Below are 144,179 nucleotides of genomic sequence, written 5' to 3'. Positions count from 1 at the left end.
ATCATTTTCTAGTCAAAACATTTTTACTCCCTCCAACTGCTCCAATCCCCTCACTGGTTTTGAACATGTCCCTTAAATTTTCCCTTCGTTCTTCAATGGGTTTGCAGTGTGCAGGCTTAGCGTTGTCTTTTGTGCAACAAGGTTTAATGACCAGAGGACACAATGACTCCACTGACATCTCCCATTGATAGCAATGTTGTTAGGGTTGCCAACTGTCCCGTATCAGCCGGGACATCCCGTATTTTGGGCTAAATTGGTTTGTCCCGTACTGGTTCACCCTTGTCCCATGTTAGGGCCGGGGGGTAGTGTAGGCCCGGACACAGTAGGTCCAGACAGTGTAGGCCCGGGGTCCACTGTAGGTCTGGAGAGTGTAGGTCCGGAAGCCGCTGTAGGTCCGGACAGTGTAGGTCCAGGGCCGCTGTAGGTCCGGACAGTGTAGGCCTGGGGGCCACTGTAGGTCTGGACAGTGTAGGCCTGGGGACCACTGTAGGTCCAGACAGTGTAGGCCCGGGGACTGATGTAGGTCCGGACAGTGTAGGCCCAGGGACTGATGTAGGTCCAGACAGTGTAGTTCCGAGACTGCTGTAGGTCCGGATAGTGTAGGTCCGGAGACCGCTGTTGGTCCAGACAGTGTAGGCCCGGACAGTGTAGGCCCGGAGACCGCTGTAGGTAGGTCTGGACAATGTAGGCCAAGGGGCCGCTTTAGGTCCAGATAGTGTAGGCCCAGGGGCCGCAGTAGGTCCTGAAAGTGTAGGTCCAGGGGCCGCTGGAGGGCCCCGACAGTGTAGGCCTGGGCGCCGCCTCTTGGAGGTTGCGTTGCAACCCGCCTCCCGGCCCGGGCAGCTGCCATTTGTGGAGCGGGAACACGTGGCCGCTGACTGGATGAGGTCACGTGGGGCACGGGGCGGTGATGTCACCTTATCCCATATTTGGGAGTGAGATAGTTGGCACCTCTAAATGTTGTAGGCAGATGCTTACAAGGACTAGAGGGTCTGAGCTATAGGGAGAGATTGAGTAGGCTGGGACTCTTATTCCTTGGAGCACAGGAGGATGAGGGGTGATCTTGTAGTGTATAAAATCATGAGAGGAATAGATGCACAGAGTCTTTTGCCCAGAATAGGTGAATCGAGGACCAGAGGACATGGGTTTAAGGTGAAGGGGAAAAGATTTAATAGAAATCTGAGGGGTAACTTTTTCACACAAAGGGTGGTGGGTGTATGGAACAAGCTGCCAGAGGAGGTAGTTGAGGCTGGGACTATCCCAACGTTTAAGAAACAGTTTGACAGGTACATGGATAGGACAGGTTTGGAGGGATATGGGCCAAGCGCAGGCAGGTGGGACTAGTGTAGCTGGGACATGTTGGCCGGTGTGGGCAGGTTGGGCTGAAGGGCCTGTTTCCACACTGTATCACTCTGTGTCTCCGTGTCTCTGTGACTCTGTGTCTCCGTGTCTCTGAGTCTCTGTGACCCTGTGTCTCCGTGACTGTCTCTGTGTCTCTGTGACTCTGTGTCTCCGTGTCCCTGTGTCTCTGTGACTCCGTGTGTCTCTGTGACTCTGTGATTCTGTGTCTCTGAGTCTCTGTGACCCTGTGTCTCTGTGTCTCCGTGTCTCTGTGACTGTGTCTCTGTGACTCTGTGTCTCCGTGTCTCTGTGTCCCTGTGTCTCTGTATCTGTGTGTCTCTGTGTCTCTGTCTCCGTGACCCTGTGTCTCTGTGACTCTGTGTCTCTCTGTGTCTCCGTGTCCCTGTGTCTCTGTATCTGTGTGTCCCTGTGTCTCCGTGACTCTGTGTCTCCGTGTGTTCTCTGTGACTCTGTGTCTCCGTGACCCTGTGACTCTGTGTCTCCGTGTGTCTCTGTGACTCTGTGTCTCCGTGTCTCTGTGTCTCTGTGTCCCTGTGTCTCCGTGACCCTGTGACTCTGTGTCTCCGTGTGTTCTCTGTGACTCTGTGTCTCCGTGTCTCTGTGTCCCTGTGTCTCCGTGACCCTGTGACTCTGTGTCTCCGTGTGTTCTCTGTGACTCTGTGTCTCCGTGTGTTCTCTGTGACTCTGTGTCTCCGTGTCTCTGTGACTCTGTGACCCTGTGTCTCCGTGACCCTGTGACTCTGTGTCTCCGTGTGTCTCTGTGACTCTGTGTCTCCATGTCTCTGTGTGTCCCTGTGTCTCCGTGACCCTGTGTCCCTGTGACTCTGTGTCTCCGTGTGTCTCTGTGACTCTGTGTCTCCGTGTCCCTGTATCTGTGTGTCTCTGTGTCTCCGTGACCCTGTGTCCCTGTGACCCTGTGACTCTGTGTCTCCGTGTGTCTCTGTGACTCTGTGTCTCCGTGTCCCTGTATCTGTGTGTCTCTGTGTCTCCGTGACCCTGTGACCCTGTGTCTCTGTGACTCTGTGTCTCCGTGTGTCTGTGACTCATTGACTCTGTGTCTCCATGTCCCTGCACTGCTCTCCTTGAACCACCAAGCACCAGGTATAAAAGTGAACACGAGGCTTCAGGTAGAATCCTTGGAGCCGGGCAACCCCAGTAAAGACACACACTGATCTTGGAGGAGTGCTTGCACCAGGATAATATTGTGCCTAAATTATGAAGACAGATTGTATAATCTTGGGTTGCAGCGTACAGTTTGTGCACAGTCTAATCAAGGTGTTTCTCTAACTTCAAATAACCCCGGCATTCCCTCTCTCTCTCTATTCCTCCCCCACCCAAGTCGCACCAGCTTCTCGTTTTCACCCAACAAGCAGTTAACAATGGCCTGTTTCCTTTATCAACGTTATTTTTTTGCATTTCTTTCATTCATTGTTCCATATCTCTCTACATCGTCTATAATCTCTCGTTTCCCTTTCCCGCGATTTTCAGTCTGAAGAAGGGTCTCGACCCGAAACGTCACGCATTCCTTCTCTCCAGAGATGCTGCCTGACCCCGCTGAGTTACTCCAGCTTTTTGTGTCTATCTAAGGTGTTGGATGAATTTCACGGAAAAATAATTATTTTCTTGGATGGGGAAATGAAGGATAAGATGTTAAAATTAGAAACAGGCCAAATGCTGAAACAAACACGTCCGTGCACACACTGCGATGACAGAAATCCATAAGGTTGTAATTATTGGAACAATTGGGATCAGTAATAGTTTTGCACAATGCCTGTCAAGGGATGTGGAGCAGAGGTGTGGCACTGAGGCGTGGTCAAGCTGTGACTAAATCACCTCGCGTTGACACCCGCTGAGCCATTTCCCTCACACGGTTCGGCAGAGGCACGCAGGAAATTAAAATCTCTTTTCCTCGAGAGGCTACTGCGGGCGGTGATTTGCTCAGTTCTGTGATTGCATCTCCAGATCCTGGAGCTGACTCTGACGCTGGCCAGCTACATCAACCACTTGCAGGCCGTCCCGTCCAGCCCGCCGCCGGCCGCCTTCCCCTGCAACAACGTGTGGGAGACGGACAGCAAGCACGCCGCGAGCACCACGCGGACCACGCAGGGTCCAACCCTACTCTGACCCGGCCCGCGGCCAACGCCACTCGAGGACAAACCACTTGGACACTTCAAATGGTGCATTTTGCACTCTTACGCCTGAACTTTGTTGCGTTGTGTGTATTCACTGTATGTCTTGAATAGTGTTTAGATTATGTTTTTAATTGATGCTTCACGTACTACACCAGTGGCAGGTTGGGGTTTGAGGCTGGACCACCTTCTGCCAACTGGAGCGCCGCAGGCTGTTTGCATGGGCTCCATCTGCTGGGAGAGGTGCTCTCCCTTCGGGAAGGATGCCCCCACTGGGAAGGACCCTTCTCGATGGGCCCCATTCCACCCCCCTTGCATTCACTCCAAGCCTGAGCCGTCGGCCATCCCCCAACACCGAGCTCTCCCAGTTGCCAAGGACAAGGCTGTTGTGTGAACGCCGCGTTGCTGCTAAGTTATTTTTGAGTCAGAGACGATGAAGTTCCAGCAGGAACTGGATACCAGTGGACGACAGCAACAGATGGGTGGCAGCTGCAGCAGGGGCCCAGAGCCTACTGCTTTGCAGAGAACCCACTAACACCACACGTCCTAGCAAATGAACCACCAGCACAGTGGCGCAGCGGTAGAGTTGCTGCCTTTTAGTAAATGCAGCGCCGGAGACCCGGGTTCGATCCCGACTAAGGGTGCTGTCTGTACGGAGTTTGTACGTTCTCCCCGTGACCTGCCTGGGTTTTCTCCGAGATCTTCGGTTTCCTGCCACACTCCAAAGACGTACAGGTTTGTAGGTTAATTGGCTTGGTAAATGTTAAAAAAATTGCCCCTAGTGGGTGTAGGATAGTGTTAGTGTGCGGGGATCGCTGGGCGGCGCGGACCCGGTGGGCCGAAAGGGCCTGTTTCCGCGCTGTATCTCTAAAGTAAACTAAACTAAAAAGCACAGTCAGTGAAATGGTCCCAAAACCTGTGGAAACCAGTGTCCTCTCCCCTTCAGATATAACAGATCGGATGTAGGGCAATGTCGCATGTTGCTTTATAACCATGAGAGTTCATTGGAGGGGAAGGGAAACCACAGAGAGTCAACTATTAAACGACAGGGGATATTTGAGGCCATTGAGGGGCTGCCTTGCAGGGTCTCTGGACTAACCCGAACAACCCCTTGTCAATCCCCCCCACCCCCACAGCAAGCACCCGATACAACACAGTGTTGACGTGTGCCATTGAGGTACAAGAGACACTGGAGTGACCCTCTAAGTAGAGAGGGTGTCAACTGCACAGTGCAAACGCTCAGCACTTCACAGAGCAATAGTGAGTAAGATCAAAGGCTGGCCTCACGTAATGGCATCCAAAGCTGCAACTGAGTTCTTAAATCATTGTCTCCATTGGATGTAATCAATGGGAAGGAAAACCGCCTTGGGTTTGTGGCAGGGATTGTTCTAAGCTTTACCTTGCCCAACCTCGTGTGGTGAAGAGATTTTTGTCCCTCATCTCACGGGATGCTGCTACTGGATATGGGAGTCTGGTGTCCTTGTTGACAGGACATTACTGAACCAGTACTTCTCACAAGGGGGCAGCATTCATTACCAGAGGCAGCTCACACGAAGTGTTTCAACCCAAAAGGCTGGCTTTCCACAGATGCTGCCTGGCCCACTGAGTTCCCCCAGCAGTTTCACGTTAGATCCAAAACTCATCGCTGATGAAATTCTAAATTTTCTGGGAATCATGACTTGGACCTTTAACACTGTTAGTTACCTCCTTTGCATTTCATTCTAGGGCTTTGAGTCGGGCTCCCATATAGTACTAAAGGAGTACTGGATTATCAAAGGTGAGATGCTAAACTAAGGTCACTCTGCACGCGTGGATGAACAAAGTCCCCTGACACTTCCACATCCTGACTATTATTTATCACTCACTGTGCATCTGTGTGACATTTGTTATTGTTGCTGTTTGTGGGATTTCACCGTGCGCAAGTTGACTGTTGAGTTTCATCTTACAATCACATCAAAAGTACTTTGCGGCTGTAAATTTGTACTTTGAGGCACCTAGAGGTCAAAAATCCTGTTTTTATCAGCGATTTCGGTTGTTTCTGCATCCATACCAAGGGTTGGATGTTCAATAGACAATAGGTGCAGGAGTAGGCCATTCGGGCCAGCACTGCCATTCAATGTGATCATGGCTGATCGTTGGAAGATAGTGGCAGAGCGCCATAGAAAACCCATGGGGATGAAAGAAAAGTTTCCATCTGCACAATGCCCGTCACACGCTCAGGGAGTCCCACGACTAAGCCTTTGACGGAAGGCCGTGATAAAATAGGGAAAAGTGTTACTACCTCAGTCACCTGGTTCATTTTCCATTGACCAACGTGAGTACTGACAATCACGTAGAAGCCTCCAACAAGCAACGTCACCTCCCCACCTAGACGGGGAGGAGAAATACAATCAATGCACACATTGATATGGAGGGATACAGATTACGTGCAGGTAGAGGAGATTCATTTAACGTGGCATTGTGTTTGGCATAGACATTGATCTGAAGGGCCTATTCCTGTGCTGTACTGTTCTATGATACATATCTGCCTGTGTAAATGAGTTATTTTTGTGCATGTGTAGTTCTCTAAATGGAGTTATCAGTGATGTCAGCTCACAAATGTCCTTATGTAAATAAGGAGGTGAGTAATTTCAGTGCAAGCATATCCCTGCAAAATAGGTTTTAAATTTGGACATTGCCTTTTCTGCCCACTTATGAGCTTGCATACAGATAACTGCAGGTAAAAAGCATGGAATAGCTTCAAAGACCTGTAATGCTAAGCAGCCAGATAACTTCACCTGGCCAATGCAGTGACTTAATGGGTAGGAAGGGACTGCAGATGCTGGTTTACACGGATGATAGACACAAAACGCTGCAGTAACTCAGTATCATCACAGGCAGCATCTCTGGAGAGAACGGGTGGCGTTTCTGGTCGAGACTCCACCTGAAGAAGGGTCTCGACGCGAAACGTCACGCATTCCTTCTATCCAAAGATGCTGCCGGTCCCGCTGAATTACACCAGCATTTTGTGACCGTCTGCAGGGATTTTAATGGGTTCTTCCGAATGAGACTGGATTCATCAACTGAGAAATAAACTACAATGTTTATGTTGGCCTGAGGCACGAGCCAGTGACGGAAAGTGCCCAGTCAGCAGAGGGAATCAGGATAAACACCAGCCTCCTTCCCGTTTTCCAGATGGCGGATAATATTCCAACCCAGTGCTTTTGATCATTAGGGATGAATTGGGTCCCGGAAGCAGCTCGCATGGTTTGGAATGAAGTGACTGTTAAGTCAGTGTGCAAACTCAGCAGCCAACTGCCCACGCTGATGCTGGACGAGGGCCAGTGTTGGTCAGGATCCTCTGAATCAAAATGAATCAGTGCTATGTTTCTTGGAGTTGGTGGACTGTGCAACTTACCCTTCGGTTGTTTCTGCCTGGGATTCTCCCTCAAACCGGACTTGTTATGACAACACATGCCAGAAATGGACAGGAGGATCCGTTGGTTGGAGTAGTTTTGTGGTTTGTGATTATTTTATTGTTTGGCAGTGGGCAATGGTTGTGAGGGATGTGGGTGAACCCATCGCAGTGTGCAAAACTGACAGAAGTATGTTGCATTGATTTTTTTTTTGGTACAATTTGTCTGGTACGGTGGCTAAATCAGGCAAAAAGCAGAGGCAAAATATGCCAGAGGCTCAAGTAGTCTGTATGGTGTTCATAAGGAATAAGAGTAGAATTAGGCCATTCGGCCCATCAAGTCTACTACGCCATTCAATCATGGCTGATCTATCTCTCCCTCCTGTCCCTAGTCTCATGCCTTCTCCCCATAACCTGACACCTGTACTAATCAAAAATCCATCCATCTCTTCCTCAAAAATATCCACTGACTTGGCCTCCACAGCCTTCTGTGGCAAAGAATTCCACAGATTCACCGCCCTCTGACTCGTTTCTCCTTCCTAAAAGAACGTCTTTTAATTCTGCGGCTCATGACCTCTAGTCCTAGTCTCTCCCACTAGTGGAAACATCCTCTCCGCATCCACTCTATCCAAGCCTTTCACTGTTCTGTAGGTTTCAGAGGTCCCTCCTAAACTTCAGCGAGTACAGGCCCAGTGCCGACAAACGCTCATCATAGGTTAACCTACTCGTTCCTGGGATCATTCTTGTAAACCTCCTCTGGACCCTCTCCACTGCCAGCACATCCCTCCTCAGGTGTATTGGTAGCAGGGAGGAAGAGCAAGCCATGAGGATCTTGGTCTGATCTTGGCCTCAGTACATTATTAGCATTCATCCTTGCCATTACCCTGAGCCCCAGTGTGAGCCAGAGGCCACGTTCGCCTCCTGACATTCCGCAGCTCAGGGGCACCACAACAGTTCACAATGGAGCCTCGATCCCAATGAAGTTAAGGCTGCCACCGAACTAAGGCCTGGGAATTGGCCGTGGGGGCAGGGGATGAAAGTCCAGCTTCCAGGACCTGAGACGGGTCTGCTTCACCAAGCCTCTAAGCAAGGTGGTTAGACGTTGACCAGTCTAACAAATCAGTAGGGGACCCACCACAGCCAGACGTCTACCTCCTCACCCAAAACAAAGGTGAACAGCAACTGCCTGCTGGGAGCCATGTCAGATATCACACCAATTTCTGAGGTGCCGATCTTATAACGTAGTCAATTATAGAACGGGGTGTTGCCCCTCGAGCAATACTGAGACAATCTAACTCCAAATTCATCGAACCAGACGAGCACGTCAATTTCCCATTACATCGACTAGCTGGTTTAAGACCTCCCTGAGACCTAACAGCCCTTACCAAGCAGAGACTGTCCTCAATCTGTAATGGTGTCAGCATTCCGCTACCAAACGATTTTTTTTTAAACTGTCGTGATAAGTAAGAGATGCACAAGAATACTGTAGCTTCATCGTATCACAGTCAGCTATGTTTACAGACGGCAGTGGGGTTAAACCCAACTGCGACATTGTGAAATACTACTGGATAACTGTTAACCACTCGAGTAGCCTCTAGCCGCTCCGAGAAGCTTTTTGCAGCTGCTTCTCTGTCGACTACTGGGAGCAGCACGAGCGAGGGTTCGACTAGTGAAGGCCATGCTGGCAATTCCTTCACTGCAGCTGTAGGTAATTTGTAGCACTCCTAATCTACTTCAGACTTGCAGAGTTGAACTTACTTTCTAATCTGAAGATCGGCAATGGGGCCTGGTGCTGGAATAAAGTTCTCACGGGGCACATGATATCTGTCCTGCCTGGTTATTGTGAGTATAAACTCTGCACACCTTGTGGTATAAATTGAATACTTGAACATGACAGGGCAAAACCATTTCTTGAGTGGTTATGCCCAATGTACTGTACCTGTTATTTATTCCAGCTGTTGAAATGAACGTTAAGGTTTTCTCACTTTAACTAGAGTTGTCTATAGTTTGAGAATTGTTGTATGTGTAAGAAGGTTATACTGGAATATTTTCCCTCCCCACCATGACTGGTAGACAAAATAAAGTGATACCAAAACCATTCATGAGTGTTATTATCGTCTGTAGCAGATTCTTGCATCTCAGTTCAAAATTCATTCTGAGCATTTACCAGTGCATCACATTCCCTTTAGCACAATGTTAGTTAACATTATTGTTGAGCGTGGGTTTGACCTGCTTAAGAGCTTTAGGTTTAGCCTAGCCTCAACATAAACCGCATGGGCTGGACTTTCTGGTGGAAAATTTATCATTATTGACCAATTTCACTTTTTTTAAAAAGTGGTAGGATCCAAGATGACAATAATGCCACACGGTGTTTTAACACACCAACAACGATGAAACCCAATTTCTAAATAACCAAAGATTAGTCACCTCAAACAGATCAAAACCACGTGTATGGTGCCCCTGCCAAAACGCTTCTGGATGGGTGAAAGGGTGTTACATACTTGTGTTGAACAGATGGCCTTGGATGTGTGGTTGCCAAAGATATTCACCACAGGCTATTGCAGTTAGTCAGTATTGCAGCATACAACCATCAGTGTTGGAGAAGCCAGATTAGTTTAATTATGTAGTATTTACAGTCTTATTATAACCCATTAGTTCTTTTTACAGTAAAGATAAATTAAGAGTACATTTGTCCAGTTCACACACCTGGCTAAAGTAGCCACTTCTGTTGCCCACTGAGCAAGGATATTTTGCACTTAAACCAAGTGAATGGCTGAGAGCTCCTTTTGTAAACAGCCTCTTGTCATCCATACACTGACACACACCTTCCTCCTCCAATTACCCCTCAATTCAGTACTCCACCAGCCACTCAAAACCTTAGATTGGCCATTCATGGTTCACCTTCCAAATGCTGTCCATCCCAGCACCCACGTAGAACCACATCCATGCACATTTAGAGTAAGATTATAACTGTTTCATCAAAAAGCACCAGCACTTGTTTGATCTAACCTCCACTGATCTGCACAGTCTGGGCGATTTACATAAGGCTGGGAGAGGCAGGTTCTCAGTTTCATATGTGAACTGCAATTTGGAAATCTTGGCATACATAGGCTTCAGAGAACTGGATCAGAATAAACAAATGCTTTGCTTTCTTGTTTCACACAGAATTATCTGGTCACCTCTAATATTGTATCTTCAAGCCCTGTAGGGAAAGCTAGTTGAGTGGGCATCACTTCGTCAAAAGAAAGACTCCCAGGTTTTTTGTTGTTGCTCTCAGTACAGATTGGCTGCTTTTCAATTTAGCTAATCACAATATGCTCACCACTAATTGTCACACACAATTAGTCTTTAATCTTTCACTAGAGAGCCCAGTCAAGCTAGTACACCAGCTTACGTGGAATCAGCCTTAAAATTCATTTTCCATATTTCCTTACAACAGGAAGATCATTCAGCCCATCAAGTGTTGTCTCTTAGAGCAATCCTATTCTTCTTGTTCCCTGTATATCTATCCTCTACCTTCCGCCTGCCACACCTTCACTAGATCGTAATTTGCAGCGGTCAATTAATCCACGAACCAGGACATTGTTTGCAATGCAAGGGAAAACTCACGCAGCCTGTGGAGAATGTGTAAACTACACCCAGACAACACCAGAGGTCAGTATCGAACCAGGGTTGCTGGACATGCAAGGCTGCAGCTCCACCTACTGCACCATTGCCACCCAGAACACCAAACCTCAAAATGCAGCTCCTGCATTACCATACTAATAATTACAACAACAGTTTGATACAAACCAAAATATTAACCACCATTAGATGGAACATTAGACACAGGTCTCCATAAAGAAATCCTGATAGCAATTATTACCGGCTTTTCGTCCGAGCACATGAAATTAGTTGACTCCATTACTATACTGAGGGAATGCTACCTTTTAGACGAAATAATGAGGCCCTTGATTAGTCTCTCAGATTGGAGTTTCATTATTTCATAGACGACCAGGAAAGCTTCTCTGGTGTTTGGTCAATGTTTAACTCTCACCCAACAGAACCAAGACATCTAACATTATCACACTGCAGCTTGTGACAGATTGTTGCACAAAATCAACTGCTCTACTCTTGTATTCAACAGTGGCTACATTCCAAAAGCACTCGCTTGGCTGCAATGGATTCTGGCACGTCCTCAGATCACGACTACAAGTCTTTTTTTTTTCTCTCACTGCCACGTTAGCAACAACAAAAATAAATCCTTGGTCTCCCTCTCCAACTCCATTTCCAATGTTTTGCTGAATTCTCAAAATAAGTAAGAAATTGTCCTTCAAGATGAAACCCAACAAAGAACACGCCAGTCAACGGTAATGCCAATGGCTAGTAGCTTGGTGTTTTATATCTGGTGGGTCCATCTTCCTGATTATTGTGGAGAGTATTCAAAGCCGCCTTGGTGCCAAGAGTCCATTGGTGCAAGTCTCTTAAACATGTCGTTTTTAAATATTTCTTTCATCTAGGTCCCTTTCTGAAAGAAAAAAAATAATCCACGTTATGCCCTTGCAGAGGCCGTTACATTTATCCATTCACTCCATCATATTCTCTCCATACCTTTCAATGGTCCTCTGGCTGGAAGCGTTCACTGATTGTCAGCAGCTGTGAACTACTCCTTGGCCACTGTACAAATGCAAAACTATTCATCGGGTGGCCAACTACTTGGGAGCGTGAAGGAATTTCAAGGTTTTTCGGGACTGATCTCGTTCAAGCATTATGTTTTGCAGTTGTGATGATGATACTTTATTATCACCTGTACTTGGTCCAGTGAAATGCTTTGTTTTGCATACAATACACAGAGTATGCAAAGAGTCGCCACACATAGGCGGCGGCACGGTGGCGCAGTGGTAGAGTTGCTGCCTTACAGTGAATGCAGCGCCGGAGACTCAGGTTCGATCCTGACTACGGGCGCCGTCTGTACGGAGTTTGCACGTTCTCCCCGTGACCTGCGTGGGTTTTCTCCGAGATCATCGGTTTCCTCCCACACTCCAAAGACGAACAGGTTTGTAGGTTAATTGGCTTGGTAAATGTTAAAAAAATTGCCCCTAGTGGGTGTAGGATAGTGTTAGTGTGTGCGGGGATCGTTGGGCGGCGCGGACCCTGTGGGCCCGAAGGGCCTGTTTTTGCGCTGTATCTCTAAAAAATAAAAATAAAAAATAAAATAAATAAATACAAAATTTACATATGGTTCCGACGGGCCTTCTTTGTTCCCAGCAGCTAACCCCCCCCCCCCCCCCGCTGGGCCCGCCTTTGTTCTCCTCCCTCGACTGACTGTCGGGACTCACTCAGACCCGTCCTCCAGTTCTTCAAACTGACCTCTATAACAGAGGGATTGTGTGAAGGATTAGGGTAAGTGTGGTGATAGCTGGCCTGAAAGGGCCGTACTTGCAAGAACAAGGCTCAGCGGGCCAGTTGGCCAAGCAGAGGTTGCCTTTGTGCCAAATGCATTTTGTGAAATTTATTATCTCCTCCAACCTCTCGGGCGGCACGGTGGCGCAGCGGTAGAGTTGCTGCCTTACAGCGAATGCAGCGCCGGAGACTCAGGTTCGATCCCGACTACGGGCGCTGTCTGTACGGAGTTTGTACGTTCTCCCCGTGACCTGCGTGGGTTTTCTCCGAGATCTTCGGTTTCCTCCCACACTCCAAAAGACGTACAGGTTTATAGGTTAATTGACTGGGTGATATGTAAAAATTGTCCCTAGTGTGTGCAGGATAGTGTTGATGTGCGGGGATCGCTGGGCGGTGCGGACTCGGTGGGCCGAAGGGCCTGTTTCCGCGCTGTATCTCTAAATCTAAAAAAAAAAATCTAAATCTCTCCTTCTTCTTCAGCTCCAAGAACCTCTAGTGAACTCAAACTGTGTTCCTTTAACTGCTCACATATTCTTATTTCATACTAATCAGTGGTGGGTATTTGGTCAAGTCTGATCGAGGTACGCCAGTTGTTTTACTTAACAGCTTCCGTACAGCCCTGCACCAAACACCAACTAGTACAATACATGGAAAGAACATTACCTGGAAACATAAGGATCTTCCTTGACACCAACGATCTCACTGTTCAACCTGTGTCTGTTGTAAGATTTCCTGACAGCTTCTGTACACCTGGGACAGACAATCCAGACGTGGCTTCGCACTCTTGAAGGAAAAAGAAGAGTTAGTTAAAGAAAACCATCATTTTTTCATTGACCATTCAGTCCTTCACGCCATCTCCATCATACAATATGATCATGGGCCATCTCAATATCATGTTCTTACTTTCCCCAAATACCCCTTGATGCTTTTGGGTCCAGAAAGTCACCCCTTTCTTATACATATTCAACAACGTTACCTTTTGTGGCAGAAAATTCCACAGATTCTCATTAGCTAGGGCACATAGAAGAAAATAATCCCCCAAAAAGATGAGAACGAGAGTCCCAGAGGATTGCCGAGCAAGACAGAAATACACAGAGAAAGTTGGAAAAACTGGAAAGACAGACTATAGTGATAGTGACTGAGAGAATATGCTTTGTTTTCTCCTTTCGCACTTTAATAGCCTGCAGTGAACATTGGGGCAGAGCAGCAGCTACAACAGCAGCAGCTGAGACGCTTGTGATTTTAGTGTGCCAGTACAAATGCTGAACAAATCACCGAGGCAGAAAGGTTTAAAGAAGTAGTTCCAATGTCAACTCCTAGATCGGAGAGTGGCACTCACAAGTTATGGAGAATGGATAGCAAGTGTACATCTTTCACAATCACTTGAGTTCACTGTAATTCACCTGGAACACTGGCACCACCTCGGAGACTCCTCTCGGGCTCTCTGGGTCAATCAGTAGTATACATAGGTAATAGATCACCTTCTGCTGCAAGTAAAAAGAAACAAATGATCTTATACAGAAAAATAACTGCAGATGCTGGTACGTCTGATGTCAACTTCTCTACATCGGCGAGACCAAACGCAGGCTCGGCGATCGTTTCGCTCAACACCTTCGCTCAGTCCGCCTTAACCAACCTGATCTCCCGGTGGCTGAGCACTTCAACTCCCTCTCCCACTCCCAGTCTGACCTTTCTGTCATGGGCCTCCTCCAGTGTCATAGTGAGGCCCACCGCAAATTGGAGGAACAGAACCTCATATTTCGCTTGGGCAGCTTACACCCCAGCGTTATGAACATTGACTTCTCTAACTTTAGATAGCTCCTCTGTCCCTCTTTTCCCCTCCCCCTTCCAAGTTCTCCCACTGTCTTTCTGTCTCCACCTATATCCTTTATTTGTCCCGCCCCCCCGACATCAGTCTGAAGAAGGGTTTCGACCCATTCGTTACCCATTCCTTCTCTCCAGAGATGCTGCCTGACCTGCTGAGTTACTCCAGCATTTTGTGATACCTTCGAAATGATCTTATACAATAGGTTCCTCATTCATTTCCTCCGTGAAATGTGGGCAACACTGGAATGGCCAGCACTTGTTGCCACGTTTCTCCAAGAAATTGATGGTGAAACAGCTCAAACCTTGTACCTCAAACCCCCCCAGTGTTCATGTAACTGCGCCCAACCAGTCAAGTAAAGACTATTTCACTCAACTACTTATGCGAGAGGTTCGGAAAGTTAGGAAATAAACCGCCCACCGCAGAATACTGAACCTCTCATGTGCTCTAATATCCATGGTATTCATGTGGCTGATCCAGTTGGGCTTCTGATTCCAAGTGACCACAAGTCCCAGCTCACACTTCTCCATTGCCCTATTTCTGGCATGTTTACAGTTGGAGGTTCAGCATTGGGATTGATAAGGAATGCTAACAAAACATGCATAGATTCATCACTTTTGACGGAAATGGTTATGGTTATTTGACAGATTGTAACGTGAACTCAACAAACTGCAGAAATGGTCAAACATTTCATTTATGACTTTACAGCGGAGAGATCACAGTGGTGAGGCAGCTAAAGATGACTGTATAGGACACTGTCTTAAGGACTTTCCTCAGTGGTCTCAGTTTGTTATGAATTGCCTCCAACAACCACAACCATTTTCCTTTGAGGCAGGTAAGAAAATCACCACTGAAGAGTAATCCCCTGATTATCATGAACCTATTTCACCCGTATTCCTCACCCGTATCTACTACTGATAACCCCAATGATATACTTGCATCTACACAATCGGTTTTTGTTAAATGTGCTTGTTAACATGTACGTCGCTGATTATTGCACATGGAGTTAGTTATTGTCCTTAGCATAAGTTGGTTTAATCAGCTTGGACTTGGTTTTCTTGGTTGAACGCTTATCCTGGTGTTACATCATGGGTACTTTGTGGTTTCATTGTAAATTTACAGCAACCACTGGATAATTGCCCCGATTCCAATTAACTTGCTTTTCTGAGATTCTTCAATGCCCCTTGATGTCAAAGAGAGACACTACCATGACGTGGAATTCCAACTTTTGTAACCAAGTTGGCATTATTTAATTGTGATCTCCCCTCCAACCCTATTACTGGATGGAGGCTTGAAATGCCAACTTTGGGCTCAGAAAGCCAGCATTCTTCTTCCTTTCCAGAGGACAGAACATTCAGGATAATTATTCACCATCAGTTGTTGCAAAAGGTTATGAACTAAAACATCAACCAGGCTTATTTCCACAGATATTGCCACAAAATGTCAGCAGCTTGTCATTAATTCAGATTTTTAAGCAGTATCTTTTTGCAGCATTTTCCAATGTACAGGTACAGTGTAATGTATTCAGCCCATTAGGTTGGTCGGTGCCAGCTCCTCGAGAGCGGGCTGAACAGTTCCTCGCTTCTCAATATCCCTACAGGATGCTGCAAACTTCTCAGAAATATCCAAAGCCATTTGGCTTCTCACACCCCGGAATAATCATCCGTTTCCTCCCTTAAGTAACACTTTTGAATTCATCTATCAAGTTCTGAAGTTGGACCCGCAAAACCTTCCCTTTTTCAGCTGTGGGTTTGTGAACAAAAACAAAATCTATATGTCACCTCCCACGCTTCATTCTGTTTCCTTTCCGATGTTTAAAAACATCCTCCCTGCCTCCTCACCAGCCCCATCTGTCACCTTCTGCACTGTGTTTCCACACATCAACGCTCTCCCTTCGCCTTGCTACCATGGACTGGTTTTCTAATCATCTATTTTTGCATGAAAGTCATCGTTTTTTCTCCAGTCTTTATTTTCACTGTCTTATTATGCATGTATAAAATTTATGTATGATTTATGTTTTTATGTTTGTGTCCATGTGCCTGGGACACACACAGCTGCAAATAAGATTTACAATGTGCCTGGTCCCTCTCCGTACTTGTCATTATATATCACAAACAGGAGAGATCCCAGCACTGGTCATAGAGACATGGAGAGATACAGTGTGGAAACAGGCCCTTCGGCCCAACTTGGCCACACCGGCCAACATGTCCCAGTTACACTACAGGTCACAAACCTCTAGCCTGAATATCGTCCTTCCACCACAACACTGTCTTCTATCACTTAGCCAGTTCTGAATCCATACGACCAGGTCACTATTAATCCAATGCATCATAATCTTCTGGATCAGCCCAACTATGGGGGATTTTATCAAATGCCTTAGTAAAAACCATGTGGTCAACATCCACCACTTACCACCATCAATGTCACCAATTCAAAAAACTCAATCAAGTTAGTAAGACCTGCCGTGTACAAAGCCATGTTGACTGTCACTGATTAACCCAATCTCTTCAAAATGGGAGTAAATTTTATCTCAAAGAATCCTCTCCAACAGCTTCCCTCCCATTGCTGTAAGGCTCACTGGCCTATAATTCCCTGGATTCTCTTTACTTCCCTTCTTAAACAAAGGTACAACATTAGCTTCTCTCCGATCCTCCGGGACCTCACCTGGGGTTAGAAAAGATGCAAAGATCTTCGTCAAGGCTCCCGCAATCTCCCCTCTTGACTCTCAATAACCTGGGACACATCACATTAGGCCCTGGGAATTTACCCACCTTAATGCTCTTAAAGAGTCCCCACACCTCCTTAATCTCATACAGCCCTTGCATATTAGTATTCTCCACATTGATCTCACTGTTCCCCATGACATTCTCCTAGGTGAAAACAGATACAAAGTACTTGTTTAGTACTTCACCCACATCCTCTGACTCTAAGCACAAATTCCCTCCTTTATCCTTGAGCAATCCTACCTTCCCGCAAGTTACCCTCTCATTTTCAATGTATGCATAAAGAGCCTTGTGATTTTCTTTAATCCGACTCGCCAAAGCCATATAGTGGCCCCTTTTTGACCCTTCTAATCGCCCCCGAGTCCTGTCCTCTTTATATTCCTCCAAGGCCCTGTCTGATTCCATTGTCTTTGCATGCATTTCCTTTTTCTTTTTGACCAAATTGACCACCTCTTTGGTCATCCAATGTTCCCTTACTTTGCCATCCTTATTTCTCCTCCTTACTAGAACATGCTGGTCCTGAACGTTGATCAGCCTCCCTGATGAGCTTATTGATTCTGTTGTCGTCCACGGCCTTCGCCCTGCTACCCCAGCACACGAAAGCAAAGAAGATGGCACTGGCCACCATCTGCAGATAGAACATCTGCAGCATCTTACTGCAGATGTTGAAGGAGCGGAGCCTCCTCAGAATGTACAGCCGGCTCTGCCCCTTCTTATATAGGGCCTCAGCGTTCCTGGACCAGTCCAGTTTACTGTCCAGGTACACTCCAAGGTACTTGTACTCCTTGGTAAACTGCAAATCCCCACTCTTGATAGAGACAGGGGACAGGGGTGTTCCTCTCCTCCTAAAGTCCACCACTAACTCCTTAGTCTTGTCGGTGTTGAGCTGCAGGTGATTCAGCCCACACCACTCAACAAGTCATTGACAACGCCTCTGTATTCAGCTTCCCTCCGCTGACTGATGCAGCCCATAATTGCAGAGTCATCCAAAAGCTTCTACAGCTGGCAGGAGTCTGAGAAAGCATACTATCAAATCACACCACAGCTTGTTTTGGGAACGGCCCAAATCTGCAAGAAATTACAGAGAAATGTGGATGTTGCCCAGTCCAGACTATCCCCCCCTACCACTGACTCCATCTACACTTCATGCTGCCTCAGGAAAGCTGCCAACATCATCAAAGACTTGCCTCACCCCAGTCATTCCTCCTTCTCCCCGCTCCTGTCACGCAGAGGATACATAAAGCGCACACCACCAAACTCAGGAGCAGCTTCTTCCCCTGTTACCAGGCTACCCCATTGCCGAATTGGACTTTGTCTATGGAATTGATGCACAACAAAGCTGATAACTATATTCTGCACTCTGAATCTTTCCCTTCAATCAAGCTAATGTATTTGAATTTGGCTTGGTTTTATTTATGCATAGCATTATCTGATTGATAAACAAAGCTCTTCACTGTACCTCGGTACACGTGACAATGTGACACGCCCAACTTTTTATTTTGTTTTAATTAATTTTAAAAACTCAATTCAATCTGCCCTCGGAACTTGATGGATTGATTTAAGAGTGGCGCAAGAGTGCTAGTTTTAAAGTTAGAAAGACACTCAAGGGTGGAAAAGAATGATTATTCTACGCTGTGAAAAGCCAACAGATACTGCGTATGGCTGAAGAACACAGGACTTTGATGAGAATGTCTCTACTTGATCAATACACACTTAACCCAGATGGCAGATGAAATTCAGTATAGCAAAGTGCAGAATCATGCATTTTGGTAATAAGAATAAAGGCATAGATTATTTTCAAAATGGAGAATCCAGAAATTGGAGATGTAAAGGGACTTGGGAGTGCCGGTGCAGGACTCCCAGAAAGTTAATTTGCAAGTGGAATCGGTAGTAAGGAAGCCAAATTCAATGCTAGCATTTATATCAAGAGGACTGGAATACAAAAACAGAGATGTAATGCTGAGGCTCTACAGGGCGCTGGTCAGGCCGCATCTGGAGTACTGTGAACCTATTTGGGCCCGATATCTGAGGAAGGATGTGCTGGCTCTGGAGAGGGTCCAGAGGAGGTTTACAAGAATGATTCCAGGAATGTGTGGGTTAGCATATGATGTGCGTTTGACAGCACTGGGCCTGTACTCAATGGAGTTTAGAAGGTTGAGGGGGACCTCATTGAAACTTACAGAATTATGAAAGGCATAGTTAGAGTGGATGTGGAAAGGATGTTTCCACTGGTGGAAGAGTCTAGGGTGCTCTTTTAGAAAGGAGGTGAGGAGGAATTTCTTCAGAGGGTAGTTAATCTGTGGAACTCATTGCCACAGAGGGCTGTGGATATTTTTAAGGCAGAGATAGACAAATTATTGATTGGAAAGGGTGTCAAGGGTTATGGGGGGAAGGCAGGAAAATGGAATTTGGAGGCAGAGATCAACCATGGTTGAATGGCGGAGTGGACTCGATGGGCCAAATTGCCTAATTCTACCCCTATGACTTGTGAACCCAAGTTAAATTTCTCCTGAGTTACCGGATTGAAATTAGGCCCAGAGATTATTTTGATTCTGACAAAGTTTTGTTATTCTCCTTATGTTTGAATGTTTGCAAACTAGTTAGCTGGTTCGGCGAGGTGTTAAAGATTCAGTTAAAATCCCTAAAGAAGGAAGGTCCATTTCTTCCACAGAGCTCCTCCACCATTTTGTTCTTGCAGTTAGAATCCCACACCTATACTAAGCTATCCCAATTACAAAAATCTACTAAAATATTCTAAAATTTGACTTTCAGCTGCTGTATTCCTACTTCCTCTACAAATGAGAATTAAATGCTTATTAGTCTGCTTGACTTACCATATAAAAGCCTTCATTGATCACTATATCTTTCACTTTCTTCATCTCGATGAAGTTCACATGCTCTCTACCAGAGGCATACAGGGTGTTCATCTGGACTCCGATCGATCCAATGATCAGCATCGATTCCTGATCAACTTTACTAAAATGGAGGTGCAGGATCATCCCAAGGAGAGTGATGATAATGGTGGCAGACAGCACTGAAGTGTTCTGCAAGAATCAATTCTCAATATCAAAAGTTGGTTCTGTTTCTAGAACCTACAGATAGATCCAGTGTAAAACCCACTCCAATCTGCATTGTGCACCCACGTACTTTGGTCTGGTCAGACCTGTTTTCTACACAACCCCATCTTAAGACCTTTAACTATTCTATCATTTCAGAGCAAGAATTTTATGCAATTCCCTTATTGAATATTTAGGGCTATCTAAATGTCCTTAGAGTCAAAACAATCAGAGACCAAACAAAACAAATCATGATTCTAAAATCGTTTGTAACGTAAAAAGAGATTTGAGATTGGAGCAGAGATGGTCTTTAAAGATTCAAAGGTCTTTTATTGTCACGTGTACCAATTAAGGTACAGTACTATTCGATTTACCATCCGACTGGGTGTTGAGGTCTTGTGTGCAGTTTTGGTACACGATACCCAAGAATGAATATACTTTGTTCATGTATTCCCTTATCATGTGAATGGCTCGATTGTAATCATGTATTGTCTTTCCACTGGCTGGTTAGCACACAATAGTTTTTCACTGTACTTCGGAACACGTGACAAAAAACTAAACTGAAACTTGCAATAGGAGGGAGTGCAGCATTGGTTCACCAGACTGATTCCTGGAATGGCAGGGCTGGTATAAGAGGACAGATCTGCAAATGTTGGACACGTTGAGATACTTCAGAGTTTAGAAGGAGATACAAGGAACTACAGATGCTGATTTACAGGGAAAAAAGACACAAAGTGCTGGTGTAACTCAGCAGGTCAAGCAGCGCTCTGGAGAAGATTGATGGGTGAAGTTTTGGGTCAGGATCCTTCTTCAGAATCAAGTAGTCTGAAGAATGGTCCCAACCCAAAATATCACCCCTGGCCAAGAGGGCACAGTCTCACGTAACTGGGCGAGACGTTTAGCACTGAGATCAGGATACATTTATTGAAGGCAGTTGCTGGAATCTAGAAAACAGAATGCTGGCGGAACTAAGCATGTCAAGCAGCATTTGTAGAGGCAAGAGGTGTTAGTTGACGTTTCAGATTAAGACCCTGCATCAGGACCGAGGGAAAAGGAAAGATTGATTGTAAACAACAGCATGTGGGGTGGTGGGATAGCGGGTGGTAAGTGGAACCAAATGAGATGGGCAGAAGGAACCAGATGCAGAGAGGGGACGGAAGGGATGAACAAAGAGAGAAGGAGACAGAGCAGACAGATGAGAGAGAGTATGAGAGGAGAGCACTGGTGGAGCGGGGAGCCCTTGGGGTAGGCACAAAACACTGCAGCAATTCAGTTTTTATTGTCACATGTACTGAGGTACAGTGAAAAGCTTTTGTTGCGTGCTATCCAGTCAGCAGAAAAACAATACATGATTACAATCGAGCTATTTACTGTGTATAGATACATGATAAGGGAATAACGTTTACAATAGACAATAGGTGCAGGAGTAGGCCATTCGAGCCAGCATCGCCATTCAATGTGATCATGGCTGATCATTCTCAATCAGTACCCCGTTCGTGCCTTCTCCCCATACCCCCTGACTCCGCTATCATTAAGAGCTCTATCTAGCTCTCTCTTGAATGCATTCAGAGAATTGGCCTCCACTGCCTTCTGAGGCAGAGAATTCCACAGATTTACAACTCTCTGACTGAAAAGGTTTTTCCTCATCTCCGTTCTAAATGGCTTACCCCTTATTCTTAAACTGTGGCCCCTGGTTCTGGACTCCCCCAACATTGGGAACATGTTTCCTGCCTCTAACGTGTCCAACCCCTTAATAATCTTATATGTTTCGATAAGATCCCCTCTTATCCTTCTAAACTCCAGTGTATACAAACCTAGTCGCTCCAGTCTTTCATCATACGACAGTCCTGCCATTCCGGGAATTAACCTAGTAAACCTACGCTGCATGCCCTCAATAGCAAGAATATCCTTCCTCAAATTTGGAGACCAAAACTGCACACAGTACTCCAGGTGCGGTCTCACTAGGGCCCTGTACAACTGCAGTAGGTAAAGCCAGTAAAGTCTGATTAAAGATAGTCTGAGGGTCACCAATGAGGTAGATAGTACTACTCTCTGGTTGTGGTGGGATGGCTCAGTTGCCTGATCACAGCTGGGAAGAAACTGTTCCTGAATCAAGAGTTGTACACTTTGACCAGGTTGCGACACGTCCTTGATATGCTGCTGGCCTTGCCGAGGCAGCGCGAGGTATAAATGAAGTCAATGGAAGGGAGAAAGACACAAAAAGCTGGTCTCAGCGGGTCTGCCAGCAACTCTGGAGAAAATGAATAGGTGACGTTTCGGGTCAAGACCCTTCTTCAGACTGAGAGTCAGGGGAAGGGGAAACGAGAGATAGAGACAGTGATGTAGATAAATAGAACAAATGAATGAAAGATATGCAAAAATGTAACGATGATAAAGGTAACAGGCCATTGTTAGCTCTTTTCTACGTTAGAACGAGCACAGACAATGAGACAACCAGACGACTTTGAAGCTGGTATGTCTTGGGTGGGGTAGGGAGGAAACGCAAGGGTTACTTGAAGCTAGAGAAATCAATATTCATACCACTGGGTTGTAAGGAGCCCAAGCAAACCATGAGATGCTGTTCCTCCAATTTGCATTTGGCCTCACTATGACAATGGAGGGGATTCAGGACAAAAAGGTCAGTGTGGGAATAGGAAGGGGAATTAAAAGTGTTTAGCAACTGGGAGATCAGGTAGGTCCAGGTGGACTGAGCGAAGGTGTTCAGCGATACAATCACCCAGTCTACTTTTGGTCTGCCGATGTATAATAGTCCACATCTTGAACAACGGATACAGTAGATGAGATTGGAGGAGGTTCGAGTGAACCTCTGACTAACTCGAAAGGACTGTCGGGGTCCCTGGACAGAGTCGAGGGAGGAGGTACAGGAACAGGTATTGCATCTCCTGCGTTTGCTGGGGAAAGTACCTGGGGAGGGGTGGTTTGGGTGGGAAGGGATGTCAATCAGGGAGTTGTGGAGGGAACGGTCTCTGTGGAAGGCAGAAAGAGGTGCAGATGGGAAGATGTGACTAGTGGTGGGATCCTGTTGGAGGTGACGAAAATGTCGGAGAATTGTGTGTTGTATGCGACGACTGATGGGGTAAAAGGCAAGGACTAGGGGGACTCTATCCCTGTTGCGACTGGGGGGTGGGGAAGCAAAGTATAGCTGCGGGGTACCAAGGGGACATGAGTGAGGGCTTCATCTATGATGGAAGAGGGGGACCACCATTCCCTAAAGAATGAAGACATCTCAGATGTCCTGGTATGGAAAATATCATCTTGGGCGCAGATGCGGTGTAGGCAGAGGAATTGGGAGTAGGGGATAGAGTCTTTGCAGGAAGCAGGATGGGATGAGGGGTAGTCGTGGGAGTCAGTAGGTTTATAATAGACGTCAGTCGATAGTCTGTGATGGAGATGGTGAAGTCAAGAAAGGGGAGGGAGGTATCGGAGATGTACCAAGTGAATTTGAGCGCAGGATGGAAATTGGTAAAGTTAATAATGGAAGGGAGGTTGGTTTGTGTGATGGTCTGGGCAGAGTCCACAATTCGCTGCAATTTATTGCAATCTTTGATGGAGTTGGAGTATGCGTACCACTTCACTTCCTGAAGGTATCACAAAATGCTGGAGTTACTCAGCAGGTCAGGCAGCATCTAGGAGGGAATGGGTGACGTTTCAGCTCGAGACCCTTCTTCAGACTCCAGCATTTTGTGATACCTTCAATTTGTAACATCATCTGCAGTTATTTTTCTACACTACCTCACTTCCTGAAGTTGATCACCAGTCTGAAGAAGTGTCTCGACCCGAAACGTCACCCATTCCTTCTCTCCTGAGATGCTGCCTGACCCGCTGAGTTACTCCAGCATTTTGTGAATAAATACCTTTGATTTGTACCAGCATCTGCAGTTATTTTGTTACATTGAAGTGCAGTCACTGTTATTATGTGGGAAGCAAAGCAGACTATATATGCACAGCAAGGTCCCACAAACAGCAAACGTGGTAATCATAGTAATCATTTGGATGCCATTTCCATGGCCTGAGACAATGTACCTGGTTCTAAACTCTTCAATTGGAGAAAAGAGACTTTGTATCTGGTCTAATAAATCCTCCCATCACTTCCAAATTTACTGTGAAATGTTTGAGGTACCTCATGGCCCATATCACCTGCACAAAACATTTTAGTTAGCATGAATTTACAATCTCCTTTGTCTTGCTGACAATGAGAAAAAAAAATTGTTGGCTTGACACCAGGTTCTCAATCTCCTTCCTGTACTCGGTCTCATCGTTATATGATATCTCAGCGAGACAGGCAGCATCTCTGGAGAGAAGGAAAGGGTGAGGTCTCGGATCGAGACCCTTCTTCAGACTGAGAGTCAAGAGAGAGGGAGACTGAAGATAAGACAATAGGTGCAGGAGGAGGCCATTCGGCCCTTCGAGCCAGCACCGCCATTCAATGTGATCATGGCTGATCATTCTCAATCAGTACCCCGTTCCTGCCTTCTCCCCATACCCCCTGACTCCGCTATCCGTAAGAGCTCTATCTAGCTCTCTCTTGAATACATTCAGAGAATTGGCCTCCACTGCCTTCTGAGGCAGAGAATTCCACAGATTCACAACTCTGACTGAAAAAGTTTTTCCTCATCTCAGTTCTATGAGGGAGGAGGGAGGTGTGAAAACAACAGATCTAAGGGGACGTTGCTCAAGGAAAATGTAGATCAAGGTCAAGGATGATTGTTGGCTGAGGAGAAGGTGACAAGGAGGCAATCAGTAAAATGTAATTAGGAGGACAGCGAAACTGGTCGGAGAACTAGGAAGGGCGGGATGGAGAGGGTTAAGGCAGGCAGGCAGGGGTTACTCGATATTCATACCGTCCGTTGTGCTGCCTGGGGAGGGTGTGAGCTCTCACCTGCGTGGTGTAGAAGATGGAGTACGCCACCAGCCAGATGAAGGCTGTGTATCCGAGCACGGAGCGGAGCGACAGCTTCGGGGAGATGATGGTAAACTCGCGGCACAGCGGCGAGTGATGCTGTTGTTCGAAGAGGATGTTGCGGCCGCTAATGTCCCTGAAGTGCGCCGCCATCTTCCCCGGACCCGAACTCACCCGAACCCAGGCCCTGGACCCGAACTCCGGACCCGAACTTACCCGAACTCAGGCCCCGGACCCGAACTTACCCGAACTCAGGCCGCGCCGGACCCGAACGCACCCGAACCCAGGCCGCGCCGGACCCGAACTCACCCGAAGCTACCCGAACCCACCCGAACACAGGCCCCGAACCCCGGCCGCGCCGGACCCGAACACACCCGAACCCAGTCCGAATGCGTGACGTCAGCGCCATGCGTAGGCGCCGGGGCGGGGGGAGAGGAGGGGATGGTCACGTGGACACCGTCCCCGGGGGGGGGGGGGGGGTGCCTTGTCACGTGGTCCTGTCTGGTCACTAGTCACATGGTAGATTGGTCACATGGTGGTCTGATCACGTGGGAGGTTGGTCGTGTGCGGTCGCCCGGCCTGATCACGTGGCCGCGGGCAGCTGTTAAAGGGACAGTCCACTGAAAGCTCATGTCAATAAAATGTTGGCCATGAAGACAACCATGTGTGACATCTGGTTCAAGGGTCAGGAGTTTGGGTGTTCAATGGGTTGCCAGTTTCTGCCTGCTCCTTTGACGGAGATCAAGGCGGACTTCTTAAAGAGTTGCACTCATCCAGGTTGTTGTTGTTGTTCGACCTTCGGTTGGATGATGACCATGTCTTCACTTTCAGTTGGAGGATTGGTGACTGTGGGTCCGGAAGTGACTGGTGAGGCCAATCCGGGCCCGGAAGGCACGCCCACACGTAGGACACAAGTGGATGGGTGCTGCAGTGGAAGTGGAGGTAGCCCGGGCCTTGCGCGCGGTGCGTTTCCTCTGGGCCTCTGCAGCGCGTCTGTTCTCTGCTGCACGGGCTCCTGTGGTGAGCTTGCTACGCCAGGTTGGACGGTCCAGAGCAAGAGACCAGAGCAAAATTACTCCAGCATTTTGTGTGCATCTACGGTGTAAACCAGCGTCTGCAGTTCCTTCCTACACATTCCTGGGGTTTGCCTTGCACTGGCGGAGGATGTCAGGAATTCATCCATCACCGGATATCCAGCCTCTGACCTGCTCTTGCAGGCCACAATGTTCAGTCAATAAAGCATGGACACAGGTACTTAAATCAACACCATCATCAAGCACCCAATTTACACAACTGCTATGTTAATCTCCCCCTACTTCCACCGTTCCCCTGATTCTACCACTTAATTGAGCTAATTAGAACATGGACATCTTGCGATGTGGGAGGAAACCAGAGGGCCTGAGGAAAACCCGTATAGACACAGGAAATTTGCAAAATCCACACAGTGTCAAAGATAAACAATAGACAATAGGTGCAGGAGGAGGCCATTCGGCCCTTCGAGCCAGCACCACCATTCAATGTGATCATGGCTGATCATTCTCAATCCTGCCCATACCCCCTGACTCCACTATCCTTAAAGCCAGATCATTGGGGCAGTGAGGCAGCAGACCATCTACCTCATTGGTGACCCTTGGACTATCCTTGATCAGAATTTACTGGCTTTACCTTGCACTGAATGTTATTCCTTTATCGTGTATCTGTACACTGTAAATGGCTCGATTGTAATCATGTATTGTCTTTCCGCTGACTGGTTAGCAACAAAAGGTTTTCACTGTACCTCGCTACACATGATAATAAACTAAACTGAACTACACCCAGCTGGTAGAGCCAAGTGTACTACCAGCTAGGAGCATAGTATCGGAGCTATAGCTAGGAGAGGAGCTACGTCCTAGCGGCTGGTCCTTCGTGACCTCAAAATGGTGTTGAAAAGGAACTAGGCGATGGCAGAAAAAAAGCAGAAACAGCACAAATGTGTAAATAGAAAATGTTCCAGGTCTGGTACCTTTCATTACAGCTCGTTCCTTCTGCGTCCCAAAGACATATAGAGTGAGATTAGCTTGTTTCTGTAATGTACCCCTTACGTTAGCACAAGAACCAAACGGGAGTTGATGGGCATGTGACAGAGAATAAGGAAGAGGTAAATGAAGGGGGAGTAGGATTAATAAGATCTAGTCCGTGAGGCCGCATGGACTAAATGAATAGCCTCCTGTCAGGCATGCACCTACTTCTCCCCGCCACCTTCCCTTCCACCTATATTCCTTCCTCCAGCTTCACAGTTCACCACTCTTTTGTCTCACAACTTCTGTCTTTTCATCTCTGCCCGACCGTCTGCCTATCAAATAACCTTCCTCACTTGTGTCAGCCTATTACCTTTGTCCAGCCCCTCCTCTCTTCCAGCTTTCCTCTCCCACCCCCTCCTCACAACCAATCAATCTGAAGAAGGGTCCTGCACTGAAACTCACCTATGAATGTTCTCCTGAGATGCTGCCAGACCCGCAGAGCTTCTCCAGCACTCTGTGCTTTCTTTCTGATCCTCCTGTGTCACACTATCAGAATCAGAATAGCCTTTATTGTCATCCAAAAAAACAAAGTCTATAAAGCAATAACACACACAATCACAAACCAGCACAAAAAAAAAAAAACATCCATCACAGTGAGTCTCCTCCAGTCACCTCCTCACTGTGATGGAAGGCCAGAATGTCTTTTCGCTTCCCTGCCGTCTTCTCCCGCGGTCAGGCTGTTGAACTTGCCACGTTGGGGCGTTCGGGGCTCCCAACATTGAAGCCCCCGCCGGGCAGAGAAAATCCCATGGCCTATTGCAGGCCGCGCCGGACGGTGAAAGATCCGCAGCGGGCCGACCCAAGCCCCGCGATCCGGGGCAGGCGAAGACACTAGTACTTAAATAGCATCCCCAGGGTGTTGGATCATACCCAACCCCACCCAACCCCCCCCCCCCCCCCCCCCATTGGATTCTGTATCCATCTGCAAGTAGCAAATACTATTTAAAGGTTTCACGAGTCAAGAGTGTTTTATTGCTATATGTCCCAGATAGAACAATGAAATTCGTACTTGCAGCAGCACAACAGAATATGTAAACAGAGTACACATAGGATTCATGGCCAAGTTTGCCAAATCTACTTTGTAAAATCCACTTTTCTGGTGGAAATATTATCTACATTTCACCCCAAGCCATGCATCAACACATCTTAAAGACGGGTAGGATGGCAGATCAATTAGCCACTGTAAATCACCCTAGTGTGTGGCTGATGGTAGAATCTGGGGGGAGTTGATGAGAATGTGGGGAGATTAAAAATTGAATTAGTTTCAATGGTTGGCTTCGTCGGCAGGGACTACTCCTTCATATTGCACGCAATGCAGCAAAGCTGATCTCATTAAATATCAAGTATAAGAAAATAACTGCAGATGCTGGTACAAATCGAAGGTATTTATTCAAAAAATGCTGGAGTAACTCAGCAGGTCAGGCAGCATCTCAGGAGAGAAGGAATGGGTGACGTTTCGGGTTGAGACCATTCTTCAGACTGATGTCGGGGGGGCGGGACAAAGGAAGGATATAGGTGGAGACAGGAAGATAGAGGGAGATCTGGGAAGGGGGAGGGGAAGAAAGAGACAGAGGAACTATCTAAAGTTGGAGAAGTCGATGTTCATACCGCTGGGCTGCAAGCTGCCCAGGCAAAATATGAGGTGCTGTTCCTCCAATTTCCGGTGGACCTCACTATGGCACTGGAGGAGGCCCATGACAGAAAGGTCAGACTGGTAATGGGAGGGGGGGGTTGAAGTGCTCAGCCACCGGGAGATAAGTTTGATTAATGCGGACTGAGCGCAGGTGTTCAGCGAAGCGATCATCATTAAATATCAAGGGCGGCACGGTGGCGCAGTGGTAGAGTTGCTGCCTTACAGCGCTTACTGCGCCGGAAAAGTGGGTTCGATCCCGATGATGGGCGCTGTCTGTACGGAGTTTGTACGTTCTCTTCGTGACCGCGTGGGTTTTCTCCGAGATCTTCGGTTTCCTCCCATACTCCAAAGACGTACAGGTTTGTAGGTTAATTGGCTTGGTGTAAATATAAATTGTTATTAGTGTGTATAGAATAGTGTTAATGTGCGGGAATCGCTGGTCGGTGCGGACTCGGTGGGCCGAAGGGTGCTTGGTCCATATCCCTCCAAACCTCTCCTATCCATGTACCTGTCTAACTGCTTCTTAAACGTTGGGATAGTCCCAGCCTCAACCACCTCCTCTGGCAGCTCGTTCCATACACCCACCACCCTTTGTGTGAAAAAGTTACCCCTCAGATTTCGATGAAATCTTTTCCCCCTAGTGGTTAGAAGAATTTAAACAGAATATTGTGGGAAGCAAGCAGTTTTGTAAGGAAACCACACTTTGGGGCAAGCAAAGCTATAAGGAAAGCTATACAGCTGCCCTCACAACCTCTTGCTCCACTAATGAAGCGGAGCAGCACAGTGGTGTAACTGGTCGAGCTGTGCTGACTCACAGCGCCAGAGACCCAGTTCGATCCTCACCTCGGGTGCTGTCTGTGTGGAGTTGACACATTCTCCATGTGACTGTGTGGAATTCCTCCAGTTGCTCCTGTTTCCTCCTGTTTCCTCCCACCTCCCAAAGACGTGCGCTTTTTTAGTCAGTGTGGCCGCTGTAAATTGCCCCAAATGTGTGTGTGAATAGATGAGTGAGTAGGATAATATAGAATTAGTGAATGGGAGATTCATACTATCTCTAAAACTAAAAAAACAAAACTGAAGCTATGATCAATGAAGTACCTCTGAAATATGATCACTGTGTTATTATTGTGTTAACAGCTACAATATTTATCGTGGAATTATGATACTAGATGTAAGCGAACTATGAAACTAATTATTGTAGAATTGTAAAAATAATTCTAATGGAAAACCACACCAATTAAGGTCCACTAATTCTGGTAATATGCTGTTAAATATAGTGCAATGCATGACAGTGAAATTCAGCAACTAACTATAAAGCATCGTACCGAGTAACTTCAGAGTATCCACAGATAAACTTGCACATCTAGAGTTACAAATCACAAGCTGCATACATTCCCATGATGGGCACCAGTTTGATAAAGGGACTTGGATGAAGGGATTAAAAGTACCATTAGCAAATTTGCAGATGATACAAAGCTGGGTGGTAGTGTGAACTGTGAGGAAGATGCTATGAGGTTGCAGGGTGACTTGGACAGGTTGTGTGAGTGGGCGGATGCATGGCAGATGCAGTTTAATGTGGATAAGTGTGAGGTTATCCACTTTGGTGGTAAGAATAGGAAGGCAGAGTATTATCTGAATGATGTCAAGTTAGGAAAAGGGGACGTACAACGAGATCTGGGTGTCCGAGTGCATCAGTCACTGAAAGGAAGCATGCAGGTACAGCAGTCAGTGAAGAAAGCCAATGGAATGTTGGCCTTCATAACAAGAGGAGTTGAGTATAGGAGCAAAGAGGTCCTTCTGCAGTTGTACAGGGCCCTAGTGAGACTGCACCTGGAATACTGTGTGCAGTTTTGGTCTCCAAATTTGAGGAAGGATATTCTTGCTATTGAGGGCGTGCAGCGTAGGTTCACTAGGTTAATTCCCGGAATGGCGGGACTGTCGTATGTTGAAAGACTGGAGCGACTAGGCTTGTATACACTGGAATTTAGAAGGATGAGAGGGGATCTTATCGAAACATATAAGATTATTAAGGGGTTGGACACATTAGAGGCAGGAAACATGTTCCCAATGTAGGGGGAGTCCAGAACAAGGGGCCACAGTTTAAGAATAAGGGGTAGGCCATTTAGAACAGAGATGAGGAAAAACTTTTTCAGTCAGAGAGTTGTGAATCTGTGGAATTCTCTGCCCCAGAAGGCAATGGAGGCCAATTCTCTGAATGCATTCAAGAGAGAGCTAGATAGAGCTTTTAAGGATAGCAGAATCAGGGGGTACGGGGAGAAGGCAGGAACGGGGTACTGATTGAGAATGATCAGCCATGATCACATTGAATGGCGGTGCTGGCTCGAAGGGCCGAATGGCCTACTCCTGCACCTATTGTCTATTGTCTATAAAGTAAGTGAGGAGATACGGTGGCACAGCTGTTGAGTTGCGACTTACAGCGCCAGAGACCCGGGTTCGATCCCGACTACTGTCTGTACGGAGTTTGTACGTTCTCCCCGTGACTTGCGTGGGTTTTCTCCGAGATCTCCGGTTTCCTCCCACACTCCACAGACATACATGTTTGCAGGTTAAGTGGCTTGGTATAAATGTAAATTGTCCCTAGTGTGTGTAGGATAGTTTTAATGTGCGGGGACCGCTGGACGGTGGGCCGAAGGGCATGTTTCCGCGCTGTATCTCTAAACTAAACCAAACTAAACATGACCGGGCCCATCATCAAAGTAACAGCTTGTAGATTATTCACCCCTAGTAATCATCTATTTGTTCCCATGGCAACAGAGTTGTTGAAATCTGCATCTGTTGGAAGTGTTGTCGATCAGGTCACATTTGAGGAGTTGGCCTCAGGCTGTCAACCATGCTTGGGTGTAGTGCTGGTGATTTTATCCTGCCTCGGCAACGGAACACTGCCTCCTGTAATACAAATTGACAGTGACATTTCTGCTGGTACCAGAGTCTCTATAAACATTCTTGCGATATCCACAGTGTGTGTGTGTGTGTGTGTGATGTTGGCCAGTCTGAGGCAGGCAGGATGAAGGGTGTTTCTGGTGGATAGAACGCGTCAGAGACAGTCATTCACGTTGGTTACAGTTTAGTTTATTGTCACGTGTGCCAAGGTACAGTGAAAAGCTTTTGTTGCGTGCTGGCTGTCCAGTCAGCGGAAAGATTGTATAAAAATATGTCTGAGAAGCTAAAGTCTGTGTCTCCTGGGTTCTGATGAGGTTGTGGTACGGTGTCGTCGGAGCCTGTGGGTACCGGTCTAGCCGTGATAGACTGTCACTGAAAGTAAGCATGCAGGTACAGCAGGCAGTGAAGAAAGCTAATGGTATGTTGGCCCTCATTGCGAGAGGATTGGAGTTTATGAGCAAGGAGGTCCTACTGCAGTTGTTCAGGGCCCTGGTGAGACTGCATCTGGAGTAATGTGTGCAATTTTGGTCTCCGAATTTGAGGACAGACATTATTTCTATTGAGGGAGTGCAGCGTAGATTCACCAGATTCATTCCCGGGATGGCGGGACTGACATATGATGAAAGAACCGGTTGACTGGGCTTGTATTCACTGGAATCTAGAAGGATGAGAGGAGATCTCATAGAAATATATTAAATTCTTAAAGAATTGGACAGGCTAGATGCAGGAAAAATGTTACCGATGTTGGGGGAGTCCAGAACCAGGGGTCACACAGTTTAAGAATAAAGGGTAGGCCATTTAAGACTGAGATGAGGAAAAACGTTTTTTACCCAGAGAGTTGTGAATCTTTGGAATTCTCTGCCTCAGAAGGCAGTGGAGGCCGATTCACTGGATGTTTTCAAGAGGGAGTTAGATTTAGCTCTTAGGCCTAATGGAATCAAGGGATATGGGGAGAAAGCAGGAATGGGGTACTGATTGTGGATGATCAGCCATGATCATATTGAATGGCGGTGCTGGCTCGAAGGGCCGAATGGCCTACTCCTGCACCTATGTTTCTATGTTTCTAGCCTAAGACTATGATACTGTAGTGGGTTACTGTCTGAGTCTACAGAGGGCTGTCTGTGTCTCTCTCTATTATACCTGTACCACCATTGTTGACAGTGGTGGTGAATGAATCATGCACCACATTCTTCTTGTATAAATCCTGGGGTTATTACTCCCGATGCCTGGTCTTTTCCAAATTCAAAATAGCCACAGACCGTCATCCAATCCAGCCCATGTCTTAATGATAGATTTGGCAAATCCCAAAGGTCTAGCTGATCTTCAGAATGCAGACACCTGTTTAAAGTCAAGTCAGTCAAGTCAAGTCAATTTTATTTGTATAGCTCATTTAAAAACAACCCACGTTGACCAAAGTGCTGTACATCAGTTCAGGTACTAAGAAACGAACATACAATGGCACACAAACATAACAGCACATACATAAACAGTTCACAGCGCCCCCTCAGAGGGCCTCAAACGCTAGGGAGTAGAAATAGGTTTTGAGCCTGGACTTAAAGGAGTCAATGGAGGGGGCAGTTCTGATGGGGAGAGGGATACTGTTCCACAGTCTAGGAGCTGCAACCGCAAAAGCGCGGTCACCCCTGAGTTTAAGCCAAAACCGCAGGAAAGTGCACAATGTACCTTATTTCCAGCCTGTACGTCAGCATAACATACAAAGGCTCCCGGATGACCAATGTTTTAAAGGCTTCAGTTACTCTGTATAATTATCACTGGGCCTGTACTCGCTGGAGTTCAGAGGGATGAGGGGGAACTTCGTTGAAACTTACCGAATAGTGAAGGCCTGGATGGAGTGGATGTAGAGAGGATTTTTCCACAAGTGGGAGAGTCTAGGACCAGAGGTCTTTAGCCTCAGAATAAAAGGATACACCCTTAGTAAGGAGATGAGGAGGAATTGCTTTAGTCAGAGCGTTGTGAATCTGTGCAATTCAATGCCACAAAAGGTTGTGGAGGGCAAGTCAATGGGTATTTTTACCGCGGAGGTTGACAGATTCTTGATTAGTACGGGTGTCAGGGGTTATGGGGAGAAGGCAGGAGAATGGGATGGAGAGGGAACGATAGATCAACCATGATAGAATGACAGAGTAGACTTGATGGCCTGAATGTCATTCAGGTAAGGCAAAGCAGCGCCTTTACCACTTTAGACAGCTGAGGAAATTCAGAGTGTCTCTGAGGATCCTTCATTGCTTCTACTCTGGGGCTGTAGAGAGCATCCTGTCCGGCAACATTACAGTCTGGTTTGGGAACAGCTCTGCCCAGGACAGGATGGCCCTGCAGAGAGTAGTGCGTTCGGCAGAATGCACCATGGGAACTACACTTGTCCCCCTGCAGGACCTATACATCAGGAGGTGCAGATCCAGAGCAAGTAAGATCATGAGGGACCCCTGCCACCCCAGTAACGGACTGTTCCAGATGCTACCGTCAGGCAAACGCCTCCGCTGTCACGCTGTGAAAACGGAGAGGAAGAGACGGAGTTTCTTCCCACAGGCCATCAGGACTGTCAACTTTTATAACTCCAGAGACTAAATTTTTGTCTACACTATAGTAACTTATTAACTTTATTTATATGCTGTAACTGTAATTCTTTTTTGTGCACAATCCGCAGGCATTGCCACTTTCATTTCACTGCACATCGTGTATGTGTATGTGACACATAAACTTGACTTGACTTGAATGATCTAATTCTGCTCCTATCACTTATGAACTTGTGAATTCCTTTTAACTTCCACTAAAGAAAATAGTTCTAATTTCATAAAACGTAAAGCTAAATCTACCTCTGAATAGCCTAGTATTAAAACAATTCAGTGGCAAGGGTCTTTAGTTGGAGTAGAGAGATATTCACCACAGTTCTTTTCTCGACAGGTCTTTAGCTCTTCAAAAGGCACAACCAACTATCCAGTACTTTGACCAATTGACCATTTTCAACAGTATTGTTGCCAGTGCAGGGTAGTTGTGTTTCATTCATCTGCTTTTTACTAAAAACTACTTGGAAGTCATTTGTTATAAACAACAATAGTTTATACAATTCATGCTCTTGGATTGATTTATTTGGTTGTAAAACCTTACCATAGAAAATTAGTGCAAGATGTATGAAAGAGATCCATACTTACTGGGAAGGGTCCAATCTGCTGCTTCCAATGCTGAGTAGATATGTTTCATTCCTCTGCCATTGCCTAAAAAAGAACTATTGCCATTGCCTAAAAAATATATAATATAAGGTGCTTTACGGCAAACTATGTAATGAAGATAGAATGCTAATCAGAATCAGAATTATTGTCATCCAAAAAAAACAAGTCTTTTGGACGATATTTTGTCACCTACAGTCCAACAGTAAGAGCAATAAAATAAGCAATTACACAACCACAAACCAACACAAAACAAAAAAAAAGAAGCATCCATCACAGTGAGTCTCCTCCAGTCACCTCCTCACTGTGATGGACTGTGCCGTCATAGGTGGGTGCATTGAGTATAGGAGCAGGAAGTCATGTTGCAGCTTTATAGGATTTTAGTGAGGCCGCATTTGCAGTGTTGTGTGCATTTCTGGTCACCGGGGAGGATGTGGAGGCTTTGGAGAGAGTGCAGAAGATTTTTGCCAGAATACTATCTGGATTAGAGAATGTTAGCTATAAGGATTGGTTGGACATACTTTGATTATTTTCTCTGGAACATCAGAGGTCGAGAGGAGTCTTGGTAGAAGTATATAAAATTATGAGAGGCATAGATAGGGTAGTGAGTCAGAACCCTTTCCCAGGTGGAGATATCCAAGACTACAGGACTACAAGGTGCGAGGAGCTAAGGTTTAAGGAGATAGTCGAGGGTCGAGACCCTTCTTCAGACTGATGTCAGGGGGGGCAGGACAAAGGAAGGATATAGGTGGAGACAGGAAGATAGAAGGAGAACTGGGAAGGGGAGGGGAAGAGAGTGACAGAGGAACTATCTAAAGTTGGAGAAGTCAAGTTGGGTGGTGGTGGAAGCAGATACGATAGTGGCATTCGAGGCTTTTAGATTGGCACATGGATACGCAGGGAATGGATGGATATGGATCATGACAGGCAAAGGAGATTAGTTTAACACTAGACCAAGTGGACCCGTTGGGCCCAAACCTCTCCTTCATTGGTGCAGCACCCTCTCCTCCCCCTCCCTTTCTCCTCCCTCCCCCTCCCCTCCCTCCTTCCCTCCTCCCTGCCTCCCCTCCCTCCCTCCCCCCCTCCCTGCCTCCCCTCCCTCCCTCCTCCCCTCCCCACCCCCTCCCTCCCTCCACACCCCTTCCCATCACCTCCTCCTCCCCTTCCCCTCCCCTCCCACTGCATCCCCCTCAACTCCCCTTATCCTCCCTCCTCCCCCTCCCTCCCTGCCCCCTCCCTCCCTAGGAGATAGATTTAAACTTTAAAATGTGAATAACTTAAAAAATATAGCACAGATTTCAATGAAACCTCTTCCATTAGCACCAAAGGGACGACGGTGAGTGAGGTGGGCCTAAAGTTGTCGCGCTATCGTGTACCGTTTTGGCTGTAGTTCAGGAACAAACAAACAAACAAACAAGAGTTTTAGTATATAGATGGCATTGTGTTCGGCACAGATATTATGCTCGCAATGGGCAGTGCCGGCCAAAAGGTTTGTTCCTCCTGCTGTACTCTATATTCTATGTTGTAGACAGTGAGGGGAAGCAGATTATGTATCTACAGGGAATTAGAACAGGCATGAAATCATTGCAATAAATCATGCAAGGCTGCCTCTATCCTGTGACACATACACACCTAAAACGTCTTGGCAGTCGATCTTCTTGATAATTCTCTGGAGAGGGACTGCTGGCTTGTTTTTCTCTCCTTCCTATCTCAGAAACACTGAGTTCAGGAGTAGCAGCCTAATTATTCCCTTGACTGAGATTAGGGATCTCAGCAGAGACTGAAATAACAAACCTCCTATTTTAATGGTATATTTCTACATCAGATGTGGTTGCCAATTCAACGGTGATTTATTGAGCCTTAGGGAGAGTCATTGTAATCATAATCATAATCATAATCATACTTTATTAGCCAAGTATGTTTTGCAACATACAAGGAAATTGATCACCTCACAGTCATACCAATAAAAAGCAACAAAACACACAAAACACATTTTAACATGAACACCCACCACAGTGACTCCTCCACATTCCTCACTGTGATGGAAGGCGGAAAACAAAAATTTGATCTCTTCCCTTTGATCTCCCGCGGTCGGGGGCCTCGAGCCTTCCGTTGATGGGACGATCTTGGCTCCCGTAGCCGGTGGTCAGACCCTCCACGTCGGGGCGATCAAGCTCCTGCATCGGGGGGGATCTCAGCTCCCGCACGCCAGGCGATCGGTCGGACCCCGGGTTGGGGCTGGTCGAACCTCCTACAACTTTGGAGCTTTCCGACATCAGTCTCTACCTGAGACTGCGAGCTCCTCGATGTTGGAATCCGCAGGCTGCGGTTGGAGTGTCGATCCCAGGCAAGGGATCGCAGGCTCCGATGGTAAGTCCATGGCCCCGCGGTGAGGCTCAAAGTCAGTCTCGAGCAAGGCCTCCAGCTCCGTGATGTTAGGCCGCAGAGCGACCGGAGATACGATCCGGAAAACAATCGCATCTCCGGCAAGGTAAGAGATACTGTTATTGGTGTGGGTTACATTGTGGCAATTCCAAAGGAAAAGCTTTCTACTGAATAGTGCAATGAAAAAGCAACACCCATTTTATTCTGGTTAACTTAGATAGTTTTATTTTAATTATATGAACTTCCCTACATTATGTCCACTGCTACACATTCAGGGACAAGCAAATGATTAAACTAGAGAGCGAGCTGGAGGGATTCACAAGGGCTGGAAGGCTTGAGTTACGAGGCTGGGACAGTTTTCCCCGATGCCGAGGAGGCTGAGGGGGTGACCTCAGATGATCATTAAATGATGAGGGGCATGGATAGGCTGCAGAGTCACAGTCTTTTCTCCAGCGTATGGGGAGTCTAAAAGTAGGGAGTATTGGTTTAAGGTGAGAGAGGAAGAAAATCCTGCCATCCCCACTGGCTTGCTGGGGACCCCCAGATACACCCACCCATGTGTTTGTGGTGTGTACTCCCTCTACAGTTCAGTCCAAGTGGGGAAGGGTAATAAAGTTTGGAATTGCCAGTTACGTCAAATCCAATGAAACCTTTAAATGGTGAATCTTTAAAGTCCTGTGAGTTCCTGGGTTTACAAGTTTACAAGTTATAGAAACATAGAAACATAGAAAATAGGTGCCCTTCGAGCCTGCACCGCCATTCAATATGATCATGGCTGATCATTCAGCTCAGTAGCCTGTACCTGCCTTCTCTCCATACCCCCTGATCCCTTTAGCAAAAAGGGCCACATCTAACTCCCTCTTAAATATAGCCAATGAACTGGCCTCAACTACCTTCTGTGGCAGAGAATTTCACACTCACCACTCTCTGTGTGAAGAAATGTTTTCTCATCTCGGTCCTAAAAGACTTCCCCCTTATCCTTAAGCTAGGAGTAGAATTAGACCATTCGGCCCATCGAGTCCACTCCGCCATTCAATCGTGGCTGATCTCTGCTTCCTAATCCCATTTTCCTGCCTTCTCCCCATAACCCTTGACACCCGTTCTAATCAAGAATTTGTCTGTCTCTGCCTCAAAAATATCCACTGACTTGGCCTCCACAGCCCTCTGTGGCAATGAGTTCCACAGATTCACCACCCTCTGACTAAAGAAGTTCCTCCTCACCTCCTTTCTAAAATGGCGCTCTTTAATTCTGAGGCTATGAGTGCACCAGAAACACAATCCTGCACAGGGTCTCAGGTTAGTTTAGTTTAGTTTAATGTCACATGAATAGTGAATAGCTTTTGTTGCATGCTAACCAGTCAGTGGAAAGACAATACATGATGACAATCAAACCATTCACAGAGTATTTAAAAGAGTGGCGCGATTGTAAGACGTGATTGCAGATCCACTTCAGTGACTAGCACGCAAAGAGTCGCCTGGGTTGGGCGCCATCTTGAACTTCAAGTTTATTTTCCTCCCCTTTATTTTTGGTTTCTTTTGACAATAGAGGGCTTGTAATATAAGCTCGATGAATCGTGAAGACACCATCTGATCAACCTTTCTGCTGGGAAGCCTACCTTTCCTGTCAACTCTCCAACTGGATCTTGGGATAAAGGACAGGTGACATGAGAGTGAACCCAGTTTAGGCCGGAGGCTCACTTGCACAAGTGGTGCCAGCCAGGTTATCCCTTAACTCTATTTCTCATATTTATCAGATTGGCAATTCATCCCCTTGGTTCTAAACTGGTTCTCCACATAGTCCCATCAACTGCACTTATTTCCCTTTAACTTTCTCTCATATTCTCATCAACTCCCACCAATTTCCATCACTCACCTACACAATTATCTCCCCCCTCAACTACAACACCTGTCCCTTTACCTCCCCCCTCAACTCCAACCAAGGACCCAAACAGTCTTTCCAGGTGAGACAGAGGTTCACCTGCACCTCCTCCAACCTCATCTATTGCATCCGCTGCTCCAGATGTCAACTTATTTACATCGGCGAAACCAAACGCAGGCTCGCCGATCGCTTCGTTCAACACCTTCGCTCAGTCCGCCTTAACCAACCTGATCTCCCGATGGCCGAGCACTTCAACTCCCCCTCCCACTCCCAGTCTGACCTTTCTGTCATGGGCCTCCTCCAGTGCCATAGTGAGGCCCACCAGAAATTGGAGGAACAGCACCTCATATTTCGCTTGGGCAGTTTGCAGCCCAGCGGTATGAACATCGACTTCTCCCACTTTAGATAGTTCCTCTGTCCCTCTCTTCCCCTCCCCCTTCCCAGATTTCCCACTGTCTTCCTGTCTCCACCTATATCCTTCCTTTGTCCCGCCCCCCCTGACATCAGTCTGAAGAAGGGTCTCGACCCGAAACGCGCCCATTCCTTCTCTCCTGAGATGCTGCCTGACCTGCTGAGTTACTCCAGCATTTTGTGAATAAATACCTTCGATTTGTACCAGCAGGTGCAGTTATTTTCTTACACTTATAATACAGCCTTCTAACCTATACACCTTTGGGAGTTGGGAGGAAACGTGAGCACCCAGTGGGAACTCATGCGGTCCACAAACTCCACACGGACAGTGCTCAAGGTCAGGATCGAACCCAGGCCACTGGAGCTGCTTTGCCTGCGCGTTTGCTTAAATCCCCTCTAAACCTTTTAAATGAAGCACTGAACGTCCTTCGATAACCAGAGACTTGGGCAATATTGTAACAGGCAGATAGATAAACAAGGTCACAGGGCAGTCATGACCACAGCGGAGGTCTCACCCAGAGAGTTGTGAATCTGTGGAATTCTCTGCCACAGAAGGCAGTGGAGGCCAATTCACTGGATGCTTTCAAGAGAGAGTTAGATAGAGCTCTTAGGGCTAACGGAATCAAGGGATATTGGGAGAAAGCAGAAACGGGGTACTGATTTTGGATGATTAGCCATGATCGTATTGAATGGAGGTGCTGGTTCGAAGGGCCAAATGGCCTGCCCCAGCTTTCTATGTTTCTATGATGGCAGAATTGGTTAGATCTGTTCTTGATCCTCTGTTCCTGAAAATGGAGAATGAACCAGATGCGGGAAGCTATTTAGATATTTAACCCGGAGGCTCACATTGACCTTGTAACCTCGAGCACCACGGGGAAAACTCATCACCCACACGGGCAAAACAGGGGCCTAACGCTCGTGAGAAACGCCCGGTGGAAAACCGCAGAGGTTTCATCAATTCCTGAAATCTGCAGCGCAAGGTGGGTGTATTTAAAGTCCAAACCAACGAAACATGCAACGATTCCTCACTTTAAAAAAGAGATGTGTTCCTGGAAAATGTTGCATTAAGCAGAATTTCATAAAGCACAAAGCCTGGGTGAAATGCATTCTGAGCATTTTGCGACTGTGTTTTTATATGTACAAAAAGAACGCGCAAATTGCCTGTTATTTTTCCAGCATAACAAACTTCAAAATGACAATATTGATCATGAAGTGCTTTGGGATGTCCCAGTTCTGTGAAATCTTGTAGCTATTCCTCAATTTCGGAAAGGGATGAGCTATTGGGAATATATTTCACAGAGTGAAAAGTCATGCATCAGAAAGGCTGGTTGAAAGATGTATTTTTCATGGGTATTTTGGTACATCGTGTTCACATGAGTAGGTGTGGCATTCTATTCATTGTTGCCGTGGACTGATTCTTACCCTGAAAACCACATGCTTCAATGGCATTAAATCAAACATTCATAATTTGAGGAATATCGTCACACAAGAGATTGTGCTGCTCATACTAAAACTCTTTTCAACTGCTACCAATAGCAGCGGTAGAGTTGCTGCTTTACAGCGAATGCAGCGCCGGAGACTCAGGTTCGATCCTGACTACGGGTGCTGCACTGTAAGGAGTTTGTACGTTCTCCCCGTGACCTGCGTGGGTTTTCTCCGAGATCTTCGGTTTCCTCCCACACTCCAAAGACGTACAGGTATGTAGGTTAATTGGCTGGGTAAATGTAAAAATTGTCCCTAGTGGGTGTAGGATAGTGTTAATGTTACGGGGATCGCTGGGCGGCACGGACTTGGTGGGCCGAAAGGGCCTGTTTCCGGCTGTATATATATGATATGATGACAATAGACAATAGGCAATAGGTGCAGGAGGAGGCCATTCGGCCCTTCGAGCCAGCACCACCATTCAATGTGATCATGGCTGATCATTCTCGATCGGTACCCCGCTCCTGCCTTCTCCCCATATCAGTCTGAAGAAGGGTCTCGACCCGAAACGTCACCCATTCCTTCTCTCCCGAGATGCTGCCTGACCTGCTGAGTTACTCCAGCATTTTGTGAATAAATCGATTTCTCCCCATACCCCCTGACTCCGCTATCCTTAAGAGCTCTATCTAGCTCTCTCTTGAATGCATTCAGAGAATTGGCATCCACTGCCTTCTGAGGCAGAGAATTCCACAGATTCACAACTCTCTGACTGAAAAGGTTTTTCCTCATCTCAGTTCTAAATGGCCTACCCCTTAATCTTAAAATGTGGCCCTTTGTTCTGGACTCCCCCAACATTGGGAACATGTTTCCTGCCTCTAACGTGTCCAACCCCTTAATAATCTTATACGTTTCGATAAGATCTCCTCTCATCCTTCTAAATTCCAGTGTATACAAGCCTAGTCGATCCAGTCTTTCAACATATGACAGTCCCGCCATTCCGGGAATTAACCTAGTAAATCTACGCTGCACGCCCTCAATTAACCCCATCGAGCCAATTTATAAATGACCTGCCACTTTACCTTGGTTGCCCCCAGCTTTTCTCCACTCATTAATTCTAACAGGGTCTCGACCCGAGACGTCACCCATTCCTTCTCTCCTGAGATGCTGCCTGACCCGCTGAGTTACTCCAGCATTTTGTGTCTACCTTCAATTCTAACAGGGAGCTCACATTGGCCACCTCTTCAAGATGTGTTTCCTGCAAGCGACATTGGCAGTGCAAGATTTTGGAATAGTTGCTTGCATTTTCGATAAACCTCTAGAGTTAACAAGATATTTAAGTTATTTAACGGGCAGTCAGATGGCAATTGGAACCGTACTGTGGAGAGAGCTGAGATCATTGGAATTCTGGTGACAATGATTGGTAGCTAAATGGTGTGATTTGCAGTGGAAGGTAGTTGGAAATGTGAAGATGTGACTATTTTTGTAATAGGAGCAAGAGTGTGGCAGCTGATGCTTATAGCTGCTGGCTGTGTTGTTGTCTACCAGCTGAGGCAACAATGATTGATCATTAGCAACATGCAGCTTGAGTTAGAAATCTCTTTAGGTTTATACCCACTTCAAGGATCAAAGGAAGGAATAAAGTGATAAGAGCAGAATTAGGCCATTCGGCCCAGCACATCTACTCCGCCATTCAATCATGGCTGATCTAACTCTCCCTCCTAACCCCATTCTCCTGCCTTCTCCCCATAGCCCCTGACACCCGTGCTAATCATCAGTCTGAGGAAGGGTCTCGTCCCGAAACGTCACCCATTCCTTCTCTCCTGAGATGCTGCCTGACCCGCTGAGTTACTCCAACATTTTGTGTCTACCTTCGATTTGAACCAGCATCTGCAGTTATTTTCCTAAGAATCTATCCATCTTTGCCTTCAAAATATCCATTGACTTGGCGTCCACAGTCTTCTGTGGCAATGAATTCCACAGATCCACCACCCTCTGACTAAAGAAATTCCTCCTCATCTCCTTCCTAAAAGAACGTCCTTTAATTCTGAGGCTGCGACCTCTGGTCCTAGACTCTCCCACTAGTGGAAACATCCTCTCCACATCCACTCTATCCAAGCCTTTCACTATTCTGTATGTTTCAATGAGACCCCTCCTCATCCATAAATTGAGGGCGTGCAGCGAAGGTTCACTAGGTTAATTCCCGGAATGGCGGGACTGTCATATGTTGAAAGACTGGAGCGGCTAGGTTTGTATACACTGGAATTTAGAAGGATGAGAGGGGATCTTATTGAAACATATAAGATTATTAAGGGGTTGGACACGTTAGAGGCAGGAAACATGTTCCTAATGTTGGGGGAGTCCAGAACCAGGGGCCACAGTTTAAGAATAAAGGGTAGGCCATTTAGAACGGAGATGAGGAAAAACTTTTTCAGTCAGAGAGTTGTAAATCTGTGGAATTCACTGCCTCAGAAGGCAATGGAGGCCAATTCTCTGAATGCATTCAAGAGAGAGCTAGATAGAGCTCTTAAGGATAGCGGAGTCAGGGGGTATGGGGAGAAGGCAGGAACGGGGATCTGATTGAGAATGATCAGCCATGATCACATTGAATGGTGGTGCTGGCTCGAAGGGCCGAATGGCCTACTCCTGCACCTATTGTCTATTATCTATTGTCTATAAAGACATGCACAGCTGGTGATTCATACCCCTGCAATCCGCCCATTCTCTTCCCAATGCAATTAAGTCCGAATGTCACCCAGAAAACACATGAGTAGTCCTCCTGCCATTCCGCATTCTCCCCCATTGGGAGCAGGGCAAGTCACGTATCGCAAACTTGATAGAGAGTTTGAAGAGGTGACGAAGGTGAGGGTTGCAGCAGTGGATGCTGTCTTCATGTACTGCAGTACGCCATTTGACCTCATGGTAGGCCGAACCAGGGGTTATGATGCGTGGGACCCACAGTGACCTGATAGTTTGGATTCAGAACTGGCTTACCCAGAGAAGACAGTGGGCCCAGTGCACTGCAGAGGGGATAGATTTATGGGGACCTGAGTGGCAGAGTTTTTACACAGAGGGTAGTGGGAGCGTGTGGTGAACTGCTACCCGACATAGTAGAGATAGGTACAATTGGAACGTTTAAAAGACACTTGGACCGGGACCGTGCTTAGGAAAGACTTTGAGAGCTGGGCGAGGTAGGTGACGTGGTCAGCATGTACAAGTGGGCCGAACGGTTGTTTTCAAGCAGTGTATGACATCTAATTCCTAATGATATGAAGAACTTTGCATAGACAATAGACAATAGGTGCAGGAGGAGGCCATTCGGCCCTTCGAGCCAGCACTGCCATTCAATGTGATCATGGCTGATCATTCTCAATCAGTACCCCGTTCCTGCCTTCTCCCCATACCCCCTCACTCCGCTATCCTTAAGAGCTCTATCTAGCTCTCTCTTGAAAGCATTCAGAGAATTGGCCTACACTGCCTTCAGAGGCAGAGAATTCCACAGATTCACAACTCTCTGACTGAAAAAGTTTTTCCTCATCTCAGTTCTAAATGGCCTACCCCTTATTCTTAAACTGTGGCCCCTTGTTCTGGACTCCCCCAACATTGGGAACATGTTTCCTGCCTCTAACGTGTCCAACCCCTTAATAATCTTATACATTTCGATAAGATCTGTATGTTAGTATTACTCAAACACAAACTGCTCTTATCCTTCCAGGTGATTGGGGGTCCCTGGTTTGGAAAGAGAGTTCAAAGTGAATTTAGTTACATTCTACAATTCCTCAATAATGTACTTATAGCCTGCATTGACGGCTTCTTTTCAGCTGGACTGTTTCCGCCATTGTTTCGGTTGTAAGGGTTGTGATATTTTGCTGCACAGAGCTGTGATATTGGTATCCTTTTTCATTAGAATCTCAGTAGAGGTAATGGATAGTTGTTGTGATTTTCAGTTGCATTACTACTGGCTGGAAGGGTGTTAATGAATGAAGTGCTGCACGTAAAGGGAGTGTAACTGTCTTTCTCTCGAGTCATTCACATTAATCACGGCAGGATGAGAGATTAACATAAGCACACCAAAGCGCGCAAGGGGGAGTAATAATGCGGCGATGTCAGCCGCCGTTCTGTGGATAGCTCTCTTCGGAACGAGGGTCAGTAGTTTCAAGGCAAAGGAATGGGAGTGCCCAATCTAGGCCCATGCGCAGGGACTGCCGCAGTGCTGAGAATGCTGCCTTCTGGATGAGTCATTACACTGACCCTATTTACACTGTGAGCTGGATGTAAACATTCTGTGACACCAGAGCCTAGTAGCATGTCCCTCTCCCCCGACTCTCAGCCTGAAGAAGGGTCTCGACCCGAAACGTCACATAGAAACATAGAAAATAGGTGCAGTAGTAGGCCATTCGGCCCTTCGAGCCTGCACTGCCATTCAATATGATCATGGCTGATCATCCAGCTCAGTAACCTGTACCTGCCTTCACTCCATACCCCCTGATCCCTTTAGCCACAAGGGCCACATCTAACTCCCTCCTAAATATAGCCAATGAACTGGCCTCAACTACCTTTTGTGGCAGAGAATTCCACAGACTCACCACTCTGTGTGAAGAAATGTTTTCTCATCTCGGTCCTAAAAGACTTCCCCCTCACCTTTTCCTTTTCTCTCCAGAGATGCTGTCTGACCCGTTGAGTTCCTTCAGCTTTTTGTGTCTATCTTACTAGCACTGTGTCAAGACAACAATCTCTCCCTGAAGGTATTTATTCACAAAATGCTGGAATAACTCAGTGGGTCAGGCAGCATCTCAGGAGAAAAGGAATGGGTGACGTTTCGGGTCGAGACCCTTCTTCAGACCGATGCTGCCTGACCTGCTGAGTTACTCCAGCATTTTGTGAATAAATACCTTCGATTTGTACCAGCATCTGCAGTTATGTTCTTATAATCTCTCCCTGAATATCAATAGAATGAAGGAGTTGGCCATCGACTTCAGAAAGTGGGGCAAAAAGCACACCCCAGTCAATATCAATGACGCTGAAATAGAGGTGATCAAGTACTTCAGGTTTCCAGATGTAAATACGACCAACAATTTGACCTGGTCCGACCACATTGACAACAAAAACATACAAAAAACCGCACGAGATGCAACACCTGTCCCTTTACCTCCCCCCTCAACTCCATCCAAGGACCCAAACAGTCTTTCCAGGTGAGACAGAGGTTCACCTGCACCTCCTCCAACCTCATCTATTGCATCCGCTGCTCTAGATGTCAACTTATTTACATCGGCGAAACCAAGCGCAGGCTCGGCGATCGCTTCGCTGAACACCTGCGCTCGGTCCGCATTGACCAAACTGATCTCCCGGTGGCCGAGCACTTCAACTCCCCCTCCCATTCCCAGTCTGACCTTTCTGTCATGGGCCTCCTCCAGTGCCATAGTGAGGCCCACCGGAAATTGGAGGAACAGCACCTCATATTTCGCCTGGGCAGTTTGCAGCCCAGTGGTATGAACATCGACTTCTCCAACTTTAGATAGTTCCTCTGTCCCTCCCGTCCCCTCCTCCTTCCCAGATCTCCCTCTATCTTCCTGTCTCCACCTATATCCTTCCATTGTCCCGCCCCCCTGACATCAGTCTGAAGAAGGGTCTCGACCCGAAACGTCACCCATTCCTTCTCTCCCGAGATGCTGCCTGACCTGCTGAGTTACTCCAGCATTTTGTGAATAAATACCTTCGATTTGTACCAGCATCTGCAGTTATCTTCTTATACAAATTTTTATACTACTTCAATTCTTATACTACTTCCTTAGAAGACTAAAGAAATTCGGCATGTCCCAAATGTCTGTAGATGAACTACAGCAAGCATCCTGTCTGGATGAATAAAAAGACACAAAGTGTTGGAGTAACTCAGCACCCATGGAGAATATGGATAGGTGTCATTTCGGGCTGAGACCCTTTCTATTATCTGGATGCATTGCAGCTTAGCTTGGCAACTGCTCTGCCCAAGACCACAAGAAAGTGCAAGGAGTTGTGGACACAGCCTAGTCCATCACGCAAACCAACCTCCCCCACCACCCTCACTAACTCCACCTATGCCTCACGTTGCCTCAGGAAAACAGCTGACACAATCAAGGACCATTCTCCATTCTCACCTCCCCTGGGCAGAAGGTACAAAAAGCTTGAAGGCACATACCACCAGATTCAGGAGCAGTTTCTTCCCACTGTTCTCAGATGACAAACGGGCCTCTCATAAGCCAAGGATGAATTCCTGATCTTCCAATCTACCTTGTTACAGCATTTGCACTTTTTTAATGTGCAGCACTACAGTCTGCACTCTGCTTATTTTCTCTTTTGCACTACCTGGGGCACTCACGTACAGAATGGTTTGCACGAATAATAAAATAAATCTTTTCTCTCTGTCTCGCAAAACCCCAGTAATAAGCCAATACCAATATTTGACCAGGGAAGTTCCTATCGCTGTAGATCTTGTAACACAGGTATCGTTTTATATTTGTGCAAATTCACTGTGTGTAGATTGGCTACCATCTTCCCCACATTGCAAGAATGAGCACACCTCAAAAATATTTCATTGGTTCTGATGCATTTGATGACACTTGGAGATGTCGAAAAATCCCAAACAAAATTCTTCCGTCCTTAGCATTAAAACCAACGGATTTCAAGTGGTGTTACTAATACACGTTTAGGAACGTGCGTCAGTCTGAAGAAGGGTCTCGACCCGAAACGTCACCCATTCTTTCTATCCAGAGATGCTGCCTGTCCCACTGAGTTGCTCCAGCATTTTGTGTCAATCCCTTCCCCTCTGCTCTCCTTCCTCCCCATCAGCTGGCAAACTCCACAACCAGTTCAATCCAGCAAAACTCTCCTGATCCAGCATCCGTAGAACATTGGTGTGGCCAGAAGAGTCGCTTTTCTGGATTATTAGGTGTTACTCCATTGCCATCCAAACACATTTTTATTTCCAAAGGACACAAAGTGCTGGAGAACATGGGTAGGTGATGTTTCAGTCTTTAGAAGAGGTTCTCTGGAGATGCTGCCTGCTGACCCTGTTGAGTTACGCCAGAACTTTGTGTCCTCTGTAAACCAGTATCTGCAGTTCCTTGCATCTACATTTTTATTTCATCTTTTTTTTTTAACATGTCACACACGGTAGTATAATATATTTTTCCAGCAAACCTGATAAGATTCAAGGGAGCAGAAAATATCCATGCACCCTAGATCCTAAATCTGGTCACAAACCCACCCATATTCTGGACCCCCCCCCCCCCCCTCCACCCTCTCCCTCCCAATGACTCGAGCCATCTCACCATTTGGATGGGAGCTCTGACTGCCCTCACCTTCCCCTCCCCGCCTCACATTCTGGACTGTGTAGGAAGGAACTGCAGATGCTGGTTTAAACCAAGTCTCCTTGTCTGTACCCATTCTCACCGAGCAAACAGTGTTCGCTCAGTCCGCCTGGACCTACCTGATCTCCCGGTTGCCGACCACTATAATTCCCCTTCCCATTCCCACACTGACTGAAGATGGATCTCTACCCGAAACGTTAAGCCTTCCTTCCCCCCAAGATGCTGCCTGTCCCACTGAGTTACTCCAGCTTTTTATGTCTATCTTCGGTTTAAACCAGCATCTGCAGTTCCTTCTTACCCACACTGACCTCTCTGACCTGGGCCTCCTCCATTGTCAGAGTGAGGCCAAACGCAAATTGGAGGAACAGCATCTCATATTTTGCTTGGGCAGTTTACACCCCAGCGGTATGAATATTGACTTCTCTAATTTCAAGTAACCCTTACATCCCCCCCTCTCTCCATCCCTCCCCCACCCAAGTCAAACCAGCTTCAAAGTCATCTTGTTGAGTCTCATTATCTGTACTAGCAAACAGCTAACAATGGCCCGTTTCCTTTATCATCGTTACTTTTTTACACATATTTCATTCATTTGTTCTATATCTCTTTACCTCACCATCTATATCTTTCGTTTCCTTCTCCCCTGACTCAGTCTGAAGAAGGGTCTCGACTCGAAACGTCACCCATTCCGTCTCTCCAGAGGCGCTTTCTAGAAACAGAAACATAAAAAAATAGGTGCAGGAGTAGGCCATTCGGCCCTTCGAGCCTGCACCGCCATTCAATATGATCATGGCTGATCATCCAACTCAGTATCCCGTACCTGCCTTGTCTCCATACCCCCTGATCCCTTTAGCCATAAGGGCCACATCTAACTCCCTCTTAAATATAGCCAATGAACTGGCCTCAACTACCTTCTGTGGCAGAGAATTCCACAGATTCACCACTCTCTGTGTGAAACAAAACGTTCTCATCTCGGTCCTAAAAGACTTCCCCCTTATCCTTAAACTGTGACTCCTTGTTCTGGACTTCCCCAACATCGGGAACAATCTTCCTGCATCTAGCCTGTCCAACCCCTTAAGAATTTTGCAAGTTTCTATAAGATCCCCCCTCAATCTTCTAAATTCCAGCGAGTACAAGCCGAGTCTATCCAGTCTTTCTTCATATGAAAGTCCTGCCATCCCAGGGATCAATCTGGCCCGCTGAGTTACTCCAGCATTTTGTGTCTATCTTCACATTCTGGACTCCACGACTGAGGTGGACGCCAGGCCAGTGGGACTTTTCAACATTTTGATGCAGATTATCGACGTTTTACTCCAGAGCGATCACTCCAACAGTGAAACTCATTCAATCACCCATCAAGGAGACCGAACTTTAATTTTAAAAATCTGTTTAATTCAAATCAAAGATAAAACTTTGCAAAGGAAACTGTGCAGTAATTCATGTTCAATAAATTGATCATCCTTTTTTAATTAACACCATAATTCTTGAGTCTTTTTGTATGTGGATCCCGCTGAAACCTCCAGGAGTTGGATCCGTGTTCAGTATCAAGGCACAGCTGAGGAGTTTAGCCCCAGGTTCACGTCATTATTGCACTGCTCGTCGATTAGGCCCAGCTTTCCCGCTGTTAGAGATGAATAAAGACTTGGTCTTCCGGCTGCCCGTCGCATAGATGGCTCTCCATCTCACCTGCTGTGTTGTACTCTGCGTTCTCCAGCACCCCCAGAGGGGCGGTCACGTATCGGTAGTCACTGGTGCCCATAACAACTGGGGCGTCCATCTTGCCCGCACTATGGTCCACCTCCCAGCAGGCCGTGCACTCCGAAGCTCCTGCCCCCTCCCGTAGGTTCATGTAGAAAGCCTGGGCATGGTCTGTGACCGGGGAGAGGCCCCGCAAGAGGTTTTCCAGTGATCCCCTCAAAGACTCGAAGGAGGGTCTGAGCTTGGGATCAGCGTGCCAGCATCTCTGCATGAGGTGGTACCTGTCCCAACACAAAGGGTTAAAGGCTCTCGTTAACAGCACATCGGCTACAGGGAGATGCTGCTTTCAACTACCCCACGAGATGAGAAAACATTTCTTCAGAGACGAGATGAAAAAACATTTCTTCACACAGAGAGTGGTGAGTTTGTGGAATTCTCTGCCACAGAAGGTAGTTGAGGCCAGTTCATTGGCTATATTTAAGAGGGAGTTAGATGTGGCCCTTGTGGCTAAAGGGATCAGGGGGTATGGAGAGAAGGCAGGTACAGGTTACTGAGCTGGATGATCAGCCATGATCATATTGAATGGCGGTGCAGGCTCGAAGGGCCGAATGGCCTACTCCTGCACCTATTTTCTATGTTTCTAATCTCCAAGAGCACCCATTCAGTCCCAAAGTACTCTCTGTCATTTCCATCAGATCGATTCTTATCTGCACCCCCTCCAATAGTTTTGGGTAGCAAGCCCAATATTTCCTTACAGGACACATTATCAGTTCAATTCTGAGAGCATTCATAACCTGGTTGGGAGATGGAAGAACAGTAGGAGCAGGAATGGCACTAGAAATGGCCATTTCTGCCTATCATGACTGACTGGAAAAAAAAGACACAAAGTGCTGGAGTAACTCAGCGGGGTCAGGCGGCGCCCCTGAAGAAAATGGATCGGTGAGGTTTTGGGTTGGGACCCTTCTTCAGACTGATTGTGGGGGGAGAGGGGGAAAAGAAAGTTGGAAGAGACGAGGGGCAGGACAAAGCGTGGCAGGTGGACACAGGTGACCAGGGGGTTTTAATAGGCAGATGGTTGGACAAAGGCCAGAGATGAAAAGCCAGAGGGAGTGTGAGGCAAAAAGGATTGAAGAGTTACAAATTGTGAAGCCAGAGGAAGGAATGTGGGTACACATGACACAGGCAGACAAAGCTCAAAGTGCTCAGCATCGCCCACCGAACCAGTCTCAGCCTAGCAGAGATACTTTGTGCTGCTCCAACTCTGACCTGCTGAAAACGAGCTTGTTGGACGGCCCCCCAGTGGGAGTCAATAGACAATAGGTGCAGGAGGAGGCCATTCGGCCCTTCGAGCCAGCACCGCCATTCAATGTGATCATGGCTGATCATTCTCAATCAGTGCCCCGTTCCTGCCTTCTCCCCGTACCCCCTGACTCCACTATCCTTAAGAGCTCTATCTAGCTCTCTCTTGAATGCATTCAGAGAATTGGCCTCCACTGCCTTCTGAGGCAGAGAATTCCACAGATTCACAACTCTCTGACTGAAAAGGTTTTTCCTCATCTCCGTTCTAAATGGCCTACCCCTTATTCTTAAACTGTGGCCCCTTGTTCTGGACTGCCCCAATATTGGGAACATGTTTCCTGCCTCTAACGTGTCAAACCCCTTAATAATCTTATACGTTTCAATAAGATCCCCTCTCATCCATCTAAATTCCAGTGTATACAAGCCTAGTCGCTCCAGTCTTTCATCATATGACAGTCCCGCCATTCCGGGAATTAACCTAGTAAATCTACGTTGCACGCCCTCAATAGCAAGAATATCCTTCCTCAAATTTGGAGACCAAAACTGTACACAGTACTCCAGGTGCAGTCTCACTAGGGCCCTGTACAACTGTAGAAGGACCTATATTTGCTCCTATACTCAACTCCTCTTGTTATGAAGGCCAACATTCCATTGGCTTTCTTCACTGCCTGCTGTACCTGTATGCTTCCTTTCAGTGACTGATCCACTAGGACACCCAGATCTCGTTCTACGTTCCCTTTTCCTAACTTGACACCATTCAGATAATACTCTGCCTTCCTATTCTTACCACCAAAGTGGATAACCTCACACTTATCCACATTAAACTGCATCTGCCATGCATCCGCCCACTCACACAACCTGTCCAAGTCACACTGCAACCTCATAGCATCTTCCTCACAGTTCACACTACCACCCAGCTTTGTATCATCTGCAAATTTGCTAATGCTACTTTTAATCCCTTCATCCAAATCATTAATGTATATTGTAAATAGCTGCAGTCCCAGCACCGAGCCCTGCGGTACCCCACTAGTTACTGCCTGCCATTCTGAAAGGGACCCATTTATCCCCACTCTTTGCTTTCTGTCTGTCAACCAATTTTCTATCCATGTCAGTACTCTACCTCCAATACCATGTGCTCTAATTCTGCCCACTAATCTCCTATGTGGAACCTTGTCGAAGGCTTTCTGAAAGTCGAGGTACACCACATCCACCGGCTCTCCTCTGTCAATCTTCCTAGTTACATCCTCAAAGAATTCCAGAAGATCTACGTAGGGATTCTGCCCCTCTCCATCGGGGACCTGGGGTGGAGGGCACTGCACTGAGGAGTCCCCTGTAATCTGTTTCTCTCGCGGTTGGTTCACAGACTCGCCAACCGCCTGCCACTGTTGCGGGCTGGAAGAGTCTGTGTACCACGTGTACATGGAGTGTGTGAGTCTGTGTACCACGTGTACATGGAGTGTGTGAGTCTGTGTACCACGTGTACATGGAGTGTGTGAGTCTGTGTACCACGTGTACATGGAGTGTGTGAGTCTGTGTACCACGTGTACATGGAGTGTGTGAGTCTGTGTACCACGTGTACATGGAGTGTGTGAGTCTGTGTACCACGTGTACATGGAGTGCGTGAGGTTGCAGCCCCTGTTCCAATATCTAAAGGGGCTGCTCCTTGCCCTTCTGGCTGCACTTCTCACCCACCACCTTCATCCTTGGACACCCTGTGCGTGGGGGAGAGGGCAGGGCCGAAGATGTCCTGGTTGGGTTGCTCCTGGGCCTGGCCAAGCTGGCCATCCGCGAGTCACGGCGCCAGGCGGAAGAGGGATCCGCCCGCGCCAGCTGCCTGCATCTTTTCCGGGGTTACGTCCGCGCCCGGGTGGTGTTGGAGAATGACTGTCCACGGGCACCCTGGGGGATTTCCGGGACCGCTAGGCACCGCGAGGGGTTGGAGTGTACCCTTAATAAGGATTGCAGCATAGTTGTTTGAAAATTTAGTGCCTAGATAATTTGGTGATTTTGTACTATGGTGGTGGGTGTGTTACCACCTGTTTGTTTTGTATCATAATTTAAACATATATTTTTGATACAATAAAATCCCCCCCAAAAAAGAAAACTAGCTTGTTTTTCTCTTTCCCAGTCACTGAGATCTGAAACGTTAACTGTTTCTCTTCCCACAGATGCTGCTTGACCTGCTGCGTTTCTCCAGCAATTTCCACTTCTATTTAGAATCAGGATGTAGTGGGAACCAACTCAATTATAGGGACCAAGAGACTGCGCGTGTTGGGAATCTAGAGCAAAAAAACAGCCTGCTGTAGTTAACTCAGCGCCTCGGGCAGCCCCTGTGGAGAGAAATGGACATCTGATGTTTCAGGTCAGGACTCTGTGGAAGGGTCTCGACCCGAAAACGTCATCCATTCCTTTTCTCCAGAGATGCTGTCTGACCCGCAGAGTTCCTCCGGCTTTTTGTGTTGCCCTTCTTCAGACAGTTAGAAGTGTGGAGGAAAAAGCTGGTAGAGGCAGGGACATGGCATAAACTGACAAGTGATATGTGGATACAGATAAGGTAGGGGGGGGGGGGGGGTGGGGGGGTGATTGGCATAGTGAGAGAGGGTACAGGAGAAATGGAGACAAGGAAGGAAGAGGAATGAAATGTAAAACTGGAGTGGGGGGATATGGGTGGAAGGGGATGGGGGAGGTTAGATAGAAGGGGGATAAAAGGGAAATGGGGGATAGCAAGTATCGAGGAGGGGGGAGGAATGGAAGGAAGAGAGGAAAGGATTAGGCTGATGGTTTAATTTAGTTTAAAGATACATCGCAGAAACAGGCCCTTCAGCCCACTGGGTCAACGCCAACCAGCAATCCCCGCATATTAACACTAAGAAATAGGAGTAGAATTAGGCCATTTGGCCCATCGAGTCTACTCCGCCATTCAATCATGGCTGATCTATCTCTCCCTCCTAACCCCATTCTCCTGCCTTCTCCCCATAACCTCTGACACACTAGGGACAATTTTTTAAAACATTTACCAAGCCAATTAACCTCAAACCTGTACGTCTTTGGAGTGTGGGAGGAAATCGAAGATCTTGGAGAAAACCCACGCAGGTCACGGGGAGAACGTACAAACTCCGTACAGACAGCGCCCGTAGTCGGGATCGAACCCAGGTCTCCGGCGCTGCAAGCGCTGACAGGCAGCAACTCTACCGCTGCGCCACTGTGACGCCCTTTAATGGTTGGTGTACTGGGAAAAAGGTGTGTGCACAGAGGGAAGGGGGTGTGAAGGGGAGATGGGGGTTTACTTGAGATTGGCGAATTCCATGTTCATACCATTCTATTGTAAGCTGCCCAAGTGGAATATGAGGTGCTTCTCCTCCAGGATATGTGTGACTTCACTCTGGCAATAGAGAAGGCCGGGGACAGAGAACCTGGTATGGGAACGGGAAGTGAAGTTCACAACCAGGAGATGCAGATGGATGGTCAAAGTACAAGTGTTTGGCAAAATAGTCACCTCATCGATGCCTGGTCTTGCCTACGTAAAGGAGGCCACATCAGGAGCAACGGATGCAGTGGACGAGGTTCACGTGAAATTCAGTCTCACTTGGAAGGCCTGCTGGGGTCCCCGAATGGAGGTGAGAGAAGAGGTTCAGGCGAGAGATTCTGGGGGCGGCAGGTTGGGAGGGGGAGGGAGGAGTGAACCAAGGAGTCGTAGAGAGAGAGGTCGCTGCAGAAAGAGATGGGGATGGGAAGATTTAGACTAATGGTGGACTGGTGGTGACAGAAATGTCAGAGATTGATATGCTGTCATAGTCATACAGACCCTTCAGCCCATCAAGTCCATTCCGTACTTTTTAAATCATTTATACGGTCATAAGAAATAGGAGTAGAATTAGGCCATTCAGCCCATCAAGTCTACTCTGCCATTCAATCATGGCTTGTCTATCTCTCATCCTCCTAACCCCATTCTCCTGCCTTCTCCCCACAACCTCTGACACCCGTACTAATCACAAAGGACTTTAAGAAGGATTAAGAATTTAAGAAGGATCCTTCCAGAAGGATTTCTGAAGGACTTTAAATAAAGATAGACACAAATTGCTGGAGTAACTCAGCGGTACAGGCAGTATCTCTGCATAGAAGTAATGGGTGACGTTTCGGGTCGAGACCCTTCTTCTAATGAAATATGCCCAACATATTCTGGTTTTTTTTATTGCATTGGAATTGGTGTCACGAGAAAAAGTAGCCCTCTGCAATAATCAACTGCACCCACTTTAAATCCCGTCGTATAATGTTGGGGGAGTCCAGAACAAGGGGCCACAGTTTAAGAATAAGGGGTAGGCCATTTAGAACGGAGATGAGGAAGAACTTTTTCAGTCAGAGAGTTGTGAATCTGTGGAATTCTCTGCCTCAGAAGGCAGTGGAGGCCAATTCTCTGAATGCATTCAAGAGGGAGCTGGATAGAGCTCTTAAGGATAGCGGAGTCAGGGGGTATGGGGGGAAGGCAGGAACGGGGTACTGATTGAGAATGATCAGCCATGATCACATTGAATGGCGGTGCTGGCTCGAAGGGCCGAATAGCCTCCTCCTGCACCTATTGTCTATTGTCTATAACAGAGTATCACAAGACATTAATCAACTGCAGCAGGCCCGTCCATAACACTGCTCCATTTTACAAGACAAATTTCTCCTGACCCAATTACTTAATAACAATAACTATATCCAACCCTGACCTTTGTTCAAAGCATTGGAAACTCTTTAACCTGAGAACTACTTCCATTTCCACAAATTGTTGTTTTAAAATAGCAGAACGTCTCAGGGGATTTCACAGTACAATTATAATGCGATTAGATGACAAAGCAAATGACCAAACAGTTAAAGAGTAAGGTTAAAGGAACGTCATGGTGGAAATGCGAGGCGGAGCGGTCCCAGTGGGAATTTCAGAGTGTAGGCCCTTAGATGGTAGGGTGGTAGATTAATCAAACCCAAGGCAGAACGGGAGGTGCTTGTGGTTTGTGGAGGTCACAGGGCTGGTGATGAGCATGCCACGGAGGTGTTTATTTGATTGATTAAAAGATAGATGAATGGGCCCCTTCGGTACGCTGTGGCCACGCCGACCATCGATTAGGCGTTCCTGTTTATCCCCACTTTCGCATCCACTCTCGACACACTATAGGGACAGTTTACAGAGGCCAATTAACCGACATCCTGCACGTCTTTACGATGTGGGAGGAAACGGGAGCACCTGGAGCAAACCCGTGCGGTCACAGGTAGAACGTGCAAACTACACAAGGTCGGGATGGAACCGGGGTCTCTGGTGCCGTGAGGCAGCACATCTACCAGCTGTGCCATTGTGCCACTCCATTAACATTAAGTGTCTGAATTTTAAATGAAGGTATCACAAAATGCTGGAGTAACTCAGCAGGTCAGGCAGCATCTCAGGAGAGAAGGAATCTATTTGATCCCTTCTCTCCTGAGATGCTGCCTGACCTGCTGAGTTACTCCAGCATTTTGTGATACCTTCGATTTGTACCAGCATCTGCGGTTATTTTCCTACACCTACTAAATTTTAAATGTAGGTTGTTTTGACTTGGGGTTCAGTTTAGTTAATCTCAGTTTAGTTTATTGCCACGTGCAACAAAAAGCTTTTGCTGCACGCTATCCAGTCAGTGGAAAGACAATGCATGATTACAATCGAGCGATTTACAGTGTTTAAGTACATGATATGGGAATAACGTTTAGTGCAAAGTAAAGCCAGCAAAGTCCGATCAAAGAAAGTCCGAGGGTCACCAAAGAGGTAGATAGTAGTTCAGCACTGCTCTCTGGTTGAGGGAGGATGATTCAGTTGCCTGATAACAGCTGGGAAGAAACTGTCCCTGAATCTGGAGGTGTACGTTTTGCCTGATGGGAGAGGGGAGAAGAGGGAGTGGCCAGGGTGCGACTGGTCCTTGATTGTGCTGCTGGTCTTGCCGAGTCAGCGTGAGGTGTAAATGGAGTCAGTGGAAGGGAGGTTGGCTGGTGTGATGGTCTGGGCTGCGTCCACAATTCGCTGCAATTTCTTGCGGCCTGGTGTGGACCAGCATGTACAGGGTGGATGTTAGCTAGGAACGCACACAGATTTGCATCGGAGGAGTAATGTTGCCGAGGACCGTACTCACAATTCCTCGGAGCAGCTCGAGGGTCGCTTCAACCTCTGCCCCGAGATCAGGTAGTCGTAGAGCTCTGCATTCTCAACCCCTGGGTAGGGGGTCTGCCCTCTCGCCGCTACCTCCCACATGGTCACCCCGAATGACCACTGGAATCCACATCAAAAACATGCAGCAGTTAAACATAGCAAACACGCGCACAGTACACCAGCTTAGTCAAACCCATCCCACTAAGTGTTGGGCACAAGTAGTGATAATGGATTAAAGGAAGGCCCTTTTATGACAAACATCCTGGCTCCATCTACAAGATCAATGACGGGAACATAAGCAATTCCTAGTATGGGGCCTTCACTAACCAGGCAAGAAGGGTCTCGACCCAAAACGTCACCCATCCCTTCTCTCCAGAGATGCTGCCTGTCCCGCTGAGTTGCTCCAGCAATTTGCGTCTATCATCGGTGTAAACCAGCATCTGCAGTTCCTTCCTACGTAAGCGTTCGTAGCCTATAGTTGAATTGCATGGTGTTGATGATGGGGGTTCTTCCACAACTATAGCTGTCTGGTGCTTGCAGTCAGCTGATGACATTTGGCGCGAGGGTAAAGAGTCCACTGGGACCACAGAGTTACTTCTCTAAACTCAATTTATTCACAAAATGCCGGAGTAACTCAGCAGGTCAGGCAGCATCTCGGGAGAGAAGGAATGGGTGATGTTTCGGGTCAAGACCCTTCTTCAGACTGATGTCAGGGGGGCGGGACAAAGGAAGGATATAGGTGAAGACAGGAAGATAGATGGAGATCTGGGAAGGAGGAGGGGAAGAGAGGGACAGAGGAACTATCTAAAGTTGGAGAAGTTGATGTTCATACCGCTGGGCTGCAAGCTGCCCAGGCGAAATATGAGGTGCTGTTCCTCCAATTTCCGGTGGGTCTCACTATGGCACTGGAGGAGGCCCATGACAGAAAGGTCAGACTGGGAATGGGAGGGGGAGTTGAAGTGCTCAGCCACCGGGAGATCAGGTTGGTTGAGGCGGACTGAGCGAAGGTGTTGAGCGAAGCGATCGCCGAGCCTGCGTTTGGTTTCGCCGATGTAAAGAAGTTGACATCTAGAGCAGCGGATGCAATAGATGAGGTTGGAGGAGGTGCAGGTGAACCTCTGTCTCACCTGGAAGGACTGTTTGGGTCCTTGGATGGAGTCGAGGGGGGAGGTAAAGGGACAGGTGTTGCATCTCCTGCGGTTGCAGGGGAAAGTGCCCGGGGATGAGGTGGTTTGGGTAGGAAGGGACGAGTGGACCAGGGAGTTACGGAGGGAGCGGTCTCTGCGGAACGCAGAAAGGGGAGGGGATGGGAAGATGGTGGGATCCCGTCACTCGATGGGAACTAAATGGGGTTTTCAGCCATTCTGTCCTCAGCTTTTACTGATACTCGTTCATTTCCTTCTGAATGTCTTTTTTTTTTTAAAGTGCTGACTGTGGTACGAGATATTTAATTTGGTGAGTGCAACCATCACAGAGGAGGGGTACAGCGAGCCCACCTCTGCATTGCACTTTTAGTGCAAGTGTAAGGATAAAATTCCACGCTGCAATCCGTTTGCGTTGGTGTTTGTGGGGCATTATTGGAGTCAGTTGGCTGCTAACTACATTTTTACACAGGCCGTGAATTGCCTTGGGGGCATGAACAGCCACACGAAGCACAAGTGTGGGTTTTCTCTGCCCCTCTGCCCATCGGTCTGCTGCTTGTGGCTATCAGGATAACCCTCAGGATAATTAGGATTGCCACAGAAGGCTGTGGAGGCCAAGTCGATGGGTATTTTTAAGGCAGAGATAGGTAAATTTTAGATTAGTGCGGGTGTCAGGGGTTACGGGGAGAAGGCAGGAGAGTGGGGTTGGGGGGGAGATAGATCAGCCATGAGTGAATGGCGGAGTAGACTTGATGGGCTGAATGGCTTCATTCTGCTGCTGTCGCTTATGACCTTATATTCATATTATATTTCAGATACAGCGCGGAAACAGGCCCTTCGGCCCACCAAGTCCGCACCGCCCAGTGATCCCCGCACACTAACACTATCCTACACACACTAGGGACAATTTTCACATTTACCCAGTCAATTAACCTACATACCTGTACGTCTTATGACTCCTGCTCCTATTTCACAGGTTCACATGTTATAGGAGTAGACTAACCCTTGACACCCGTTCCAATCAAGAATCTATCTGTCACAGCTGTAAAAATATCCACTGACTTGGCCTCCACAACGCTCTGTGGCAATGTGTTCCACAGATTAACTGCCCTCTGACTAACGACCTTTATGTTCTTAAAGATCAAAGCGATGACTAAATGTCTTTGGCAACACTTGAGCAACGTAACAGGTGTGGTCTATATACATATAGGTATGCATGGAATTTGTACATTACCACATCGCTGTGAACTGTGTAAACATTATCTGCCAAACTCTCCAGTGCAATCCATTTGACGGGCAGCTTGCTCATGCTCCCTTGTCTATAGTAGTCTCCACTGTACAGCTTCCGGGATAAGCCAAAGTCTGCCACGCACACACGCATATCTTGGTCCAGCCTAGAAAAACATTCATGCGTTCACAATGACAACCCAGCTGATTCGATGTTCCACGCTTCCACAACACTCACGGACAGTGTTATCATTAACGGTAGAGTTGCTGCCTTACAGCGCTTGCAGCGCCAGACACCCGGGTTCCATCCTGACTATGGTCGCTGTCTCAGAAGGCAGTGGAGGCCAATTCTCTGGATGCTTTCAAGAGAGAGCTTGATAGAGCTCTTAAAGATAGCGGAGTCAGGGGGTATGGGGAGAAGGCAGGAACGGGGTACTGATTGTGGATGATCAGCCATGATTACATTGAATGGCGGTGCCGGCTCGAAGGGCCGAATGGGCCTACTCCTGCACCTATTGTCTATTGTCATTATCAAAGCAGCCATCTTGAAATCGTTTTGGCGGATTAGGACGTTCGTATCTCAGTAGTTTAGTTGAGAAGCAGGCCCTTCGGCCCACTGAGTCCGCACTGACCAGCGATCCCTGCACACTAACACTACCCTACACACACGAGGGACAATTTACATTTACATCAAGCCAATTAGCCTACAAACTTTGGAGAGTGGGAGGAAACCAAAGATCTCGGAGAAAACCCACGCAGGTCACGGGGAGAATGTACAATCTCCGTACGGACAGCACCCGTAGACGGGATGGAACCCAGGTCTCTGGCGCTGTAAGGCAGCAGCTCTACCGTTGCGCCACCGTGCCGCTCACCGTATTCATATTTTATCAACTGTGTCATCATCCCACCAAGCGGAACATACAGTTAGTTCGCCCCGCCCGCTCCACCCCATCCCACACAGTAAGTACCCACTTACATGCAATTGCGTGTGGCCAGATCCCTGTGGATGAAGTTCTTGCTGCTTAGGTACTCCATTCCCTTGGCAATATCAATCATAAAATTCAACAGTGTTTGGAAAGGAATCTCCTGAAAGACAACGAAAGAGAGTTAGAGAGAGGAACCATCCAAAGGAGGGAATATGAGGCTAAGGAGAGGTGGGGAGCGGAAGGTAGTGGGCGTTGATAGAATAGACTCTCCAATGTAGGCGTGTTTGTGAGATCATGGCCCCATAGCAGAAGCTGCCACATCGCGGGGCTGGAAACTGGAAGTGTCCTGAGCTAATTCTGCCACCCCCATCGTCTACTGTACAACCTCCCACTGATTGTCGCCGGAAGCTTGCACCCTTTTCAGGACGGACAATGACAGTGATGTAATATTTGAATGATGGACACAAAAGAAGAAGAGGTGAGATCGTGCCAAATATCCAACAGGCGGAATTGGAGATAAAAACCATCGAGCACAGAAAATGGTCTGAGAAGAGTGAGACAAAACGTTTTAATCAGATTAAATGACAAGCATCTGGAGTTTTATTGTTTTTTTGTTTTTTTAATTAGAGTGTCGATGGAAAAGAGAAAATTGAAGATGCAATTGCAGAAAATGTACCTTGGGAGGGTTGAAGGCAAGGCTGTTCAGAAAGTATGGTACATCAAAGCCTCCAACTGCTTTGGTGGGTTTTGTAATTGCACTGATAAAGGATAATGCGCAGGGCAGGCCACATTTGGAGTACTTGGCCATAAGGTTATAAATGATAGGAGCAGAATTAGGCCATTCGGCCCATCAAGCACATTCCATGGTGCTCACTTTTGGTCGCCTTACTATCGGAAGGATATCGTTAAGCTGTAAAGATTTATGAGGATGGTGCCAGGATTTGAGGGCCTGAGCTCTCAACCAGGGAAAGGTTGGGCAGGCTGGAACTACATTCCTCAGAGCACAGGAGGATGAGGGCTGGTCCTGTAAAGGTGCATAGAATCATGAGAGGAATAGATAGGGTGAATGCACAGAGTCTTTTATCCAGAGTGGGTGAACCGGAAGACATAGGTTTAAGATGAGAGGGGAAAGATAAATTAATAGGAACGTGAGGGGCAATGTTTTTCACAAAGACGGTGGAACGAGTTGCCAGAGGAGGTAGTTGAGACAGCATTTAAGACACTTGGACAGGGCATAGAAAGGAAATGTTTACAGGGATATGGGCTGAACATGGACAAATGGGACTAGCTTAGAGGGTTATCTTGGTCGGCATGGACAAGATGATACTCACAATAGACAATAGGTGCAGGAGGAGGCCATTCGGCCCTTCGAGCCAGCACCACCATTCAATGTGATCATGGCTGATCATTCTCAATCAGTACCCCGTTCCTGCCTTCTCCCCATACCCCCCGACTCCGCCATCCTTAAGAGCTCTATCTAGCTCTCTCTTGAATGCATTCAGAGAATTGGCCTCCACTGCCTTCCGAGGCAGAGAATTCCACAGATTCACAACTCTCTGACTGAAAAAGTTTTTCCTCATCTCAGTTCTAAATGGCCTACCCCAATGTTTCAAGGCAGGAGCCTGGGACTGTTCAGGCTCTGTGTTTTCAGTGGGACGGGGAGCACTGCAGGCACAGAGGCCTCAACAAGGGATAGGACCAGAGTTCCTAGCTCAAACATGCCACACCACAATGCACCATGTACCACCACAATGCACCAAGGATATATGCACCATAACAAGAGGATTTCAGTATAGGATTAAAAAAGTTCTTCTGCAGTTGTATAGGGCCCTGGTAAGACCACATCTGGAGTATTGTGTACAGTTTTGGTCTCCGAATTTGAGGAAGGGCATCCTTGTCATTGAGGTAGTGCAGCGTAGGTTCACGAGATTGATCTCTGGGATGGCGAGACTGACATATGAGGAAAGATTGAAAAGACGAGGCTTGTATTCACTGGAGTTTGAGAAGGATGAGAGGGGATCTTGAGAAGGATGAGAGGGGATGAGAGACGTATAAAATTATAAAAAGGACTGGACAAGCTAGATGCAGGAAAAATGTTCCCAATGTTGGGGGAGTCCAGAACCAGGGGCCACAGTCGTAGAATAAAGGAGAGGCCATTAAAAACTGAGGTGAGAAGGAACTTTTTCACCCAGAGAGTTGAGAATTTGTGGAATTCTCTGCCACAGAAGGCAGTGGAGGCCAAATCACTGGATGGATTTAAGAGGGAGTTAGATAGAGCTCTAGGGGCTAGTGGAACCAAGGGATATGGGGAGAAGGCAGGCACGGGTTACTGATTGTGGATGATCAGCCATGATCACAATGAATGGCGGTGCTGGCTCGAAGGGCCGAATGGCCTCCTCCTGCACCTATTTTCTATGTTTCTATATTTCTATGTCTATGTACCACCACAATGTACCACTACAATGCACCATATACCACCACAATCCACCATATACCACCACAACCCACCATATATCACCACAATGCACCACTACAATGCACCATATACCACCACAATCCACCATATACCTCCACAATCCACCATATACCTCCACAATCCACCATATACCACCACAATCCACCATATACCACCACAATCCACCATATACCACCACAATCCACCATATACCACCACAATGCACCATATACCGCCATTTAACAAGCAGATCGATTCAACTTCAACGCTGCATTATTCTTCAAGCAATTAGGCAAGAGGACAGGCCTCTGAGTCACCAGCACGGACTTACAACTGGTTGGTCTCCCAGCCGGGAGAGCACGAGGTAGGTGCGCAGATCTCCATGCTTCATGAACGGCAGCAGGACCATGGGCACGGGCAGCCGGCGGTGCGGTCGGCTCTGGAGACTCACTCCTACGCAGCGAGGAGAGGGAGGAAGAAAAGAAACGGGGAGGGTCGTCAGTTTGTGGAACTCATTGCCAGCTGGTGGATATTTTTCGTCCGAGTCAGTGGATATTGTTAAGGCAAATTCTTGATGAGAACGGGTGTCAAGGGTTACGGGGAGAAAGGCAGGAAAATGGGATTGGGAGGCAGAGATCAGCCGCGATTGAATGGCGGAGTGGGCCCGATGGGCCGAATGGCCTGAATCTACTCCGATAACTTGTGAACTTGCGACTTCATAATGTGCCGATCGCACGTCCCATCCTGACTGCGGGTGCTGTCTGTACGGAGTTTGTACGTTCTATCCATGACCTGCGTGGGTCTCCTCCCACACTCCAAAGACACACAGGTTTGTAGGTTAATTGGCTTTTGTATAAGTGTAAATTGTCCCTGTTTTGTGTGTAGGATAGTGTTGATGTGTGGGGATTGCTGGTCGGTGCGGACTCGGTGGGCCGAAGGGCTTGTTTCTCTAAAATAGTCAAGTCAAGTCAAGTTTATTTGTCACATACACATACACGATATGCAGTGAAATGAAAGTGGCAATGCCTGCGGATTGTGCACAAAAAAGAATTACAGTTACAGCATATAAATAAAGTTAATATAGTGTAGACAAAATTTAGTCCCTGGAGTTATAAAAGTTGACAGTCCTGATGGCCTGTGGGAAGAAACTCCGTCTCATCCTCTCCATTTTCACAGTGTGACAGCGGAGGCGTTTGCCTGACCGTAGCATCTGGAACAGTCCGTTGCTGGGGTGGCAGGGGTCCCTCATAATCTTACTTGCTCTAGATCTGCACCTCCTGATGGATAGGCCCTGCAGGGGGACGAGTGTAGTTCCCATGGTGCGTTCTGCCGAACGCACTACTCTCTGCAGGGCCTAAGCTAAACTAAAAGTGTTGGAGTAGTGCAGCAATAAAGCAGACCCTTTATCCCCACCACATCCATCTCGACCACTTTACCCAACCTCACTAATCACGTTAGCCTGCATTATGACTTGCCTATTTAGGTGTTTGCTTAAATGGCTCTTAAACCCAGTGATTGTAACTGATTCCACCAGCTCCTCTAGATATTTCGCTCTCTGGGTAGAAAAAGAACTTACCCCTCAGGTTCCCTTTCAAACTCCCACCTCGTGATTAGTGCAGGTATCAGGGGTTATGGGGAGAAGGCAGGAGAATGGGGTTGAGAGGGAAAGATGGGGGAGTAGACAATGGGCCTAATGACCTAATTCTGTTCCTATCACTTATGAACTTATAAACATTGATACATAGAAAATAGATGCCCTCTTGGTTTTGAGACCCCCACCATAAGAATACAATATCTACCCTATCAAATGCATCTCACAATCTTACACACCTCAATCCAGGTCACTCCTCAGCCTCCCCTGCTCCAGTCCTCTCGATTTACAAAATTTCATTAAAAAAAACATTTCCCAGGAAACCAGTCAACCAGGTTATAGAGGAGTAGGAAAAAAAACTGCAGATGCTTGTTTAAATCGAAGATAGACACAAAATGCTGGAGTAACTCAGCAGGTCAGGCAGCATCTCAGGAGAGAAGGAATGGGTGACGTTTCGGGTCGAGACCCTTCTTCAGTCTGAGTTACTCCAGCATTTTGTGTCAACCAGGTTATGGATGTAGGTTTAATTTGTAATCATTCTCCAATGTTTAAAATGCCTGGGGTGTATAAAATATGATTCCATCTCATCTGATTTTTAAATTACAGGTGCCTCGCGTGCTTGATTGCAATTTTCAAATAATGCACTTGTTTAATTAATACCAAATCCAAATTTACGTGCTGCATTTTTTAAAATACCACGCTCAGATTTGCACCTGTTTAAATGTTTATGTTTCATTTACGCTTTTTTGAATAGCGCGCTCCTTTTCTGGAAGGTGACCCCCACATAAAACACGAGGTGCCTGTGTTACAGACTGGAGAGGACTATTGGTGGGAAAAGTGTGAATCCCTTTGATTAGATGACCAAGAGCCGGTTCTCTTCATACCATGATGGGTGTTCAGTTCAATTCAGTTTAGTTTATTGTCACGTGTACCGACGTACAGTGAAAAGCTTTTGTTGCGTGCTAACCGGTTAGTGGAAAGACATACAAGATTACAATCGAGCCATTTATAGTGTATAGACACATGATAAGGGAATAACGTTCAGTGCGAGGTAAAGCCAGTAAGTCCAATCAAAGATAGTGCGAGGGTCACTAGTGAGGTAGATACTAGTTCAGCACAGCTCTCTGGCTTAGTTTAGTTTTTTAGTTTAGGGATACAGCGTGGAAACAGGCCCTTTCGGCCCACCGGGTCCGCGCCGACCAGCGATCCCCGCACATTAACACCATCCTATACCCACTGGGGACAATTTTTGTAAAACATTTACCAAGCCAATTAACCTACTAACCTGTACGTCTTTGGAGTGTGGGAGGAAACCGAAAATCTCGGAGAAAACCCACACAGGTCACGGGGAGAACGTACAAACTCCGTACAGACGGCACCCGTGGTCGGGATCGAACCCGGGTCTCCAGCGCTGCATTGGCTGTAAGGCAGCAACTCTACCGCTGTGCCACTGTGCCGCTCTGTTTGTGGTAGGATGGTTCAGTTGCCTGATAACAGCTGGGAAGAAACTGTCCCTGAATCCGGAGGGGTGTGCGGGGACGGAAGCAATGGTGGGGAAGCGGCATTAATGGTGTGGGATATCATGGGACAAGGTAGGCCCTGTCCAACTAGTGTAGGCCACATGGTGCCAGTGGGTTTGTACCCGAGCACCAGGTGGCGCTGCTTTCCACCTGCCCACCGGTGCCCCATGTTGACTTCACCCTCCCTCCTCTGGCTGGCTCACTCACTCACTCACACACACACACACACTCACCTACTCACTCACTCACTCACTCACTCACCCTCTCTCACTCACCCTCACTCACTCACCCTCACACTTACCCTCACTCTCACTCACTCACCCTCACACTCACTCACACACTCACCCTCACTCACCCTCACTCACACACTCACTCACCCTCTCACAATCACTCACCCTCTTACACTCACTCACCCTCTTACACTCACTCACCCTCTCTCACTCTCACCCTCTCACTCACTCTCACTCACCCACTCACTCACCCTCACTCACACACTCACTCACTCACACTCACTCACCCACACTCACTCACCCACTCACTCACACTCACCCTCACTCACTCACTCACTCTCACACACTCACACTCACTCACTCACACTCACACACACACTCACTCACCCTCACTCACTCACCCTCACTCACACACTCACCCTCACTCACTCACCCTCTCACACTCACTCACCCTCACTCACTCACCCTCACCCACTCACTCACCCTCACTCAATCACCCTCACTCACTCACTCACTCTCACACACTCACCCTCACTCACTCTCACTCACACACTCATTCACCCACTCACCCTCACTCACTCTCACTCACCCACTCACCCTCACTCACTCACCCTCACTCACACACTCACTCACCCTCACTCACTCACCCTCTCACACTCACTCACCCTCTCTCACTCACTCACCCTCTCACTCACTCTCACTCACTCACCCACACTCACTCACCCTCACTCACTCACCCTCACTCACCCTCACTCACACTCACTCACTCACCCACACTTACTCACCCACTCACTCACCCTCACTCACTCACCCTCACTCACCCTCACTCACTCACACACTCACTCACACACTCACTCACACACTCACTCACACTCACTCACCCTCACTCACTCACACACTCACCCTCACTCACACACTCACCCTCACTCACTCACCCTCTCACACTCACTCACCCTCACTCACTCACTCAACCTCACTCACTCACACTCACTCACACACTCACCCTCACTCACTCTCACTCACTCACTCACACTCACTCACCCTCACTCACTCACTCTCACTCACCCACTCACCCTCACTCACTCACCCTCACTCACTCACCCTCACTCACCCTCACTCACTCACTCACCCTCACTCTCACTCACTCACTCACCCTCACACACTTACCCTCACTCTCACTCACTCACCCTCACTCACACACTCACCCTCACTCACTCACCCTCACTCACACTCACTCACACTCACTCACCCTCTCACACTCACTCACCCTCTCACACTCACTCACCCTCTCACACTCACTCACCCTCTCTCACTCTCACCCTCTCACACTCACTCTCACTCACCCACTCACTCACCCTCACTCACACACTCACTCACCCACACTCACTCACCCACTCACTCACCCTCACTCACACTCACTCACTCACCCTCACTCACTCACTCACTCTCACACACTCACACTCACTCACACACTCACTCACACACTCACTCACTCACCCTCACTCACCCTCACTCACACTCACCCTCACTCACTCACCCTCTCACACTCACTCACCCTCACTCACTCACCCTCACTCACTCACACTCACCCTCACTCACTCTCACTCACACACTCATTCACCCACTCACCCTCACTCACTCACTCACCCTCACTCACTCACTCACTCACACACTCACTCACCCTCACTCACACACTCACCCTCACTCACACACTCACCCTCACTCACTCACACTCACTCACCCTCACTCACTCACTCACTCAACCTCACTCACTCACACTCACTCACACACTCACCCTCACTCACTCTCACTCACTCACCCTCACTCACTCACCCTCACTCACTCACCCACTCACCCTCACTCACTCACTCACCCTCACTCACTCACCCTCACTCTCACACTCACTCACCCTCACTCACTCACTCACTCTCACTCACTCAATCACCCTCACTCACTCACTCACACACTCACTCACACACTCACTCACTCACACTCACTCACTCACACTCACCCTCACTCACTCACACACCCTCACTCACCCTCACACACCCTCACTCACACACTCACACTCACCCTCACTCACACTCACCCTCACTCACACTCACTCACACTCACTCACTCACTCACCCTCACTCACTCACACACTCACCCTCACTCACTCACTCACCCTCACTCACTCACACTCACCCTCACTCACCCTCACTCACCCTCACACACACTCACCCTCACTCACTCACTCACCCTCACTCACCCTCTCACACTCACTCACCCTCTCACACTCACTCACCCACTCACTCACACTCACTCACCCTCTCACACTCACTCACCCACTCACTCTCACTCACCCACTCACTCACACTCACTCACCCTCTCACACTCACTCACTCACCCACTCACCAATAATCTTAATGACGTTCGGGTGGTCGAATTCCTTCATGCAGGCAGCTTCCCGCAGGAACTCCTCGTTGTCTCCAGTTGCACTGATTTCAGCTGCGTGGGAGAGGGAGGAAGGAAGAGACGTGAGCCAACCATCTTGTCAGACCTGCTCCATCATTCCACCAGGTCACATTGCCCTCCCCCTGCCCGCCTTGGCTCATTATCCCACAATATCCTCGACGAGCCACAAACCTTCCAATCTCTGATGCGAAAAGTTTGATTACCCCACCGGGTCTACAGAGAGTGTTGCCAATGTTACTCAACAGCCAAGTGGGGATTCGTCGATGCTCAATGCGGCGTTGGCGTGCAAATGGATCGACTGTAATCATGCATTGTCTTTCTGCTGACTGGGTAGCAGGCAACAAAAGCTTTTCACTGTACCTCGGTACACGTGACAATAAACTCAACAGAACTGAAGTTCTTAAGTGGGGGAAGGCCGATTGTAATATGATTGTAATATGATGATATAGGACTTGGATTATTAAAGTCGGAGGTCATAAGGAGTAGAATTAGACCATTCGGCCCATCAAGTCTACTCCACCATTCAATCATGGCTGATCCATCTCTCCCTCCTAACCCCATTCTTGTGCTTTCTCCCAATAAACCTCTGACACCCGTACTAATCAAGAATCTATCTCTGCCTTTAAAATATCAACTGACATGGCCTCCACAGCCTCCTGTGGCAACGAATTCCACAGATTCACCACTCTGACAAATAAATTTCTCTTCATCACCTTCCTAAAAGAACGTCCTTTAATTCTGAGGCTATGACCTCCTGTCCTAGACTCTCCCACTAGTGGAAACATCCTCTCCACATCCACTCTATCTATGCCTTTCACTGTTCTGTACGTTTCAATGAGGTCCCCCCTCATTCTTCTAAACTCCAGTGAGTGCAGGCCCAGTGCCGACAAACGCTCATCATATGTTAACCCACTCATTCCTGGGATCATTCTTGTAAACCTCCTATGGACCCTCTCCAGAGCCAGCACATCCTTCCTCAGATATGGGGCCCAAAATTGCTCACAATATTCCAAATACGGCCTGACCAGCACCTTATAGAGCCTCGGCATTACATCCCTGTTTTTGTATACCAGTCCTCTTGTAATAAATGCTAGCAATGAGTTTGCTTTCTTTACTACCGATTCCACTTGCAGATGAACCTTTTGGGGATCCTGCACCAGCACTCCCAAGTCCCTTTGCACCTCCAATTTCTGGATTCTCTTCCCATTTAGAAAATAGTCTATGCCTTTATATTCACTACCAAATTGCATGACTCCACACTTTGCCACACTATATTCCATCCGCCACTTCTCTGCCCACTCTCCCAACCTGTCCAAGTCCTTCTGCAGAGTCCCTGCTTTCTCTGCACTACCTGCCCCCCCACCACCTATTTTCGTATCATCCGCAAACCTTGCCACAAAGCCTTCAATCCCCACGTCCAAATCGTTAAGATGGTAAGGGGGATAGCAGCCTTGGAGGGGCCACATGGCCTCTCCCATCTCTCCTCTGGGACTGGTGAGGTCACTGGGTGGAGGTCAATCACACCTGCACAGCTCGATCAATCCCATCGCCACAGAGGCCGCGCCCCCACCCCAGGCTAACCCCCGCCGCCTGGTGTGGTCAGTTGCTCCACTCACCTTTCAGCATCTTCACGGCCAACTTCTGTGTGGACCCGTCCTCCATCTTTAAATACGCCTCCTTGACAGAGCCAAACTCCCCTGGAAATTAAAACAACATCAGCGTCAGGGCTGCATAGTGGCGCAGCGGGTAGAGCTGCTGCCTTCCAGCGCCAGAGACCCGGCCGCGATCCTGACCACGGATGCTGTCTGTACGGAGTTTGCACGTTCCCCCCGTGACCCCGTGGGTTTCCCCCCACGCTCTTAAAGACGCGCAGGTTTGCAGGTTAACTGGCTTCGGTAAGATTGTAAATTGTCCCTGATATGTAGGATAGTGGTAGTGTACGAGGTGATCGCAGGTCGGCATGCACTCAGTGGGCCCAACGCACCATTTCCATGCTGTGCCTCTGAAGTCTAAAGCAAGTTCTAAATCAAACGGTTGGCAAAGCAGAGAATGACAACATCGACAGTACTGCTGAGGCTGTCTAAGCCCACTTTCTCAGCAGGGCCAGGTGGGTTTCTGAGGTTAGCTCCGTGGCCTGCAATGCCTAATATACTGTTCCAAACTTAAGCTGCTGCTAGAATAAGAAGCAAGAAGGTAACACTGCAAATGTATAACGCTTTGGTGAGGCGGTAGTTGAATTATCATGTGCAGTTCTGGTTGCCACACTGTATGGAGGATGGAATTGTACCATCCAGGGTGCTGGGAAGATTCACCAAGATGTTGCCTTTCATGATTCTAGACCAAAGCCAAAACACTCTGCCCCCAATTAAGTGCCTTTAAAGTGGTCATGTCTTGAAGTAGCCAATTTTTTTCCACAGGCAACAGTAAGATTTTGACCAGGAGCTCTGATGATGATAAATATTGGCAAGAACTGAGGAAGGCTCTGCTGAGGAATATGCCCCGATCTTTATCAACGGGGACAGTGTGGAGAGAGTGTCCAGCTTCAAGTTTCTGGGCACTCACATTTCGGAGGACCTAACATGGTCCAATAACACTGCTGCGCTGGTCAAGAAGGCACAGCAACGATTGTTCGACCTAAGAACACTGAAGAAGTCTGGTCTACCCCAACAGCTGCTGACGACATTCTACCGCTGCACCATAGAGAGCATCCTAACACATGGCATCCCTGTGTGGTACCTCAGCTGCACGGAGGCAGAGAGGAAAGCTCTTCAGCGGGTAGTCCATAGAGCTCAGAGGACCATCGGAACACAGCTACCGGCCTCGGAGGGCATCTACAACACACGATGCCTCAGAAAAGCCACCAGCATCCACAAAGACTCTTCACACCCCTGCAACAGTCTGTTCGAACTCCTTCCATCGGGCAGACGATACAAGGCCTTCTACGCCCGCACCTCCAGACTCAGTAACAGCTTCATCCCCAGGGCCATAGCTGCTATGAACCGGTCCTGCTGAGCCGGATGGTCACATCGCACAGTGATCCGGCACAGATCTACTTGCACTTTATTCTGTCTTAAAACTGTTCCAATTTGTCTCGTTGGGTTGTTGTTGTTTAAATTAATTAATTTATTGCATCGTATGAGAGGCGCATTCCCAATCTCGTTGTACCCCTGTACAATGACAATAAAGATATATTGTATTGTATTGAACTTCAGACGTGAAGATTTCTGTTATCCGAGCAGTGCTTCATCAATCCTCGGTCAAAATAATAAGACAGCATCAACTCAATGCCGTGCTGCAGGGAGAATCATTCTTCCACCTCAAGGCTGTGCTGAGGGAGAGAGAATCATTCTGGCAGAGGGGCAGACAAGCCATGTGTCTACAGAGCCATCCATCCGCCAGTGTTGGATTATCTGTTGGAGTCTCTGCAGCAGGGAGCTGCACTCACATGGCTCTCCTGACTCAGAAGGACCAGCGTCTGTTAAAAGCATCGCTCATTCCGAGTGCCAACTGCATTAAGGCAAAACACAGAGTTACTGAGCGAGGGGAGAAGGAAAAGACTGAAGAAATCAACTCAACTGAACAACACTGTACATGAAAATCAAATGAAAACTGCAGACGCTGGAAGTCTGAAAGATAAACAAAGATTCTGGGAATACTCCAGGTACCGTCGCAACGTTTAAGAAACATTTAGATGGGTACATGGATTGGACAAGTTTAGAGGGATATGGGCCAAACGCAGGCAGGTGGGACTAGTGTGGATGGGACATGTTGACCAGTGTGGGCAAATTGGGCCGCATGGCCTGTTTCCACACTGTATCACTCTATGACTCAACAAGGAGGAGGCCATTCGGCCCTTCGAGCCAGCACCGCCATTCAATGTGATCATGGCTGATCATTCTCAATCAGTACCCCATTCCTGCCTTCTCCCCATACCCCCTGACTCCGCTATCCTTAAGAGCTCTATCCTGCTCTCTCTTGAATGTCATTCAGTATCTGTGGAGAGAGAACAATGTTTCAAAAATATTAACTCTGTTTCTAATGTTTCTCCTTCCATAGATGCTGCCCAACCCATTGAGAATTGCCAGAATTTTCTGGGGTTTTTTTGTTTCACGTCACTTTACTGGAAGTAAGGGAAGACAGATGTGATCATTATCTATTTCTCACGTCTTGTTAACCGGTTTGCTTGTGCAGACACTGTTATATTGTCAGGACTGACATCGGTCGCACCCAACACACCACGACCATCTCCCCAGTAGTTCCTAGTGGTGTCATAACGAAGTCACCATGGTCCTCGTGTCAGGCCTCATTTTAGTTTTGCAAACAGCGGTCATAGCATGGTGGCGCAGCGGTAGAGTTGCTGCCTTACAGTGCTTGCAGCGCCTGAGACCCGGGTTTGATCCTGACTACGGGTGCTGTCTGTACAGAGTTTGTACGTTCTCCCCGTGACCCGCGTGGGTTTTCTCCGAGATCTTCGGTTCCCTCCCACACTCCAAAGACGTACAGGTTTGTAGGTTAATTGGCTGATAAAAGTGGAGATTGGAAATTGTCCCTAGTGTGTGTGTGTGTGTAGGGTAGTGTTAATGTGCGAGGATCGCTGGTTGGCGCGGACTCGGTGGGCCGAAGGGCCTGTTCCCACACTGTATCTCTAAACTAAACTAAAACTATACTTTGGCTAACAAATTTCTGTTGTGTTTTTGTGTGTTTCCACGTCTTAAAGGAGCAATTAAAGGAATATCAGCCAGAGACCCAGTGATTTCCCTCCCAGACACCAGTAAATATTAGATAAGCAAGAGCAGCCACAAATAGCCCAGGAGGATAGATACCGCTAAGGCCCGTTATGTACTAACCTCGTCCCAGTGTCCGACCCAGTTCAAGCAGCTTCTCATGGATGAAAATATCTTCCAACTTCTGCTTCAAAGCGTCGCTAATTCCCAAAGTGTCAACTGCATTCAAACAACAACAACACAACAGAATTACTGGGTAGGAAGGAACTGCAGGTGCCGGTTTACACCGAAGGCAGACACAAATTGCTGGAGTAACTCAGCGGGGTAGGCAGCATCCCTGGAGAGAAGGGATGGGTGACGTTTCGGGTGAAGTCCCATCTTCGGACTGGGTGAATTCAGAATTGCTGGGTGCAGGGCTGCAGGTAACTCTAGGCTGGGGAACCAAACGTCAATGGTGAGTAATGGCCCTGTCCCAGTTAGGCATTCTTTAAGGCGACTGCCGGCGACTGTCATAGTCGTAGCAGGTCGCCGAAAAAACGGTGACTGGACCCCCCCCAATGACAATGTCTACAACAAGCTACAACAACCTGCCACCTAGTCGACGTCAAGCTACCGACAACCGACGACCCAATCGTCGCAAGTAGAACGTCCACCTACGACCGCACCTACGACAACCTACAACGACACCTACGACAACCGAAGTCAACCTACGTCCACCTGCCACAAGCTACGACAAGCTATGACCTTGAAGACTGAAGACAACTGAAGACAATTCACGTGTCACCCACTTTCCCTATAAAAGGTCAGGTTTCCAATCATTCTGCATCGTGACTATTTGAAAGTGATGCCATGAGAAACTACTCTGAAATACAGTAACTTCATATATCAATTTTCCGTCAAAATGTCAAGAATTTCCTTTATTAATATACAAACAAAATGTTTTAAAAGGTTGATAAGAACATACAACAGTGCATGCAGAAATATGGTAATAAACGTCAATTAATTTCAATAAACTTCAAACTTTAAAATTCAAACTTTAAGCAGAATACAAGTGCAAAATCATAGAAAGCCTAGCATCATTTATGGGCACATTACACTGATGGATGATCAGATCAAGTCCACACTTGGAATTCGCCGAAGTCAGCACCGGCGACAAACTTAATCACCTGGTGACAACCTACTTCACCAGGCGACAACCTACGACAGCGCCCCCGTCAGGAGACGTCAAGCTACCATCATTGGCTTCAAACCAACAGTCGCCGGAAATTTTTTACGCCTTCACAAAATCTAACGACGACCAGAAAAACACTATGACTCTTTGGAGACTCCTCACGACCACACCCCGGCAACCGTGAGTCGCCTAAAAAATCGCCAAACTGGGACAGGGCCTTTAGTTACTGAAGGGGATTCTGTGAGATAGGATCTACCTGCATTTGGTAAAACAGGAACGGATTAAGGATAGTCAGCACGACGTTGTGTGTGGGAAATCGGGGCAGTGGACACAGTCTACATGGACTGTAGCAAGGTTTTTGACAAGGTCCTACATGGTAGACTGATCTGGAAGGTTTGATCACATGGGAACCCGGGTGAGCTAGCCAGTTGGATACAGAATTGACGGTTTAGGTTTGGATTCATTATTGTCACGTGCACCGAGGGATGGTGAAAAGTTTGTTATGCGTGCTATCCAAACAGATCAGATAACGGCACGGTGGCGCAGCGGTAGAGTTGCTGCCTTACAGCGAATGCAGCGCCGGAGACTCAGGTTCGATCCTGACTACGGGCGCCGTCTGTTCGGAGTTTGTACGTTCTCCCCGTGACCTGCGTGGGTTTTCTCCGAGATCTTCGGTTTCCTCCCACACTCCAAAGACGTACAGGTATGTAGGTTAATTGGCTGGGCAAATGTAAAAAATTGTCCCTAGTGGGTGTAGGATAGTGTTAGTGTGCGGGGATCGCTGGGCGGCACGGACCAGGTGGGCCGAAGGGCCTGTTTCTGCGCTGTATCTCTAAATCTCTAAAGGATAAATCGTACATAAACACAATCAAATCAAACTCAAATTCAACAAATGGAGCAAAGGGGAAGATTCAGAGCGCAGGATATAGTTCTCAGCATTGTAGCGCATCAGTTCCACAGACTAAGCCAACGTCCTCAATGAGGTAGAAGTAAATCGGACAGTAACTTAGCTGATGGAAGGACCATTTGTAAGCCTGATAACAGGGGGAGAGAAGCTGATCCCGAATGTGGGAGTGCACACGTTGAAACTTCTGTACTTTCTGCTGGATGGGAACAGGGAGAAGAAGGAATGATCAGGGTGGGACTGGTCTTTGATTACGCTGGCTACTTCTCCAAGGCAGAGAGAATCGTAGGTGGAGTAATGGTAGGGAGTCTGTTCTGCACGATGGACTGGGCTACATCTACAACTCTCCGCTATGTCCTGTGGTCTTGGGCAGAGCTGCTCCTGAAGCGAGCTCCAGAGCAACCCAAAAGTATGCTTTCAAAGGTGCTCCTGTGGAAGTTTGTAAGAGTCAATGGCGACATGCCAGATGCCCTCAGCCCCATAAGGAGATAGAGACATTGATGTGCCTTCTTGGCTGTTGCATCAGTGTAGTTGGTCCATGACAGATCATTGGTAATATTAATGCCAAGGAACGTGAAGCACTTTAGAGGGGGGTGGTGGTGGGTTGGTTTACTGTTTGGGGGGCCTGTGAACAGTGGGGTGCCACAGGGGTCGGTGCTGAATCTAGTTTTGTTTAAAAGATCTGGATGAGAATGTATAAGAAAATAACTGCAGATGCTGGTACAAATCGAAGGTATTTATTCACAAAATACTGGAGTAACTCAGCAGGTCAGGCAGCATCTCGGGAGAGAAGGAATGGGAAGGGTCTCGACCCGAAACGTCACCCATTCCTTCTCTCCCGAGATGCTGCCTGACCTGCTGAGTTACTCCAGCATTTTGTAAATAAATACCTTGGATGAGAATGTAGTTGGATGAATCAGTAAGTTTACAGATTAGTTCAGTTTAGAGATATACAGCGCAGAAACAGGCCCTTCAGCCCACCGAGTCCATGCCAACCAGCGATCCCCGCACATTACCACAAACCTACACCCACTAGGGACGGTTTTAAATTTATAGCCAAAACAATTAACCTACAAACCTGCACGTTTTTGGAGTGTGGGAGGAAACTGAAGATCTCGGAGAAAACCCACGCAGGGTCACGGGGAGAACGTACAAACTTCTTACAGACAGCACCCGTAGTCAGGATTGAACCTGGGTCTCTGGCGCTGTAAGGCAGTAGCTCTATCGCTGCGCCACTTGCTGCCCTGAGAGATGAGACCGAAGATGGTGCCGTGGTGGACAGTGAGGAAGGTTGTCTAACGTTACAATAAGATCTAGATCATCTGGAGAAAGACAGGTTGGTGAATGAGGCATTTGACACTCTTGTCTTCGTTGGAGAGGGCATTGAGTACAAAAGCTGTGTAAGGTGACTCTAGTGAGACCACTCCAGGAGCATTGAGTGCTGTTCTGGCCACCATACTTTAGGAAGGGTGTGACTAAGCATGAGGGGTGCATAAAAGATTCATAAGGATAGACACAAAATGCTGGAGTAACTCAGTGGGTCAGGCAGCACCTCTGGAGAGAAGGAATGGGTGACGTCTCGGGTCGAGACCCTTCTTCAGACCCATTCCTTCTCTCCAGAGATTATAACATTAAAAAAATATTAGGACGGTTTCATGGATAGGAAATATTTTACAGAAATGGACCAAATGCAGGCCAATGGGACTTGCCCCGTCCTATTTTGTGCTAGTTTCCGTGTTGTACAACCCTGTGAGTCTATGACTAAAACAACTAAACCTTGTACTTTGCCGGGTTGAGTGAGGAAGAGCGAAAGGAATTATTATTGTTGCGTTGTTGCTTGTGAACTGAGAGCAGTTTTCACCAGCAGGGGGGTGATTAACACTGAAGCAAACGTCTAAAAGTATCGAACAGCTACAATTCACCTCCATCTAAAGTTAGACTGTGTAGTAATGCAATGTTACGGTCACCTCGATCAAACTTCCCGCGACTTGTCAGTGGATTATCACAACCTTAAGCTGGTCTAAGCCGTATTGGCTTCAACAGCACAGGAATCAATGGGTCTGATGCTGATTACAATTATGCAGCGCAATAGCGTGACACAATAGACATTGCTTGCTCCAGCTTGGTGTTGCTTCAACAATATGATTAAGGCAACGACCGGATGGTGAGGTCTTTGTACTTCACGCCGAGGGAAGAGAACGTGTGGAGCAGGCTGTCACACAGTGAGCGGGGGTGGATTACGTCAGCTTGGAGACAGAGGCGAGCTTCACACCCGAGAAAATGGGGGAGGTATAAAAGGGAAGATGAAACTTGCAGTCGGCAAAGTGTGTAGAGGTGTGCTCAACACGTCCCCTCCACCACGCGTGTTCCTTCCACTCAGCCACCAAAATAAACCACCTGCTTTACATCTGCATTTCATCTATATAGACAATAGACAATAGGTGCAGGAGGAGGCCATTCGGCCCTTCGAGCCAGTACCGCCATTCAATGTGATCATGGCTGATCATTCTCAATCAGTACCCCGTTCCTGCCTTCTCCCCATACCCCCTGACTCCGCTATCCTTAAGAGCTCTATCCAGCTCTCTCTTGAATGCATTCAGAGAATTGGCCTCCACTGCCTTCTGAGGCAGAGAATTCCACAGATTCACAACTCTCTGACTGAAAAAGTTTTTCCTCATCTCTGTTCTAAATGGCCTACCCCTTATTCTTAAACTGTGGCCCCTGGTTCTGGACTCCCCCAACATTGGGAACATGTTTCCTGCCTCTAACGTGTCCAACCCCTTAATAATCTTACATGTTTCGATAAGATCTCCTCTCATCCTTCTAAATTCCAGTGTATACAAGCCTAGTCGCTCCAGTCTTTCAACATATGATAGTCCCGCCATATACTAAAACTCTCGTTTGTTTGTTTGTTTGTTCCTGAACTACAGCCAAAACGGTTCACGATAGCGCGACAATTTTAGGCCCACCTTACTCACCGTCGTCCCTTTGGTGCTAATGGAAGAAGTTTCATTGAAATCGGTGTTATATTTTGAAAGTTATTCACATTTTAAAGTTTAAATCCATCTCCTAGGGAGGGAGGGAGGTTGAGGGAGGGGGGGAGGAGAGTGGATAAGGGGGGTTGAGGGGTTGGAGTGGGGGGAGGGGAAGGGGGGAGGAGAAGGAGGGTGGAGGGAGAGGGGGAGAGGTGGGGTGGAGGGGGAGGGAGCGGGGAAGAGGGAGGGGGGAGAGGAGAGGAGAGGAGAGGCCCAACTTGGTCTAGTTAAGAAATAAACATTAGTTGAATTCAGTAATCGTACATTCTTATAGCATTGAGGCACCCTAGTCACCTCACCAAGAGAGATGTTCAATTCTTCCCCCACTTGCTTTTTCCCAACAGCACTACAATTTTCTCCAAATGAAGAATATAGGGCATTGGGCAGTCACGGTGGCGCAGCGGTAGAGTTGCTGCCTTACAGCGAATGCAGCGCCGGAGACCCGGGTTCAATCCCGAATACGGGCGCCGTCTGTACAGAGTTTGTACGTTCTCCCCGTGACCTGCATGGGTTTTCTCCGAGATCTTCGGTATCCTCCCTCACTCCAGGTTCGTAGGTTAATTGGCTTGGTAAATGTAAAAATTGTCCCTAGTGTGTGTAGGATAGTGTTAATGTGCAGGGACCGCTGGTTGGCGCGGACCCGGTGGGCCGAAGGGCCTGTTTCCCCGCTGTATCTCTAAACTAAACTAAGCACTTATTCAATTCCTATCATATCATATCATATCATATATCTACAGCCGGAAACAGGTCTTTTCGGCCCTCCAAGTCCGTGCCGCCCAGTGATCCCCGTACATTAACACTATCCTACACCCACTAGGGACAATTTTTACATTTACCCAGCCAATTAACCTACATACCTGTACGTCTTTGGAGTGTGGGAGGAAACCGAAGATCTCGGAGAAAACCCACCTATTCAACATTTATCTCGATCATTCTTCTAGCTCCACGTCATGTGAACCAGTAATAAGACTTCTTCTTGTCTTTCACTTGAGTCCATTGGTCACTGATTCCTCCACATTACAAAGTCTTATTTGATATCCTTCGTTCATCTCTGGATTCTTGTCTACCAGTGTCTGCCATGTTTAATTTTTTGAATGCTACCTCAACTCAGCGAGTGTCCTGATGTAAGTTATCTGAGCAGGAATGGGATTCTAAGGTTGGAATGTTGCACAGGGAATGACTTTGATACATCGCTGTACCAAACTCCATCGGCTAGCTTGAGAATGGCAGGCGTAATAAAGGATGTTCTGCTGTTATCTCCGACTGATCTGAGAGGCAGTACAGTAAGAACCTACCGACACGGTACTGGTGAGGATACGTTGGTGCATCTTGAGTCCTGGTGGTTTATTCATAATTTAGGCAATCCAGGAAGATCAGGCCTTGGAAAACCAGTGAGTGGATCATGGGGCCTCTGTGTGCGGTGTTGTACCAGTAGACCAAGACTGTTCTGGTGGAGCAAGAACCCAAGATATACACCTCAGACAGGAAAGTGGTAGATGGATCTGTGCAAAGACGAAGATCTTTGCACAGAAGAGAAGAGAAGAGAAGATGAGAAGAGAAAAGAAGGGAAGAGGAGAAGAGAAGAGAAGGGAATAGAAGAGGAGAAGAGAAAAGATGGCAAGAGGAGAAGCGAGGGGAAGAGGAAAAGAGAAGAGATGAGAAGCGAAGGGAAGAGAGAAGAGAAGAGGAGAATAGAAGAGGAAAGAGAAGAGGAGAAGAGAAGAGAAGAGAAGAGAAGAGAAGGGAAGAGGAGATGAGAAGGGAAGAGAAGAGAAGAGAAGAGAAGAGAAGAGAAGAGAAGAGAAGAGAAGAGGAAAAGGGAGGAGAAGAGAAGAGAAGAGAAGAGAAGAGAAGAGAAGAGAAGAGAAGAGAAGAGAAGAGAAGAGAAGAGAAGAGAAGAGAAGAGAAGAGAAGAGAAGAGAAGAGAAGAGAAGAGAAGAGAAGAGAAAGGAAGAGGAAAAGAGAAGGGAAGAGAAGAGGAAAAGAGAAGATAAAAGAAGAGAAGGGAAGAGAAGAGAAGAGAAGGGAAGAGGAGATGAGAAGGGAAGAGAAGAGGAGAAGAGAAGAGAAGGGGAGGAGAAGAGAAGAGAAGGGAAGTGGAAAAGAGAAGGGAAGGGAAGAGGAGAAGAGAAGTCAAGGTGCGAGACAGCATGAGGACAGATGCAAGGAAGGACAAAGACTGATAAATGTTGAGTTTGTGATATTTTTAGTGTTCCAACTATAGATTTATTGGATATTTGTTATTGAGAATTATGTTAACGATGCACTGCCTACGCTGTGTGTTCCAAATGATGGAGTTAGTTCTGTTAAAACAACAGTTATAGTGAAGAACAACGGGCAACAACATAGAGACCCAACAAGAGCAGAGGTAGTTGCCAGAATCAATGTCAACTGAAGTAGCTACTTGTATGATGTTAAATCCATTTGGGTAATGAATCTTTCTCTTGCTGTGGACACACAAGATAAAGGAGCCAACAGAGGCCCATTTTGAAGGGAGAAGGATGTCAGGGGGAGGGTGGGAAGGTAGGCTGAGATTCTGTGAAAATTAGCAATGGAGCCGGAGCGGGAGATCAGAGAAGTTTAGTTTCGTTTATTGTCACGTGTACCGCGGTACAGTGAAAAGCTTTTTATTGAGTGTTAACCAGTCGATGGGGAAAGACAACACATGATTATAATCGAGCCATTTACAGTGTATAGATACATGATTAAGGAATAACGTTTAGTGCAAGGTAAAGCCAGCAAAGTCCGATCAAGGATAGTTTAAGGGTCTCCAATGAGGTAGATAGTAGTTCAACACTGCTCTCTGGTTGTGGTGGGATGATTCAGTTGCCTGGGAAGAAACTGTCCCTGAATCTGGAGGTGTGTGTTTTCACACTTCTACATCTTTTACCCGATGGGAGAGGGGAGAAGACGGAGTGGCCAGGGTTCGACTCGTCCTCTATAAATGGAGTCAATGGAAAGGAGGTTGGTGTGCGTGGTGGTTTGGGCTGCGTCCACAATAAGCTGCAAAGTGTAGAAGTGGTAATCTGAGAGAGCAGCATGCCAGAGGAGGTAGCTGGCTAACTACAGCGTGATGTGCACAAAGCAGACATTAGTTTGGATAAAGGCTCATCGTGAACTCGAAGATAGACACAAAATGCTGGAGTAACTCAGCGGGTCGGGCAGCATCTCTGGAGAGAAGGAATGGGTGACGTTTCGGGTCGAGACCCTTCTTCAGACATCTCAACATGAACGCCTCAAGGCAGTGGAGGCCAATTCTCTGGATGCTTTCAAGAGAGAATTAGACAGAGCTTTTAATGATAGCGGAGTGAGGGGGGTATGGGGAGAAGGCAGGAACGGGGTACTGATTGGGAATGATCAGCCATGATCATGATGAATGGTGGTGCTAGCTCGAAGGGCCGAATGGCCTTCTCCTGCACCTATTGTCTATTGTACCGTATCCAGTACCTTAAACACAATCCTCTTCTCCAAAGGATTTAAAAGCTGCTGATAATTTGAGGTTCTAAGACTGATATCTATTAATTTGCATTACATAACAATATTTAAGGATATCCAAGATGGTTTAAGTGTTCCTGGTGACCCAGAATGAACGAGCTGAATGGCCCATTTTAGTTCTTACAGGACCAAATGGACCCGTTGGGCCCAAACCTCTCCTGCAATGGTGCAGCACCTTCTCCTCCCCACCTCCCCCTCCCTCCCTCCCTCCTCCCTCCCCCCATCCTTCCAAACCCCCCCCCCCCCACCTCCCCCTCCCCCTCCCTCCCTAGGAGATAGATTTAAACTTTAAAACGTGAATGACTTTAAAAAATATAACACCGATTTCAATGAAACTTCTTCCATTAGCACCAAAGGAACGATGGTGAGTAAGGTGGGCCTAAAATGGCTGCGCTATCGTGTACCGTTTTGGCTGTAGTTCAGGAACAAACAAACAAACAAACGAGAGTTTTAGTATATAGATAGATACTGTAAGTTGGTTATAATGATCTATTGGCTTCTGTATCAGCTTGTCCACAACAATATAACTACAGTCACGGGCAGCACAGTGGAGCAGCGGTAGAGGTACTGCCTGACAGCATCAAACACCGAGCTTGATCCTGACATGGATGCTATCTCTACAACGTTTGTACCTTCTCCCCGTGACCTGCGTGGGTTTTCTCCGGGTGCTCTGCTTTCCTCCCACACTCCAAAGACGTACAGGTTCATAGGTTAATTGGCTTGGTTAAAAAAAAGCAGTGAATTGTTGCTGATGTGTGTAGGATAGTGTCGTTGTGTAGGGATCGCTGGTCGGCGCGGACTGGGTGGGCCGAAAGGCCTGCTTCTGAGCTATATCTCCAGACTAAACTCAGGCAGCAAAGAATCAAGTAGCCATCCAACTCACGTACATGTGGCCTCAATGCGCATTGCTCCTCTGCGATTGTAGCTTCGTCCTGCCCTGTACTGCACCACCTGGCTCACTCCATTGGTTGCAGAGGCTGGAGCAAAGGCGGGTCTGTGGGGGGAATGACTTGAACAATTAGCACCCGAATCACAAAACAATTCACTACACTGAATGGTGCGCATCTCTGTACCGCAGAGTCACGCCAACAATAACCTTTCATCGCCTCGACTCCCCCATTTCTCCTCTTCGAACACGTCTGGAGCACACGAGACTGCATATATATATATATATATATACACACACACATTTTTACACACACACATATATACACACACATATATACACACGCACACACATATAAACACAGATATATATACACATACATATGTATACACATATACACACACACACATATATGCACACACACATACACACACAGCACCTCATATTTCGCCTGGGCAGTTTGCAGCCCAGTGGTATGAACATCGACTTCTCCAACTTTAGATAGTTCCTCTGTCCCTCTCTTCCCCTCCTCCTTCCCAGATCTCCCTCTATCTTCCTGTCTCCACCTATATCCTTCCTTTGTCCCGCCCCCCCTGACATCAGTCTGAAGAAGGGTCTCGACCCGAAACGTCACCATTCCTTCTCTCCTGAGATGCTGCCTGACCTGCTGAGTTACTCCAGCATTTTGTGAATAAATACCTTCGATTTGTACCAGCATCTGCAGTTATTTTCTTACACATACACACACACATATACATATACACACTCATACACATATGTACACACACACATATACACACATATACACTCACACACATAAAAACACACATATATGTATACACACACGCAAACACATTGATATAAACACACATATACACACACACATATATACATACACGCATATATACGCACACGCACACATACACACACACCTATACACACACACATGTACACACACATGTACACATACATACACACACATATACACACACACACATGTACACAGACATACACACACACATATACACAAGCACACATATACATACTTATATGCACACACACATACACATACAGATATTTGACTCTGCATTAAAGTTTGACAAGCAAGTCAAGCTGTGGTAAAAGCCAGCTTCTTCCAGCTTCGTACCATAGCTAAAATCGAACCATTCCTCCAATTTGACGACATTGAAAAAATCATCCACGCATTCATGTCCTCCCGCCTAGACTACTGCAACTCCCTATACACTGGGATCAGCCAATCATCCCTGTCCCGCCTGCAATTGGTCCAAAACGCCGCAGTGAGACTCCTGACGGGTACCCGTAAAAGGGACCACATCACCCCGATTCTGGCCTCTCTCCACTGGCTCCCAGTACAGTACAGAATCAACTTCAAGCTCCTCCTATTCACATACAAAGCCCTAAATGGGCTTGCCCCACCCCCCCCATATCAAAAATCTTCTAACCCACCGCTCTATCTCCAGGTCCCTCAGGTCGGCCGACTTGGGGCTACTGACTATCCCGCGGTCTAGGCTTAAGCTCAGGGGTGACCGCGCTTTTGCGGTTGCAGCTCCTAGACTGTGGAACAGCATCCCTCTCCCCATCAGAACTGCCCCCTCCATCGACTCCTTTAAGTCCAGGCTCAAAACCTATTTCTACTCCTAACGTTTGAGGCCCTCTGAGGGGGCGCTGTGAACTGTTTATGTATGTGCTGTTATGTTTGTGTGCCATTGTATGTTCGTTCTTAGTACCTGAACTGATGTACAGCACTTTGGTCAACGTGGGTTGTTTTTAAATGTGCTATACAAATAAAATTGACTTGACATACACACACACACATACATACACACATATATACACACACATACACGTATATACACACGCACACATATATACACACACATATACACACACACACACACACATACATATATATCCATACATACACACATATACACACACATAAAATATATATACACTTGCACACATATACACACACACACGTATAAATGCATACACACACGCAAACACATTTATATATACACACACACATGTATTTTTTTAATTATATATATATACACATATATACACACACACACATATATACACACCTACACATATATACACCCATATACATACATACACACATACATATATACACATATATACACACACACATACACATATATACACCCATACACATATATACACACACACATACACACACCCATATACATAAATACACACACACACACACACACACACATATATATACACACACACACACACACACAGGGGGAGGGGGTGTAGAGAATGGGGCAGGTTTGTATGATGGTTAGTTACCTACTAATGGAGACTTTGACGTTCACACTGTTAGGTTGTAAGCTAGCCTAAGCAGAATATGAGGTGCTGTTCCTCCAGTTTGCGTGTGGCCTCACTCTGGCAGTGGAGGTGGCTCAATACAGAGTGGGAATGGGAAGTGGAATTAAAATGGTCCAAACCAGAGGGCATAGGTTTAAGGTGAGAGGAGAAAGATTTACAGGGAATCTGAGGGACATGTTTTGTCATACAAAGGATGATTGCTACATGTAGCGATCCTGCCAGAGGATGTGGGAGACGTGGGTGTAATTACATTTAAGTCATTAAATGTAATTACATTTAAGGAATGTGGACAGGACAGGTTTGAAGAAGGATCTGAAGAAGATTGAAGAAGTGTCTCGACTCGAAACGTCATCCATTCCTTCTCTCCAGAGATGCCATATGCTGCCTGTCCCGCTGAGTTACTCCAGCATTTTGTGTCTATCCTAGGAGAGGTTCAGATGGATATGGGGCAAGCGCAGGCAAATGGAATTAGCTTGAATACGCATGTTGATTGGCATGGACTCTGGGTCTGTTTACGTGCTGTGTTACTCTATGAATCTCGCACCGTAAAGCAGTTGATCTGGAGCTGGGTCAATGAAGTCGGTTTTCAGGAAGATCTACCTTCAAAGAAGGTGGATGTGCAGAGGGAATCCTAAGCTCTGGACATCTCTGCCTTTGTCAGTAAGAATAAGGGGTAGGCCATTTAGAACGGAGATGAGGAAAAACTTTTTCAGTCCGAAAGTTGTGAATCTGTGGAATTCTCTGCCTCAGAAGGCAGTGGAGGCCAATTCTCTGAATGCATTCAAGAGAGAGCTGGATAGAGCTCTTAATGATAGCGGAGTCAGGGGGTATGGGGAGAAGGCAGGAATGGGGTACTGATTGAGAATGATCAGCCATGATCACATTGAATGGTGGTGCTGGCTCGAAGGGCCGAATGGCCTCCTCCTGCACCTAGTGTCTATTGTCTACAATAAGGCTGAGCAATGGCCGCCCACTCACCCGAACTGCAACTCCTTTTTCCTGATGTGGTAGACCACAAGCAGAACGCTGATTAGAGTTATGGCTGCACAGAGGATGCCGATGATCAAAGGCGCCCATGAAATCCGTGGCCTTCGGCGGCCTGCAAAGTACAAGTCACGAATTAATGAAGGAATGAACGAATGAATACTTTCTGGTCACGTGAGACAAGTCCCTGTGGAATTCCTTGCTTGCATACGCAAGGTATGCAAAGAGTCACCACCTAAAGGGCGCTTTCAAAGTTACAAAGTATCCCGTGTTTGGTCCCCCTTAGTTCTCCCCCCCTCCCTCACGATGGTCCCCCCATTGATCTCCCCCCCCCCACATGGCAGTCCCCTCAACGTCCTCACTCCCTCATTGATCTCCCCCCCCCCCCCCACACGGCAGTCCCCCCACGCCGGGTCCTCCTTTGTTCCTCCCCCCAGCAGCGACGTCCTCACTCCCACACGGCCCATCCCTGTCCGTCGTTCGGCGGCAAGCCCGGAAAAGGCAGAGCAGTCAGAGGCCAACAGCCCGCAGTTGACGTTGCACCAATAATGGGCTGGAGGGCAAGGGTGAGCGGCAAGGGGGTGTTGACCAGCCTGCTCATGCGTGTCTGTGCCAACGCTCCTTCTCATGGGAAGCATCACCCGCTCTGGGAAAGAAGCAGCTCTTTCACACATCCCCTCTCTCCCCCACCCCTACCACCACCTCGCCCCCCGTTCATCGAACGACGGCCACTGGTTGGTGTGTTCTGATGGGGGTAAACACTATTAGAAAGCTCCAAAAAGATAGCATTGAAAACATAACACCATGGTCTATAGTGACAAGGGTAACAACCCCAGCAGTTAGTTCAACCGCTGGGTGTTAACAAATCGTCGTGCACCGTTACAGATGGTCACCAGGCTGCTGCCAGGACTATTGATTGCCATGAGTCTTGAACCATCGACTGCAAACCTCAGCAGTCCCCAATCATAACTGTACAGCTACCACACATTTGCAACTGAGTCTTGGTCTTGGGAGGGGTGGGTTACTAGGAAATATAGTTGTTGTGGTAAATATGAAGATAGGGGATGATACACTGCAACTTTATTTGGTTGGAGGGAAGTTGGTCTGCCAACAGTCAAAGATACAGTTACCAGGCATTGAACGTGTGATGTGCATTCTCATGATAATGACATTTAAGGGCCGGTAATCGTAATATTGCACAAATATGAAATTAAATTATCCAGTGCAAAAACCCAGGATGAGGGATGTGCCAAGATGTGTGTGTGTGTGTGTGGGGGGGGGGGGGGGGGGGGGGGTCAGAAGATGGGCAGGGGTGGGGAGGGGGAAAACACACTTACAAAAGGTGCCAAATTTTGGGCTTGGCATCAAGATTGAAGGCCATCGAGGGCACGGGGCATGAGAAGCATGGATAGAAATTAGGCAACAATAACAGGGAACGGGAGTAAGGAGAGGTCGTTTTGTTGGAATGGGGACCTCACGGATTGATACTAGGGCAACTGCTTTGCTTAATTTGTAATAATGACATTGCAGGGTCAATCTCCAACCTTGCCAACGTCACTGTTTGCTCTACCTTGCATTGGAAAAGCTATTCCCTTATCATGTATCTGTATGCTGTAAGTGGCTCCATTGTAATCATGCATTGTCTTTCCGCTGGCTGGATAGAACGCAACAAAAGCCTTTCACTGCACCTCGGTGCACGTGACAATAAACGAAACTGGAACTGAACTAAAGTTAAAGAGGTATGGTGGAGGAAGGAACTGAGAGATGCTGGTTTACACCGAAGACAGGACACAAAATGCTGGAGTAACTCAGCGGGACGGGCAGCGCCTCTGGAGAGAAGGAATGGGTGACGTTTCGGGTCGAGACCCTTCTTCAGACCTGAAACGTCACCCGTTGCTTCTCTCCAGAGACGCTGCCTGTCCCGCTGAGTTACTCCAGCATTATTGTGTCCTGTCTTCAAGTTAAAGAGGGAATGGGACTGATTGGGGAGGTCTTCCAACCAGCCAGACCTCCTGTGCTGCAGGATAAACACGGGAGGCGAGATGCTCACCCTCTGGGCTACGTTTATCACAGTGCGATCCACTAGCCCCCAGCCTTACCCAGCCACGAGGGAGGAGCTTCCTTTACCTTGCTCCAGACCCAACAGACGCGCTGGTGCACTCCATGGGCCCCGTCCGACTGCCGTCCGTGCGCACACCCGGAACAAATCATTCTCGGAAGGATCGACAGAGGGTAGGATGGCTTGGGTCCCTGCATCGACTGAGATCTCCTGCAAAGCAACGCATCGCCTCACATTATTCAAGGTGCAAAGACGTCACCTACAACAGCACCATAAGCTTCACAAGTGTCTCGGAGGTTTGGGCAACGGCCAATGGGACCTGCTATGGTGGTACATCTACGACGGCATGGATGAGTTGGGCCGAAAGGCCTGTTTCCATGCTCATTAGGAATAGGAGTAGAAGTAGGCCATTCGGCAAGTGTACTCAGCCATTGGACACATTAGAGGCAGGAAACATGTTCCCAATGTTGGGGAAGTCCAGAACAAGGGGCCACAGTTTAAGAATAAGGGGTAGGCCATTTAGAACGGAGATGAGGAAAAACTTTTTCAGTCAGAGAGTGGTGAAGGTGTGGAATTCTCTGCCTCAGAAGGCAGTGGAGGCCAGTTCATTGGATGCTTTCAAGAGAGAGCTGGATAGAGCTCAAGGATAGCGGAGTCAGGGGGTATGGGGAGAAGGCAGGAACGGGGTACTGATTGAGAGTGATCAGCCATGATCGCATTGAATGGCGGTGCTGGCTCGAAGGGCTGAATGGCCTCCTCCTGCATCTATTGTCTATTCAATCACGGCTAATCTATCTCTCCCTCCTCACCCCATTCTCCTGCCTTCTCCCCATAAGCTCTGACACCTGTATTAGTGTTGGTGATATACGCCGATCAGCCAAAACATTATGATCTGATGAGCCAAAACATTATGACCACCTGCCTAATATGCTGTTGGTCCTCCGTGTGCAGCCCCATACGCAGCAGGGTGCGATGCACTGTGTATTGTGACACATTCCCTCCCGTGACCGCCATTAAAATTTTCTGTGACTTGTGCCACAGTCGACCTTCTGTCGGTTCGGACCAGACGGGATAGCCATCGTTGCCCTCGCGCATCGATGAGCCTTGGGCGCCCAACACCCTGTCTGTTGCCGGTTTGTGGTTTGTCCCTCCTCGGACCACTGTCGGTCGGTACTCACCACTGCTGACCGGGAGCACCCCACAAGCCTTGCCGTTTCAGAGATGCTCTGACCCAGTCGTCTGGCCATGACAATTTGGCCCTTGTCAAAGTCGCTCAGGTCTTTATTCCTGCCCATTTCTCCTGCATCCAACACATCAACTTCAAGAACTGACTGTTCGCTTGCTGCCTAATATATCCCACCCCTTGACAGGTGCCATTGTAACAAGATAATCAATGTTATTCACTTCATCTGTCAGTGGTCATAATGTTTTGGCTGATCGGTGTATTTGCCAGAAATGGTTCCAAATCGACTGAATGTCCTGCCATTGCTTTCAAGTCTCACACACTCTCATCTTATCACCACAATGCACCACATGACTGCCCAGCTCATATTATCTTACAGTCTCCCTGGAGACCATTGGCATGATTCACAAAGCTCTGCAACTCTTTTCAGTTCTCAAAGGGCTTCTTATTCCTGGTCGATACTGCAATTAATTCAGCTGCTCTTTTTTAATGTCCCCCTGCCATGGGAAAGTTGTTTACTCTAGGCTCGGTGTTCGAGATGTAATCACTGCTTGACAGAAGTACACATTTCTGACCGTCACGTATCAGAAGCAAGTCAGTCACTAAATGGGTGTGCAGTCCGAACGGGGAGGGGATCACGGTGGCACAGCAGTAGATTTGCTGCCTTACAGCGCTTACAGCGCCAGAGACCCGGGTTCGATCCCGACTACGGGTGCTGTCTGTAAGGAGTTTGTACGTTCTCCCCGTGACCTGCGTGGGTTTTCTTCGAGATCTCCGGTTTCTTCCCAATAGTCAATAGTCAATGTAAGAAAATAACGGCAGATGCTGGTACAAATCGAAGGTATTTATTCACAAAATGGTGAGTAACTCAGCGGGTCAGGCAGCATCTCAGGAGAGAAGGAATGGGTGACGTTTCGGGTTGAGACCCTTCAGTCTGAAGAAGTGTCTCGACCCGAAACGTCACCCATTCCTTCTCTCCTGAGATGCTGCCTGACCTGCTGAGTTATTCCACCATTTTGTGAGTCAATAGTCAATATTATTTGTCACATACACATAATTGTGCAGTGAAATGAAAGATTACCCACATTACCCACAGTCCAACAATAAGAGCAATAAAAATAAGCAAAGGGGCCTGTTTCCGCGCTGTATCTCTAAACTAAACTAAAAATCACATCTCTGTCTTCAAAGCTGGCGCAATTTTCTTCAACAATTTGCCTGTGGGTTTGGTGCTTTCTAATCGCACTAATTGTCGGATGTCAAGTGATGGAGCAGCAACATAAAATACAGACTGGAGCAGACGGGAGATAAGAGGCCCAGAAGATTAGTGATGACGGTATAGGGAATTAAATGAGGACTGGACGGAAATGGAAATTACTGGTAGAGCGAGATGAATGGATAGCAAATGGTGCAGATTATACGTTAGTTTCAAAGAGAAGAGAGAATTTAATTTCTTGGTCAATCAAGTGCCTCAAGGCACTTGTAATTAGACAAAGTGTACCCGTTGGGCCCAAACCTCTCCTGCATTGGTGCACCACCCTGTCCTGTCCTCCCCCCCCTCCCCTCCCTCTCTCCTCAACCCCCCCTCCCTCTCCCTTCCTTCTCCCCACTCCCCCCTTCCTCCCCTCCCCTTAAATTTTAAAATGTGAATAACTTTAATAATATAACACCCCCTCCTTTTAAACTTTAAAATGTGATTAACTTAAAAATGTAACACCGATTTCAATAAAACTACCTGCATTATCGCTAAAGTGACAATGGTGAGTAAGGTGGGCCTAAAACTGTCGCGCTATTGTGTATCGTTTTGGCTGAAGTTCAGTCACAAACAAGATCACAAACGAGAGTTTTAGTATGTAGATGTCTAGGGAGAGTGTGATAGAAAACAAACAGCCCACTGGAGGAGGCCCTTCGAGTCAGCACCGCCATTCACCGTGATCATGGCTGATCATCCACAATCAGTACCCCATTCCTGCCTTCTCCCCATACCCCCTGACTCCTCTATCATCGACCCTGAAACGTCACCCATTCCTTCTCTCCAGAGATGCTGCCTGTCCCGCTGAGTTACTCCAGCTTTTGTGCCTTTCTCCCTCTGACCGTGTTTTCCCCGGGTGCTCCGGTTTGATAATAGAGGTCAAAGAGGTGTGTGGGTGGGTAGGTTAATTGCCCAGTGTGAATGGCCCCACGTGTGTAGGTAAACACCTGCACCTGGGCGGCACAGCGGTAGAGTTGCTGCCAGGCAGCGCCGGAGACCCGGGTTCCATCCCGACCACAGGCGCTGTCTGTACGGAGTTTGTACGTTCTCCCCGTGACCACGTGGGTTTTCTCCAAGATCTTTGGTTTCCTCTCACGCTATAAAGACGTGCAGGCTTGCAGGTTAATTGGCTTGGTGTAAGTGTAAATTGTCCCTAGTGTGTGTAGGATAGTGTTAATGTGCGGGGATCGCTGGTCGGCGCGGACTCGGTGGGCCGAAGGGCCTGTTTCCGTGCTGTATCTCTAAACTAAACTAAACCAAATGGCAGAATGTGTGGGAAGGGCAAATTAATAAGAATATGGGGATAAAATGGGTCGGGTAAGATTAGTGTAAAAACCTCGATGCTTGAGGCTTGACGTGTACTCAGTGGGCCATGCTTCCATGCTGAATCTTCCCACAACACTCTGACTCTATAAATTAGGGGCTGTATTAACTAAAGTTTATAAGACTGAGAAAGGATTTCAGAAACATATAAAATTCTCACTGGCTTGACAGCCTGTTCTTGATGTAGGGGGAAGGTGTAGTACCAGGGATCACAGATCTAAGGATAAGGAATTGTAAGAAGTTGTAAAGTTGTGGCTGTAGCCCAGACTCGCCACCACTGACCCCATCTACACCTCACGCTGTCTTGGGAAAGCAGCCAACATCATCAATGCTCTCTCTCATCCTGATCATTCCCTCTTCTTCCTGCTCCCAACTAGCAGAAGATACAAAAGTTTGAAGTAGGTACCACCAGACTCATGCTTAGCTTCTTCCCTCTATTATCAGAACAGTTCTTCCCTAAGGTGACGTGTCGGCCCGATCTTCCAACCTACCTCATTGCGGGACGTTGGACTTTTTTCTCTGGAACTGTAATGCTCCAATGCAGTAATATCCTGCACTCTATTATGTTTCTCTTTGCTCCACCTGGTTGCACTTCTGCATGGCTTGATTGTACCTCGTGTACAGTATTATCTGATTTCACTGGAAAGCAAACGTTTTTCCCTGTATCTCAGTATACGGGACATTAACTAACCAGTGCCACACCAATACCAATGAGGGGTGGGAGATCCATCAAGTAGTGAGATGAGGAGACATTATTGTTTCCCAGTGAATTCTCTCCCACTGAAAGCAGGTGAAGCCAAATCACTAACTATGTGCAAGGAAGGAGTTAGATATTCTTCTAAGGCTTTGAGGGATCAATGGATGTGTGGAGAAAGCTGGAACAGAATACTGAGTTGGAATGACTGGCCCAGATCATATTGAATGGCAGAGTAGGCTCGAAGGCCTGAGTGACCTATTCCTGCCATATGACCACCAGGTAGAGCAAAGAGAAAAGTACCAGTATGCAGAATATAGTGTCACTGCGTTCCAGTCCCAGTGGAAAAAGTCCAACGTCTGCAATGAGGTAGGTCGGAAGATCGGGCCTACACTTTAGCATAGGAAAGAACCGTTCAGAAGTCTGAAAAATAGTGGGAAGAAGCCAATCGTGAGTCTGGCGGTACACATTTCTTGATGTTTCTAAATCCATCTGCACAGCAACTGCATGCAGGGCACCTGCATGACTTATAAAGACTGGCCTCTTTATAAAACTGCATTCACAGGTCAAACTATGCAGAATGGAGCGATTAATCTCACAGCCCCTCAAGTCCCTCCCACAGCCTATAATACCCCCCAAGCGTTTAGCCCCACTCTGTTGGAAATAGAACATGCCACGACTAAATAAAAGAAACGGCAAAACCACCTTCCCTAACCATCTCCCCGAGGAGAGCTGCAATTTATTATTAATCTCAACGTTAGGCTGTCTACCCACACACAGCAATACTGTTTCGGACCCGGTCTATTTTTAGCAGCCGGGAAGGGAAACTTTCATCTGCTCAGGCAGGGCAGATCTAACGCACAGCCTTCTCAGCTCACTGGATGACTGAGGCAGTAGCCGTTCCAAAGAAGGGTGAATTGTTTGCCACGCTTGTGGGACTGGGAGTCATTCCCTACGCATATGCCATTGATCCGTCTGCACGCGACGGTGCTTTTAAGTACGTAGGAGGAGCAGCAGTAAATCAGTGACCTCTCAGAAAGGCTGTGGCGGGCCAAGTCAATGGATATTTGTAAGACAGAGATAGACAGATTCTTGATTAGGACGGGTGTCAGGAGTTATGGGGAGAAGGCAGGAGAATGGGGTTAGGAGAGAGAGAGATAGATCAGGCACGATTGAATGGCGGGGTAGACTTGATGGGCCGAATGGCCTAATTCTGCTCCTATCCCTTATGACCTTATTACCATACGAGCTGCTCCCACCATTTAATACCATCACGGCTGATTTTCTACACAGCCCCATTTCCCTGCATGACTCCTAAAAGCAGAATATCTAAAGATTTCTATCATGCCCTGTTCTCAGTATCATTTGCAATTGAGCTTCTACAGCCTGCTTGGGTATCGAATTCAAAACATTCATCACCCTTGGAGTGAAGAACTTTCCTTTCATCTGTGGCCTGAATATCTGGCCCCCGATTCTGAGGCTGTGACCTTTGTTCAAAACACTCATAAGTTCATAAGCGATAGGAGCAGAATTAGGTCACTTAGACAATAGACAATAGGTGCAGGAGGAGGCCATTCGGTCCTTCGAGCCAGCACCGCCATTCAATGTGATCATGGCTGATCATTCTCAATCAGTACCCCGTTCCTGCCTTCTCCCCATACCCCTGACTCTGCTATCCTTAAGAGCTCTATCCAGCTCTCTCTGAATGCATTCAGAGAATTGGCCTCCACTGCCTTCTGAGGCAGAGAATTCCACAGATTCACAACTCTCTGACTGAAAAAGTTTTTCTTCACCTCAGTTCTACCCCATCCATCCGTCCTAATCAAGAATCTGTCTATCTCTGTCTTACAAATATCCATTGACTTGGCCCCCACAGCCTTTCTCATACGGCTACTGACTCAGTACTGTCTCTATGTGGCCCCTGGTTCTGGACTCCCCCAACATTTGGAACATGTTTCCTGCCTCTAACGTGTCCAAACCCCTTAATAATCTTATACGTTTTGATAAGATCCCCTCTCATCCTTCTAAATTCCAGTGTATACAAGCCTAGCCGCTCCAGTCTTTCCACATAAGACAGTCCCGCCATTCCGGGAATTAACCTAGTAAACCTACGCTGCACGCCCTCAACAGCAAGAATATTATGCGAGGAGAGTTGAAGTAAACGAGGGCTACATTGTCAACTTTAGAAGAAAGAGATGTGATCTCATTTAACATAGAGAGAGCTCATTGTGTGGAGATGGTAGTTCAGACTGACTGCTATTCCTGGACACACAGTAGGATCCAGACTGTCCCTCCCATTCCTGGACACAGGGTAGATGTGGAGTAGATGGCCCATCAGGTCTACTCCACCATTCAAATGTGGCTGATCTAACTCTCCTTCACAACCCCATTCTCCTGCCTTCTCCCCATAACACCCGTACCCCGTACGAATCAAGAATTTGTCAAACTCCGCCTTGAAAATATCCAATGATGGCCTCCACAGCCATCTGTCCTGGGAAACCATCTACTCCACATCTACCCTGTGTCCAGGAATGGAAGGAACATTCTGGACCCTACTGTGTGTCCAGGAATAGCAGTCAGTCTGAACTTCCATCTCCACACACAATGAGAACTCTTTATGTTCATATCATATCATATCATATATATACAGCGCGGAAACAGGCCTTTTCGGCCCACCAAGTCCGCGCCGCCCAGCGATCCCATTATCCTACACCCACTAGGGACAATTTTTACATTTACCCAGCCAATTAACCTACATACCTGTACGTCTTTGGAGTGTGGGAGGAAACCGAAGATCTCGGAGAAAACCCACGCAGGTCACGGGGAGAACGTTCAAACTCCTTACAGTGCAGCACCCGTAGTCAGGATCGAACCTGAGTCTCCGGCGCTGCATTCGCTGTAAAGCAGCAACTCTATCGCTGCGCTACCGTGCCGCCCTAAATGAGATCACATCTCTTTCTTCTAAAGTTGACAATGTAGCCCTCGTTTACTTAAACTCTCCTCACATAATGGACTTGTCCCTACCGAGAATCATTCAGGTGAACATTTGATGCGTACTTTATATCCTTCATAAGGTAGGGAGGCCGGAGGTGTACACCATATTCCCAGTGCCAACTGACCAATGCCCTGTATAAGAAAATAACTGCAGATGCTGGTGCAAATCGAAGGTATTTATTCACAAAATGCTGGAGTAACTCAGCAGGTCAGGCAGCATCTCAGGAGAGAAGGAATGGGTGACGTTTCGGGTCGAGACCCTTCCTCAGACAGAATGCCCTGTATAATTGGAGCGAAAATCCCAGCATGCCAGCATGCACTCACAACTTCTTGCCTCTTTGGGACATTGGAACTAATCTGCGTTATTTTATCTATATCTCCCGGGCACCTCCCTTCAAAGTCAAAAAGCTCAAAGGTTTCTTGATGACGAAAAGAGACGGCAGACCCTGGAATCGGGAACAAAGAGCAGAATGACGGAAGAACTCAGCCGATTCTCCACCTGGAATGTTGACATTAACATCTTGCCTCAACATCGGTGCTGCTTCACCTGAGTTCTTCCAGCATTCTGTTTTTTGTTTTTTTTTAGGTTCTTTGGTCTTTTTTTTGCTGATACTGGGGACAGGAACTAAAAGGCTATAAATAAGTCTTTTCAATAGATTGTGTAGGAAGGAACTGCAGATGCTGGTTTAAACCGAAGATAGACACAAAAAGCTGGAGTAACTCAGCATCCATGGAGAGAAGGAATAGAAACATGGAAAATAGGTGGAGGAGTAGGCCATTCGGCCCTTCCAGCCTGTACACACCGCCATTCAATATGATCACGGCTGATCATCCAACTCAGTATCCCGTACCTGCCTTCTCTCCATACCCCTGGATCCCTTTAGCCACAAGGGCCACATCTAACTCCCTCTTAAATATAGCCAATGAACTGGCCTCAACTACCCTCTGTGGCAGAGAATTCCACAGATTCACCACTCTCTGTGTGAAAAAAAAACTTTCTCATCTCGGTCCTAAAAGACTTCCCCCTTATCCTTAAACTGTGACCCCTTGTTCTGGTGATGAAGAAGTGTCTTGGCCCAGAACGTCACCTTTTCAATAGATTGCCTAGGCTTGAAAGTGTTCACTTGCAAATCAACGATCGTGGTTTTTCTAAAGATGTAGATTTCTTGTGACCCTGATTAAAGTGTTGATAACATAGTTGGTAGATGTACAGGAATAATGAGCGAGTAAGAGAATTGAGGGGAAAATATAGAACTTGCGATACAAGGAACCGCAGATGCTAGAATCTTGAGCAAGATTAGGAAAAGGGGAGATGCAACGAGACCTGGGTGTCGTGGTGCACCAGTCATTGAAAGTAGGCATGCAGGTGCAGCAGGCAGTGAAGAAAGCGAATGGTATGTTGGCATTCATAGCGAGGGGATTTGAGTATAGGAGCAGGGAGGTTCTGCTGCAGCTGTACAGGGCATTGGTGAGACCACACCTGGAGTATTGCGTACAGTTTTGGTCTCCTAATCTGAGGAAAGACATTCTTGCCATAGAGGGAGTACAGAGAAGGTTCACCAGATTGATCCCTGGGATGGCAGGACTTTCATTTGAAGAAAGACTGGATAGACTCGGTTTGTACTCGCTGGAATTTAGAAGATTGAGGGGGGATCTTATAGAAACTTACAAAATTCTTAAGGGGTTGGACAGGCTAGATGCAGGAAGATTGTTCCCGTTGTTGGGGAAGTCCAGAACAAGGGGTCACAGTTTAAGGATAAGGGGGAAGTCTTTTAGGACCGAGATGAGAAAGTTTTTTTTCACACAGAGTGGTGAATCTGTGGAATTCTCTGCCACAGAGGGTAGTTGAGGCCAGTTTCATTGGCTATATTTAAGAGGGAGTTAGATGTGGCCCTTGTGGCTAAAGGGATCAGGGGGTTTGGAGAGAAGGCAGGTACAGGCTACTGAGTTGGATGATCAGCAATGATCATATTGAATGGCGGTGCGTACAGGCTCGAAGGGCTGAATGGCCTTCCTGCACCTATTTTCTATGTTTCTAAGACACAAACTGCTGGAATAACTCAATGGATTAGGCAGCTTCTGTGGAGGGAATGGCCAAGTAACGTTTAGGGTGGGAAAAAATCAGTCTGATCAAGGGTCCCGACCGAAAACGTTGCCGGGGAAGGGGGGGGGGGGGGGAGTGGGCATTTGGAAAACAGGGAAAAATGAGGATTGGGTAAGGATTGGGCAAAGTAACTGGCATTGAGGATTCAAAGATGTAGAAGTGAGGTTGCACTTTGGGAAACTGTTCCATAAAACTAATGTCCACCAAGGGCCCTCCAAAAGTAAATGATAGAGCACAGAAATAAAGGCACAAGTAGACAGGAAGACAGATAATGGTGACGGGGAGCTGTTAACAGAACAGTACATTTATATTCATACTCATGTCATGGAGGTTTTTTATATAAGAATGGGAATAAAAATAAGAAGCAAATAGAGGGTTTCCTTGTGGAGGAGGAGGAGGAGGAGGAGGAGGAGGAGGAGGAGGAGGAGGAGGAGGAGGAGGAGGAGGAGGAGGAGGAGGAGGAGGAGGAGGAGGAGGAGGGGGAGGAGGAGGAGGGGGAGGAGGAGGAGGAGGAGGAGGAGGAGGTGGAGGAGGAGGGGAGGGAGGGAGGGGAGAGAGAGAGAGAGAGAGAGAGAGAGAGAGAGAGAGAGAGAGAGAGAGAGAGAGAGAGAGAGAGAGAGAGAGAGAGAGAGAGAGAGAGAGAGAGAGAGAGAGAGAGAGAGGGAGAGAGGGAGAGAGGGAGAGAGTGGAGAGAGTGGAGAGAGAGTGGAGAAAGAGTGGAGAAAGGGAGAGGAGAGAGAGAGAAAGACTATCAAAACCCTCTCGACTTCCCAATCACTCCAGAAGAATTGGCCACAAAATTTAAATCTCTCCACTCAAAGAAAGCTTGTGGTCCAGACAGCATTAAAAATGAAATGCTTAAGTATAGCACTCCGGAGATGCAGGACACAGTCTGTTCAACATCATACTACGTTCAGGTTATTTACCCGATATTTGGTGTCAGGGGCTTATTTCGCCCATTTATAAGAGTGGAAACAAATCAGATCCAAACAATTATCGTGGCATCTGTGTCAGTAGCTGCCTAGGGAAGTTATTCTGCAGTATTATAAATAACAGAATGTAGGATTTCCTTAGCAAATATAATATCCTCAGTAAAAACCAAATTGGCTTCCTCCCAAAACCACTGACCATATCTATACCCTCCACACTCTCATTGAAAAACATTTACATCGAGCAGAAAATGGAAACATATTTGCCCGTTTTATTGACTTTAAGAAAGCATTTGACTCTATTTGGCACGAAGGGCTTTATTACAAACTTCTCCATTGTGGTATAGGAGGAAAGGTATATGACCTTATCAAATCAATGCATTTGAATAATAAATGTGGTGTCAAAATTGGGGACAAATGCACTGATCTCTTCACCCAGAGAAGAGGTGTCAGGCAAGGCTGCAATCTGAGCCCAACACTTTAATGTGTACATAAACGACTTGGCAGTAAAGTTGGACCAGAGCACAGCGCTGGGCCTCTGTCTGCTGGACGGAGAGGTCAAATCCCTGCTCTATGCGGGTGATTTGGTTTTGTTGTCTCCCACAGAACAGGGACTGCAGCAACAGTTAGACCTACTCGATGATTACTGCCAACATTGGGCCCTGGCAGTCAATCTAAAGAAAACCAATATCATGAGGCGGCACGGTAGCGCAGCGGTAGAGATGCTGCTTTACAGCGAATGCAGCGCCGGAGACTCAGGTTCGATCCTGACTACGGGTGCTGCACTGTAAGGAGTTTGTACGTTCTCCCCGTGACCTGCGTGGGTTTTCTCCGAGATCTTCGGTTTCCTCCCACACTCCAAAGACGTACAGGTATGTAGGTTAATTGGCTGGGTAAATGTAAATATTGTCCCTAGTGGGTGTAGGATAGTGTTAATGTACGGGGATCGCTGGGCGGCACGGACTTGGTGGGCCGAAAAGGCCTGTTTCCGGCTGTATATATATGATATGATATGATATGATTTTTCAAAAAAGACCCAGGTGTCAGGAAGACAAATACCAATTCACTCTCAATGGTATCATTATCGAACACACTATGAGCTACACTTACCTTGGTCTAACTATTGCAGCATCAGAGAGCTTTAGCATGGCAGTGAATGCACTAAAAGAGAAAGCTCGGAGAGCTCTGTATGCAATAAAAAGAAGATTCCACAACATCCAAATTCCAATTAAAATCTGGCTTAAAACATTTGACAGTGTAATTCAGCTCATTGCGCTTTATGGTAGTGAAGTATGGGGTCCACTCAGTCACCACGGTTATACTAAATGGGAAAAACACACAACAGAGGCCCTACATGCGGAAATTTGTCGTAACATCCTCCGCATCCAAAGGAAAACACCAACAAACGCATGTAGGGCGGAATTAGGTAGATACCCACTGATAATAAATATCCAGAAACCAGCACTAAATTTATGGAATCACCTAAAATCTAGTCCCCCAGACACCCTCCAGTTCAAAGCCCTCCAAACCCAAGAGGGGAACTCGGTAAAGAGCTCCCTGTGTCAGTTGGTACTGAGACTAACTAACCCTACTCAGTTAAATCTTGACCAGTCTCAGATCAACACTGCTTTCCAATCACCAGTTAGAGTGAACCAAATTATTAAACAATGCAAAGAAACCTATCTGGAACATTGGGATAAAGTGACCAAAAGCCAAAGCAGATTAGAGTGCTACCCGTGCCTTAAAAAGAGATTATAAATCGGCAGACTATCTCTCAACTGTTAGAGATATAAAGCAGAGACAGACCCTCACCAAGTACAGGTTAAGTGACCACCATTTGGCAGTTGAAGAAGGAAGACAGAAGAGATCTTGGCAACCAAGAGTAAATAGAATATGCGGTCACTGTTTGACAGATGAAGTTGAAACAGAGATGCACTCCCTCTTAAAATGTAAAAAATTCGACAAAATAAGGAAAATATACTTTGAAAAAATCAGTCTGGCAACCCCAGATTTTAAAGAACTAGATGATATATCAAAACTAAGAATAATCCTTGGCGAAGGAAATACGGCACATCTTGGCGCACAATACGTAACAGCATACCACAACCTGAGAGACAGTGAATGACCAACATGTACACATACACGCATACACTAATTGACACTAAGAAATTAATATTGACCTGCTAAACCTGCTACCTTGCTGCACTGCTTACAACGAGTAGCAATCGATAAAAGGCTATAAATGTATTGCGTGTATATATATGTATATATATGTACAGGGGCATATCGACCCATGCACTGTGTACTTGTATTTATGTTCATGCATTTTAGATATGTATGTTATGTTCTGTACTTTGGCAATATAATGATGTATCTTATCATGCCAATAAAGTGTTTAAATTGAAAATTGAATTGAATTGAGAGAGAGGGAGGGAGAGAGAGGGAGAGGGAGAGAGAGGGAGAGAGAGAGGGAGAGAGAGAGAGAGAGAGAGAGAGAGAGAGAGAGAGAGAGAGAGAGAGAGAGAGAGAGAGAGAGAGAGAGAGGGAGAGAGAGAGTGTGTATCTGGGGTGGAGAGTTGCACAGAGCGGTGGCGTGTAATAAACTGTTGAGTCGGTTCACGGGCTCGTCGGCCGCCTGTATTTTCTGCGGTGAGGAAGAGACCGTGTTCCACGTGTATATGGAGTGTGAGAGGTTACTGCCCCTGTACCAATATCTGAAGGGGTTGTTCCTCAAGTTTTGGTTACACTTTAGTCCTACGATTCTAGTGTTTGGACGCAAGGCAGGGAGCGGGGAGGGTCGTTCGGGGGGGTGGGACCTCCCTGTCGGTTTGCTCTTGGGCCTGGCCAAGATGGCCATTCGTGGGTCCAGGCAGCGGGCGGTCGATGGTCTTGCCAGAGTCGGCTGCCTTCCCCTCTTCCGGGCCTACGTCCGTGCGCGTGTGACCCTAGAGAGGGAACACGCGGTGACCACGGGGACTCGGGAGGCCTTCCGTGGGCGCTGGTCACCGCGGGGGGTTGAGAGCATTGTAAATAATGAAGGCAACATTGCATTATAATGATTACTTGATGTTTTGTAACCTCTGAATGTGGTTTTGATGTGATGTATCATGTGTTTGTGCTGAATAAAGTCTTTGAAAAGGAAAAAAAAAAAGGAAAAAAAAGAGGCGGGGAGAGAGGGAGACCGTGAGTGTGGGAGAGGTGTGGGAGAGATGGCGGAGGGGAGAGCAGGAGAGGGAGAGAGAGAGAGATAGTGAGAGAGAGAGAGAGAGAGAGGGGTTTATCGGCAAGCCAGGGGAAGGTTAAAAATATCAGACAGGAAGCCTTGCAAAAGACGTAATTATATTGCTGAAGATTGGAGATAAACGCTGATGGCTTTAGTCCTGGCAATTGATTGGCGGACAGGAGGCTAGGGTTGGGACGGTGGGGGGAGGTGATGAGGAGCAGAAAGTGATCACATCATCTCTGGAGAGGAATGGGTGACGTTTCGGGTCGAGACCCTTCTTCAGACTGATGACACATCAGTCTGAAGAAGGGTCTCGACCCGAAACGTCACCCATTCCTTCTCTCCAGAGATGCTGCCTGACCCGCTGGGTTACTCCAGCTTTTTGTGATACCTTCGATTTGTACCAGCATCTGCAGTTATTTGCCTATGCATCATCTGCAGCCTTAGACAATGGGCCGTATAGTGGAAGCTTGGTTTCCCAACGCCCATCTACGTTCGGTTGACTGGGAAATGCGCGATACGTACAATCCCAGTACATTCAATGTGTTATCAAGGAAGAGTGCATCTGCAAACAGCCACCTTTTTCCTCCCGAGCCTGGTCCACTCCACGATGTATCCGCGGGGAATGCCGTGCACTTCCCTCGATGGCACCTCGCTCCACTCAATCACCAGTGACGAGCCGTTGTAGGAGATGACGACGTTCCTCGGCGGGGCACTGGGAGCTGTGAGGAAAACAGGCCGCATGTGACTGAGGGGATGCCCACCTCCAACAGGTAACGACAGAAAGCCCGAGTAACAGCGGCCAGCGGCCTACACACGCCGGGTGCCGCTGGCGCCAGGTCAACAAGCGGTCCACATCCCTCTCCAAGACCTGCCACCACACAGCTACAACAGGCCCGCCCAGCGCAGATACCAGATCTCACTTCCGCATGAAGTGCATTCACGACACATTACAGTCTGCATCAACTTCTTCCTCGATTTATTTGCAACAAGAGAGGATGTTTCCACTTATTCACAAAATGCTGGAGTAACTCAGCAGGTCAGGCAGCATCTCGTCACCCATTCCTTCTCTCCCGAGATGCTGCCTGACCTGCTGAGTTACTCCAGCATTTTGTGAATAAATCGATTTGTACCAGCATCTGCAGTTATTTTCTTATACTACAGGATGTTTCCACTGGTGGGAGAGTCCAGGACTAGAGGTTCACAGCCTCAGAATTAAAGGACGTTCCTTTAGGAAGGAGATGAGGAGGAACTTCTTTAGTCAGCGGGCAGTGAGCCTGTGGAATTCATTGCCACAGAAGGCTGTGGAGGCCAAGTCAAATGATATTTTTAAGGCGGAGATAGATAGATTCTTGATTAGCACGAGTGACAGGGAGAAGGCAGGAGAATGGGGTTAGGAGGGAGAGATAGATCAGCCATGATTGAATGGCGGAGTAGACCTGATCGGCCGATTGGCCTAATTCTGATCCTATCAAATGACCTTATCCACAGCTAACCATCCCTGGTGCTGAGACCATGAGACAGACCATGTTCTGTCTGGTGCCCTACCCTCTGTGCAGACACAGCTCCATGAAGTGGAAGCCAAATCACTGGATGGATGTAAGAGAGAGTTAGATAGAGCTCCAGGGGCTATTGGAATCAAGGGATATGGGGAGAAGGCAGGCACGGGTTATTGATTGGGGACGATCAGCCATGATCACAATGAATGGCGGTGCTGGCTCGAAGGGCCGAATGGCCTCCTCCTGCACCTATTTTCTATGTCTATGTCTATGTCTAAGTCCATTCTGTCTGGCTATTTGTTGACCGCGTGTATTCCCCCTCCATTCCCGCACCTGCGACACTCTCTCACAGCCCTGAGAACAATGCTGGCAAAGCTGGCCTTTACTGCCCGTCCACAACGACCCCACGTTCCAGTGGCTCGCTGGGTCATGTTTCAATCGGGAACCAATTATCTTGGTGGGGCTGGAGTGGTGTAGGTCAGAGTGTGGGAGCCAGTTTCTCTTTCCTCAGAAACCCCCCAGTGAACCAGATGGGCTTTGACCTCTCGATCCAGTCTGGTGCACAGCTGATGCAGTTGCCAACCCACAGCTCCAGAGGCCCACGTCAATCCCGTGGCGCTCTCTGTGTGAGGTTCGCACGTTCTCCCTGTGTTTGGGTCCCCCCTCGGGTGTTCCGGTTGCCTCCCTCTTCCCACACGGGTGTGGGTTGGTCGGTTAACTGACTGCTGTAAAGTGGCGGCACGGTGGCGCAGCGGTAGAGTTGCTGCCTCACAGCGAATGCAGCGCCGGAGACTCGGGTTCGATCCTGACTACGGGCGCCGTCTGCGCGGAGTTTGTACGTTCTCCCCGTGACCTGCGTGGGTTTCTCCGAGATCTTCGGTTTCCACCCACACTGGTAAAATGTAAAAATTGTCCCTAGTGTGTGTAGGATAGTGTTAATGTGTGCGGGGATCGCTGGTCGGCACGGACTCGGTGGGCCGAAGGGCCTGTTTCCGTGCTGTACCTCTAAATCTAAAAAAAATATTTTTTTTAAATCTAAAAAAGTGCCCCTAGTGCGTGGTTGAGTGGTGGATATGGAGAGAAACGTGAGGAGAATAGAATGGGCTTTGAGTGAACAGGTGCGTGATGGTCAGTGTGCAGACTCAATAGGTTGAAGTGGCCGTTTACATGCTGCGTGATTCCCCATTGCTGTGTAAATCTTATATTCCAGATTATATTCAATTCCTGGAATGTAACTTCTCCACTTGCTCAAGTGGGATTTGAACTCACACCCCCGTGGCGAGAGCCCAGGCCTTTGGACACCAGAGGAGTGCAGCAACATCAGCAGGCAGTACAATGGCCACCATTTTCTCCCATCATCATAGGACAATAAGACACAGGGGCAGAATTAGGCCATTCGGCCCATCCGGTCTACTCCGCCATTCCATCATGGCTGATCCATCTCTCCCTCTCAACCCATTCTCCTGCCTTCCCCCCGTAACCTTTGACATTACGAACCAACCCTTACTAATCAAGGACCCCCTCTGTAAAAATACCCAACGACTTGGCCTCCACCGCTGTCCGAATTCCACACATTCACCACCCTCGGGCTCCTGAAATTCCTCCTCATCACCTTTCTGAAAAGGGAAAGTTCTTTCATTGTGAGGCCGTGTTTGCCCTCTGGTCCGAGACTCTCCCACGACTGGGAACGTGCTCTCCACATTCGCTCCCTCTCAGCCTCTCGGACGACCGGGTTACCTGCTTCCGGCGTCTGGAAGTGGGTCCACTCGCTGAAGGCGGAGGGGCCGACCTCGTTGGTGCAGGTGAGCCGGATGCCACAGCTGGTGAATGGGCTCAGGCCACGGACGGTGTGGGTGTATGGCACGGCTGGGAAGGTCACCTCGAAGGACACATTGACCGTTGAAGTGCCATTGAGCTGGTTGGGATCAAAAACCTGGGGGGGGACACAGGACGAGAGAAAACGGGACACATATTTCATTCACATAGCAAATTATTCACAATCAGCCAGTGCTCGAAATGGGGCCAGGAGTAACCATGTACACTTGGATTCACATAAAGGTTGACGGTGAAATCCTGTAATCTCCTACAAAATCTCATCGCAAAACCACTTCATTTACATTGATTATACATGCATTGGGTTCAGTCAAAACTCCCCTTAAAGTGGCAATTCAAGGAGATAGATAGTTTAGTTTAGAGATACAGCGCGGAAACAGGCCCTTCGGCCCACCGGGTCCGCACCGACCAGCGATCCCCGCACACTAACACTATCCTACACCCACTAGGGACAATTGTTACGTTTACCAAGCCAATTAGCCTACAAACCTGTACGTCTTTGGAGTGTGGGAGGAAACCGAAGATCGCGGGGAAAACCATGCAGGTCACGGGGAGAACGTACAAACTCCGTACAGACAGCGCCCGTAGTCGGGATCGAACCCGGGTCTCCGGCGCTGCATTCGCTGTAAGGCAGCAACTCTACCGCTGCGCCACTGTGCTGCCCTGGAGTGGTAAAGAAGGTGCATGGCGTGCTTGCTTTCATTAGTCAGGGCATGGAGTATAAGAGTCAGAAGCAATGTTGCATCTCTGGTTACCCCATTACAGGAAGGATGCGAAGGTTTCGAAGAGGGTACTGAAGAGGTTTACTGGCCATTAGAAAGCTGTACGGATTAGAGGGTATTAGCTATAAAGGGCGATCGACACAAAATGCTGGTGTAACTCAGCGGGACAGGCAGCATCTCTGGAGAGAAGGAATGGGCGACGTTTCGGGTCGAGACCCTTCTTCAGACCAGACTTGGATTGTTTAAATGGATGAGGAGAGACCCGACAGATGTATACAAAATGATGAGAGGTATAGGTAGGGTAGACAGTCAGCACCTTTCCCCAGGGCGGAAAAGTCGAAGACTAGAAGGCACAGCTTAAGATCAGAGGGGGAAAGTTTAAAGAGGTTGTGCAGGAAAGGTTTTTTTGCATGGAGGGTGGTGGGTGCCAGGAACGCTTTGCCAGGGGTAGGTGTTGGAAGGAGATACAATAATGAAGTTTAAGCTTTTAGTGGATATGAAGGAAATGGAGGGATATGGACCACGTGCAAACAGGAGATCAGTGTAACCAAGCATCATGTTCGGGCCCAACTATTGAAGAGCTTATTCCTGTGCTGCACTGTTCTATATTCTATGTTTAAAGTGGTTCTCAAATCTAACCTGCACACCAAACTAACAAGGAGTTAAAGATTAAGAAGATAACTGCAGATGCTGGGACAAATCAAAGGTATTTATTCACTAAATGCTGGAGTAACTCAGCAGGTCAGGCAGCATCTCGGGAGAGAAGGAATGGGTGACGTTTTGGGTCGAGACCCTTCTTCAGACTGAAGAAGGGTCTCGACCCGAAACGTCACCCATTCCTTCTCTCCCGAGATGCTGCCTGACCTGCTGAGTTACTCCAGCATTTTGTGAATAAATACCTTCGAGGAGTTAAAGATTACCTGTATTCATTGCTTTAATCCTATAATTGAAGAACAGCAGTAAAACAATTATTGCACTCTGGCCTTGCACAGTCTGAGTAGTCACGATGTAAATATGTTTTTACCACCATGGAGATTGTTTCGTTTAGTATAGTTTAGTTTAGGAGATGCAGCGCTGAAACAGGTCCTTCGGCCCACCAGGTCCGCACCGACCAGCGATCCCCGCACGCTTACACAATCCTACACACACACACTAGGGACAACTTACATTTATACCCAGCCAATTAACCTACATACCTGTACGTCTTTGGAGTGCGGGAGGAAACCAAAGATCTCGGGGGAAACCCACGCAGGTCACGGGGAGAACGTACAAACTCCGTACAGACAGCACCCGTAGTTAGGATGGAACCCGGGTATGTGGCGCTGTAAGGCAGCAACCCTACCGCTGCGCCACCGTGCCGCCCATGGTATCAATGCAGTAAGTGTACGGTCATGATTAAGCGACACTGTGCTGTGGCCATCCTGCAAACGCCCACGTCATCGTTCACCTGCATGCTCTGGAGTTGCTCAACGCTGAGTCACTTCGTCAAATGTCTCGTCTTTGCCACTATTCGTCAACAAATTGTGAAAGGCTAGGATTGAGTGGATGTGGAGAGGATGTTTCCACTGGTGGGAGAGTCTAGGACAGGAGGTCATGGGCTCAGAATTAAAGGACGTTATTTTAGGAAGGAGATGAGGAGTTTTTCTTTGGTCAGAAGCTGTGAATCTGTGGAATTCTTTGCCACAGAAGGCTGTGGAGGCCAAGTCAATGGATATTTTTATTGATAGATACTTGATTAGTACGGGTGTCAGGGATTATGGGGAGAAGGCAGGAGAATGGGGTTAGGAGGGAGAGATAGATCAGCCATGATTGAATGTTGGAGTAGACTTGATTGGCCGAATGGCCTAATTCAACTTTGATCACGAGCAAAGATACTAGAGGAACACGATAGACCACACGACCCTAAAAACCGCAGTACGTCAGGGCACCATTTTGGTAGGCAGAAACTTGCAGAAACATTTTAAAAGAAAAATAACAAAAATCCGTGAATTGATCGATGAGATATATTCTGCATTTTTAATGGTATCATCACACATACTGTTCCCCCAAAACACTGATTATACTGCGAGAGGCAGAGCGAATGGCGAGTTTTGCCTACTAAAATGGGGGCCGTTACGCTCCTTTGCGTACTACACTTCAGTATAGGCGATTTCAACAGAGTGATCTATCTTGCTCCTCTAGTATCTTTGACCACGAGGCATCTCACGAGATGAGAAAACATTTCTTCACACAGAGAGTGGCGAGTCTGTGGAATTCTCTGCCACAGAAGGTAGTTGAGGCCAGTTCATTGTCTATATTTAAGAGGGAGTTAGATGTGGCCCTTGTGGCTAAAGGGATCAGGGGTATGGAGAGAAGGCAGGTACGGGACACTGAGTTGGATGATCAGCCATGATCATATTGAATGGCGGTGCAGGCTCGAAGGGCCGAATGGCCTACTCCTGCACCTATTTTCTATGTTTCTATGGCACTGAGAAAATGATTCCAGTGCCCGTAAGCAATCAAACCAGCACGCAGTCACCTGGCAACTGCTGATAAAATGAAAATGTACCTTTTAGAAGGTCAGTCTCAATCACAACTCATTTGATAGCTGTGTAGAATAGAAGTAGCTGGCTGTAAACTCGGGTTAAAGTACTGAGGCAGACCTCCGCTTGTGAGATATGCACATCAGAGCACTCCGGCTTGTAAAAACCACGACTACAGCAGTTGCTCAGCAACGTAACCAGTGCACGAGCTTGTGCTGGAAAACCAGGAGTAAAAAAACTGATCAAAATACTTCAGCAAAAACAATCCAGGTCGCTTTAGTCGGCGTGGTGCTGCAAGTAAACATCACGGACCACATTGCCAGCTGGTGAATGAGAACCCTTCTTACCAAGCCTCTTCTTATTGACTTTCCTTGGCCTCATCTGGCCTTGGAGGACCCTTCCACAACTGGTCTTGCCGTCTCCAAATGCCCGCTCAAAGTGAAACAAAATGCTGGAGGAACTCAGCGGCTCGGCCAGCGTCTCTGGAAAACACATGGAGAGGTGACGTTTAGGGGTCGGGGGGGCCATCCCCCATCCATGTTCGCCAGAGATGCTTCCTGACCCGCTGAGTTACTCCAACACTTTGAGCCTTTCCTTGGTAAGGCAGCATCTGCAGTTCCAATGCCCACCGTCGGATGGATCCATGGATTTGGTTAATGATAAGATGAAGACAGACATCTCACAGCCACTTCCTTTGCCTCAGTCCCCTGTGCCTAACTCTGGTCTCCAAGTGGAGGCGTGGGTTCGAATCCCACTTCTGACACCATGTTGTGCCGACCGTATAAGAACAGAAGCCTTACACCTGGATAACGATCCAAAGACTTTATTAACTACACAGCAAGCACAACCTCACGCCTGCACGTTCCACTTACACTAACCCGAATCTCACAAGCAGTGGTCACTCAAAAGCTAAAGGGACGTAATACAAAAGCATGACACATAACATGAGTGACACCATTACACTAATCTACAGTCCTGTTTTCAGATTTTTGCCATAACGTGTGCTGTTCTCTGGAGCACATGTCCTCAATTTATGAATCTTTCACGATTACCTGCAGATCGCCACTTTCCACCTGTTGGAATACGCTCTGCCAAAATACCAAAATGCATTTTGCATAACGTGTATGATTTGCAAAATGTATCTGCACCATTTTCGTTCATGGATGCATGCTTTTTGCAGCTTGTAGACTGCCTCCTCCTCTTTAAATTTTGATCTGTGGGCACTTTTTTATTCTTTTGACTCCTTAGGTTGAGAATCCGGTTGATCCATTGTGGCTGTCTTCAGCCTCCATCGGTCACTGTTTAGCAACTCTTTGTCCTTGGGTGACACAGCAGTAGAGTTGCTGCCTTACAGCGCTAGAGACCCAGGTTCGATCTTGTCTGCATGGAGTTTGTACGTTCTCTCCGAGATCTTCGGTTTCCTCCCAAACTCCAAAGACGTGCAGGTTTGTCGGTTAATTGGCTTGGTCTCAATGTTAAATTGTCCCCAGTGTATGTAGAACAGTGCTAATGTGTGGACATCGTTGGTCGGTGAGGACTTGGTGGGCCGAAGGGCCTGTTTCCGCGCTGTATCTCTAAACTAAATAAAAATAAATTGCTCCCTCAGAAACCTTATGTACTTGTTAAACTAAGACCTGCATTGGATGCATATAATCCCATGCCATAACTTTGTAAAAGAACTAAGGCATGGTGTTCACTAGATAGGGTAGTCAAAACAATTTTCGGCCGTCATCAGTCAGAGCATTGTGTATAGGTCATGTTGCAGTTATACACGATGTTGGTGAGGCCGCATTTAGAATGATTGTGTTCTGTTTTGGGCACCATGCTATAGCAAAAGATGTTGTCAAGCTGGAAAGGGTACAGAGAAGATTTACGAGGATGGTGCCAGGACTCGAGGGTCTGAGCTATAGGGAGAGGTTAAGCAGGCTACGACTCTACTCCTCTAAGCGCTGGAGGATGAGGGGTGATCTTATCGAGGTGTGCAAAATCATGAGAGGAATAGATTGGGTAGCCACATTGAGTCTCTTACCCAGAGCCAGGGGAATCAAGAATCAGAGGAAATGGGTTTAACGTGAGGGAGGAAATATTTAGTAGGAACCTGCAGGGTAAATGTTTCACACAAAGTGTGATGGGTGTATGGAACAAGCTGGGTGTATGGAACGAGTATGGAGGAGGTAGTTGAGGTAGGTACGCAACGTTTAAGAAACATTTAGGCAGGTATATGGATAGGGCAGGTTTAGAGGGATATGGGCCAAACGCAGGCAGGTGGGACTAGTGTAGATGGGACATGTTGGGCAAGTTGGGCCAAAGGACCTTTTTCCACACAGTAAGACTCCATGACTCGATCATTATCCTGGCCAATAACTATCCCTCCAACAATCCCCTGGACTGGAAGCCTGTTTATCTGATCGCTCTCACATTGCTGTCTGTGGAATCTGCCACATGTCTACATTCCAAAGACAGTGAATTGGTTAAGTAGGGTGTAGGAAGCAAGATTCTGAAAGAATAGATATAAATGGAAGTATTCCTTCTTTATGAGATCTTCAAGAGTCAAGAGCGTTTTGTTGGCATATAGACAATAGACAATAGGTGCAGGAGGAGGCCATTCGGCCCTTCGAGCCAGCACTGCCATTCAATGTGATCATTGCTGATCATTCTCAATCAGTACCCCGTTCCTGCCTTCTCCCCATACCCCCTGACTCCGCTATCCTTAAGAGCTCTATCTAGCTCTCTCTTGAATGCATTCAGAGAACTGGCCTCCACTGCCTTCTGAGGCAGAGAATTCCACAGATTTACAACTTTCTGACTGAAAAAGTTTTTCCTCATCTCAGTTCTAAATGGCCTACCCCTTATTCTTAAACTGTGGCCCCTGGTTCTGGACTCCCCCAACATTGGGAACATGTTTCCTGCCTCCAACGTGTCCAACCCCTTTATAATCTTATACGTATATGTCCTAAACAGAATTTTTACTTGGCAGCAGCAGAATAGAAATTGTAAACAATATAATAAACGAAAAGAAGTGTGTGTGTGTGTGTGTGTGTGTGTATGTATGTATATATATATATATATATGTGTGTGTATACAATACACACACACACACATAAATACATACACACGTACATACATACATCAAACAAACAAACAAACCATAATAGTCAAAAAGACAAAACCAATGTCCCCAAGTCGATGTAGTTCAGACCCTATTTGGAGGTAGTGGTGTTTAATAGCCTGATGGCTGTTGGGAAGAAGCTGTTCCTGAACCTGGACGTTACAGTTTTCAGGCTCCTGTACATTTTTCCCGATGGCAGTGGTGAAATGAGTGTGTGGCCAGGGTGGTGTGGGTCTCTGATGATGCCGGCTGCCATTTTGAGGCAGCGACTCCAGTAAATCCCTTCCATGTCGGGGGGGGGGTTCAGAACCCACAATGGACTGGGCAGTGTTCACCACTTTTTCTCTCCTTCACTCCTGTAGAACCTTTACAGTTCCTTTGGAACTGAATGTTATTGCTGCCACCTGTTCAACTGCCAGAACTGGCTGTGGGAATCATAGAAACTCTACGTCGCAGAAGGAGACCATTGCCCCTTTTCCTCTGCACTGGTCAAAAACCGCCATCCTCCCTCATCCTACCTTCTGGCACTGGGTCCAATGTCCCACAGGTCATGGCTTCTCAAGGCCACCTCCAAGTACAGGCCGTCCCTGTGTGCATAAACCCGATTCACAGACATCCATCCGTACATGTGGAAGAGCCCCCCTAATATTATTACATTTAAAAGCCCCAACGTTTGTGCATCTTCTATGTACTAAAACTCTCGTTTGTTTGTGTGTCCCTGAACTACAGCCAAAACGGTACATGAGAGCCCGACAATTTTAGGCCCACCTTACTCACCGTCGTCCCTTTGGTGCTAATGGAAGAAGTTTCACTGAAATCGATGGTTTATTTTTAAAGTTATTCACATTTTAAAGTTTAAATCTATCTCCTAGCGAGGGAGGGGGGAAAGAGGGAGGGTGAGGGAGGGGGGGAGGGAAGGGGGAAAGGAGGGAGGAGGACGGGAGGGAGGGAGGGAGGGAGGGAGGGAGGGAGGGAGGGAGGGAGGGAGGGGGAGAGCAGGGGGGAGAAGGAGTGGAGGGACTGGGGTGGAGGGGGGAGAAGAGAGGGGGTTGGAGAAGGAAGGGGGAGGGGTGGGAGAGGGTGCTGCACCAATGCAGGAGAGGTTTGGGCCCAACGGGTCCACTTAGTCTAGATACATTTAAAAGCCCCAATGTTTGTGCATTTCCTACAAATGGCAGGACTTGTTTCCGCTCGCTCTCCAATTTTAGTTATTGTTCTTTCTTATCAGCCACAGATGCTTTGACTCCATTCCTAACAGTGCAGAGAAGATGCAGTTATTATACCGAGTTATCTTTGCATATTTACTGACTTATGGACTGTATAGATGGAGCCCAGTCATAACCCGGGGATCAACGACCTTCCTCTCAAAGTCACCAAGACGAAGGAGATTGTGATCGACTTCAAGAAAACCACAGGCCGGTATGCACTGACAGTGCCGAAGTAAAGATGGTTGAAAGCCTCAAGTTCTGAGAAAGAAATATCACCAGCAACTTGTCCTGGACCACCCTAATATTGGAGCAAAGGTCAAGAAAGCACACCAATACTCTACATCCTGAGAAGGCTTAGGAAGTTCGGCATTTGCCCAACAACTCTCACCAACTTCTACCGATGCGCCATGGAAAGCATTTTATCAGGATGCATCACAGCTTGGTTTGGAAACAGCTCCACCCAGGACCGCAAGAAATTTCAAAGAATTGTGGACGCAGCCCAGACCATCACACAAAACAACCTCCCTTCCATTGACTCCATTTACACCTCACGCTGCCTCGGCAAGGCCAGCAGCACAATCAAGGACGAGTCGCAGCCTGGCCACTCCCTCTCCTCCCCTCTCCCATCAGGCAAGAGGTACACACACCTCCAGTTTCAGGGAGTTTGTTCCCAGCTGCTACCAGGCAACTGAACCATCCTATGAACTAGAGAATGGTCCTGACCTACCATCTATAGACAATAGACAATAGGTGCAGGAGGAGGCCATTCGGCCCTTCGAGCCAGCACCGCCATTCAATGTGATCATGGCCGATCATTCTCAATCAGTACCCCGTTCCTGCCTTCTCCCCATACCCCCTGACTCCGCTATCCTTAAGAGCTCTATCCAGCTCTCTCTTGAATGCATTCAGAGAATTGGCCTCCACTGCCTTCTGAGGCAGAGAATTCCACAGATTCACAACTCTCTGACTGAAAAAGTTTTTCCTCATCTCAGTTCTAAATGGCCTACCCCTTATTCTTAAACTGTGGCCCCTTGTTCTGGACTCCCCCAACATTGGGAACATGTTTTCTGCCTCTAACGTGTCCAACCCCTTAATAATCTTATACGTTTCGATAAGATCTCCTCTCATCCTTCTAAATTCCAGTGTATACAAGCCTAGTCGCTCCAGTCTTTCAACATATGATAGTCCCGCCATTCCGGGAATTAACCTAGTAAACCTACACTGCACGCCCTCAATAGCAACTTCATTGGAGACCCTTGGATTATCATTAATCAGATTTGACTGGACATAATCTTGCACTAAATGTTATGTGCTTTATCAATGGCTCGATTGTAAGCATGTTAGCACGCAGCACAAGCTTTTCACTGTACCTCAGTACACGTGACGATAACCTAAACTAAAGGGTTTCTGCCTCTATCACCCATTTAGCTCATGAGTTTCGGACCCTCACAACCCTCTGAGTGAATAACGTTTTGCTCGTCTCCTATCTAAGCACACTGCTAACTACCTTAAATCTATATCTCCGGCATTGTCATTGCTGTGTTCAAGGAAATAGATCCTTCCCATATAACCACTGTAAGCTCAATATTATACAGTTCAATAAAGTCAACCCACGGCGCCATATATTACAAAGAAATAATCACAGTCTGCCCAAATCTATTCCCATTACTACAACCTTCAATCCTGACATCCCCGTAAATCTTCTCTGCATGCTCTCCAGCACATTACTCAACCACTGATCCAACTAATTTTAGTTTCGTTTAGTTCCGAGATAAAGCGCGGAAACAGGCCTTTCGGCCCACCGTGTCCGCACCGACCAGCGACACTAACACTATCCTCCACACACTAGGGACAATTTATATTTATGGAATGCCACTCAACCTACAAACCTGTACGTCTCTGGAGTGTGGGAGGAAACTGAAGATCTCGGAGAAAACCCACGCAGGTCACGGGGAGAACGTACAAACTTCGTACAGACGGCACCCTTGGTCGGGATCGAACCCGGGTCTCTGGTACTTAAAGCGCTGTAAGGCAGCAACTCTACCGCTGCGCCACCGCGCCGCCCTGTAAAAACAATGTCAGTTTTTGCAGTCAGTGTTTCTGCTCATGAAGAAAAGCCTTCCTTATTAATCAGCCTGTTGACCAGACCAGTCGGCACGGTGGCGCAGCAGTAGAGTTGCTGCCTTATAGCAAATGAAGCGCCGGAGACTCAGGTTCGATCCTGACTACGGGCGCCGTCCGTAGGGGGTTTGTACGTTCTCCCCGTGGGTTTTCTCCGAGATCTTCGGTTTCCTCCCACACTCCAAAGACGTACAGGTATGTAGGTTAATTGACTGGGTAAATGTAAAAATTGTCCCTAGTGTGTGTAGGATAGTGTTAGTGTGCGGGGATCGCTGGGCGGCGCGGACTCGGTGGGCCGAAGGGTCTGTTTCCGCGCTGTATCTCTAAATCTAAATTTAAAAATCAGTCTGTGACCGCTGAAGATCCCAGCACACATGTGCAAACTCCCGATATAAAGCTGAGAACATTTTCTTACCAATGATTCTTACCAATCTCTGCAGACGCACACCACAGAAAGCATCCTCTTACGATGCATCGCAGCTTGGTATGGCAACTGCTCTGCCCAATACTGCAAACAATTGTGAACAAAGTCCAGTCCTTCGCACCTCCCCATCTCCTCCACTCCCCCCCCCCCCCCTCCTCCTCCCTCCCTCCCCCATCGACTCTACTCTTCACGCTGCCTCGGGAAAGCAGCAAAAGGTCCACTCATACCCGAGTCATTCCCTCCTCCCCTCTCCTGTCGTGCAGAAGATACAAAAGCTTGAAAGCATGCACTTCCAGATTCAAGGACAGCTTCTTTCTCACTGTTATCAGTCTCTTGCGCGGGCCTCTCGTATGCTTGGGATGAATTTTCGATGTTGTGCCCCTTGCGCTTTTATTTTGAATTGCACTTTCCCTGTCACTGTAACACCGTATTCCGCACACGGTTCAGTTTCCCCTCTGCTGTGCCTGATGTCCTCACTCATGGTCTGATTGAACTGGATAACAGGCAAAACATAGATTGTCTCTGTCTCTCGGTGTGTGTGATAATAATGAACGTACACCTCAGTTAGCAGCATCCTCCCGCACATTGGCTACTCCCTCGTCTTGTCGCCCCTCCCCAAGTGCGTCACCTCACATGTCTCTGGATTCATCTCCATTGCCACTTCCCTGCCCAAATGACCAGAAGATCTATACTTCCCTGCAATCTAAAGCTTGCCTGCTCACTGTCAAGCTCCCTATATTTATGTCTTAATCATTAACACATGTTGTGAATTGCAAAGGGTCATCTCTGAGCCTCATGGGGCCATTTTGCAGTCATGATAACACTCATCGATAACTACCCTTCACCACACCCATGCATTCCTTTGTGGGTGCAGTTTGTACCTCCCCTATGTTTTTGACCCGCAAGGATTTAAAGGAAGGTAATTTGAGTTTTTTGAAGAGGGGCAATAAGGGCACTGCGCTTGATGTTGTTTACTCAGATTTTAGCATAGCTTTTAACAAGCTCAGTTCAGTTTATTATCACGTGTACAGTGGAAAGCTTTTGTTGCATGCTAATAGACAATAGACAATAGGTGCAGGAGGAGGCCATTCGGCCCTTCGAGCCAGCACCGCCATTCAATGTGATCATGGCTGATCATTCTCAATCAGTACCCCGTTCCTGCCTTCTCCCCATACCCCCTGACTCCGCTATCCTTAAGAGCTCTATCCAGCTCTCTCTTGAATGCATTCAGAGAATTGGCCTCCACAACCTTCTGAGGCAGAGAATTCCACAGATTCACAACTCTCTGACTGAAAAGGTTTTTCCTCATCTCAGATTCTAAATGGCCTACCCCTTATTCTTAAACTGTGGCCCCTTGTTCTGGACTCCCCCAACATTGGGAACATGTTTCCTGCCTCTAACGTGTCCAACCCCTTAATAATCTTATACGTTTCGATAAGATCTCCTCTCATCCTTCTAAATTCCAGTATATACAAGCCTAACCGCTCCAGTCTGTCAACATATGATAGTCCCGCCATTCCGGGAATTAACCCGGTCAGCGGAAAGACAATACAAGATTGCAATCAAGCCATTTATAGATACGTGATATGGGAATAACGTTTAGTGCAAAGTAAAGCCAGTAAAGTCTGATCAAAGGTAGTCCAAGGGTCACCAAAGAGGTAGATAGTAGTTCAGCACTGCTCTCTGGTTGTGGTAGGATGGTTCAGTTGCCTGATAACAGCTGGGAAGAAACCGTCCCTGAATCTGGAGGTGTGCGTTTTCACACTTCTATACCTTTTGCCTGATGGGAGAGGGGAGAAGAGGGAGTGGCCAGGGTGCGACTGGTCCTTGGTTATGCTGCTGGCCTTGCCGAGGCAGCGTGAGGTATAAATGGAGTCAAAGAAAGGGAGGTCGGTTTGTGTGATGGTCTGGGCTGCGTCCACAATTTGCTGCAATGTCTTGCGGTCTGGGATGGAGCTGTTCCCAAACCAAGCTTTGATGCATCCTGCTATCTCGCTCAGACTGTGTGGAGAGCTATAACACACGCCCTACTGCATGTTCACCCCTCTTTGTTCTTTCATTCACTTTGGGGAGACTTACCTGATGATCCATCTGACATCCCATCCCTTCCCAGCTATGATTGCTGTTTGGGACAAATATCGTCACCTCCTCTCTTTGGTGACTCCAACTCATGCCAAGAACATTAAGCTGCCACCCCTAGCCCTCATTAGACCATGTTTCAGTTAATAGCTACAATATTATAATCTCTATTATACAATCTCCAGTTGATTAGCCTCAATCATCGTGCCTCATGCATTTAAATGTATACCCTAAATCATAGGCCTTCTTGTCTACAGGGCGGCACAGCGGTAGAGTTGCTGCCTTACAGCGCCGGAGACCCGGGTTCAATCCCGACTACAGGTGCTGTCTGTACGGAGTTTGTACGTTCTCCCCCCCGTGACCGCGTTGTTTTTCTCTGAGATCTTCAGTTTCCTCCAACACTCCAAAGACATACAGGTTTGCAGTTTAATCAGCTTGGTAAATGTAAAAATTGTCCCTAGTGTGTGTAGGATAGTGTTAGTGTGCGAGGATCGCTGGTCGGCGCGGACCCGGTGGGCCGAAGGGCCTGTTTCCGCACTGTATGAGATGAGAAGGGATCTTATCTAAACATATAAGATTATTAAGGGGTTGGACACGTTAGAGGCAGGAAACATGTTCCCAATGTTGGGGGAGTCCAGAACCAGGGGCCACAGTTTAAGAATAAGGGGTAGGCCATTTAGAACGGAGATGAGGAAAAACCTTTTCAGTCAGAGAGTTGTGAAACTGTGGAATTCTCTGCCTCAGAAGGCAGTGGAGGCCAATTCTCTGAATGCATTCAAGAGAGAGCTAGATAGAGCTCTTAAGGATAGCGGAGTCAGGGGGTATGGGGAGAAGGCAGGAACGGGGTACTGATAGAGAATGATCAGCCATGATCACATTGAATGGCGGTGCTGGCTCGAAGGGCCGAATGGCCTACTCCTGCACCTATTGTCTATTGTAATTGTATCTCTAAACTAAGCTAAACTTTCTAGCCTTTGGCTCCCAAATTCTCTTATTATTTCCAGGTCTGCTCTCTTCTTTCTGAACCTGTGTTCAATGTTGCACCAAGCTGCCTTAAACCCTATCCATAAAATTCCATGCACTTCTCTGCAAAAGCCATCAAGGAAGTGAAGCTGTGTGCATCCGTCTTCCTTGAACTACTGTGTAGGAAGGAACTGCAGATGCTTGTTTAAACCGAAGACAGACACAAAATGCTGGAGTAACTCAGCGGGACAGGCAGCGTCTCTGGAGAGACGGAGTGGGTGACGTTTCGGGTCGAGGCCCTTCTTCGTACTGATGCTGCCTGTCCCGTGGAGTTACTCCATCCAGCTTGTTGAGCACCCAAGGAGGTGCCAGCGCTGCCCTCGCAGCTGCGGCTTGCCTGCAGTCCGTTTGTCTTTTGTGCTTTTTGTTGTTTTTGTCTTAATTGTAGTTTAAATATGATGTAGTGTTTGTGGTTGTGTGTTATGTGGGGTGGGGGGGGAACTGTAAAAGTGTCTCTCCCGAGCGGAGACCCGACCTTTGTTTTCTGTGTCGTGTCTCCGTTCCCGCTGAGGCCTACCACCGGCCATGCACCTGGAGGGCTCCACCTGGGACCACCTGGGCTCTGGTTCCCAGAGCCCGCGGCCCGGACTCACCACCTGCGGCGCTGGCTGCCTTCGGATGCCGCGGGAGCGGCTGCGACTCGTCTCCGGAGGCTCCGGCGCGGGCCGCCTGGACGTCGGAAGCCCGCAGGCCCCTGGGTGGGGGCCGACATCGGGAGCACCGGCAGCGGCAGCGTGTTCGCCCGCCCCGGATCGCGGGGCTTGGGTCGGCCCGCCGTGGACCTTTCACCGTCTGGCGGGGGCTGAAATAGGCCGCGGGATTTTCTCCGCCCGGCGGGGGCTTCAATGTCGGGAGCCCCGACCGCCCCGACCGCCCCGACGTGGCAACTCCAACAGCCTGACCGCGGGAGAAGACGGCAGGGAAAAGACATTCTGGCCTTCCATCACAGTGAGGAGGGACTGGAGGAGACTCACTGTGATGGATGTTTCTTTTTGTTTGGTTTATGGTTGTATGTGTTATTGCATTTTTATTGATTATTCTTATTGGTCTTATTGTTGAACTGTGGGTAATTTTTCATTTCACTGCACATTTATGTGTATGTGACAAATAAATTGACTATTGACTATTGACGTCGTGTCTTACCTGAACTACTCACGGCGCTTACCTGCACAGTGCAGTTGTGAAGTGTCGAGTAGCCACTGAAGGCAACAGTCCAGGAGATGCTGACACTGCTGGAGGTCAGGCCGTTGATCGTCACGTCGGTGGGCCGGTCTGCTGGGACTGAAGAACGAACGGGTCAACACGTGGCTCGCAAACAGAGAACTCATCGCTGCCCCACTGTTCCCTCCCCCCAGCTCAGAGAACTCCCCCACGCGGTGCAGAGCCTCTCCGTAAAAATAGCCCGTGCATACAATGACTGAAAGGTCCCTCTGACAAAGGCTTGAAACAAAGCTTTGCATCAAGGCTGCAGCTTGAAACTTCGAGCATAAAGAGTGCCCATTGTGTGTGCTGATGGATCTTGTGGCAACTCGCACTCTAACATGACAGCTCTGCTGTACTGGCAGCCAACAAGCGGGAATGATGCCCTGAACCCATGCGATGTTAAAACAATTCCCAAACTGAGTCAACCCCTTATCAAAGAGATGTATGTGTAAGAAGGAACTGCAGATGCTGGTTCAAACCGGAGATAGACACAAATAGCTGGAGTAATTCAGTGGGACAGGCAGCATCTCTGGAGAGAAGGGACGGGTGATGTTTTGGATCGGGGCCTGAAGAAGGGTCTTGACCCGAAACGTCACCCGTTCCTTCTCTCCAGAGACGCTGCCTGTCCCGCTGAGTTACTACAGCTTTTTGTGTCAGTCCTTGTTGAAGGGGCTCAGCCCTCCTGGTCAATAATAATGGCCAGGAACTGCAGGATCGCTGTGGGGAAGGGGGCCATTCTGGACCCTGGAGCTCCAAATAGGAGAGGAGAGGAGAGGAGAGGGGAGAGGAAAGGAGGGGAGGGGAGGGGAGAGGAAAGGAGGGGAGGGGAGGGGAGAGGAAAGGAGGGGAGGGGAGGGGAGAGAGGAGGAGAGGTGAGGGGAGGGGAGGAGAGGAGGAGGAGAGAGAGAGGAGAGATGACGGGAGGAGAGGAGAGGGGAGGGGAGGGGAGGGGAGGAGAGGGGAGGAGAGGAGAGGAGAGGGGAGGGGAGGGGAGGGGAGGGGGGGGAGGGGAGGGGAGGGGAGGGGAGGGGAGGGGAGGGGAGGGGAGGGGAGGGGAGGGGAGGGGAGGGGAGGGGAGGGGAAGGGAGGAGAGGTGAGGAGAGGAGAGGAGAGGAGAGAGAGGAAAGAGGAGAGGGGAGGGGAGAGGAGAGGAGAGGAGAGGAGAGGAGAGGAGAGGAGAGGAGAGGAGAGGAGAGGAGAGGAGAGGAGAGGAGAGGAGAGGAGAGGAGAGGAGAGGAGAGGAGAGGAGAGGAGAGGAGAGGAGAGGAGAGGAGAGGAGAGGAGAGGAGAGGAGAGGAGAGGAGGGTATAGGAGAGGAGGCCGGGTGTGGAGGCCTGACCGGCCCCGGCTGTGGGGAGGTTCAATGGTCGACCCTCCCTCCCCCCCATCTACCCCAGTCACACAGCGTGGAAACAGGCCCTTCAGCCCAACCCGCCCCATCTACACCAGTCACACAGTCACAGATGTTGGAATAGGCAGCTCAAGGCTCAAGGTCAAGCACCAGGGAACATCTAGAGAGACAGCTGGATGCTGGAGATGTTTATGGGAGCATAATGGTGGAGTGATGAAAGTCAGGAATGTGTAAGAGGCCAGAGCTGGAGATTCAGACACTGAGGAATGTTGAAGGGGTGCAGGAATTTAAAGAGAAAGATGTTTTAAAGTATATGGAGGAGTTTGGATGATATCCTTAAAGCCAAGGTATTACTGGGTCAGAGGCCAGTACTGTTTGACAGCCTAGTGGTATCGGAGGGAGTGCAGCTACCTCCCAGTTCAATCGGCCGAGGTTCAATGTTGACTTCTGATGCTGCCTGTGTGGAGTTTGCATATTCTCCCTGGCTTTCCCTGGTATCCTCCCAAGGCTGTCTGCTTCCTTGAGTCTTACAAATTACCCCTCCTGTAGAGGGCAACGGGAGAATTGGTGGGGGGTTTAGTTTAGAGATACAGCGCGGAAACAGGCCCTTTGGCCCACCGGGTCCGCACCGACCAGCGATCCCCGCACATGAACACACTATTCCACGCTCACAATTGGGACAATTTACATTTACACCAAGCCAATTAACCTACAAACCTGCACGTCTCTGGAGTGTGGGAGGAAACCGAAGACCTCAGAGAAATCTCACGCGGTCACGGGGAGAACGTGCAAACTCCGTACAGACAGCACCCGTGGTCGGGTTGGTGATGTGCATGTGTTTGAAAATAGATGGCGAGGAAATGAATGGGGAACGGAGCTGACGGAGTTGCTACGAGACGTGTCGTTGCCTTGATGGCCCCCGTGAAGGTGGTTATGAAATATAATTCTAGACATTATGGAAGAACAGGACAGTAGGCAAGTTCAAATACATGCAGCAGAGTTTTCAACGTGGTAGAGAGCAGGAAATGGAAGCTAGGCCATGAGAATGGTCAAGAGGAGAACGCAGTGTCACACGGGCGGCACGATGGCGCAGCGGTAGAGTTGCCGCCTTACAGCGCTTGCAGCGCCGGAGACCCGGGTTCGACCCCGACTCTGGGTACTGTCCGTACGGAGTTTGTACGTTCTCCCCGTGACCCGCGTGGGTTTTCTCCGGGAGCTCTGGTTTCCTCCCACACTCCAAAGACGTGCAGGTTTGTGTGTTAATTGGCTTTCTGGAAATGTAAATTGTCCCTAGTGTGTGTCGGATAGCGTTAATGTGTGGGGATCGCCGGTCGGCGCGGACTCGGTGGGCCGAAGGGCCTGTTTCCGCGCTGTATCTCTACACTAAAACTAAGCCAAAGGAGAACGCAGTTCTGGAGCTGAGCGAGTGGGAGGGAGTGTGACTCTGAACATACCTTTGACGTAGACGCTGGCAGTCCTGGAGACGGCCACTCCCCGGGCATTATGTGCTTCGCAAGTGAAGGTCGTCCGGCTTTGAATTCCTGGGGACAACAGTCGCAGAGAGACACTGTTACCCCCACATTCACTCAAAGCAGCCAGCTCCCCCATCCCACTCACACAGCTGAGAGGACAGTGGAGTGCTGAGAGCACAGTACTGAGATCAGGAGGCTCGTGCAATGTGTGGCCTCGGTGATGAAGACAGAACAGGCAAACCAGGAACCAGAGAAGCCTGCCCAGCTCCTTCATTCTTGCCCCACGCGTCAATAAGACGGTGGCTGATCTGACCGCAGCTGTAATAACTGTAGGCTTGTATACACTGGAATTTAGAAGGACGAGAGGGGATCTTATCGAAACATATAAGATTATTAAGGGGCTGGACACGTTAGAGGCAGGAAACATGTTCCCAATGTTGGGGGAGTCCAGAACAAGGGGCCACAGTTTAAGAATAAGGGGTAGGCCATTTAGAATGGAGATGAGGAAAAACTTCTTCAGTCAGAGTTGTAAATCTGTGGAATTCACTGCCTCAGAAGGCAGTGGAGGCCAAGTCTCTGAATGCATTCAAGAGAGAGCTAGATAGAGCTCTTAAGGATAGCGGAGTCAGGGGGTATGGGGAGAAGGCAGGAACGGGGTACTGATTGAGAATGATCAGCCATGATCACATTGAATGGTGGTGATGGCTCGAAGGGCCGAATGGCCTCCTCCTGCACCTATTGTCTATTGAAGGACCTATTCCTCTCCTTTACTCCTATTGAAAAGGTTCGTGGTTTGGTTTTGCGATACAATTAGATCTTGGAGTTAATGGTGTCTACTTTCAGTACTCAGAGGGAACAGTTGATCGTTTAATGGCCGAGGTCAGAATGACGACATGTTGTGAAATGATCCGTTTTCACGTAGCGTTACCTTTGACGGTGAGGATTGCAGGAGATTCTTCCCATGTCTCTTCAACTAAGACCCCACCGATCTTCCATAAGATCGCCGTAGGTTTTGGTTGCCCGGAAGCAGCACAGGTTAAATTGAAGGGTGCATCTTTAAAGACGTACAGATCCTCCGGCTGGATTGTGAAGTACGGCAGGCCTGGGCAAGGACACATCGACATTGTTACAAAGGTCACTCTAAATCCCAACTAAACCCACTTCCCCCACCTGCATAAATCTCCGTTGGGCTAGCTAGTCACCAAAGATACTAGAGGAACAAGATGGACCACTCTGTTGAAATGGCCTATACTGAAGTGTAGAACACACAGGAGCCATCTTAGTAAGCAAAACCCGCCGTTCGCTCTGCCTCTCGCAGTGTAATCAGTGTTTTGGAGTAACAGTATGTGTGATGATACCATTACAATGCAGAATATATCTCATCTATCAATTCACAGATTTTTGTTATTTTTCTTTGTAAATGTTTCTGCAAGTTTCTGCCTACTAAAATGGCGTCATGACATACTACGGTTTTTAGGGTCGAGTGGTCCATCGTACTCCTCTAGTATCTTTGCTAGTTACCCAGGGTAGAGTCACCAAGGTGAAGAAGGGTCTCGACCCAGAGACGTCACCCACTCCTTCTCTCCAGAGATGCTGCCCGTCCCACTGAGTTACTCCAGCATTTTGTCTCTATTTTCAGTTCTCCCAAAACATTGCTGAGCTACACTGACTCGATAACATCAATTTACAATCTACACCCTAAACCTTGCACATTTAATCATTTCTGATCTGTTCATCGTTATAAATCCCAAGTATAAATACTGTCAAGATTATAACAATAAACCTTCTGCAAATATCCATGATATCAGACTTGAATCTCAATTTTGTCCTGCACACAATTTGTAGCACAGTGGCAGCAAACATTGCTACACTAAAGCCTAATTATCACTGATACAGACCCTGCAATAACTGTTATCCTAATTACTACCAGCCTGTTATCCTAATTACTAGGGCGGCAGAGTGGCACAGCGATATGGTTGGTGTCTTACAGTGCCAGAGACCCGGGTTCGATCCTGACCACGGGTGCTGTCTGTGCGGAGTTTGTACATTCTCCCCGCGAAAGATCTCCGGTTTCCTCCCACACTCCACAGACGTACAAGTTTGTAGGTTAATTGCCTTGGTATAAATGTAAATTGTCCCTAGTGTGTGTAGGATAGTGTTAGTGTGCGGGGATCGCTGGTCGGTGCGGGCTCAGTGGGCCGAAGGGCCTGTTTCTGCGCTACATCTCTAAACTAAACTGGCAATTCTCTGAGTTAAGTATACCACAATTCCAATGAATATAAACATTGTACGAGGCACATGCAAATGCTGGGTATAATCTCTATTAACCCAAACCGTACTCATTTAGATTAATTTAGTTAAGAGATACAGCACGGAGACAGGCCCTTTGGCCCACTGAGTCCGCACCAACCAGCGATCCCCACACATTAATATTATCGTACACACACTAGGGACAATTTTACATTTATACTGTCAATTAGCCAACAAACCTGTACGTTTTTGGAGTGTGGAGGAAACACTGGAATTTAGAAGGATGAGAGGGGATCTTATCGAAACGTATAAGATTATTAAGGGGTTGGACACGTTAGAGGCAGGAAACATGTTCCCAATGTTGGGGGAGTCCAGAACCAGGGGCCACAGTTTAAGAATAAGGGGTAGGCCATTTAGAACGGAGATGAGGAAAAACTTTTTCAGTCAGAGAGTTGTGAATCTGTGGAATTCTCTGCCTCAGAAGGCAGTGGAGGCCAATTCTCTGAATGCATTCAAGAGAGAGCTAGATAGAGCTCTTAAGGATAGCGGAGTCAGGGGGTATGGGGAGAAGGCAGGAACGGGGTACTGATTGAGAATGATCAGCCATGATCACATTGAATGGTGGTGCTGGCTCGAAGGGCTGAATGGCCTGCACCTATTGTCTATCTGGAGAAAGCCCACACAGGTCACAGTGTGAACGTACAAACTCCGTACAGACAGCAGCCAGACTCAGGATTGAACCTGGGTCTCTGGCATTGTAAGGCAGCAACTCTACCGCTGTGCCGTCGTGCGGCCCATTCTGCAACCCTAAATCCCACACAAAGATGTTCCACACATACATATCATGCAAAGGTGGACACTCATGCCTGGTACTGACCCATCTGATCTCACTTCATGCCCCCCACTTTGACACCAAGCCTCCCTTGCCCACAACAACCCGAATGTTGCCATTCCTACCGTCTACTGTTAAAAAGGCCCTCCTTGAGTTGACGTCAACTCCCTTCACTCTCGCCATACACCAGTACCAGCCCATGTCCGTTTGCTGCACGCTCCTCAACCTGCAACAGAGACAGGAGTAAATACACAGTAGAGACCAAGTGTGCTTTGTACCGCCGTTACCGGAGAGCCGTTTGTTTTAATTGAAAGGGAGAAGCCTGGCAGGCAGTAAAACCAGGACATTCAGGAAACAATGAGTTAACGTTTCACGTTTGTGGTGTTTTTCACAACCACGAGTCGTGTGCCTCGGAAGGCCAGGCACACAAAGCCCCTTTCACGCCCACCACATCCCTCCGGGAGTTTGACAGTCAACGTACTTTACAAGTGTACTGTAGGAAGTGCAGCCTTAGGGCAGGTTTGGCAGCAGTAATGCATGGAGTGCAGCAGTAGAGGAGAAAATGCAGCAGCGGTGTAGGAAATCAGCAGTAATGCAGGAGATGCCGCAGTGGTGTGGGGAATGCAGTATTAGTGTGGGGAAATGCAGTATTAGTGTGGGGAAATGCAGTATTAGTGTGGAGAACGTACAAACTCGCTGATTCCTTGGGAGTCATTGCTTCCTGAGCTGCCTCCAGCATGTGATGAAAGAAGATGTGTGGGTTTGTAGGTTAATTAACCTTCTGTAAATTGCATGTGGGGAGCGGTTAAAATATGATGAGCTTTTGACGGCACTGGGCCTGTACTCGCTGGAGTTTAGAAGAATGAGGGGGGATCTCATTGAAACGTGTCAAATAGCGAAAGGCTTGGATAGAGTGGATGTGGAGAGGTTGTTTTCTCTCGTGGGAAAATCTAGGACTATTGGTCATAGTCTCAGAATTTAGGATGGAGATGAGGAGGAATTTCTTTAGTCAGAGGGTGGTAAATCTGTGGAATTCATTGCCACAGAAGGCTGTGGAGGCCAAGTCAGTGGATATTTTTAAGGCAGAGATACATGGATTCTTGATTAATGCGGGTGTCAGAGGTTATGGGGAGAAGGCAGGAGAATGGGGTTAGGAGGTAGAGATAGATCAGCCATGATTGAATGGCGGAGTAGACGATGGGCCCAGTTCAACTGTGTATAATATCTTCCCACCATAAAATCCCCTCACTGCGGTTACAAGTCAGGTACCCTCTGACTGACCTGGAGAGATTTGCATCGTTCACAACCTCAACATGTTCCAAATCTCCTCTGAAATGTAGTCACTGATTCTAGAGGGAAAACTCTCCAGTGGGGATATTTACTCAGAGTGCTGGAAGAGTTTGGTCTTGGAGCCTCTTTTATTTCCTGGGTACGTCTTATATATGCTCATCCCACCGCTTCCATACTCACAAACCAGGATAGGTCACCCCCTTTTGCCCTTGAGAGGGGTGCGCGACAGGGCTGCCCCCTCTCGCCGCTCCTCTTTGCGTTAGCCATTGAGCCGCTGGCAATCGGCATAAGAGGGCATGCGCTTATAAAACCGATAATACTGGGTGGGGTGGAATATAAGATTTCGCTTTATGCGGGTGATATTGCCATCTTTGTATCTGACCCTGAACATTCTGTTCCTTACCTATTCCAGCTTATTAATTCCTTTGGCGAGGTCTCGGGTTACACTATAAACTGGCAGAAGAGTGAACTTATATCGATAACAGCAGAATTAGACCCTGTATTCTTAGCCAACATGCAGTTTAAAACAAATCCGGATAGTATAAAATATCTGGGCATTAAAATATCTAAAAACCCCAAGACCCTTTTTAAAATTAACTTTACCGAAAGGTTGAACAAGCTAAAGGAGAACATAGAGAAATGGAGAACGTTGCCTATTTCCTTGATTGGCCGCGTGAACGCAGTAAAGATGGTCTCCCTGCCGCGATTTCTGTATTTATTTCAGAATGTCCCTATTTTTATCCCCAAATCCTACTTTAAGTTAATCGATTTTATCATTATGTCATTTATTTGGGGATATAAAGCACACAGGATCTCAAAAGCTTATCTTCAAAAAAACGAGGGAACATGTTAGAGTCATGGTATACTGGCAGTATGCATATGAACGGGGAGTTGGATATGACCTGCCACCTTGGCTGGCAATTGAAAAAAGCTTAACCCCAAAAACTTCTCTCCCTGCTCTCCTTTTTTCATTACCCAGATCTCTCACCTCTCTTAGAGAGGATCACTTCACTCTGTCCAATGCTCAGAGAATATGGCACCAAATTAGGAAAGCTTGTGAGCTTCCGAATACGTCAATGCACGCCCCAATCTGGCATAACCACGCTTTCCCCCCATCATTTACAGACACAGCATTCAGAGAATGGAGCTGTAAAGGGATAGTTACAATAAAAGATCTTTACATAAATAGACACTTTGCATCATTTGATCAGCTACAATCCAAGTTCTCATTGCCCAAAACTCAATTCTTCAGGTACTTACAGCTGAGAAATTATGTTCGACAAAACAATTCGCTTTTTGAGTCCCTGCCCGAAGACGACTTCTTGTCCAAAATTTTGCTGGGTCCCCCGGAAGCAAAGAACCTAATCTCATCGTTTGTAGGTATCTTTTTAAACAAACTAGATAAATCTACTTTAAAAATAAAACAAACCTGGGAAGAAGACCTTAACATTGAAATTGATGACGATGTCTGGAAGGAAGTACTGAAAAGTATAAAATCCTGTTCTATTAATTCTAGGCTACAACTGATTCAATTCAAGGTTATACAAAGATTACACTACTCTAAGGTTAAGCTGCATAAAATCTTTCCTGATCTCTCACCTTTGTGTAATAGATGCAAGACCGCTGAGGGTACACTCGCTCACCACTTTTGGACTTGTCCAAAACTTCACAACTTTTGGTGTCTTTTATTTCAATGGTACTCCACTGTTTTAAACGTCACTTTAAATCCGGACCCTGAAACTGCTCTATTCGGGTATTCCACAACACTTGAGAAGCTAGACCATAATGCTCGCACAATCTTGGTTTATGGTATGGTAATGGCCAACAGATGTATTTTGAAACTATGGAAATCAGACTCTGCTCCTCAGTTTGAGACTTGGTTAAGAGAATTAATGGGCATATTACACGTAGAGAGGTTGAGATATGAATTGTCTGGCAACCCTCAAAAGTTCTTCAACATATGGAACCCAGTGCTGCAGCATATTAAGGACAAGTAAAACTATCCCCTCAATGCCACAGGCTTTTGTACCTTCTTTGAATCCAGCAGTGAAAATACTGAAATATTTGACTTGTGAAAATTACCTTGCATCATGTTTTTGTGCTTTTGTCTTTTTTTGTTACATTGTAGTTATGTTTTATTTTTAAATGTATTTTTATTTATTTATTTGTTTGTTTTTGTTTGTTTGTTTTCATGATTATGTAGGGAAGGGGAGGGATGGGGTTTACTGTTGTTGTTATATGCATTGTAATCAATTATAAAATAAAAAAAATTAAGAAAGGAAAACTCTCCAGGCGAAGGTTCCTTTCAAAATCCAACCACAGTGATGGAATCGACAGCCCGACAATCTGTTTCAGTGATTAGTTTAGTTTAGAGGTACAGTGTGGAAACAGGCCCTTCGGTCCACCGAATCCACACGGCCCAATGATCACCTGTGCACTAGTTCTATCCCACACACCTAGGGACGACTTACAGAAGCCAATTAACCTACAAACTGGAGAAAGACACAAAAAGCTGAAGTAACTCAGCGGGACAGGCAGCATCTCTGAAGAGAAGGAATGGGTGACATTTCAATAGACAATAGGTGCAGGAGTAGGCCATTCGGCCCTTCGAGCCAGCACCACCATTCAATGTGATCATGGCTATATATAGTATAAGAAAATAACTGCAGATGCTGGTACAAATCGAAGGTATTTATTCGCAAAATGCTGGAGTAACTCAGCAGGTCAGGCAGCATCTCAGGAGAGAAGGAATGGGTGACGTTTCGGGTCGAGACCCTTCTTCAGACTTCATGGCTGATTATTCTCAATCTTCTTCAGAAGGCTCTCGATTGAAACGTCACCCGTTCCTTTTCTCCAGAGATGCTGCCTGTCCCGTTGAGTTACTCCAGCATTTTGTGTCTGTCTTCGGTTTAAACCAACATCTGCAGTTCCTTCCTACACATCCTATAAACTAGCACGTCTTTGGGATGTGGGAGGAAACCGGAGCACCCAGAGAAAGCCCACGCGGTCACAGGGAGGAGGTACAAACTCCGTACAGACAGCGCCCGTAGTCAGGATTGAACCCGGGTCTCTGGCACTATGAGGCGGCAACTCTACTGCTGTGCCCTGTGCCACCCTGTTATTGACTGAAATATAACCGTGATACTAGCTCCTTGTAATAGTGCCTTGGGATGTTTTGCACTCACGGGCAAGGGCAGAGGGCACCCGGGTTTAAACATCTCAAGGCAGCACACCACATTGGAAGGCCAGCCTGGGTCCCCGGGGTCACGCCTCTCCACATGTCTCCCGCCCGCACCTTTACCTGAAGATGCTCAGCAGCTCGTCGTCGCCGAGGGGCACGCTGGTGAAGTCGGCACTGCGCAGCTCCCTGCCGTCCTTCAGCCAGTGGATGGTGGGCAAGGTGGAGAAGCCTTTCAGCCGGCATCTCATTTGGGCTTCCAGGCCCAGCGAGACGGTGAGGTTGGCAGGGCCAACCACATAGTCCAGCCCTGTTGGAAAGCAAAAAGAAGGAACAACAACTGGGCTGGCAAAGGACGCTCCATTACACGCAAGGCACCATCAACAAATGTAAACGAGCGCAGCGATGGGCAGGGGTGGGTCCGGACGGCAGGAAATTTGCCAATATTACTCCGCTGTTCAAGAAGGGAGCAAGGCAGAAGAGTGGAAACTCTTGGCTGCTTAGCCTGATTTCAGAGAGTGGCAAGATTTTAGAATCCACTGGACCAAGTGGACCCATTGGGCCCCTCCCTTCCCCCCCCCCCTCTACCTCTCACCTCTCCTCCCCTCACCCGCCCCTCCCTCCCCATCCCCTCCTCCTCCCACCCCACCCCCTCCCCCCCACCCCCTCCCTCTTCTGATAACGTTGGGAGATCTTGCCTGACAAACCCGTTGGAATTCTATGAGGAAATAAATGGCAGGACACTCAAAGGAGAGTCAGTAGATGTTGTTTTCCTGGATTTTCAGAAGGCCTTTGATAAGGTGCCGCACATGAGGCTGCTAAAGAAGACAACAGCCCATGTTATCAGAGGGCAGATACTAGCATGGATATCAGGTTGGCAAGATGGCAGACGGCAAAGAGTGGGAATAGAGAGGGACTTTTTCTGCTTGGCTGCCAGTGACTAGTGGAGTTCTGCAGGGGTCGGTGCTGGGGCCACTACTCCAGCGTTGTATATTAATGATTTGGACGTGGGGATCGAAGGCTTTGTGGCCAAGTTTGCGGATGATACAAAGATAGTTGGAGGGGCAGGTAATGCAGAGAAAGCAGGGACTCTGCAGAGGGACTTGGACAGGTTGGGAGAGTGGGCAGAGAAGTGGCAGGTTGGATGCAGCGTAGCAAAGTGTGGACTCATGCATTTTGGTAGCAGAAATAAAGCCGTAGACTATTTTCTAAATGGGGAGAGAAACCAGAGGTGCAAAGGGACTTGGGAGCGCTGGTGAGGGATTCCCAAAAAGTTAATCTGCAAGTGGAATCGGTAGTAAAGAAGTCACGTTCCACATTGCCTCCACAGATGCTACCAAACCCTCCAGAACTTTGAGCGTGATTCATGATCCCAGCATCTATAGTTCCTTGCACCTCCATACACAGGATCCCAAGGAGGAATTTGCAGATGCTTTGGTGGTCAATATCTGAGGATTTTTTAAATGAACATTCGAAAAATCATCACTCATCAAAATGGGGAGGGAGATAAAGTGATGAATACCTATATACTAAAACTCTCGTTTGTTTGTTTGTTTGTTTGTTCCTGAACTACAGCCAAAACGGTACCCGATAGCACAATAGTTTTAGGCCCACCTTACTCACCGTCGTCCCATTGGTGCTAATGGAAGAGGTTTCATTGAAATTGGTGTTATATTTTTAAAGTTATTGACATTTTAAAGTTTAAATCTATCTCCTAGGGAGGGAGGGAGGAGGAGGGAGGGGGGGAGGAGGGAGGATAAGGGGGGGTTGAGGGGGATGGAGTGGAGGGGGGTTTGGGGGGAGGGAGCGGGGAGAGGGTAGGGGGCAGAGGGTAGGGGGCAGAGGGTAGGGGGGGAGTGGATGGGGGGGAGAGGGGAGGCGAAGTAGGGAAGGAGAGGGTGCTGCCGGGGTAGGTGGTTGAGGACGGGACTATCACAACATTTATGAAGCAGTTAGACAGGTACATGGATAGGACAGGTTTGGAGAGATATGGACCAAGCGCAGGCAGGTGGGGCTAGTGTAGATGGGACATGTGTGGGCCGAGAGGCCTGTCTCCACACTGTATCTCTCCAAGTAGACTTGACAATCCTATCTATATTGGACATTGGGCATGCTGGCACCTTGGAGGCCCGCTCTACACATGGCAAGGCTGAGCCTGACCCGGCAGCTGGTGAAAGACGGCCATGTCCTGCACTTCAACTGGACACACACAGCTTCGTTCAGTGGAATCAAGGAACTGTGTGTGTGTGTGTGTGTACGAGGAAGTATGGGGGCTGCTTTACAAAACTCAGCGGGTCGGGCAGCATCTCTGGAGAGCACGTTCGGGCGACGTTTCGGGGCGAGACCCCCTCTTCGGACGCGTGTCAGAGCACCACTCACTCGCACACTACCTGCAGTGACCTGCTGCTAACAACAACACAGTCAGCCCCTTGAAACACACCCGCTGCATAACTTGCTCTTCCTGTTCGGGCAAGGAAATCAAACCAAAGCTATCCTTAAAGTAAAGCCTGGAGGCAAATTTCTTGCCACAGAGAAAGAAATCTGCTTTGATTTGCAAACTAAGGTCCAGCTTGAAGTCAGCAAATGAATTACTTTCCCGAACAGATGATGTAAGAAAATAACTGCAGATGCTGGTACAAATCGAAGGTATTTATTCACAAAATGCTGGAGTAACTCAGCGGGTCGGGCAGCATCTCGGGAGAGAAGGAATGGGCGACGTTTCGGGTCGAGACCCTTCTTCAGACTGAATTCCAGAACAGATGAGGTCACTTTGCATGTAATCCGCAAGAACTCGGTTGCTAGCTCAAGTCGAAAGTGATTTTGCAGTCATTAAACTCCTTCCTTGCTGCTTAGTGTATAAGAATCTATCAATCTAAGTCAGCCTTGACATTATGTTTTATATTTCAACTCCCTACATCAGAGAAAACTATGTCGTGGGAGAGATTTGCATTTTTAATATGTTTACCAAACAATTAACCCGTTGTTTCCTGTTCTACAAAGTGTAGGTATCGCCCGACAACTTGTTTTCTGGAGGTGCCGGCTGCCTAGCTGCATGAATTAGCAAGCCCTTCAGCTGAGCAGCACCACACTGCAGCCTGACTTTGTTCTTGACTAACGTCTACACATCGCCATTCTTAAACAGGCAACAAGGAGGGTAGTGCAGCTGGCAGCTTCACTGGCTCACAGCTCCAGCTACACAGCTTCAATCCAATCCTCCAGAGCTGTCTGCCTGTGTGAAGTTCGGACATCCCTTAGAAAGGCTGGGTGCTCCGGTTTCCTCCCACATCCTAAAGACGTGCGGGTTTGCAGATTAATAAACCACTGTAAATTGACCCCAGTTTAGCTTAGGTTATCAATACAGCACTGACACAGGCCCTTCGGCCAACCGAGTCCACGTCGACCTTCGATCAAACGTGGAGGAAGGAACTGCAGATTTTGGTTTAAACCAAAGGTTGACATAAAATGCTGGAGTAACTCAGCGGGACGGGCAGCATCTCTGGGGAGAAGAGGTGCTGCCTGTCCCGCTGAGTTACTCCAGCATTTTGTGGCTACCTTCGACCATTGATCACATTAGTTCTACGCTATCCCACTTTCACTCCACTCCCTGCACAGAAGGGGCACTATGCAAGGGAGCAATTAACCTGCAAGCCCACATATTTTTGGAATGTGGGAGGAACCAAGTGGACCCATTAGGCCCAAACCTCTCCCCCCCCCCCTCCCCCCTCTACCTCCCACCCCTCACCCCGGCCCCTCCCTCCACCTCCCCTCCCCTCCCCCTCCCCTCCTCCCCCCACCCCTCCCCCCCTCCACCTCCCCCACCCCCTCCCTCTTCTGATAACGTAGGCAGAAGTCAGCATGGCTTTGTGAGTGGGAGATGGAATTCTCTGAGGAAGTAAATGGCAGGACAGACAAAGGAGAGTCAGTGGATGTTGTTTTCCTGGATTTTCAGAAGGCCTTTGATAAGTTGCCGCACATGAGGCTGCTAAAGAAGATGAGAGCCCATGGTATCAGACGACAGATACTAGCATGGATGGCTGGAAATGAACATTGAAACATCATCACTCTTCAAAATGGGGAGGGGGGATAAAGTGATCAATACCTATATACTAAAACTCTCTTTTGTTTGTTTGTTTGTTTGTTCCTGAACTACAGCCAAAACGGTACACGATAGCGCGACAATTTTAGGCCCACCTTACTCACTGTCGTCCCTTTGGTGCTAATGGAAGAGGTTTCATTGAAATCGGTGTTATATTTTTTAAGTTATTCACATTTTAAAGTTTAAATCTATCTCCTAGGGAGGGTGCGGGGGTTGAGGGGGATGGAGTGGAGAGTGGAGGGGGGTTGGGGGAGGGAGGGGGGAGAGGGTAGGGGCAGAGGGTAGGGGGGAGAGGGGAGGGGGGAGTGGTTGGGGGGAGAGGGGAGGGGAGGGGAAGTAGGGAAGGAGAGGGTGCTGCAACAATGCAGGAGAGGTTTTGGCCCAACGGGTCCACTTGGTCTAGTATATATATATATATATATGTGTGTGTATATATATCATAAAGAACAGCAGTTCTAAAATTAGCGCAGAAGCCAAATACGACAGTTACTGAAAACCTGAAATAAGAACAGGAAATTCTCAGCAGTTTAAGCAGCATGTGTGGAGATAGAAACAGTTAATGTTTAAAACTAATTAGCTGAAGATAAGGCCTGATTGGCTAAATATTGAAAGCGATGTGTGGTTTTAGCTCCACAAGTGATTTTGGAGTACTCTGTTATAATCTTGCCTCCTGTGTGAAAATTACAGGCTGTTTCTTCTGGAGATATTAATAATCTATGACAATTCCTATATGGCGTAATAAGGGGAAAAAAGCGCGGAAATGTTAACGCCAAATCATGTCTGATGAAGTGGCAGCAAGGGTGGATAGGGGTGGTGTAGTTGATGTTATGTACATGTGCGTTCGAAAGACGTTCAATGAATCTATGCATGATAGGCTTGTTCGCAAACCTAAAGACGCGTGGCATTTTAAATGTGTGGTGACATGGGATAGAGAATTGGAAAGAGGAGAATACTGGTGCTTTTCAAACAAGAGGAATGGTTATGGTGGCATTTCCCAGGGTCTCACTTTGAGGCCACTGATCTCGACCTGAAAATGTAGACTCATTTTAAGAGACACGAGCAACTGTAGATGCTGGAATCCTGAGCAAAAATCAGAAGTGCTGGAGGAACTCAGCAGGTCAGGCGGGTGTATGGAACGAGCTGCCGGGGTAGGTGGTTGAGGTAGGGACTATCACAACATTTATGAAGCAGTTAGACAGGTACACGGATAGGACAGGTTTGGAGGGATATGGACCAAGCGCAGGCAGGTGGGGCTAGTGTAGATGGGACATGTGTGGGCCGAGAGGCCTGTCTCCACACTGTATCTCTCCAAGTAGACTTGACAATCCTATCTATATTGGACATTGGGCATGCTGGCACCTTGGAGGCCCGCTCTACACATGGCAAGGCTGAGCCTGACCCGGCAGCTGGTGAAAGACGGCCATGTCCTGCGCTTCAACTGGACACACACAGCTTCGTTCAGTGGAATCAAGGAACTGTGTGTGTGTGTGTGTGTACGAGGAAGTGCGGGTGCTGCTTTACAAAACTCAGCGGGTCGGGCAGCATCTCTGGAGAGCACGTTCGGGCGACGTTTCGGGACGAGACCCCCCTCTTCGGACGCGTGTCAGAGCACCACTCACTCGCACACTACCTGCAGTGACCTGCTGCTAACAACAACACAGTCAGCCCCTTGCAACACACCCGCTGCATAACTTGCTCTTCCTGTTTGGGCAAAGAAATCAAACCAAAGCTATCCTTAAAGTAAAGCCTGGAGGCAAATTTCTTGCCACAGAGAAAGAAATCTGCTTTGATTTGCAAACTAAGGTCCAGCTTGAAGCCTTGACATTATGTTTTATATTTCAACTCCCTACATCAGAGAAAACTATGTCGTGGGAGAGATTTGCATTTTTAATATGTTTACCAAACAATTAACCCGTTGTTTTCTGTTCTACAAAGTGTAGATATCGCCCGACAACTTGTTTTCTGGAGGTGCCGGCTGCCTAGCTGCGTGAATTAGCAAGCCCTTCAGCTGAGCAGCATCACACTGCAGCCTGACTTTGTTCTTGACTAACGTCTACACATCGCCATTCTCCAACAGGCAACAAGGAGGGTGGTGCAGCTGGCAGCTTCACTGGCTCACAGCTCCAGCTACACAGCTTCAATCCAATCCTCCAGAGCTGTCTGCCTGTGTGAAGTTCGGACATCCCTTAGAAAGGCTGGGTGCTCCGGTTTCCTCCCACATCCTAAAGACGTGCGGGTTTGCAGATTAATAAGCCACTGCAAATTGACCCCAGTTTAGTTTAGGTTATCAATACAGCACTGACACAGGCCCTTCGGCCAACTGAGTCCACGTCGACCTTTCATCAAACGAGGAGGAAGGAACTGCAGATTTTGGTTTAAACCAAAGGTCGACACAAAATGCTGGAGTAACTCAGCGGGACGGGCAGCATCTCTGGGGAGAAGAGGTGCTGCCTGTCCCGCTGAGTTACTCCAGCATTTTGTGTCTACCTTCGACCATTGATCACATTAGTTCTACGCTATCCCACTTTCACTCCACTCCCTGCACAGAAGGGGCACTATGCAAGGGAGCAATTAACCTGCAAGCCCACATATTTTTGGAACGTGGGAGGAAACTAGAGCATCTGACGAAAACCCTTGTGATCAGACAATAGACAATAGGTGCAGGAGGAGGCCATTCGGCCCTTCGAGTCAGCACCGCCATTCAATGTGATCATGGCTGATCATTCTCAATCAGTACCCCGTTCCTGCCTTCTCCCCATACCCCCTGACTCTGCTATCCTTAAGAGCTCTATCTAGCTCTCTCTTGAATGCATTCAGAGAATTGGCCTCCACTGCCTTCTACTGAGGCAGAGAATTCCACAACTCTCTGACTGAAAAAGTTTTTCCTCATCTCCGTTCTAAATGGCCTACCCCTTATTCTTAAACTGTGGCCCCTGGTTCTGGACTCCCCCAACATTGAGAACATGTTTCCTCCCTCTAACGTGTCCAACCCCTTAATAATCTTATACGTTTCGATAAGATCCCCTCTCATCCTTCTAAATTCCAGTGTATACAAGCCTAGTCGCTCCAGTCTTTCAACATATGACAGTCCCGCCATTCCGGGAATTAACCTAGTAAACCTACGCTGCACGCCCTCAATAGCAAGCATTCTCAAATTCTCAGTGAGAACATGCAAACTCCACACAGGTCAGGGTCAAAACTGGTCTCTGGCGCTGTAAGGCAACAGCTCTACCCGCTGTGCCACCCAGTGTGGGCGAGTGGTAGAGTCTGGGGGAGAGAAGGTGGGAATGAGAGAAGAATGACATGGCTGCCAAACACTTTAACTCCCCATCCCATTCCCACACTAACCTTTCTCTCCCCCGCCAAAAGCACATTGGAGGAACACCATCTCATATTTCGCTTGGGCAGCTTACAGCCCAGCGGTATGAGAATTGATTTCTCTAACTTTAAGTAACCCTTGCATCCCCTCTCTCTCCATCCCTCCCCCACCAAGTCATACCAGCTTCAGTCATATTGTTGAGCCTCATTGTACTTGTTCTCACCCAGCACACACCTAACAATGTCCTGTTTCCTCGGTCATCTTTACTTTTTTTGCACATCCATCATTGATATATCTCTATATCATCATTGATATATCTCTATATCTCTACATCGCCATCCATATCTCTCGTTTCCCTTTCCCCTGACTCTAGGTCTGAAGAAGGGTCTCGACCCGAAACATCACCCATTCCTTCTCTCCAGAGTTACTCCAGCTTTTTGTGTCCACCTTTGGTTTAAACCAGCATCTGCCGTTCCTTCCTACACATGTAATCTGTGTAGGATTATGTAAATGGGTGCATGATGGTCAGCACTAATCACCCAGTGGGTTGTATGGGCTGTTTCTATGTGTAGGCAGGAACTGCAGATGCTGGCAGAAGGGTGTCGATCGGAAACATCACCCGTTCCTTCTCTCTAGAGATGCTGCCTGTCCCACTGACTTACTCCAGCTTTGTTTGCGTCTATCTTTGGACTGCTTCTGTATTCTATCACAACAATTCCATGGGCAGGCAAGAGGAAACTCTGGGGCAGAGTTCTTCTTCCTCCAGCAGGCAGATATTAAGCTACGAATCGGCAACATTACTTGTGGCTATCTTAAGGAGTTCTTTAATCACTGCGTCACGTCACATCAAGGGGAAAAATACAGGGAATCAGTCCTGCCATGGAACGCATTTCCTGGTATTTTCTACCACTTAAATTAATAGTCTGTATGGGTTGATATGCAGCCATAAGAGACACTGGCTGAAAGCCAGTTTGCTTAACAATCCGCAGGGTCTTGACCCGAACCATCACCCATTCCTTCTCTCCAGAGATGCTGTCTGTCCCGCTGAGTTACTCCAGCTTTTTGTTCTATCTTCTTCGCTTAACAATCGCCCAGCTGCTTGTCATCGAGCAAACTGCAGAGAGTGTTCGGATCGCCAGAAAGGTGGTGCAACGCTGCATTGACAATCAGCTGCCGAGCCCGCACAGTGCCAGTCTGAAACAGGCATGTTGATAAACTGTGAGGGAGTGAGTTGGTCTGGAGTAAGGTGGGTTGGATACCAGGTGCAGATAAAGACACAGAATGCAACGAATGGGTCGTGGGTTAGTGCCATTGAATAGATTAAGTGGACTGTACATGACAATATCACCCTGCATCACATCACAGCGAGATTAGAATAGTAACTATTCCGTTCTATTAAGTACCAGGGTGGTTAGGTAGGAGACCACTGTGAAGCAGATTATGATTGGGATCATCTTGGGGCTGAGTAGCAAGTGTACTGGGGCAGAGATCCTGTCAAAGGCAGGTAAAGAGACAGTTTGAAGGCAAGCGATGGTGCAGATTAGGAACAGGAATGTTTTAAGAGCAGCAAAGAGCACAAGCTGAAAGAGTGTAACCAGCAGGAATGTAGCAGAGTTCTTTATAAACACATTAAGCATGTATGCATCAATAAGTCCTTGCACAGTATTGTGCCTTTGCTTAAATGGTGCATTCCAAAGGAAACCAACTTTCAACATTTGTACATGCCCTTGAGGCAGGTAGCTAGTGCATCAGAAACAAGGATTGTGTGGAAGCAAGGAGTAGATTAAATGGGCAAGAAGCAGTTTGAAGTCAGGGAGTGGACTGCTGAACTCTAAACCTCGTTTCTCTCACCCCTTAAAAATAACAAACTCTGGCCTTATTTCTATGCAGTCTGTGGTTCATTCTTGCGTGATGCATTATAGCATCACATGCAAGTAATGTGATGTCACTAGGACTTGTCATGCAAATGGTTGAGCTGCAGGGTGACGCGTCCCTTGCTGTGATGGAATGACAGTGCGGCATGACATCATGTGATGTGCGGTGACATCACTGTGATGTGGTGTCACTGCAGTGTGATGTCGCAGTGATGTGATGTCACTGTGGTGTGATGTCACAGTGATGTGATGTCACTGCAGTGTGATGTCTGTGATGTGATGCCACATGCGTCACAGTGATGCGATGTGATGTCAATGTAGTGTGACGTCACAGTGATGTGATGTCATCGCAGTGTGGTGTCACTGTGATGTGATGTCACAGCAGTGTGGTGTCACTGCAGTGGTCTGATGTCACGGGACACAGACACACACAGATACCACACAATGTGTGAGGTCACAGGGCCATTGTGACATGATCACCGTTAAGTGACATCACTGCACTGTGATCCCATTGTGAGGTGACATCAGGGGTTCGGTGTGACATCAGGGGTCCGGTGTGACATCAGAGGTCTGCCCCACTGAGAAGGTCACTGTGCTGTGGCTCCACACACTGCAATGTGAGGAGGCTGCAGCACTTTATGCAGCAAATCCCCAAATGTCTTTGCTTTGTAAATTGCACTGCCCACATCTTTCTGGCCCGAGCCCCTTCCCTCCAAGAATGAAGCGTTTACTTTTGAAGTTACAGCATGGAACCACACTCTTCAGCCCAGCGAGTTCGTGTTGGCAATTGATCATCCGTTCACACACTTCACACGAGTTCTATGCTATCCCACTTTCTCCACCCACTCCCTGCACACCCGGGGCCATCAACAGAGCCCAACTAACCCACAACCCCGCACGGATCACCCGTCGTAAACCCGGGCGTTCACATGGAGAACCTGTCCACAGACAGCGACCGAGGTCGGGATGGAAGCCGGGTCTGCGGTGCTGCGAGGCGGAGGGGTGTGTGTGTGGGTGGGTGCCCGCCCACCGTGCTCTGTGTGTGTGTGTGGGGGGGGGCGGTAGGTGTGTGTGTGTGTGTGTGGGGGGGGGGGGGGGGTAGGTGTGTGTGTGTGTGTGTGTGGGGGGGGGGTAGGTGTGTGTGTGTGTGTGTGGGGGGGGTGGGTAGGTGTGTGTGTGGGGGGGGTGGGTAGGTGTGTGTGTGTGTGTGTGTGTGGGTGCCCGCCCACCGTGCTAAGTGGGAGTGTGTGTGGGGGTGTGTGTGTGTGTGTGGGGGGGGGGGTCCCCGCCACCGCTCCTCCTGCCCCGCACATCTGATCTGCCGAGAGGCTCCTCTCCTCTCCTCTGCCCCCCCCCCCCCCCCCCCCTGCCCCTCTGCCCTCTGCCCCCCCCCCTACCCTTTCCCCTGCCCCTGGGCTGGGGTTGCAGCGGAGACCGTGAGCTCCCTCTCTCTCCCCCTCCCTCCCTTCCTCCCTCCACAGAGACCCACAGACGCCGACACGAAACCAAACGAACAAACAAAGTTTTGTCAAACTCCACCGCCGTCTCGCCGGACGGAAACTTTGTTCGCCGGGGCACTGCCGCCCGACCTCGCCGCCCGCCGCCCCCCCCCCCCCCCCCCCCCGGTCCCCATGACTTACCCCAGGTGAGGCGGACTAGGAAGGCGATGGCCAGGCACGGTGCCACAATCATCCAGAAGCTTCAGCCCAGCGGAGTGGCACCGCACCCCCGGGGCTCCCCGCTCTACACCCCGGCCGCAACAGTGTTAGTGATCGTCGGACCCGGACGCACCTCCATTGCTCCCTCCTCCACGGGAGCCTCCGGCTGCTTGTCCGGCCAGTGGCTCAGCTCCCAGCTCTGCTCCCAGCCCAGCTCAGCTCCCAGCCCAGCTCTGCTCCCAGCCCAGCTCCCAGCCCAGCCCAGCTCAGCTCCCAGCCCAGCTCCCAGCTCTGCTCCCAGCCCAGCTCTGCTCCCAGCCCAGCCCCCAGCCCAGCGCAGCCCTGCTCCCAGCCCAGCCCTGCTCCCAGCCCAGCCCCCAGCCCAGCGCAGCCCTGCTCCCAGCCCAGCTCCCAGCCCAGCCCAGCCCAGCTCTGCTCCCAGCCCAGCCCAGCTCCCAGCCCAGCTCAGCTCCCAGCCCAGCTCCCAGCTCTGCTCCCAGCCCAGCCCTGCTCCCAGCCCAGCCCCCAGCCCAGCGCAGCCCTGCTCCCAGCCCAGCTCCCAGCCCAGCCCAGCCCAGCTCAGCTCCCAGCCCAGCCCAGCTCCCAGCCCAGTGCCCAGCTCCCAGCCCAGCCCTGCTCCCAGCCCAGCTCCCAGCTCTGCTCCCAGCTCCCAGCCCACAGCCCTGCTCCCAGCCCAGCTCCCAGCTCTGCTCCCAGCTCAGCCCAGCTCCCAGCCCTGCTCCCAGCTCAGCCCAGCTCCCAGCCCTGCTCCCAGCCCAGCCCAGCTCCCAGCCCAGCCCAGCTCTGCCCGGCTCGGCACAGCACTGCCAGCCCAGAGACCTGCTGAGACAGTCAGGCAGGAGAGGGAGGAGGAGGAGGAGGAGATACAGGGACCTCCCATCGGCTCTCTCTATGGATCTTGGGCAAGGATACGAGGAGGAGTCTCTCTCTCTCTCTCTCCCTCCCTCCCCGCCTCCATGAAGACGTCCACCTGCCTGCCTCCTCTCCTGTCTTGGCCAGGAGCTGAGCACACCCCCTCCATCCAACTCGCTGCCCTCGGCGACCTCCCACAGCAGCCGAGCCGAGCCGACCCGACCATGCCCGGCTTTCAGTCACAGAGCTGCGGGGCTGCTGGTCGCTCATGGTGGGGCTGAACAAGGGTCTCTCTCGACCCGAAACACCACCACTTCCTTCTGTCCAGAGATGCTGCCCGACCCGCTGAGTTACTCCAGCGTTTTTGTGTCCCACTCTGCAATGGGTTTGCCCAGGTCTGTGTTACAGGCTCCACTCACATCAAAAGGGCTCAGATAGTTTGCAGAATAATGGTCACAAACACACACACACAGAGACACACACAGACACACTCAAACACAAACACACACACAGACACACTCAAACACAAACACACACACAGAGACACACACAGACACACTCAAACAGAGACACACACAGACACACTCAAACACAAACACACACACAGAGACACACACAGACACACTCAAACACACACACAGACACACTCAAACACAAACACACACACAGAGACACACACAGACACACTCAAACACAAACACACACACACAGACACACACAGACACACTCAAACACAGACACACACAGACACACTCAAACACAAACACACACACAGAGACAGACACTCAAACACAAACACACACACAGAGACACACACAGACACACTCAAACACAAACACAGACACACACAGACACACTCAAACACAAACACAGACACACACAGACACACTCAAACACAAACACACACACAGAGACACACACAGACACACCCAAACACATACACAGAGACACACACAGTCACACTCAAACACAAACACAGACACACACAGACACACTCAAACACAAACACACACACAGAGACACACTCAAACACACACATACACACACATATGGCGAGTCGTAGGCGAAGTACGTTGAGGTAGACGTTTATTATAACATTAACAACCGTGACAATCAACGCACCAAACGACAGACAACCATAAACCATAAACGAGACTGCCCAGTCCCTTTACCTGCGCACCACCTCACCTCTTCTACCAATCAGACGGTTCGATGGTCTGGACCAATCCTTGTGTCCCTACATGACCCCCCCCCCAGAACCCTCGGTGCGGTACCGGGCAGGTGCCCGGACCGCCCGACCGGAGCGGGTGCGGAGAGGAGAGGGGGGCCCTGCCGGGGGTGGGGACGGGGAAACCGGCACCGCGGGAGGAGGGGAAACTGCCGGAGCCGGAGGCGGCAGTGGCAAGGAGACCGGGGGAAGCGGGGTCCCGAACGGGGGCAGCGAGGGGGAAAACTGCTGTACGGGAGCCGCGGCCCCGGCGAGGAGGTTGAGTCGCTGTGACGGGCTGGTCTGGGTCCAAATAGGCGGGCTTAAGGCAGGACACCGAGACGACCTCTTGTCGTGTACCCACTTCTAACGTGAAGGTAACTGTGCCTCTCTTCACTACCCTGAACGGACCCTGGTAAACTGGCCGGAACGGGGGGCGGTGGGCATCGATGCGCCGGAAAACGAACTCGCAGTCGCCCAAAGCCGGCGGGACGTGTGAAGGGGGATCCCCGTGACGAGAAGCAGGGACCGGGGCCAGGGACCCCACCCGCGCTCGGAGTGCGGCTAAGAGTGCTGGCATGGAGGGAGGGGGGGTGGAACATTGGGGGAGAACGTCGCCTGGTACTCGTAGGGGCGAGCCATAGACCAGGTCTGCCGAGGAAGCTCCGAGATCGTGCTTAGGAGCCGTGCAGATACCCAGGAGAACCCATGGGAGCTGGTCGGCCCAGTCGGGGCCGGACAGGCGGGCAGTGAGTGAGGCTTTAAGCTGCCTGTGGAACCGTTCCACCATCCCGTTGGCCTGGGGGTGATAGGCGGTGGTTTGTTGTAATCGGGACCCGCACAGCTGAGTCAGAGCCACCCACAGGGACGAGGTGAATTGGGCGCCCCGGTCGGTAGTGATGACGTCCGGGACGCCGAAACGGGCAATCCAATTTAGCGCCAGAGCCCGCGCGCAGGAGGCTGCTGAGATGTCGGACAACGGGAGCGCCTCTG

The 144,179-nt window shown here is 48.1% G+C and overlaps 3 protein-coding genes across 5 annotated transcripts in view; 1 reads left to right on the top strand and 2 right to left on the bottom strand.

Moving 5' to 3' along the window:
• Positions 1 to 8,951, top strand: part of plekhh1 (pleckstrin homology domain containing, family H (with MyTH4 domain) member 1) — a 142,299-nt gene extending 133,348 nt beyond the window's left edge. For both annotated transcript variants that reach the window (XM_078406159.1, XM_078406158.1), the window contains one exon: positions 3,325 to 8,951. In XM_078406159.1, coding sequence (XP_078262285.1) covers positions 3,325 to 3,486 — 162 coding nt within the window. In that variant the 3' untranslated portion in view covers positions 3,487 to 8,951. The remainder of the gene's footprint in view (positions 1 to 3,324) is intronic.
• Positions 8,952 to 9,411: 460 nt separating this feature from the next.
• Positions 9,412 to 25,203, bottom strand: pigh (phosphatidylinositol glycan anchor biosynthesis, class H). Its single transcript, XM_078406157.1, has 5 exons — positions 24,772 to 25,203; positions 19,650 to 19,859; positions 13,671 to 13,754; positions 12,931 to 13,050; positions 9,412 to 11,392 (listed from the first exon to the last, which is right to left on the bottom strand). Exons 1-4 carry the CDS (start codon positions 24,943 to 24,945, stop codon positions 12,967 to 12,969), a joined length of 552 nt encoding a protein of 183 aa, XP_078262283.1. The 5' UTR covers positions 24,946 to 25,203; the 3' UTR covers positions 9,412 to 11,392; positions 12,931 to 12,966.
• Positions 25,204 to 49,378: 24,175 nt separating this feature from the next.
• On the bottom strand, positions 49,379 to 141,396 carry tyro3 (TYRO3 protein tyrosine kinase). Of its 2 annotated transcripts, none has more exons than XM_078406160.1 (19): positions 141,089 to 141,394; positions 130,283 to 130,469; positions 125,817 to 125,917; positions 123,538 to 123,711; positions 122,592 to 122,678; positions 119,749 to 119,864; positions 105,280 to 105,475; positions 102,623 to 102,765; positions 88,413 to 88,554; positions 86,280 to 86,400; positions 82,924 to 83,030; positions 73,555 to 73,650; positions 70,324 to 70,404; positions 68,648 to 68,740; positions 63,241 to 63,362; positions 60,505 to 60,614; positions 59,536 to 59,695; positions 57,143 to 57,279; positions 49,379 to 49,987 (listed from the first exon to the last, which is right to left on the bottom strand). In XM_078406160.1, exons 1-19 carry the CDS (start codon positions 141,138 to 141,140, stop codon positions 49,633 to 49,635), a joined length of 2,580 nt encoding a protein of 859 aa, XP_078262286.1. In that variant the 5' UTR covers positions 141,141 to 141,394; the 3' UTR covers positions 49,379 to 49,632. The 2 variants fall into 2 exon arrangements, with proteins under 2 accessions (XP_078262286.1, XP_078262287.1); XM_078406161.1 differs by lacking the exon at positions 49,379 to 49,987 and adding an exon at positions 51,201 to 53,530 and having other exon boundaries at positions 141,089 to 141,396.
• Between the last annotated feature and the right edge of the window lie 2,783 nt (positions 141,397 to 144,179).

Source organism: Rhinoraja longicauda, chromosome 10 (assembly GCF_053455715.1).
Source record: "Rhinoraja longicauda isolate Sanriku21f chromosome 10, sRhiLon1.1, whole genome shotgun sequence".
Classification (NCBI taxonomy): Eukaryota; Metazoa; Chordata; class Chondrichthyes; order Rajiformes; family Arhynchobatidae; genus Rhinoraja; species Rhinoraja longicauda.
The sequence above is the reverse complement of the archived record's forward strand: the minus strand, read 5'-3'. Positions and strand labels throughout refer to the sequence as shown.

Coding starts and splice junctions, on each gene's coding strand:
- pigh (XM_078406157.1), bottom strand. CDS start 24,945: ATGGCGGCGCACTTCAGGGACATTAGCGGCCGCAACATCCTCTTCGAA. Junction 13,755..19,649: donor TCAATGAAGGCTTTTATATG/GTAAGTCAAGCA, acceptor TTTTACTTGCAG/CAGAAGGTGATCTATTACCT. Junction 13,051..13,670: donor AGGTGGTGCCAGTGTTCCAG/GTGAATTACAGT, acceptor TTTTCCTTCAAG/AGTGCGAAGCCACGTCTGGA.
- tyro3 (XM_078406160.1), bottom strand. CDS start 141,140: ATGATTGTGGCACCGTGCCTGGCCATCGCCTTCCTAGTCCGCCTCACC. Junction 83,031..86,279: donor AAAAAGGAGTTGCAGTTCGG/GTGAGTGGGCGG, acceptor TTCCCCCCACAG/ACCCGCCTTTGCTCCAGCCT. Junction 70,405..73,554: donor GGGTCGGACACTGGGACGAG/GTTAGTACATAA, acceptor TTTAATTTCCAG/GGGAGTTTGGCTCTGTCAAG.